The 113,353-nt window shown below is 51.1% G+C and overlaps 7 protein-coding genes and 1 long non-coding RNA gene across 31 annotated transcripts; 3 read left to right on the top strand and 5 right to left on the bottom strand.

The window, feature by feature from the left end:
• Positions 1 to 741: 741 nt before the first annotated feature.
• TULP3 (TUB like protein 3) lies at positions 742 to 30,744 on the bottom strand. 7 transcript variants are annotated; one of them, XM_086402409.1, is made up of 12 exons: positions 30,647 to 30,744; positions 29,773 to 29,817; positions 18,445 to 18,496; positions 12,015 to 12,174; positions 11,125 to 11,298; positions 8,674 to 8,807; positions 8,115 to 8,312; positions 5,647 to 5,759; positions 5,304 to 5,418; positions 3,845 to 3,943; positions 3,223 to 3,394; positions 742 to 2,701 (listed from the first exon to the last, which is right to left on the bottom strand). In XM_086402409.1, the coding sequence occupies exons 3-12, from the start codon at positions 18,475 to 18,477 to the stop codon at positions 2,568 to 2,570; spliced, it is 1,332 nt and encodes a 443-aa protein (XP_086258535.1). In that variant the 5' UTR covers positions 18,478 to 18,496; positions 29,773 to 29,817; positions 30,647 to 30,744; the 3' UTR covers positions 742 to 2,567. The 7 variants fall into 7 exon arrangements, 3 of the variants coding, with proteins under 3 accessions (XP_086258535.1, XP_086258534.1, XP_086258533.1); XR_015164408.1 differs by lacking the exon at positions 29,773 to 29,817 and having other exon boundaries at positions 5,647 to 5,743; XR_015164406.1 differs by lacking the exon at positions 29,773 to 29,817 and having other exon boundaries at positions 3,223 to 3,757.
• Positions 30,745 to 31,716: 972 nt separating this feature from the next.
• On the bottom strand, positions 31,717 to 41,249 carry RHNO1 (RAD9-HUS1-RAD1 interacting nuclear orphan 1). 4 transcript variants are annotated; one of them, XM_086402413.1, is made up of 3 exons: positions 41,185 to 41,249; positions 34,531 to 34,785; positions 31,717 to 32,944 (listed from the first exon to the last, which is right to left on the bottom strand). In XM_086402413.1, the coding sequence occupies exons 2-3, from the start codon at positions 34,699 to 34,701 to the stop codon at positions 32,390 to 32,392; spliced, it is 726 nt and encodes a 241-aa protein (XP_086258539.1). In that variant the 5' UTR covers positions 34,702 to 34,785; positions 41,185 to 41,249; the 3' UTR covers positions 31,717 to 32,389. The 4 variants fall into 4 exon arrangements, with proteins under 4 accessions (XP_086258539.1, XP_086258541.1, XP_086258542.1 ...); XM_086402415.1 differs by having other exon boundaries at positions 41,158 to 41,249; XM_086402416.1 differs by having other exon boundaries at positions 41,101 to 41,249.
• A 41-nt stretch (positions 41,250 to 41,290) lies between these two features.
• On the top strand, positions 41,291 to 55,393 carry FOXM1 (forkhead box M1). 2 transcript variants are annotated; one of them, XM_086402398.1, is made up of 10 exons: positions 41,309 to 41,527; positions 41,774 to 41,858; positions 43,248 to 43,796; positions 44,420 to 44,571; positions 46,164 to 46,364; positions 47,965 to 48,093; positions 48,856 to 48,900; positions 49,477 to 49,546; positions 49,693 to 49,862; positions 53,423 to 55,393. In XM_086402398.1, exons 3-10 carry the CDS (start codon positions 43,292 to 43,294, stop codon positions 54,434 to 54,436), a joined length of 2,286 nt encoding a protein of 761 aa, XP_086258524.1. In that variant the 5' UTR covers positions 41,309 to 41,527; positions 41,774 to 41,858; positions 43,248 to 43,291; the 3' UTR covers positions 54,437 to 55,393. The 2 variants fall into 2 exon arrangements, with proteins under 2 accessions (XP_086258525.1, XP_086258524.1); XM_086402399.1 differs by lacking the exon at positions 48,856 to 48,900 and having other exon boundaries at positions 41,291 to 41,527.
• LOC147372963 (uncharacterized) lies at positions 54,959 to 55,841 on the bottom strand. Its single transcript, XR_015164409.1, has 2 exons — positions 55,571 to 55,841; positions 54,959 to 55,494 (listed from the first exon to the last, which is right to left on the bottom strand). It is a non-coding gene; the product is annotated as an uncharacterized LOC147372963 (long non-coding RNA).
• Positions 55,842 to 55,906: 65 nt separating this feature from the next.
• TEX52 (testis expressed 52) lies at positions 55,907 to 59,407 on the top strand. 2 transcript variants are annotated; one of them, XM_086402412.1, is made up of 3 exons: positions 55,907 to 56,082; positions 57,329 to 57,920; positions 58,937 to 59,407. In XM_086402412.1, the coding sequence occupies exons 1-2, from the start codon at positions 56,011 to 56,013 to the stop codon at positions 57,881 to 57,883; spliced, it is 627 nt and encodes a 208-aa protein (XP_086258538.1). In that variant the 5' UTR covers positions 55,907 to 56,010; the 3' UTR covers positions 57,884 to 57,920; positions 58,937 to 59,407. The 2 variants fall into 2 exon arrangements, with proteins under 2 accessions (XP_086258538.1, XP_086258536.1); XM_086402410.1 differs by having other exon boundaries at positions 57,329 to 57,879.
• A 15,731-nt stretch (positions 59,408 to 75,138) lies between these two features.
• On the top strand, positions 75,139 to 83,340 carry NRIP2 (nuclear receptor interacting protein 2). Of its 4 annotated transcripts, none has more exons than XM_086402429.1 (6): positions 75,295 to 75,675; positions 79,194 to 79,349; positions 80,439 to 80,521; positions 81,165 to 81,286; positions 81,509 to 81,561; positions 81,865 to 83,340. In XM_086402429.1, the coding sequence occupies exons 1-6, from the start codon at positions 75,484 to 75,486 to the stop codon at positions 81,955 to 81,957; spliced, it is 699 nt and encodes a 232-aa protein (XP_086258555.1). In that variant the 5' UTR covers positions 75,295 to 75,483; the 3' UTR covers positions 81,958 to 83,340. The 4 variants fall into 4 exon arrangements, with proteins under 4 accessions (XP_086258557.1, XP_086258555.1, XP_086258556.1 ...); XM_086402430.1 differs by lacking the exon at positions 75,295 to 75,675 and adding an exon at positions 77,522 to 77,916; XM_086402431.1 differs by lacking the exon at positions 81,509 to 81,561 and having other exon boundaries at positions 75,139 to 75,675; positions 81,562 to 83,340.
• Positions 83,341 to 83,770: 430 nt separating this feature from the next.
• Positions 83,771 to 93,177, bottom strand: ITFG2 (integrin alpha FG-GAP repeat containing 2). 10 transcript variants are annotated; one of them, XR_015164411.1, is made up of 12 exons: positions 92,895 to 93,147; positions 88,659 to 88,754; positions 88,075 to 88,116; positions 87,809 to 87,980; positions 86,927 to 87,066; positions 86,405 to 86,553; positions 85,925 to 86,022; positions 85,675 to 85,741; positions 85,493 to 85,584; positions 85,189 to 85,306; positions 84,672 to 84,845; positions 83,771 to 84,548 (listed from the first exon to the last, which is right to left on the bottom strand). XR_015164411.1 is itself a non-coding variant. In XM_086402422.1 (12 exons), the coding sequence occupies exons 5-12, from the start codon at positions 86,969 to 86,971 to the stop codon at positions 84,445 to 84,447; spliced, it is 834 nt and encodes a 277-aa protein (XP_086258548.1). In that variant the 5' UTR covers positions 86,972 to 87,066; positions 87,831 to 87,980; positions 88,075 to 88,116; positions 88,659 to 88,754; positions 93,124 to 93,177; the 3' UTR covers positions 83,771 to 84,444. The 10 variants fall into 10 exon arrangements, 9 of the variants coding, with proteins under 9 accessions (XP_086258548.1, XP_086258551.1, XP_086258547.1 ...); XM_086402422.1 differs by having other exon boundaries at positions 85,688 to 85,741; positions 87,831 to 87,980; positions 93,124 to 93,177; XM_086402425.1 differs by having other exon boundaries at positions 93,124 to 93,177.
• An 8,628-nt stretch (positions 93,178 to 101,805) lies between these two features.
• Positions 101,806 to 109,712, bottom strand: FKBP4 (FKBP prolyl isomerase 4). Its single transcript, XM_086402417.1, has 10 exons — positions 109,523 to 109,712; positions 107,554 to 107,698; positions 106,975 to 107,117; positions 106,082 to 106,202; positions 105,656 to 105,812; positions 104,952 to 105,042; positions 104,778 to 104,861; positions 104,350 to 104,535; positions 103,503 to 103,742; positions 101,806 to 102,581 (listed from the first exon to the last, which is right to left on the bottom strand). Exons 1-10 carry the CDS (start codon positions 109,625 to 109,627, stop codon positions 102,474 to 102,476), a joined length of 1,380 nt encoding a protein of 459 aa, XP_086258543.1. The 5' UTR covers positions 109,628 to 109,712; the 3' UTR covers positions 101,806 to 102,473.
• Positions 109,713 to 113,353: the final 3,641 nt, after the last annotated feature.

Here is a 113,353-nt window from a genome sequence, read left to right on the forward strand (position 1 = left end):
ATTATTCTTGGCTATTGAAAAGTGTATAATACTGGGTCACAAATAACCTGTTTAGAAATCAAGTGAAAAAAAAAACGCAGGCTGTACACATCAGACTGGCCCCAGCCCTCACCATAATGTGACTCTTCTTCTACGGGACTCATCCCGTGACCCTAAGAGCAGGAAGGCCTCGCCAGGACTCGTGAACATACTCCTTTTATCTTGTCTGTAGAAGGAAGCCTTAAATGTGACCACTGAGAACTGACAGAGTCCCTTCATTCCGTTTTTTTCCGCTGGCAAATCAGGAAGGTGACCCAGGAGTCTGACGGTGAAGGCACCACCCTCTGGGCCCCCTGTCTCAGCTCCATCGCCTTGTCTTCTGGGGCCCCAGTCTCAGTCTCAGCTCCACTGTCTGTCCTCTGGGCGCCCCCAGTCTCAGCTCCATCGTCTTGTCCTCTGGGCCCCCTCAGTCTCAGCCCATCATCTGTCCTCTGGGGCCCCCTCAGTCTCAGCTCCATCGTCTTGTCCTCTGGGGCCCGTCTCAGTCCCAGCCCCATCACCCGTCCAGGAAACGCCCAGTGTCGTGCATGTGATGACTCCTCAGACCCCTGCTCTCCTGTGATGGAAACTCACAGTGAGAGTCACTTGGCTTCAAAGAACTGACTAGTTCACGGCTGCCTAGCGATGAAACTATCACAACAGATGTGATGGAAAGAGCCATTCGAGGGATGGGGGGGGTCTGAAAGAATGGCAACACTCATATTTTTATAGAAATCATTTTTTATTTCTGTAGCATACAAAAAGTATAAATATGTAAAACCGATCACCTGCACACTTGAGCAGGAAGGACAGGAGGCCAGGGTGTGTCTGCGCCAGAGTAGGGGCAAGAGGAGGTCAGATCAGCCGCCCCCCAGGTCCCTCCCCAGACACTTCATATCCCCCACTGGAGGCAAGCGAGCAGCCTCAGGACAGGCCAGCGGGGAGAGGGCACCTGAGGACCGAGGCACTTAAGGGACGCAGCCTGAGATGACCGCTGGGTCAGGACAGAGCAGTGGACGTGCAAGTGGGGTGAGCCATGGGTCGGCTCACTCCCAATCTCTTTCCTTCCACTGCTTTCAATGTGGAGCAGGGACAGGAAGCAGGGACAGAAAGGACGTCCACGTAAGGAAACACAAGGAGCAACAGAGGCTGCCGCCCAACCCCAGGCTGGCAGACAGGCCTGGGAGTGACCGACGCCAATGCGGAGCTCACAGCGCTTCTGAGCCTCAGGACACGGGTGCCCGAGCAGGCTGTAAACCGGCAGCAGAGCCATGCAATTTTTTGGGAGAGGCTAATAATCTGAACAAAATAGCAGAACGCTTACAATCTGTGAGCAGAAGCGACAGAACATGACCTGTGGGGGAGCCAGGCCTTGGGGCTAACGACACTTGCGCTGAGAAGAAAGGCCTGAGTGTCCTCGCCCTGGACAGGGACAACGGCAGTTTACACACCCACACGGTTCTCCCCCTCCCACGGGGCAGCAGGTGTGTCTGCACTGACGGCTCCACGGTGACCCATCGAGGGAGGCGCTCGGGCTGAGAATTGTGGAGGCCACGTCAAAGCCTCTCAGTCATGACCAGACCAGGCCAGGTCTCCTCTGAAGTTCACGCTTCCAGCCTAAACCACGATTAAGACAATTTGTAAATTTCTCGTATCACTGATCACAAATCAGGCCACAGCCACCCTGACTGAGACAGGAGCCAGTCAGCCAGCCTTGAGGGAAGAGGGGACCGTGATCAGGTGACTCCTGAACCCCCGAGTGGAGCGGCTGGCTCTGGGGAATGGGCGCCATACTCCCCCACCCCACCCCGGCTGCTGCTGCTACTGCTGCTGCTAAGTCGATTCAGTCGTGTCCGACTCTGTGAGACCCCTGCCCCCTGACAAAAGACAGCAGGGAGCGAGCACTCCTCCTGGGGCCCCTCCCCCATGGGTGAGGCAGGTGTTGGGTGGACTTGGAATAACCACTGATGCTAAATGATACTCTGCAAACTGCTGTGGGCAGGACACGGGAAAGGCTACGTCGCAGCAGACAAGGCCTCAGCTGTGACCTGCACTCCTGGAGGGAGTCGTCCCCCCAGGTGCTCTCGTGACCACAGGCCCATTATGGAAGACCGCCAGGCCCAGGGCGGTACAGAGACCCTGGAACCTGGGGACAGTCACATCTCCATGGATGAACCAGCCATTTTCAGAAAAAGTCTGCAGACCTGGAGACTGAAGGTCACTGAGGTAACTATACCTCTCTGAGAAGATCTGCAGGAAAGGGGAGTCAAGCTGATTCTGGCTGCAAATTTCCAAGAACAAGACTCTTGACAGCTGGGCGATAACATCAGATCACTTCTGTGCTCTGCAAAACCTCTCACCCGAGTTGAGCCATGATCCCTGACCAGGGCTATGTGACCAGGGAGTAGGGGTGTACAAACATATATGTGCGCGCACACGTATGTGAATCCACACACATCTACACACACACTTCCAGGGACCGCTCCACAGGGGCAGCCTGTCACTCTGGGTGTCCTGGGGCGAGAGTGCCCTGCTCCGGCCACTCGGCCTCACTCGCAGGCCAGCTTGCTGTCGAAGCTGGAGAGCCCGATGGCAAAGGCCTGGAGCGCGCAGAGTGGGTAGTTGTAGTCCAGCGTGAACACGTCGTCGGCCACGCGTCCAAACTGCATGACTATGTAGTCAGCTGGAAGCAGAGGGCAGGCACGTCAGCGGGGGAGATGCTTCTACCCGGAAGGGCCCACTTTAGATATGGAGACAAACCTTCCACACAGGCCAGTGATCCCAGCCTCTCTAAAGTGGGAATCCCTCAGGACGATGGAAAGAGGCATGACCAAGAGTGCCCGCTCCCCGTCACCCCAGGCTCTACTATGATCCGCTCCAGGGAAGGAGCTGCCCAGGGCAGAGCCAGAGGAGGGGACGGCGAAGAGGAGCCCGCCGGGCACAGCACAAGCTCCGTGGGCCCAACTGGACTCGCCCAGAACCTTCACTGAGGAAGGAAGGGTCTGTGCCCCTGCCTCACACTGCCTCCCCCGGACGTCTCTGTCTCACTTCTGCCCTCCACATAGCGACTCACAATGCAGCTCTGTCTTTCCAAAAGAACCATTTCTTTCTTAAACCACTTTTTCCTGAGTGTAACTTCCTACCAAACAAAGGAAATGCTCATTTCCGAATCTCGCCAGAATACCCTTCTCCCTGGGGGCTTACGGTCGTTGTCGTGGACGATCTGGAAGTTCTTCACAGACGCCTGAGTGACCCGGCCGTGGAAGTTCAGGACGTAGGACTGGGTGTCATCGTTCCAGACCGGGGACTTGTTGTGCAGCTCGATCAAGTTCTCCATGGCTTTGTTCTGCCATTTTGAAAGCAAGCTCTCATGGTCCTGCAGGCAAGGGGTCTGTGCTGAGAGCCAGGGGAGACCACCCCTTCTCTACCCTGTGCAGGGGCGGGCAGAGGAGGGGCCTATTTTCTCCATTTCAGAAAACAGAACAGAAAGTCAAAGATTAAGCCAGGTTTTCTGGATTCTCAGAGAATCACTAGCAGTTCTCTTTGCAGAGTAAGTGGCCGCAATCAGCTGCGTGAACAAGTGCAGGTGCCCGGGAGTCTGGAGACGGCTCTCTGGAGCAGGGCCGGTCGCCACACTGGGCTCTGGTGGGAACAGGAGTCTCTTCTACTGTGTCTGCATCACGGTCTTATGTTTAGGGTCCTCTGCTGATTAAACGTGTATACCTATGGCTGATTCATGCTGATATACGGCAGAAACCAACACAATATTGTAAAGCGATTATCCTTCAATTAAAAATAAAGACATTAAGAACAAATATACTCTTACATTTCGTGGCTGAAAAGGAATCCGTTCATGATTCATATTCATCCCAGGGATGATCACAGACATTTTCCTCGGGCCTTTAAATCCAAGTACATTTGTCTCCTAGAAGACAGGGAAATAAGCAGGAACTTGAAACAGAAAAGAAAAAGCGATGACATTCTTAACACAAGACTGCTGGTTACGTGCAACGTCCGCAATGTGGAGAGCACTAAAAACCATTCAATTACTTCATTGTAGTTAAACAAAGAGAGATGGGTAATCAAGACCAGGAAAATAATACTGTTTCCTCTTTTTAACCTACTTTGAACATCTGAATTTAAAGCAGACTCTATTATCTAGAAACCTTACTCTTCCTCTTTAGCCTGAAGTGAAATTTAAGACAATTTTGAGCAAACTGCCCAGTTTTATCATCATCAATAAATATCTATTTCCCAACTAAGGACATGGCACTATATGATACACAGGGAGAATTACAGTTAACTAAGGCCTGTACTTGGAAGCAAAAAATTAAAATGCCTGTCAAGCCAGGCAGATTACACATAAGTACATTAAATATGTGGATGTGTGTATATTTACATATATATACACATGTGTATTAAAGTCATGCATAGTTAAAATATTTCATTGATTCTGAAGCTAAAACATACCATAGCTTATAAAGGGTTAAACCAAATGATTCTCAGTCACACAGATAAAATCTCATGGGAATCAAGTGATGAGATTAATTCCAACTGAAGAAAAGCTGAGACTCTAGGATCAAAGCAACAACTGAGTTGGGTTAATTTCTTCTCGCTTCTCTGACTCTGCATGCCCTCTACACGGCGGGTCCGGGTTTGTGCAGAAACAGCAGTGAGCGGGAGTTTACAAAGTGGTCAGAGAAGGATCAGAAGCATGATGGGGGTAGCTCACAGGGTGTGAGAGGAATCGAGGGGAGCTGAGGGCAGTGTCAAGCACGTCCCGTGTGGGGAGAGGCCCCTCTGCAGACCCTGGTGGGCAGGCAGGAGGGGGCAGGCAGGTTTGGGGTGGGGGGAGGGGGCGGGCAGAGACAACAGGAGGGAGCGTGCTGCCAGGGGAGCCAGAGGGTGAGGTGGAAGGTCCAGGCTGGACTCTAGACTCGGTGGGGAGCAGCCTGAAAGGCTGTGGAGCAGAAAGATGTCGTCTGCTGGAGCAGGGCCGCTTGGCAGCAGCAATACACAGCAAACCAGCTTAAGAAGATGGAAGCAGGGACCGGCTTCCAAGCCACCGTCACCTCCAGCCAGTGTGTCAGCGGTGACGCAGTGAGCGCTCACACCACCACAGCACAGGGAAGGGACAGAGCAGAGGGGACAGGCCTGCCGGAACAGCAAACACACCAAACCTGGCAGATGACAAGTGAACCTGAGCGAACAGGGAAACAAGCGTGAGGGGAGGGGTGGCGGCCTGCGAGCTCGGGCCGGTCAGGAGGCCGGGAAGATGGACTCACATAGCACACGGCGGCCAGCTCCTGCCGCGTGTAGGCCTTCTCCACCAGGCCCTGGGCCTTGACCGGGCTCACGCCGTGGTCATACACGGTGAACTTAGTCCCCATGAGGTTGGACCTAAAATCAAGAGAGAAAGTCACCACAGAGCTCTGCAATTTTCTCTCATTTTCAGTCACTCTCTCAAAGATCCATCCTTAAATCATGGAGAAGCCTTGGGCTTTCTATTAACTTATTTCTCTTTAGATGACATCAAACCAGCTCACTGTAAAACCAGCGTGGACTTGCTTTGAGACTACAGGAATCAAGCTCTCACAAGAAGAGGACGTGACATGAGGCTGCCCCCACCTGAGCTTGCCAATGTAGCTCTCCCCTTCTCGGGACAGGTCTGTGGGGTCCGTGGAGATGAGGTAGTTGGATGTCTTGCTCTTTTTCCGCTTCCTACCTGCAAGAAGAAATATCTAGAAAAGGAAAAAGCATTTCAGTAAAAAATGCACTCGAGAGCTGCCGTGTGTGTCCTACACATTCAGTGAGCAATTATCCAGCAGCTGCCTGTCCTATACCAAGCAGTCCACCTCTGGGTCTTTTCTATTTTTAAACAGGTTTAATGCACTTTAACTTTTCTTGTAGAAAAGCCACGTGGTGGCCACAGCTGGAGTCCTCTGCATTGAGACTCCAGTGTGGGTCGTTACAGGGTGCTCAGCGCATTCTCAGAGACGCTCTCCCTTCAGAGCCCGGGGTGAGGCAGCCCGAGTCTTGACGACGGCACCAGTGACGATTTCAGCAGAGCGCCCGGGGCGGCACGCAGCCCAGCCACAGCGCAGCGCTGTTCATGCTGGCCGGCTGGCAGCTTCCAGGCACAGGAGCAGAGGCTATGCTAGGGTCCCGGGGTGGGGGTGAGAGGCGCCAGCCAGGAGCCGAGGGGCCAGTCAGCCTGCAGGATGGTGTGGGGCCTGCTGATCCCGCTTCCAGCAGCCTTACCACACAAGGACTATGGAGAACCTGGCCAGAACCACGGCCTCATGGATGGCAGCAGCGACCTCCCTGAGGCCCCGAACACCCAGACCAGCCTCTGTGCACTGGAACCCCAGTGGTGACGACACCTGGCCCCTGGTCTGTAGGCTAGCACGTGTTAAACTCACGCATCATGTTCAAAACCTAGTCCTGGAAGGATAGTCCCAGGCAGAAGTCAATCATCTCAGGTTCCCAGATAGACAGACACGAGAGACGGGTCTCCTGCAGAGCCTGGATGAGGCACCCAGCTGAGTGAAGGGCACCCACTCCCTGTCCCTGACCTTGCCGCCGTGTGCTCTGTGTCCTTGGGCCCCCGGTGCCACTGTGGAAGCCCCTGCGGCCTCCTCTCCCAGGGCCCCTGGGGCCTCAGGCCCTTTCGCAGTACCGGCACACCTGCCGTTCGGGGTTTTCTCAAAGGAGACCAATCTCTAGGTCTTACCACTTTTTCTAATCCTCACTATGTCTCTTAGAATTCACCACCAGGGTCTCCCAACTGCCTAATTTTTCTAAACTCACTCGCCTCATTCTCACATCATTATTTGTAACTTCACCCCTAAAACCTGCACTGACATTTTATCTATTTATTTGCCTGCACCAGGTCTTATTTGCGTCGTGTGGGATCTAGTTCCCCGACCAAGGACCAAACCCAGGCCCCCAGCGTTAGGAGAGCGGAATCTTAGCCACTGGACCTCCAGGGAAGGTCCACTGACATTTTAAACAAGCTTCGTGCAGTTTCACGAGAAGACTGCCCCCACCCTGGAGAGGCAGGACCTTGGACACTGGGCCCCCCGCTCCCCACCATGCTGCCTTCCTGCCGCACTGTGTGCGTGGCTGTTCTGAGCTCCTGGGGCTTCAGGGACGCGGGTACCATGGTGTGGGCGTCCTTCCCAAACCCTGCTGGACCTGGAGAGTAACAGGGAGGCGGGCGAGGGCAGTACCCGGGGCAGGGGGCACTACGGAGTCAAACAGGCTCAGACTGGCTCTGGCACTCGTTGGTGATGTGGGTGCTCCCCGAGCCCGTCGCCTCGCCCGCACAGGGGGACAAGGAGTCCTGTCTCACAGCCTGTCCTGTGGGTTCCAGGCGATGACACACACACAGCTGGAGCGCACGCCTGGTGCGCAGTCCACACGCAGTGAACAGTGGCTGTCAACAGCACTGACACCTACTACCACCAGCTTATTTCTAGAATCGTCAAGTCATCCACGTAGACCTGGTATCAACACAAAACAGGCTGGTCACTAGCAAAACCTACTACCACCAGCTTATTTCTAGAACCGTAAAGTCACCCACATAGACCTGGTATCAACACAAAACAGGCTGGTCACTAGCAAATACTAATTGCCTCAAATTTAAGGGTAAATCAGAATTTCTAGGATGAAAAACAAGACATTTCACTGACATGTTTTTGTTTTTCCAATTCCTCCTATTCCCTAAAATGTACTCTCTTTTTTCCACACTGATGTTCTACCATGTAATAAAAATAAAAGTCTAAGAGCACGCTGGAAACCCCTGCACCCCAAAAGAGGGATGGAGGTAAAAACAACTACATTTGAATATTCTCCTCCATTTTATGACTCCTGGATAAAACTCTCTTTTTTCTGGGGCGGGGGTGGATTCTGACTATTAGACTAGGACCTCTGTGAAGACAGTGAGAACACGGCACTGGACACTTGGAGGTACACCCTCGTTCCTGCTGACTAGGTCTAAGGCTGGTGCCCCCCGCCCCTGTTCTTAAGACCACCACCGCCCCCACCCCGACAGCACACTACCCTCCATCTCAAGACAAGAGCCACTCGCCTACCTTGCGATTCTCATCCTTTTCCAAGTGCATGTAGTAGGTGGGGAAGAGCCCCCGGTCCATCCCTTTCTTGTCCCGGGTTATCCGGCACTTCACTGTGACACCTCGTGGGGCAGGACTGTACGCAAAGCCTTCCAAGTCCTCTATTTCTCCCGGCTGAATGTCAGAGTGCGGGGATGCGGTCCCGGAGGCCCCTGTGCCCTGAGAGAGCAGCCGCAGCTGGGTCAGGAAACCTCATGTTCTCTTTGAGAAACACTTAAAGGACAAATTAACTTACTGATTTACCCATATGTCTTCCGTCTTCTGACAAAATAAAGAAAAACTCTGAGAAGTTAAGTAAGTATATGACCCCTGGGAGTAATGAAGGAGGGAAGTATGAAAATGGGATACAGCTTTACAAAAGCTGGCTGAAGACATAGGAAATATGAGGTCGTGGGCTCTAAATATAATTCCAGCTTAAATCCTGGAAGCAGCCCTCATGCAGTGATGGCACTTAAACAGGAAGACGTGTCCAGGAAGCAGTGAAATCAGCCCCAGAGGAAGAAGGATCAGGACTACACACCGGGGCTGGCTTCTGGCTGGATGCAGAACCGGGCCTCTCTGCCTCTGAACACGGCGACTGAGACCTTAGTTGGTTCCCTTCTCCTTCCTCCCCATCAGTCTCCTCCTCGTCAAAGTTCAAACTCCCTGAGATCCCTGGCAGAAAGGGAGAAACTGTTTTAAAAAAAGGCCAGAAAATCTTTGAGCCAAATATAACTTTAACTCCCTTGCTTAAAACATTCCAGCTGTTCTGACTTAACACATGGCTCTTTTATGCACATTCTGACAACTCTTTCTTCATATTCTCACCTACTCCACCCCTCGTTTTCCCTGCCCACTGCTGCCACCCTAATTTGAGCCTCTTTAAAACATTCTATGAGAGAAAATATCTGCAAATCATACATCTGATAAGGATTAATATCCAGAATATTTAACTCAACAGCAACAAAACAAACCCAATTCAAAAATGGGTCAAGGACTTGAATAAACATTTCTCCAAAGAAGCTACATAAGTGGCCAATAAGCATAAGAAGATTCTCAACATCACTAGTCATTAGGGAAATGCAAATTAAAATCACAATGAGATACCACTTGACAAGCACCGGGATGACTACTATAGAAAAAAAATACCAGGCTTCCCTGGTGGCTTAGTGGTCAAGAATTCGCCTGCCAATGCAGGAGACACGGGTTCTATCCCTGATCCAGGAAGATCCCACATGCCGCAGGGCAACTAAACCCGTGCGCCACAACTACTGAGCCCGTAGCCTATAGCCGGGAGCTGCAACCACTGAAGCCGCACACCCAGAGCCTGTGCCCCCCAACAAGAGAAGTCGCTGCAATGAGAAGCCCCCAAACCACAACCAGAGAGCAGCCCCCACTGCTGCAACTAGAGAAAAGCCTGGCAGCAACAAAGACCCAATGGAGCCAAAAACAAATAAGTAAAATAATAAATTAAAAAAACAACAAAACCCCAAAACAGAAAATAAGTGTTGGTGAGGAGAAACTAGAACCCTCATGCACTGCTGGTGGTGATGCAAAATTATGCAGCCACAGCAGAAAACAATATAGTTGGTTCCTAAAATAGACATATAGAACTGCCCTAGAATCCAAATCCAACAATTCCACCTCTGGGTATATTCCCAGAAGGAGACGAAGCAGAGACACAGACAGACACTTGAACAACCAATGTGCAGAGCAGTGTTCTTCACAATTTTCAGATGGTGGAAACTACCCAAATATCCACCAACTGATGAATAAACAAACCGTGGCACATACGCAAATGGAATGCTATTCAGCCTTAAAAAGGAATGAAATCCTGACACATGCTACAACATGAATGAATCTTGAAGACATTATGCAAAGCGAAAATAAGTCAGATACAAAAGGCGAAAACCCCTGTGATTCTATGTATGTGAGCTGTGAGGGGAGAGGAGGAGCTGGGCAGGCAGAGTTCACCGGGGACAGAGGCTCAGTTTGTGAAGGTGACAAAGGCCTGGAGATGACAGTGGGGAGGCCCGGGAGGAGCAGTTCTGCCCAAGACAAAGCAGCAGAGCTACGCCTGAAACCCAACCCTCTTCCTCTTTGGTCTCCAGGGTGAGGCTGCCCCTCACACAATAGCTGGCACAGCCCGCAAATCATAACTGACGAGGAGGCTGAGCAACAGGCAGCCCTACCCATCTCGGAGGAGGGGCCACCATGAGCTCCTTTCACACAGTTCACAAATAAATGGTATCAAGTTTTTCTCAAGGACACCCAAGGATAAGGCTAAGGCCAGGAAAACATACATCCAAATGAAAATGCACGCGTAACTGTTCACAGTGGCGCTATTCCTAACAGCCAGAGTGGAACCAACCCAGCTGTCCATCAGCTGATGACAGGAAGGACAAAAGATGGCTTATCTGTACAACGGAACGTCACTCAACTACAGACAGGAATGAAGCCCTGACAGGCCAGAACGTGGATGAACTCTGAAAAACCGATGCTAAGTGACAGCCAGGCATAGAGGACCACACGGCGTGTGAGTGCTGACGTGACATCCCAGAGTCAGCAGGTCCACGAAGAGAAGGAGACTAACTTTTGGGGGCGGGTAGCAAAAAGGCATAAAACTCTTGGGACCTCACTCTCATGTTGGCATCTTCATTCCTACTACGCTTTCTTCTTTTTTATAGAAGTACCGTTGACTCACAACGTTAGTACTATGTTTTCAAATGCCATTTTTATACTAAAAACTCAGTTTATGTAAACATGTACCTTAAGACAGAGGTCAAGGATTTCTCCCAAACTTGTAAGACAAGCAAACGAACCTCCACCTGAGGAACATTATCTTCCAAACTGACACTTCCTGAATCTTGGTCTAGGGAGCACCTGTCCCCTCCACTTCATTCTTCACAGCACAGAGTAACTCTTGTCCAGCCCACACCTGACGTCACCCCAGCTCAACCAGCTCACAGCCTCAAAGCCGGGACCCCCTCACCGTGCTTTCGGAGAACCTCCTGCAGATCCGGCTTGGAGGCAGGGTCCCGTGCGCTCTCCCCATCTGCGCTCCCTTCAGCGTCCTCTGTGGCAGCAGAGCCCACCGTGAGAACGTGAAGTCTGGTGTCCACATCCTGAGCGTCTGGCTTCAGGAAGGCAGCAGGACCATCAATGCCTAGGAGCCCAACGAAAAGAACGGAAGCCGGTATCACCCGCCCTGTGGCCAGGTGGCTCTGGTGCGCGTGATCCGAATGAACACCCACCAAACCGGTCCACTCCTCCAGCCTTAACCTCCATGAGGACATCTGTTAAGAGGAAGCCACTCCATTATCTGTGTTCATTTTATCAAGCTGCCCTGACTAGAGGCTGAAGTATGAATGAAACGCACCTGATGCTGTGCTTCAGACACTTAAGAAAGAGACGGAAAGCAAAGCAGGTCCTCCAGACTCGAGACCTGGTCCAGGTAGGCGGCCAAGGGCTGGCTTTGGCCGTGTTAACCCTGCTCTTTCTCCTCCCTGCTGCTGTCACTGCTGTCCCGAGTCCGGCTACTGGAGGAATGGTTGCCTCTATCTGCTCCTGGCTTTACGGTTCACTCTGCCGGGAGACAACAACCAAGCCTGCAAGCTCCTCAAATGGGCTGTTCTGGGGGCTTCCCTGGTGGTCCAGTGGTTAAGACTCATCACTTCATCAGGGAACTAAGATCCCACACTCATTCATTTTGCAGATAAAACAACTGTTTCAGGATGGCTGTGAACTTTCAGGTATCCTCCGCTGATTGGACCACTGCGTTTATCCCAACTCAGAAGCCTAATCATGATTATAAAGATTGTGAAGGGACTGGTAACGATGCTAACAGCGGCAGCAGGAGGGGGCTGCTGCCTGAGTACACACCCTGCAAGATGACTCCGCCTTGCGGGGCCTGCAGCTCCACCAGCAGAGCGTGCTCCTCGCGGCCCCTCGGCCTCGCCCTCAGCGGCCGGGCCTCCAGGTTCGGCTGCACCATGAGCGGCTCCAGGCGCTTCTTCCTCTGCTTCTTCTCCAGCAGCGCTCTCTGGGGAGGATTGAGAGGGGACAGCCAGGGGATCGACCACCAGGTCTGGCTACTTCGGCATATACACTCTTTCACAGATCCTTACAGAGCCTCTGGTAAATTACATTTTCCCACTTAAGAAGTGGGAAAAACTAAGGCACAGAGAGGGGTAAGGATTCATTTACTTCATTTAATAAATAGTTACTAAACACCTATGAAAAGCCATCTAAAGTGATACAAATGCATTTTTAGCCAAGCTAAGATCATAATCCAAGTATATGAAAAATATATAGTAATTAACATATTATTATCAAATCACAATCACAAGTTTATATAAACATATGAGTGGGAGAAAAAATGAAGGAACACGGTAACAGTGATTTGTCTAGCAAGTAGAATATGGATGATTATTTTTCCTTTTCCTACTTTTCTAAATTTTCCTACTTTTTTAACTGGAAGAAAAAAAGAAAACTTATTATCCTTTAGGTGTGAAGAAAAGGGGACCATCAAACACTGTTGGTGGAAATGTAAACTCTTACAGCTGCTATGGAGAACAGTATGGAAGGTCCTTAGAAAACTAAAAACAGGACTATCATATGATCCAGCAATCCCACTCCAGGGCATACATCCAAAGAGTATATGCCCTTGAAAGGACACAGGTACCCCAATGTTCACTGCAGCATTCTTTACAATAGCTAAGTCATGGAAGCAACCTAAATGTCCATTGACAGAGGAATAAAGAAGATGTGCTACATATATATATAATGGTATGCTATTACTCAGCCATTGAAAAGAAAGAAATAATGCCATTTGAAGCAACCTGGATGGACCTGGAGATTATCACACTTAATGAAGTAAGTCAGACAGAGAAAGACAAGTATCGTGTGATATTGCTTATATGCAGAATCTAAAAAAAAAAAAAGATACAAATGAACTTATTTACAAAACAGAAAGACTCACAGATTTAGAGAACGAACTTATGGTTGCCAGGGGGAAGGCACAGTTAGGTAGTTTGGCATGAACATGTACACACTGCTATATTTAAAATAGATAACCAACAAGGACCTACTGTACCGCACGGGAAAATCCGCTCAATATTCTGTAGTAATCTAAATGGGAAAAGAATTTGAAAAAGAACAAATACATGTACCTATCACTGAGCTGACCGCTGCCACCTTGAAGCACAGGGTTCCTGCAGGCCATGGGCCACGCTCCATTGTGGGTGCACAGGGAAGGCTGGACCCCTCCCACGGGGCGGCCCGAGAGGCAGGGGACTTGGTGAAGGTCCCACAGAGGCACGAGGGACACCAAGGGCCTCACGGTGGCCCTGGAGCAGACGGCCCCAGCAACGTCCCCCTGAAGACAGCTGAACTAGGTTCCACCTTTGAAGTAATTTACTGCCCTCCAAGTCCTCTTACACAGAAGAACTATACAAAAGAGATCTTAATAACCCAGATAACCACAATGGTATGATCACTCAACTAGAGCCAGACGTCCTAGAGTATAAAGTCAAGTGGGCCTTAGGAACCATCAGTACAAAGCTAGTGGAGGTGATGGAATTCCAGCTGAGGTATTTCAAATCCTAAAAGATAATGCTGTGAAAGTGCTGCACTCAATATGCCAGCAAATTTGGAAAACTCAGCAGTGGCCACAGGATTGGAAAAGGTCAGTTTTCATTCCAATCCCAAAGAAAGGCAATATCAAAGGATGTTCAAACTACTGCACAACTGCACTCATCTTACATGCTAGCAAAGTAATGCTCAAAATTCTCCAAGCCAGGCTTCAACAGTATGTGAACCTAGAACTTCTAGATGTTCAAGCTGGATTTAGAAAAGGCAGAGGAACCAGAGATCAAATTGCCAACATCTACTGGAATGGGTGAATTTAACTCAGATGACCGTTATATCTACTACTGTGGGCAGGAATCCCTTAGAAGAAATGGAGTAGCCCTCACAGTCAACAAAAGAGTCTGAAATGCAGTACTTGGATGCAATCTCAAAAACGACAGAACGATCTCTGTTCGTTTCCAAGGCAAACCATTCAATATTATGGTAATCCAAGTCTATGCCCTGACCAGTAACGCTGAAGAAGCTGAATGGTTCTATGAAGACCTACAAGACCTTTTAGAACTAACACCCAAAAATGATGTCCTTTTCATTATAGGGGACTGGAATGCAAAAGTAGGAAGTCAAGAAACACCTGGAGTAACAGGCAAATTTGGCCTTGGAGTACAGAATGAAACAGGGCAAAGGAGAATAGAGTTTGCCAAGAGAACGCACTGGTCATAGCAAACACCCTCTTCCAACAACACAAGAGAAGACTCTACACATGGACATCACCAGATGGTCAACACCGAAATCAGATTGATTATATTCTTTGCAGCCAAAGATGGAGAAGCTCTATACAGTCAGCAAAAACCAGACCAGGAGCTGACTGTGGCTCAGATCATGAACTCCTTATTGCCAAATTCAGACTTAAATTGAAGAAAGTAGGGAAAACCACTAGACCACTCAGGTATGACCTAAATCAAATCCCTAACGATTATACAGTGGCAGTGACAAATAGATTTAAGGGACTAGATCTGATAGACAGAGTGTCTGATGAACTACGGACGGAGGTTCGTGACACTGTACAGGAGACAGGGATCAAAACCATCCCCAAGAAAAAGAAATGCAAAAAAGCAAAATGTCTGTCTGAGGAGGCCTTACAAATTAGCTGTGAAAAGAAGAGAAGGGAAAAGCAAAGGAGAAAAGGAAAGATATAAATATCTGAATGCAGAGTTTCAAAGAATAGCAAGGAGAGATAAGAAAGCTTTTCTCAGTGATCATTGCAAAGGAATAGAGGAAAACAAAAGAATGGGAAAGACTAGAGATCTCTTCAAGAAAATCAGAGATAACAAGGGAACATTTCATACAAAGATGGGCTCGATAAAGGACAGAAATGGTATGGACCTAACAGAAGCAGAAGATATTAAGAAGAGATGGCAAGAATACACAGAAGAACTGTACAAAAAAGATTTTCATGACCCAGATAATCACGATGGTGTGATCACTCACCTAGAGCCAGACATCCTGGAATGTGAAGTCAAGTGGGCCTTAGGAAGCATCACTATGAACAAAGCTAGTGGAGGTGATGGAATTCCGGTTGAGCTATTTCAAATCCTGAAAGATGATGCTGTAAAGGTGCTACACTCAATATGTCAGCAAATTTGGAAAACTCAGCAGTGGCCACAGGACTGGAAAAGGTTAGTTTTCATTCCAATCCCAAAGAAAGGCAATGCCAAACAATGTTCAAACTACTGCACAATTGCACTCATCTCACATGTTAGTAAAGTAATGCTCAAAATTCTCCAAGCCAGGCTTTGGCAATACATGAACCGTGAACTTCCAGATGTTCAAGCTGGATTTACAAAAGCAGAGGAACCAGACATCAAATTGCCAACATTTGCTGGATCATCAAAAAAACAAGATTTCCAGAAAAACATCTATTTCTGCTTTATTGACTATGCCAAAGCCTTTGACTGTGTGGATCACAATAAACTGTGGAAAATTCTGAAAGAGATGGGAATACGAGACCACCTGACCTGCCTCTTGAGAAGTCTGTATGCAGATCAGGAAGCAATAGTTAGAACTGGACATGGAACAACAAACTGGTTCCAAATCGGGAAAGGAGTACATCAAGGCTGTATATTGTCACCCTGCTTATTTAACTTATATGCAGAGTACATCATGAGAAACGCTGGGCTGGAGGAAACACAAGCTGGAATCAAGACTGCTGGGAGAAATATCAATAACCTCAGATATGTAGATGACATCACCCTTATGGCAGAAAGTAAAGAAGAACTAAAGAGCCTCTTGATGAAAGTGAAAGAGGAGAGTGAAAAAATTGGCTTAAAGCTCAACATTCAGAAAACAGCAGAGACATTACTTTGCCAAAAAAGGTCCAGGCTATGGTTTTTCCAGCAGTCAAGTATGGATGTGAGAGTTGGACTATAAAGAAAGCTGAGTGCCGAAGAATTGATGCTTTTGAACTGTCCTGTTGGAGAAGACTCTTGAGAGTCCCTTGGACTGCAAGGAGATCCAACCAGTCCATCCTAAAGGAAATCAATCCTGAGTGTTCACTGTAAGGACTGATGTTGAAGCTGAAACTCCAATACTTTGGCCACCTCATGCGAAGAGCTGACTCATTGGAAAAGGCCCTGATGCTGGGAAAGATGGAGGGCAGGAGGAGAAGGGGACAACAGAGGATGAGATGGTTGGATGGCATCACCGATTCAAAGGACATGAGTCTGGGTAAACTCCAAGAGTTAGTGATGGACAGGGTGGCCTGGCGTGCTGCTCTCCATGGGGTCGCAAAGAGTTGGACACGACTGAGTGACTGAACTGAACTGACTGGATCATAGAAAAAGCAAGAAAAATCCAAAAAAACATCTACTTCTGCTTCACTGACTTCACTAAAGCCTTTGACTGTGGATCACAACAAACCGTGGAAAATTCTGAAACAGGAATACCAGACCACCTTAAGCCTCCTGAGAAACCTGCAAGCATGTCAAGAAGCAACAGTTAGAACTGGACATGGAACAATGGACTGGTTCCAAATTGGGAAAGGAGTACATCAATGCTGTATATTTAATTTATATGCAGAGTACATCATGCGAAATGCTGGGCTGGATGAAGCACCAGCTAGAATCAAGATTGCCAGGAGAAATATCAATAACCTCAGATATGCAGATGATACCACCCTTATGGCAGAAAGCGAAGAGGAACTAAAGAGTCTTTTGATGAAAGTGAAAGACAAGAGTGAAAAAGCTGGCTTAAAACTCAACATTCAAAAAAATGGAAAAAACAACAACAACAACAAAGATCATGGCATCTGGTCCCATCACTTCATGGCAAACAGAAGGGAAAACAACAGAAACAGCAACAAACTTTATTTTTTTTGGCTCCAAAATCACTGCTAACAGTGACTGCAACCATGCAATTAAAAGACGCTTGCTTCTTAGAAGAATAGTTATGACAAACCTAGGCAGCATATTGAAAAACAGAGACATTACTTTGCCAACAAAGGTCCATATAGTCAAAGCTATGGTTTTTCCAGTAGTCATGCATGGGTATGACAGTTGAACCATAAAGAAAGCTGAGCGCCAAAGAACTGATGCTTTTGAACTGTGGTGATGGAGAAGACTCTTGAGAGTCCCTTGGACTGCAAGGAGATCCAACCAGTCCATCCTAAAGATCAGTCCTGAATATTCATTGGAAGGACTGATGCTGAAGCTGAAACTCCAATACTTTGGCCACCTGATGCGAAGAGCTGACTCACTGGAAAAGAACTTGATGCTGGGAAAGATTGAAGGCAGGAGGAGAAGGGGATGACAGAGGATGAGATGGCTGGATGGCATCACCAACTCGAAGGACATGAGTTTGAGCAAGCTCCAGGAGATGGTGAAGGACAGGGCAGGTTGGCACGCTGCAGTCCATGGGGTGGCAAAGAGTCGGACATGCCTGAGCGACTGAACAACAGAAAGTCCCATTATGAGGTCCAAAAGCAACATAAAGGAGCAAGACGGCACTTGGAAGTGTTTTTAGTCCCCTGTCACTCCAGACACTGACGGCTAATGACCCCATGTTGGCAGACTGGATGGACCTAAAGAATTTCCTGAATTAGAAAACACTCCTATGAAAATAACACATGTTGGGTATAAGATTCTAGGCTGACTAATCAGGACTCTCACAGTACGTGACAACAGAGAACTGCGTTTATCTCTTCCATCATTCCAGTATTTAATGAAGGACTACAATGGGCCCAGCCCCAGGCCAGGACCTTCTGATGGAAAGGTCATCATTAACAGACTTCTTGGTTCCTGTTCTCATGGAGCTTAGTCTAATGGAGGAAATGAACATAAGTCAAATCACTGCAAATAATAACATGTAACTGAAAAGTGAGACCAATACTGTGAGAAAGTATTCTGTAGGCAGTAGAAGCTTTTAAGAAGCACAGTACCACTTTCAGATTTGCATTTTAAGATAAAGAAAAAATCTTGTAGTTACATGAAATTACAGTGCAGAGAGATATTTGGGCAACAGTTTCATATTACTACACAGAAATACAGCGTTAACATTTTTCTAATTCTTATGACAGATGCCAAGGAATCTTTAGTGACTATAATTCCAAGGCCAGTTTTAATGCTGATGTCCTCAAGCGCTTTGGCCTTGCTGTAGCCACAGTCAGGCCCATTGGCTTCCTGGTCAGGATAAGCTGTCCACATCTTTCAGAAGAGGAGACTCTGCTCACCTGGTTATCCAGTTTCAGCTGCCTGAGCTTCATGGTCTCATCTTCAAAGGCACTGTTAAAAAAAAATGAAAGCACTTAAAGAGAAAATCCTCTTAAACCACATCAGTCTTGTCATGTCCGTGTAGCGAGCTACTCCTTTGGGCCATTTGGAGCCAGTTAAGGCTACCTCGGGGAAGCACCAGTCTCCACAGGCTGCCCACACTGACTGCAGGAGGACTGGCCACGCTTCATGCCACACAGTCCAGGGGACTGACGAGACTGGATACCCACAGGATGAGAAAAGGCAGAACACGGACCCCCGCGCACGCCAGCATTTTTTTCTCTTTAAAATCATGTACTGAGTATTCATTATATTCCAGACACAGTGTTAAGTACTTTAAATGTATTCTTTTATTTATTCCTCAAAACAGTCCTATGAATTAAGTACTGTCATTTTTCACACTTTGAAGATAAAGGAAACAGAGCTGGAGAGCCACGCCTAGGGTTAAATAACAAAAAGACACTAATCCTGGTCTCCTTCCAGAGTCTAAATTACATCTAAAATCAAATATATTCTACTTCTGTTTTTCTTTTCTTTTTGTTTTTAATTTTTATTGGAATATAATTGATTTATAATGTGCTAGTTTCAGGTATATAGCAAAGTGATCAGTTAATACATATACTTTTTTTTTTTTAATTCTTTTCCCATATAGATCTACTTCTTTTTTGGAGATAGTTCTAAGAGATAGGTAGTATATAGCATCTTACTAAAATCACTGACTTCAAGATCTAGCAAATCATGTAACTTCCTTTTCAATAAAAGAGTAAAACACTATTCAGTCATTACAAGAGACTACAAATGTGGATGGACAAGATTTAATACTATTAGGAGACAAATTTGTTTCCTTGAAGGAAGTCAACAAAATGGAATCAAATTACTGTCTCAATTAAAAAACCAAACCCTTCTGTCTGTCTTTAAACTCTTTCTGAAAGTCTTTTCTATTTTTGACAATTTCCTAACTTGAGATTTTGTGACTCAGCATTCTTAGAAACGAAGTATAAAACAAGGCAGAAGTGGTTCTCAATTATTTCTATTGTTAAGTTTTTACTAGGAGCTTCTTGCCAAAAAAAAAAAAACTATAAATATGATGTCTTTATTTAAGAAGACATGCTCCACAGCTACAAAGGGAAGCAGGGCTTTTCCCGCACTTTGGGTAAATGCACAAAAGCATCTCTCTATGGCTGAATGGCTAACTAGGACATTCCCACACTGTGGAAGGGTTTATAAATTTTAATAATGCACAGCAACCTGGAATTTGTGCACCATCTCCAAGACTCCTCCTGCCCACTAACTGTAAGCAGATTTAATAAGCCCTGAGATACAGACAAGGAGGTGTGCTGATTCTCTGACAGTCCCCTCTATTTAAATTCCTATGTAACCTTTACATTTGGAGAAGGAAATGGCAGCCCACTCCAGTACTCTTGCCTGGAAAATCCCATGGATGGAGGAGCCTGGTAGGCTACCGTCCATGGGGTCACAAAGAGTTGGACATGACTGAGCGACTTCTCTCCTTCTTCTTAACCTTTCCATCTGATGTGAACATCCAAGTCATTGGAAAAGTCCCTGATGGTGGGAAAGATTTCAGGCAGAAGAGGAAGACATCAGAGGACAAGACGGCTGGATGGCATCATGGATGCAATGAACATGAACTTGGGCAAATTTCAGATGGTGAGGGACAGAGCGGCCTGGTGTGCTGCAGTCCAAAGAGGCTGCAAAGAATCAGGCACTACGGGGAGACTGAACAACAACCACCACCTTTACATTTAAGAATAACAACACTAAGTGTTTAATCATCTCATTTTTTCCCTAGCTTAAAAGAGACACAAATAGACAAAAATAAGAGATATGGTACACTCTTCACCTTGACTTTGTGGGCCCCTATCTAGGTATGCTCCTGATTTCCTGTCTTTATTCCTCATTCACATATTTTTAAATCAAGCTTTATGTATACAGTGCAAGAATATTATGAGTATTCAGTGAAAATTAGTATACACTTGAAAAAGTCCTATATAAAACAAATAAGACAAAAAATAAACTCACTGTTACAGACTAGTATTTTCAACAACTACTGCTATGAAACTGCTTTTCCTCCACCTCACTGGTCCCTCTTCACTAAACCAGAATTGTGAGCATGGGGGAAAAAATCATTCTATCTCAGAACTTCCCTGGTTGTCCAGTGGTTAAGAATCTGCCTTGCAATGCAGGGGACAAAGGTTTGGTCCCCGATGGGGAACTAAGACCCCACATGCTTCAGGGCTCCTGAGCCCACGCACCACAACGAGAGAGTCCTTGAACCGCAACAAAAGCTCCCGTGGGCCACAACTAAGACCTGACACGGCTAAACAAACAAGTGTTTTAAATGCTCTAAAACCATTTTATTCCCCATAAAGTACTAAAACCTTTCCAATGATGCTAGATTCTGAAATACAACTAAAATCCTCAAACATTTCTCTTACGGCCTCTAACAGTGAAGAAGACAGGTGTGTCTTTAATGCCTTATCTCAACACCACTAATTCCTTTCATCAAGCCTGGGCAAGATGGCCAATTTAAATAAACAGTGTGGTATATTCAAAGCATTCTGACCTGAACAGAAGAGGCACTAAAAAGATGTTATATAATTGTAACATTTAGATCCCTTCTGTACTTCAAAAGTTACACTTTCTCTGAGCTCTAGTTTTAAATTATAACTTAGCAGAAATAATCAAGATTTTTATACACTTATAATAACTCTGAACTAGGATTTCTGGTCAAACTGTATTATGATCTTACTAAACTTGCATTCATTGCTTTAATATTCTCTTTTCTTCATTTCAAACCAAGTTGTTGAATAGCAAGCCTAAACAAGCCTGGTTAGCAAATCTACACAAAACAAAACGAAGTTCTACAGAACAGAGGGAGAATCATTAACTCAGAGGGAAAGTTAACACCAGAGAACTGTTAACTCAGAGGGAGCTATCTGTTCAAGGTCAGAAAGTGGATGAGTGGATGAGCTAGAGTTCAGCCTCAGCCCCACAGCACCTGCCTCAGCGTGCAGACTGCACCTTCCCCACAAATATTCAAATGGTCAGCAGAGAGTCTGGGATTTCATTATTATGGCATTTCAACAAGTCTGCCAAGAAGCTTTTCAGTCAGAATGTCAGTTCATGGGTATTTTTAGGCAGCAGAATTTCCAAGCCAGTGAATGGATTTTGAAGATGCCCATGGGAGCAGTTGATCACAGGTTATAAATACTATTGGAAAAGGGTCATCAGATTTCATCGTGTCTGAACTGATCATGGCGTCAAGTACTTGGGTCAACAGCTATTACTAAAAGCATTTTTCTCTAAGTCAACTGACAAGTAGATTCACCTTGTCCAAATCCCAAATGTCAATACTGGAGGCGTAGTTTCACATGCAGTGAGACCCAAGAGTACATCTGGCTGGAACAAAACACTGCTTCTGGGAGAAGGCACAAAGATCAAATTAGAAAGGCCAGAAAAGACTCCACAGAAACCTACCCTGCCTCACGCAGGAGAACTGTTAATATTCCGGGCTCAGCGGTTTGTTACTTGAGTGACTGCCACAATCTGGGACTAACTTAATTGAGGCAAGGGAACGAAAACCCATTTCCTAAGAGGCCCATTTAGAAAAGACAATCAGAGAGAAGGGAGAACTGCCTGGGGAGAGACAGGCAGTGAGAAGGGAAACTTGGCAGCTGATGAGAGGATTCATTTGGCCCCAGAGAACACAGTGAAGAAAACTGCTTCAGATGAAGAAGCCCTCTCTCTCATTCTGCATGTCACACACGACGAAGGCTTTAAAAAGCATTCTTTTTAGTGAGCCCAACAGAAAAGTTATTTAAAACGAATGACTTTATGCAGAAGTTAAACTATCCGTTTATTCCTCACAGATTTTAAAAAGGACACAACTGAGAATTCAAGTTCACTTCACCTCCTGCTGGGCTGTCCTCTTCTCAGGGGTTTCAGTTTCTCTCTGGTAATGTCATTTCCTTCTCTCTCATGTAAAGATCAAAGTACATTGTTCTGGACGTCCCCGGTGGTCCAGAGGTTAAGAACCCGCCTGTCAATGCAGGGACGAAGATTCGATCCCCGGTCTGGGAAGACAGCACGCGGGGCAACTACTGAGCCTGCGCTCTGGAGCCCAGACTCCACAATGAGAAGCCACGGCAATGGCAAACACGCACGGCAACTGGAGAGTAGCCCCCGCTCGCGGCAACTAGAGAAAGCTCCTAAGCAGCCAGGAAGACGCAGCACAGCCAAAAATCAAAGTGGCAAAGAGCAAGTACATTCTTTTGCCTTAGGACACCAACTAAATCCTTCCACTCCCATTCCACTGGATGGAATCAGTACTCATTAGTACTTTGCTAGGATGTCTGATTTCTTCAACCTTGCTCTAAAAATAATCAGAATGTAATCAGTAGCAGCTGTTACCGGTTATGTGCATAAATGGCATCCAGAAATATCTGGAATGGATATCTTAATAGTAAGTGAGAAGAAGAAGAGAGGAGATTAGAAGTCAAAAGCCCAGTTTTAAGTCTAGATTTCACTTCTGACCACCTAATTTACCTGCCACGCAACTTGGCTGTACTGCACCTTTTCTGAGCCTTAATCTCCCCACCTATAACATGAAGACAGTGTCAGAAGCCCTGATTTCTGCAGAGCTGTGAAGCTCAGAAGACATCACGTATGTGAAAGCTCTCTGTACTCTGCAAGGATACGCAAATGTAAGTCATCATCATGGATTCCTTTATCTTGACAGATCTTCCCTCTCTGAAAGCACAGCTCACCAGCCTTCCTCAGTCAAAACATCTCCCTCTGCTTTGCTTCTGGCTTATGTGATGTATCAAATTCTCATAAGAAAATTACACTGAATTTCAATAGGAAAACAAATCAATCCTCTATAAACTTGCTTCATTCTAAAACTGAAAATCGAATTTATGGACTTTTCCTCCAGCAAATCTAAGAAGCAATGATTTATTTTTCAAGAAGCATGTCTGAAAATTATTTTTCAGACAAGTCTTATTTTCTATACGTTAATTATCACACAGAAAAAAAGCTTGAAGCAACCACTATAGCTCATATTCTAAAAATATATCTTGCCCATGATCAAGGTAGGTATCAGTGTTTAGACAATCGTCAGTCACTCAGTCGTGTCTGACTCTTTGCGACCCCATGAATCACAGCACGCCAGGCCTCCCTGTCCATCACCAACTCCTGGAGTTCACCCAGACTCACGTCCATCGAGTCAGTAATGCCATCCAGCCATCTCATTCTCTGTCATCCCCTTCTCCTCCTGCCCCCAATCCTTCCCAGCATCAGAGTCTTTTCCAATGAGTCAACTCTTCGCATGAGGTGGCCAAAGTACTGGAGTTTCAACTTTAGCATCATTCCTTCCAATGAACGCCCAGGACTGGTCTCCTTCAGGGTGGACTGGTTGGATCTCCTTGCAGTCCAAGGGACTCTCAAGAGTCTTCTCCAACACCACAGTTCAAAAGCATCAATTCTTCAGTGCTCAGCTTTCTTCACAGGCCAACTCTCATATCCATACAGAACCACAGGAAAAACCACAGCCTTGACTAGACGGACCTTTGTTGGCAAAGTAATATCTCTGCTTTTGAATATGCTATCTAGGTTGGTCATAACTTTCCTTCCAAGGAGTAAGCATCTTGTAATTTCATGGCTGTAGTCACCATCTGCAGTGATGGAGCCCCCAAAAAATAAAGTCTGACACTGTTTCCCCATCTATTTCCCATGAAGTGATGGGACCAGATGCCATGATCTTAGTTTTCTGAATGTTGAGCTTTAAGCCAACGTTTTCACTCTCCACTTTCACTTTCATCAAGAGGCTTTTTAGTTCCTCTTCACTTTCTGCCCTAAGGGTAGTGTCATCTGCATATCTGAGGTTATTGATATTTCTCTCGGCAATCTTGATTCCAGCTTGTGCTTCTTCCAGCCCAGCGTTTCTCATGATGTACTCTGCATAGAAGTTAAATAAGCAGGGTGACAATATACAGCCTTGACGTACTCCTTTTCCTATTTGGAACCAGTCTGTTGTTCCATGTCCAGTTCTAACTGTTGCTTCCTGACCTGCATACAAATTTCTCAAGAGGCAGGTCAGGTGGTCTGGTATTCCCATCTCTTTCAGAATTTTCCAGTTTATTGTGATCCACACAGTCAAAGGCTTTGGTATAGTCAATAAAGCAGAAATAGATGTTTTTCTGGAACTCTCTTGGTTTTTCAACGATCCAGCAGATGTTGGCAATTTGATCTCTGGTTCCTCTGCCTTTCCTAAAACCAGCTTGAACATCTGGAAGTTCATGGTTCATGTATTGCCGAAGCCTGGCTTGGAGAATTTTGAGCATTACTTTACTAGTGTGTGAGATGAGTGCAATTGTGTGGTAGTTTGAGCATTCTTTGGCATTGCCTTTCTTTGGGATTGGAATGAAAACTGACCTTTTCCAGTCCTGTGGCCATTGCTGAGTTTTCCAAATTTGCTGACATATTGTGCAGCACTTAGACAGCATCATCTTTCAGGATTTGAAATAGCTCAACTGGAATTCCATCACCTCCACTAGCTTTGTTCATAGTGATGCTTTCTAAGGCCCACTTGACTTCACATTCCAGCATGTCTGGCTTAGGTGAATGATCACACCATCGTGATTATCTGGGTCGTGAAGCTCTTTTTTGTACAGTTCTTCTGTGTATTCTTGCCATCTCTTAATATCTTCTGCTTCTGTTAGGTCCATACCATTTCTGTCCTTTATTGACCCCATCTTTGCATGAAATGTTCCCTTCAATGAAACTAAGCCATGCCGTGTGGGGCCACCCAAGACGGGCGGGTCATGGTGGAGAGGTCTGACAGAATGTGGTCCACTGGAGAAGGGAATGCTGAACCACTTCAGTATTCTTGCCTTAAGAATCCCATGAACAGTATGAAAAGGCAAAATGATAGGATACTGAAAGAGGAACTCCCCAGGTCGGTCAGATCAGATCAGATCAGATCAGTCGCTAGTTGTGTCCAACTCTTTGTGACCCCATGAATCACAGCACGCCAGGCCTCCCTGTCCATCACCAACTCCCGGAGTTCACCCAGACTCACGTCCATCGAGTCAGTGATGCCATCCAGCCATCTCATCCTCTGTCGTCCCCTTCTCCTCCTGCCCCCAATCCTTCCCAGCATCAGAGTCTTTTCCAATGAGTCAACGCTTAGCATGAGGTGGCCAAAGTACTGGAGTTTCAGCTTTAGCATCATTCCTTCCAAAGAAATCCCAGGGCTGATCTCCTTCAGAATGGACTGGTTGGATCTCCTTGCAGTCCAAGGGACTCTCAAGAGTCTTCTCCAACACCACAGTTCAAAAGCATCAATTCTTCAGCGCTCAGCCTTCTTCACAGTCCAATTCTCACATCCATACATGACCACAAGAAAAACCATAGCCTTGACTAGACGAACCCCAGGTTGGTAGGTGCCCAATATGCTACAGGAGATCAGTGGAGAAATAACTCCAGAAGGAATGAAGGGAAGGAACCAAAGCAAAAACAATACCCAGTTGTGGATGTGACTGGTGATAGAAGCAAAGTCCGATGCTGTAAAGAGCAATATTGCATAGGAACCTGGAATGTTAGGTCCATGAATCAAGGCAAATTGGAAGTCGTCAAACAGGAGATGGCAAGAGTGAACATCGACATTCTAGGAATCAGCGAACTAAAATAGACTGGAATGGGTGTATTTAACTCAGATGACCATTATATCTACTACTGTAGGCAGGAATCCCTTAGAAGACATGGAGTAGCCATCATGGTCAACAAGAGTCTGAAATGCAGTACTTCGATGCAATCTCAAAAACGACAGAATGATCTCTGTTCGTTTCCAAGACAAACCATTCAATATCACGGTGATCCAAGCCTATGCCCCAACCAGTAACGCTAAAGAAGCTGAAGTTGAACGGTTCTATGAAGACCTACAAGACCTTTTAGAACTAACACCCCCAAAAGATGTCCTTTTCATTATAGGGGACTGGAATGCAAAAGTAGGAAGTCAAAAAACACCTGGAGTAACAAGCAAATTTGGCCTTGGAATATGGAATGAATCAGGGCAAAGGCTAATAGAGTTTTGCCAAGAGAACACACTGGTCATAGCAAACACCCTCTTCCAACAACACAAGAGAAGACTCTACACATGGACATCACCAGATGGTCAATACCAAAATCAGATTGATTATATTCTTTGCAGCCAAAGATGGAGAAGCTCTATACAGTCAGCAAAAACAAGACCGGGAGCTGACTGTGGCTCAGATCATGAATTCCTTATTGCCAAATTCAGACTTAAATTGAAGAAAGTAGGGAAAACCACTAGACCATTCAGGTATGACCTAAATCAAATCCCTTAGGATTATACAATGGAAGTGACAAATAGATTAAAGGGACTAGATCTGATAGACAGATTGCCTGATGAACTATGGACGAAGGTTAGTGACATTGTACGAAAGACAGGGATCAAAACCATCCCCATGGAAAAGAAATGCAAATAAGCAAAATGGCTGTCTGGGGAGGCCTTACAAATAGCTGTGAAAAGAAGAGAAGCGAAAAGTAATGGAGAAAAGGAAAGATATTCCCATTTGGAATGCAGAGTTCCAAAGAATAGCAAGGAGAGGTAAGAAAGCCTTCCTCAGCGATCAATGCAAAGAAATAGAGGAAAACAACAGAATAGGAAAGACGAGAGATCTCTTCAAGAGAATTAGACTATCGTATCCCACCCTAAAACTAAAATCATCATATTTTAAGAACAGTAAATGAGGGACTTCCTTGGTGGTCCAGGGTTAAGACGGTGCTTCCAATGAAGGCATGGGTTCAATCACTGGTCAGGGAACTAAGATCCCATATTCTGCATGGTTCAACCAAAAATTAAAAAAAAAGAAAATTTAAGTAGCAGAAAAAAAAATCCAAACTTTTTAAAAGTAGCACAAACAAACAAAAAAATCCAACATGCCATAAATTCAAGACGGTATTTTTCAATGTATGGGTCACAGAATGATTCCCGGATATTTGTTAAGAGCTAACATACTTGTGCCTCAGCTGCGTTCTGTCAAATCAGAATCATGGAAATCAGCACTGTGACAAGCAATGTGAAAATTCTGACATACTCACTTGTTTACAAAAATAAAACATAAAGAATAGGAAAGGAAAAGATGAGATTACTTAATACACAGAAAATCTTTAGAAGATCCCCCTAAGAAACCTACCAATGAGCAAACTGTGACATGAGAGACGAGAAGACATACTTTTCAGAGAATACAGTTTTGTACCTTTCAAAATTTGTTACTGAAATATGTTATTTTATTAATTCGATATAAATCATTAAGGGAATCCAAAGAAACCCTGTTATTCCAGAGGAGAAAACTGAAGCCAGACAAGTAGCTGAGGGGCTCCAGGTGGCACTGAGAGGCAGTGAGGAAGCTGGGACTGGAGTCAGGAACCCAGTGGGAGCCTCCAGCACTCGCCCCACCTCAGTGCCTGGTAGTAAAGCAGAAAGGACCACCTGATAAACACTAGGGCACTACTCTCATCACCTTCAGAACAGGGGCCTCCCAGAGGTCCCGGTGATCCCTATGGTACAATCCCTTTATTCCAGAGATCATTCCTGCTAACCATGAGTGCTGTCACAGCAGTCCTAAGGCAAAGGGTCAGCGATGACAATCCTCATTATCAAGACTCATGACAAGTACTGAGAGTCAACAAAGACAGAACATCCACCAGCACGTGGACAGGGTTCTCTTCTCAAGCATCAGTGGAGTCAAGCTCTAACCAAGCCAGGACAATGCTGTAGGCCTTACTAAGCACAAGAACGTCTGGCGAGGCAGCACAGACTTAATACAAAGAGCATCTTCCTAAGGAACTGGCTCAGAGGAAATAAAGGAAAGCAGACCACAGGAAGTCTCAGTTTGAAAGAAGCCTTAGCAATTTCACTGTTAACTGTACTCAACATACCTAAGAGAATTATCAAGGCCCCTTCCAAGGCCTCAGACCCAGGTTCAATCCCTGGGTGAGGGAGATCCCCTGGAGAAGGGAATGGCAACCCACTCCAATATTCTTGCCTGGGAAATCCACGGACAGAGGAGCCTGGTGGGCTATAGTTAATGAGGTCGCAAAGAGTTGGACGTGACTGAGAAACACACACACACACACACCCACACACACACACACACACGTCCAGTCCTCAAATCCTCTAACTTGGAGGAAGACAGCTTCCACTCTTCCTCTGAGCAACTTAAGCACACTTTCCCTCTTGGTAAGAAGAGATGTTAACTTTTTCTTTCAGTGGACACAAAGGTAGGGGAAACAGCACAATTTCCACAGGAAAGAATAAGACAAGCTGGAAATGAAAACTATTCCAAAGAATGTCTGAGTCTCTTTGCTTGGAAAGGAAATGTATTACAGGGGTTATTCTTGCTTTCCTAGGTCTCTATGAAGTCTTCATATTTGGAGAAATACATGCACGATGGATGTCAGAAGGATTTTACTATAGCTCTTGATAATGTCCAGATACACTGTAGTCTTGCATTAGTTAATCTAAGCATATTCAAGCACTGGGGAAGTCTGTTTACCAACAATTAGCTCATCTGATGAAACATCTGAAAAAGAGAGAAGGTGAAAGAGGACAGCAAGCCTGGCCAAGACAACCCCCAGCCACCACTACTGGCTGCATTTCTGAAAAAAAAACCATGGCATATGGACAAACCAGAGACCAGGACTTCCGTAGTCGGCTCTGGGTCACCAGGTCGCATCACGCGGAGCAGCCTCTCCCACCATATCTTCAATCCTGTATCAGGAACACAGAGCCAGGAAGGCTCAGGTTCCAAGCACTGGCCAAGCACTGCTGTCATCTCCAGGGGAATCTACAACACAAGCGCCTAACTCAGCCAAGGGGCTGGGAGTGCTGTTTCTAATTCCATCTCCAGTTTCCACTAAATAGTTCAGATACAGGAAAAATGTTCCGTGTATTTGCTCATAATTTTTCTACTTTGTTGAAAATAACTCTGGGGAAACGGTCTCATCACTCAAAAGAAGAATAAGGAAAAAAAAGTCACACGAAACTTTAAAAAGTCAGATGCTATCCTTCACACTGAAAAGTACTCATACCGAAAACTCTATCCATGTATCTCATCAAAAACATCCAAAACATACAACGTGAAGCCAAAAAAAGCAAGAGACATTCATTCCACTCCCCTCTCGGCAACAAGTCAGTTAACCAATGACAGAACATACGGCAGGAGAAACATTTGGTGACTCACACATTCCTCTTTGAAGTCAATTTTCAGATTAAAGAGCTGGTTTCTCTGGGAAGACAAAGAGGGACAAACGACAATTATCCCTTGAAACTTCAGGTCCAAAGAATTAAAAACCATTTTGCCTCTTGGTCTCTCAAAGTCAATTCCATTTCTTTTTCCCCAAAATCATGAGTCACACCAAACATCTGGTAGCCGGGAAATTTACTGCCTTAAATCCGTTCACTTAAGATTGACCGGATAGCCATGGCAGAGCGAGCACCACCCGAATTCAACGGATGATGCTGAATTTTAACTGGATGTCCGCCTTGCGCGTCCATATTTATACTTGTAAATGTCGGTTCTTCTCTCGACTTAAGAAACCAAAAAGCAGTGAACCAACTTCACAGAGCGTTGCTCTCACGTAAATAAAACCCGATGAAACAGAAAAACGGGTGTTGTCGGCACCAACGCCTCTCGGGCGACCAGCTTTTGAGTGGTTTCAGCTGCTGACCCAGGGCAGGGTCGGCCCGGCTCCGGACGCACGCCAGGCGGTACAGGGCAGCAGGCGGGCGCAGGCCCAGGCGAAGCCACCCCGCCTGCGCCTGGCCCGGCCTGCGCTGACTACCCGGAGAGCCCGCCCTGGGCCGGGATGCCGCGGCCCCCTCAACTGCTGGCCCCCAGAGCCACCCTGCACCCCCGGCCCAGGCCGAGCACCCCCTGGCTGACGCGTTCTGACGAGGCCGGACCGACCCCGCGGGTCCCGGCGCGACTGGACACGAGCTGGCCCTCGGCGTGGGGGCCCCGCGCCCCCCGGCCCACCCGCCCCCCACTCCCCTCGGCGCCCAGCCCAGACCTCCACGGCCCTCTTGGGTCTCCGCCCGCCGCCATCGCTCCTGACCTGTCCCCGCGGGGGCCCGGGCGACGGAGCGACGACTCCATCCTGCAGCCCCGCGAGCGCCGACCGCGTCCACACCCGCGGCAGCTCCTGGCCAGCCTGGCGCAGCCGCCCCGCCCCGCAACCGCACCCCACACTGTCACCACCGCCCATTGGTCCGCGCGCCCGCCGCTCCGCGCCAATTGGCCACCGCACGCCCGACGCTCCGCGCCTATTGGTCCGCGCGCCCGCCGCTCCCACCGCCCCCGCGTGTGGGTTTCTAGGGGCGGCGACGCCGCTGGAGGGTTGCTAAGGGCGGGTTGCTACGCGCCGCTGGGCTGGAGCCCAGGTCCACACCCCAGTTGCGGCCGGGCGCCCCGGCTGCCCGCGCTCCCCTGCGGTCAGTACTCAGAGACCACCCAGGGCGCTTCCTGGGGGGCCGCCCTTCCGACCCCGAGACATTCCCGGAACCACACTTGCCAACCCAGCAGTCCTTCCCATCCATGAGCGGCCGCGCCCCCTACCCGCAGGACGCCTTCTGCCTGCCCTAGTCCTGCCCAGACTTAGGGCGTCCACGAACTTGCTTTGCACGCTTGCCTGACGGTCTTTTCCATCTCCCGCCCTTGACTGCCTGCCGGCCGTCTTCTAACGTCCGTATCCCGTAATGAGATCCGCTGTCGGATCCAGTAAATCTTGTCCCCAACTTATTCGCAGTTTTATGGTCCCTACAGAACATCCTGTCAAAACTCATCGCGTGTTGACTTTACGGCGTTCGACTTCGAAGCTAGTGTGACGTCCATGTTTTGAGTTTTTAAAACGCAGAAAACGTGGCACAAGCTAGGAGAGCCGAGCTCTGTGCTCGCCGGCCAGCCTCCACTCACTGTGTGACCCTAAACCCGGTTCATTATCTGTGCTTCAAATCCCCACATTGAAAATAATCCCTGCTTGTCTTGCTCTGGCTGGACCTGACACAGACTACGTTCTGAAGGCTGAGGGAATGGAGTGGAATGAGAAGCTACTTGTATGGGTGGGAAGAAAAGTAAGATATTTTGTTGACTGGACAGTCCCTCTGCATTAATAACAGTAAGAAGTAGTATTTGAAAAGATTACAGATTTATTTACATACATTTTAAACAGGACAAGAAATCATTTTCCCACCCTAGTTAATATTTGCAGGTTATTTCAACTGAAAACAAAAAAAATCAAAACATAGCAACCCTAAGTAACTTAATCATGTCCCCTTTATCTCCTGGCAACCCCCCTTCACCATATTTATTACAACACTCTCTTCACCCTGCCCTCTCAGATGAGCCAAGACTGCAGGGACAGCAGCTCAACTAGGAAAAGTCACAGTCTGCTTCAAGTTTTTCCATGTACTGGGTCAAAAAGGAAGCAGTCACTGAGTTGGTCCTCAAACATGTGGACTGAATTACTTTGAATGAGGTGATTAAAAGAATGAATAGATAGTGGGTAAAGGGAACAATTAAGAATGACCATTTATGGGGGGAGGGGAGGCAGTATTGCTGCATTAGTGTAGGTCAGAAGCAGGGTTCTCTGAAAACTCTGCAGCCATTTATTTACAGACATTCTAAACAGTTATATTTAAAATTTGTTAAACAGTTAATACACTAAAAATATGAAGTCAACTGTTTACGATACTAAAAACTGTTTATGACACAAGATATTTTAAAAAGCAAATCTGGGAATTCAATTCCCTTTTGATTCCAGCAATCAATTTCTTGAGACCACAGATGTCTGGGAAATCAGTCAGTCTTTCACAAGGAACTGGCTTCTGCTCAGCTTTCCCCTCTCCCTGAGGTACGCGAACAGGTGTCGTCGCCTCCTCCACGTGACCTTTATCCCGTACTTCTCCTCTGGGGTGTCTGTAACCAGAACAGGCCCGGGCTCTGGGCTCTTGGGCGTGCTCGTGTGAAGGGAACAGCTGGGAAGGCTGTTTTCCCTCAGTTCAGAGGGAATGGGCTCTCCCTGCCCCGGGGATTCTGGGGTCTGGATGTCTGGGGGAATGAACACACACGGGAAGTCTGGAAATGTGTGTGCCGACAGCTCCCTGCAGCTCTGGGGGCTGAGCATGGGCACCAAAGGCCTTCCGGAAATGTCCTTTTCTGGTTGACTGGGGCCATCCCTGATTGCCAGGATCCCAGGTGTGGCTGAACTGGCAGAAGACTGCGGAGTCTCAAACGTTAGACATGGAAACCTGGAGCTGGTAGATTTTCGGCTTGAACGCCTTGCATGGTCTCGATGATGATGCTTCCGCTTGCCTGGAAACCAGCTTTCTGCTGTTGTATCAAACTGAGGTGATACCTAAGGATTCCAAAAGAAAGAAATAAAAGTGAAGCACGCTAACTCCCAGACACAAACCTAAGGAAACTGCATCAGAGGACCAGAATCCTAAATGGGGGCCCACAACAGCAATGGACTTAAAACAGCTGCCTGAGGGACTTCCCTGGTGGCACAGTAAGAATCTGCCTGCCAACGCAGGGGACATGGGTTCGATCCCTGGTACGAGAAGATCCCGCATGCTGTAGGGCAACTAAATCCATGCACCACAACTACAGAGTCCAGCTCTAGAACCCAGGAGCCACAACTGCTGAAGTTTGAGCACCTAGAGCCCGTGCTCCACAACAAGAGAAGCCGCCGCAGTGAGAAGCCTGTGCACTACAATGGAGAGCAGCCCCTGCCTGCTGCAACTAGAGAAAGCCCAAGTGTAGTGGCAAATACCCAGCACGGCCAAAAAAAACAACCGCTGTCTGTCTTACTGGATAACCATAGGAAGGGATGCGGGCTTTGGGCAAGTTACTCAGCCTCCCTGGCTTCATCACACCCTACAGCTGCAACACACATAACCATCTCCCTTTCAGTTCTGAGGGCAGGCCCAGCTGTCGTCTTCACCACTGATGCCCAGCACCTAGCAGGGCGCCTGGCACCTAGAGGACCCCCGTGTAGGAAGAAAGGGCTGAAGGCAGACCAGTGAGTGAGATCAGGCATGGAGAGCAGCAAGCAGGGCCTGGCGCGTGGGGAGCACTCTGTACGCATCCACGTGCTCATGCCTCCTCCCACCAACAGCGCTCTAACACCTACGCTTCCTCCCCACTCCTGAAGCCAGGGGTCCAGTTCTCCCCAGTACTCCTGCACCACATCTGTCAGGCGCTCTGGAGCAGAGCTCAGGCTTTTGTCTGGCTCTTCTGCTACACCACTTTCTGATACCCCATAGCTGTGTTCTCTTCCCGGGGCTTATAAACTGTCAAGACAGAACACATGCCATTTCTGAGAGTTTTTCTTCACTGTTTGGTCCATTAAACAGTAAACAGAGGGACTTCCCTGGCAGTCCATCAGTTGGGGCTCTCCATTTCCAAGGCAGGAGGTGTGCATTCCACCCCTGGTTGGGGAGTTAAGATCTCACAGGCCTTCCAGCCAAAAAAAACAAAGCATAAAACAGAAAAAATGGAAAAAAAAAAAAAACAGAAAAAATGTTGGAACAAATTCAATAAAGAGTTTAAAAATGGTCCACATTAAAAAACCCCCCCAAAACAGTAAATAGACTACTTAGCTAAAAATTCCACCTCTCACGTGAAGCTCAGGAAACAATCTCATTTTTCACTCATTCTGCCATTTATCTGACTTTCTCACCCGGCTATGAGATACTTTTATACTGAACTCTTTCAGGGGAACTGGTGGGGGAAAGACTCCAATTCCAGTCCACCCACGCCCCAGCCTGAACTTAGGCGAAAAGATGCAGCAGAGAAGACAGCTGAGGACGGAGGGAAAGTGAGCACTGCCTCCTTGTCCCTGAGCCCGTGAGGCTCCTAATTCTTTGGCAGCCCTGATCACGGGGCAGAGTATGCACTCTGAGAAGCCTGGCAGAGCAGAAATCAAGGCAGGAACCCTACCCAGGAAGTGATGGTGTTGTGGTCCACAGGCTTGCTGGGCACCTGTCTAGTGTGGGTGACCACGGGAAGCTGGGGAAATCGACAGCGGTGTTTGGGGGCCTCCAGTGGTTGTTGGTGGAATAGCAGCTGGGGTTTCTGGGCAGCTTGGCGGCGCTTTTTCCTGGGAGGCATCAACAGGTGAGAGAAGAGCAGTTAGCAACTGCATGATGCTGGCTGTCGGCAGGTCCGGGGAGAGGCTCCACTTCCAACCCATGCCTGCAGAGAAGAAACAAATGCCAGGAGAAAACAACCCGGTGATTCCCCAGCTCCTCCTCACACTCTGCCAACCATTTCTGCTAGCAGCTTGCAGCCCTACCATAAGGGGTGGGCTGGCATACCTAGCCCAGCTTCCTATAGCTGCAACACACAGCACTTCCCACTCAACAAACATCGCCCCAGTGAAAACTTATCGAGCGCGGCCTAAGAACCGTGCTGGGTGCTAGGAGTTCAAAGATGAATAACCACTTATTGCATCATCATTTATGGGGTGCCAATCACTTGTACTGAGTGACTTCACTTTCACTTTTCACTTTCATGCATTGGAGAAGGAAATGGCAACCCACTCCAGTATGGAAAATACTGGAGAATCCCAGGGACAGAGGAGCCTAGTGGGCTGCCGTCTATGGTGTCACACAGAGTCAGACACGACTGAAGTGACTTAGCAGCAACCACTGTACAGACACGGCCCGTGCCTGTCTTCAAAGACCTGAAAGTCTAGCAGAGGGAGGCAGTTACAATAATGGGAGCCGTGCTTCCCTCCACTGCCCCCGGGGAGGCTCTCTGGGGAGGGTCACACCTGACCTAGGTACAGAAGGGCAGGAAAAGCCAAAAAACGAGGGGTGAGGGTGGGGGCTGGGGGCAGCTCCAGGCTGAGGAGCAGCACACACAAAGCAGAGACGTGAAGGAGCTTGGTGAACCCAGGGACCGCATGGAGCTGGACACAGGGCAGGAGAAGACAAAAGAACACAGGCTCGACGTGGTATCAGGACCAGGTCGGAAAACCAGGTGGACCACCTGAGTTTGGACTCTGGCCTAAGTAGTCAGGGCAGATTCTCAAGCGGACAGATATCGTCACACTTGCATTTCTTTTTTCAACTTTTACCCCAGCTGATTTTGAACACAGGAAAAAAAACAAAGTTAATAACACGAGCTGCTATGTGCCCATCACTCAGCTCCAACAGCCATAAACCCACGACCAGTCACAACCCATCCACACCCCATCCATTTCCCCTACCGATTTATAATTCTCAAAACATGATATTCCCAGTCATGATATCATTCCTAGTAACACAACCCATATAAATATTTGAAAACTATAGGTATTATACGGGCTTCCCTTGTGGCTCAGCTAGTAGAGAATCTGTCTGCAATGCGGGAGACCTGGGTTCGAACCCTGGGTTGGGAAGATCCCCTGGAGAAGGGAAAGGCTACCCACTCCAGTATTCTGGCCTGCAGAATTCCATGGACTATATAGTCCATGGGGTCGCAAAGAGTCAGACACGACTTAGCGACTTTCACCTCACTTATAGGTATTATACATATTTATATACTAATGTATTAAATATACTTATTTATATACTATCCAGTTCAGTTCAGTTCAGTCACTCAGTCATGTCCGACTCTTTGCGACCCCATGAATTGCAGCACGCCAGGCCTCCCTGTCCATCACCAACTCCCGGAGTTCACTCAGACTCACGTCCATCGAGTCAGTGATGCCATCCAGCCATCTCATCCTCTGTCATCCCCTTCTCCTCCTGCCCCCAGTCCCTCCCAGCATCAGAGTCTTTTCCAATGAGTCAACTCTTCGCATGAGGTCGCCAAAGTACTGGAGTTTCAGCTTTAGCATCATTCCTTCCAAAGAAATCCCAGGGCTGATCTCCTTCAGAATGGACTGGTTGGATCTCCTTGCAGTTAGTATTCGTGTATTTACATACATTCATATGTTTGAATGTGCAAATTCCTTAAATAGTAAATATCCAGTGTTCACATTTTCAGTTGTCTCATAGGTACCATAATTTTTTCTGTGTGCTTTTGTCTTAAGACAGATCTTCCAGGCAACAGAGGCGAGAGCAAGTGTCCTGGAAGCAGAGGGACCAGTAAGGTTATTGTGTTGTCTGAGAACCGCTGGGGCCTGCACCCAGGCTGTGTCAGTAGAGATGGGAGGCTGGAGGCAGAGGCAGGGTCAACAGGCCCCACCAGCTAATGAAAAGTCTGAGACGGTGTCCAGGAAATCTAGCAATGGGAGGGGCCACCAGGCATCCAGGAGAGACAGTCACACGGCAGAGCAGGCGGGTTCCATCAGATAGCCATGACCCTTCATTCAGTGAACAACAAAGCCACACGCTCTGATCTGTGTTACTAGGCAGTGGAGAATCAGGTGAAGAAAAATAAGGACGAAGTCTCTACCCTCCGGAATCTAACATTTTAGGGAGAGCGCAGGTAGGAAATACATCCATTTGCTCATTCATTCATTCAACACATATTTACTGAGTGCCTACTGTGTTCTGGGCAGTTACGGGTGCTGGAAATATATACCAGGTTACAAAATTAAATCCCTGCCCTCGTGGTGCTTACATCTAGTTGAGGGAGTGATTAGAGGTACCGAGAAAAGTGAAATTGGCATTCAAGGCTGAGGTGACCCAGGCCTATTTGAGACAGGGTTGTCTGGCAAGGCCTATCTCAAAAACGATATTTGAGCAAAGACCTGAAGGCAGAAATGAGAACAAGCGGACAAAGGAAAGATGTGAGAAAGAATATTGCAGACTGAAAGAACAGTAAGTGCAAAGACTGCCAGATGGGACTGTGCCTGACTCGCTCAGGAAGCAGTAAGGCTCAGCACGCCTAGACTGGAGAGTGGAAGGAAGTGAAGCCAGTACACATGACACAAGGTCAAGGCAAGGTCAAGGCCTGGGTTGCATTATTCTCAGTGTGCTAGGAAGTAGCTGCAGGGTTCAGGACAGGGAAGGAACATAATCCGATTTATACTCTTACAAAATAACTCTTGGTGCTTTGTAAGGAAAGGTGGGTTGGGAAGAGGAAAGTGAAAGGGAAGTCGCTCAGTAATGTCCGACTCTTTGCAGCCCCATGGACTGTAGCTCCTCTGTCCATGGGATTTTCCAGGCAAGAATATTGGAGTGGGCTGCCATTTTCTTCTCCAGGAGATCTTCCCAACCCAGGGATTGAACCGGGGTCTCCTGCATTGCAGGCAGACACTTTACCGTCTGAGCCACTGAGAAGAGGGGGCATGGACAAAGGGAGCAAAGAAGCAAGTTAGAAGGCCCCCATGGGAGCCAGCGGAGAGATGACAGTGGTGGCAATATTTCCAGTGAGCAGTGCTCCAGTCAACAGCACGCTCAAAGTCCCCAGCCTCATGGGGACCCCACACTGTTTAGCAGTCCTACTGTGTCCTGATCAACTCATTTTCCCCACAAAGATCATCTTAAAACTTTAGAACTCCTCTCCCAACCAACTGCCTTACTTCATCCTACACAAAGAACACAGGAGGCATCAAAGGAAACACCCTCAGCTTCCAGGAAGCAGCCACACATCTGCACCCTTTTCTGCTATAACCAGAGGTCGGTCCCTTTCGCTACAGGGGCCTCACCCTCTGCTGGGTTTTGGAGCCTGCCTCACTCTGTACACCTTTCTCAGGCAATCACCCGCTTACATGTCTATAACCACCTCGAAGTAGGTGAGTTAAGACTCAATGCAGGGGGCCCAGGTTCCGTCTTTGGTTGGGGAACTGGATCCCATATACCACAACTAAGACCTGGGGCAGCCAAATAAATAAAGAGTTCTTTTCAAAATACTAGCAAAGGCAAATTTCTAAAATAAAAATACTCCTCTCTTGGGGAGGGCAGTTGAGGGGTAGGCAAAATAAATGACGGAGGTCAAGAGGTACAAACTTCCAGTTATAAAATAAATACACCGTAGGATGTAATATGGGGCTTCCCAGGTGGCACCAGTGGTAAAGAACCCGCTTGCCAATGTAGGAAATGTAAGAGAGAGATGTGGGTTCAATCTCTGGGTCAGGAAGCTCCCCTGGAGGAGGGCATGGCAACCCACTCCAGTATTCTTGCCTGGAGAATCCCCATGAACAGAGGAGACAAGTGGGCTACAGTCCATGGAGCTACAGTTCATGTACAGTCTATGCGCTACAGTTGCATAAGAGTCAGACAGGACCGAAGCGACTTAGCACACACGCACAGAATGTAATATACATTGTGGTCACTATAGTCAGTATTGTATTTCAAATCTGAAAGTTGCCAAGAAAATAAACTTAAAAGTTTTCATCACAGGACTTCCCTGGTGGTCTAGTGACTAAGACTCCACACTCCCAATGCAGGGGCCCAGGTTCGATCCCTGGTCAGAAACTAGATCCCACGTGATGCAACAAAGACCCAGCATAGCCAAATACATAAAAATATTTTTTTTTTTTTAAGTTCTCATGACAAGGCAAAAAGTTTTTGTCACTATGATGATGGGTGGTAACTAGACTTATTGTGATCACTTTGCAATGTATAATAAATACCAAATCATTATGTTGTACACCTAAAACTAACATAATGTGCTATGACAATTATACTTGTGGAGGGGTGGAGCTTAGATGTATGGGATTCAGTGATATAGTTCAGGATTAAATGTGGGATCACAATCAATGGCAATCTACTTTTGAGACTTGTTAGATGCAACTCAAAATTTGATAAAAAGCATTTCTCCTGTGTGAAAAATAATACTATTACCCTACCCTTCTCTCCTCTCCACTACCCTTCAAGTTCCAATAATTATGGCCTGGTGTAATGCAGTAGTCTAACTGGTCTACCCTAACCTCTGGCACCCCCTGCCGGGGGACGTTTTGGAAATGCAAAGCTGATCTCCACTCCCTCCTGCTTGAAACGTTTGTTTGGGGCAAGAACGAAACTCCTCCGTGGTGGCTCAGGCCCTGTTGCTCTGGTTCCAGTGTCATCGCCCACAGTCCGCCCTTGTCGCTTAGCTCAAACCCCTCAGATATATTCTTCAGCCTTTGTGCTGCCCCTGCTTCCTCCTGTCATATGGTCCTTCAGTTCAGTCACTCAGTCGTGTCCGACTCTTTGTGACCCCATGAATCACAGCACGCCAGGCCTCCCTGTCCATCACCAGCTCCCGGAGTTCACCCAAACTCATGTCCATCGAGTCGGTGATGCCATCCAGCCATCTCATCCTCTGTCGTCCCCTTCTCCTCCTGCCCCCAATCCCTCCCAGCATCAGTCTTTTCCAATGAGTCAACTCTTCGCATGAGGTCGCCAAAGTACTGGAGTTTCAGCTCTAGCATCATTCCTTCCAAAGAACAACCAGGGCTGATCTCCTTTAGAATGGACTGGTTGGATCTCCTTGCAGTCCAAGGGACTCTCAAGAGTCTTCTCCAACACCACAGTTCAAAAGCATCAATTCTTCCGCGCTCAGCTTTCTTCACAGTCCAACTCTCACATCCATACATGACTACTGGAAAAACCATAGCCTTAACTAGACGGACCTTTGTTGGCAAAGTAATGTCTCTGCTTTTGAATATGCTATCTAGGTTGGTCATAACTTTCCTTCCAAGGAGTAAGCGTCTTTGTACCCCCTCAATTCCCTTGTCCTGGAGTGTCTCCTTCCCTTGTTTGCATAACGGCATCAGATCTCAGACCAAGCTTTCAGTCAGTTCATCAGAAATGCCTTTCTGGGTACTTCCCTGGGGGAGGCGGGGGTTGCGGGGGTGGTGAGGTCCAGCGGCTGAGACTCTGCGCTCCCAAAGCAAGGGGCACGGGTGAGATCCCTGGTCAGGAACTAGATGCCCCAGGCTACAACTAAGACCTGGTGCAGCCAAATAAATAAATATTTTTTTAAAAAAGAAAGAAAAGAAATGCCTTTCTCACCTAACTTAAGGCAAGATCTCCTTATTTACATACTCAGTTATCCCTGAGCGCTGTTATCACTTCACAGCTGTAATTCTTCATTTGCTTAAATACGCAACTCGACGGGAGCTTGTGTGAGCCCCTCCTACCTCCCTACAGACTGTAAGCTCGGAAGAAAGACGCCAGTAACTCGCCCCGCCACTGCATCCCAGAGCCGCCCAGCACACGGCAGGCGCTCAACTAAAAACGTGCTAAATAAGCAAAACAAAGTCCATTACTACAAAGAAAAGACGGCGAGGGACCGGGCGGGAGGAGATCAGAGCTCCAAGATTCGGAGCGGAGGCGAAGGTCCGCGGCGTGCGCGATCATTTTTAAGGAAGGAACCAGAGCGAGGGGGTCGTAGCCCGCTTCGGGCTGCTCGGGGGGCCAGGACGCTCGCTGCCCGGGAGGTCGACGGCGGACAGTACCCCCGCAGCGAGAAACCGGGGACCGGGGGAGAGCACGGGGCGGCCGGGGGTCCCTACTGTCCCCCGGGGTCCCTCGCGTCCCACCGCGGAGCCCTCCTGCGCCCTCCCGCCACGAGCCTACGGCCCCACCCGCCGCCGCTCGGCCCGGCCGCCCGGTCAGCACGCCGCTCGGCTCGCCTCACCGGCCTCACCCGCCGCCGATCGGTCCGCCCTCCCTGCCCACCGAGGCAGACGATCCACCCGCCCACCTCGCCGGCCCCGCGGCGCCGCCTCACCTGCCCGTCCCGCCGCCGCCGCCACCGATACGCCCGCCTCTCCCGCCCTCCGGGCCCGGAGCCCCGCCCGCCGCCGGCGTCCCGGCCGAACGCGGATACAAAGCCGACGCTGATTGGTTACGCTCGTCACGTGACCGCAACGCTCCGCCGGCGCCAATTTCAAACAGCGGAACAAACTGAAAGCCCCAGAGCGGGACCCCACCCCCGGCCCGGGCCTGGGACACCCTCCCCCCCCTCCCCTCCCCCGCCGGGATCCCGGGATTCCCCGCCCCGCAGCCGGGGTCTCGGTCAGGCCCGCAGGTCGGAGCAGCGCCGAGCCGCCCGGAGCCGACGGTGCAGCGAGGTGAGTGGGCGACGGGCTGGAGGCCCGGGGCCGGCGGGCGCGGAGAGCTGGCTCCGGCCAGGGGGTTGCGGGGGACTGGCGACAGTGCGCCGTGCTGCTGCATCCAGCCTCCCGGGCCCCCACCCCCCCCTCACCTCTCCCACTAAGCCCCCCAGCCTTTCCCCTGGGGCTGGGGTCCCTCTAAGCTTACTGCGCTGGTTGCCGCGGCTCGCACACTCCCCTGAGCCCAGGTGCTCTCCCTTCTAGGTAACCCAGTCTCCACTGCGCCCTGTCCCAGGACCCTCCTCCGGGTTCCAGAGACCCCCGCAGCCTTGCCCTGGTCTGGATGATGGTGAGTCCCCGGGAGCCGCTCCGGAAATCTCCCGGCTAGAAAGTGTTGGCAATGGTAGCAAGTAAGCTGGTCAGAGTAGAAGGAAAAATTAAGACGCTTTAGACCAGGAAAATATCTTTTTGGGGGCGAGGAAGAAATACTAGCATCTACTGATTGATGGGTGGAGGGAGGAAGGGAGGGCGGAAGAGATAGGAGGTGGAAGTAAAACTGAGATTTGAAGGTAGAGGAAACCTAGATATAAAGGAAAGGGAGGCAGCAGAGTGGAGAGGGTCTGTGACCTCTAAGCAGATGGCAAATGTCAGACGAGCGTGACAGTCATTTCTAGGGAGATTGCAGATATTCTAAAGACGAGGCAGACAGTTATTCTGTCTCTCAAAGTACCTCTCAGCAGAATTTCACTACTTCACACAATAGTAGAGTATGCCATGGATCTGTCAAAATCAACAAAACACAATTTTTAAAAGATAAAACTCTTCCTTAATGCACAGCACTAGTCAGGAGACAAGGATTATAGTCTTGGTTCTGGAAGAGAAGTTAAGCAAGATGGTAACATGCTTAGAAAGTTGAAATATGAACAAGCATATGCAGGTACTAAAATGTCGCTATATAAATAGTTTGCAAATTGTGAAAGAAAAAAATGTATATACTTTTTTTTAAGATCAGTGCTAGCATAATAGCCCATGAAACGATGTCACCCCTCAGCATTACTCTGGATGTTGAATAGAGCAGTTTCCCTTCTGTCTGAAGTCTTGTGCACTGGGAGATGATTTCTTCAACGGTGTGACAGTAGTATAATGGTACAATCTGCCTTTTTCCTCTGATTCTGTGGGCTCAGACCAAGTGGTCTATGCTAGAATGGATCCTGGGATCAGAGTTCTGTCAGGATGGCCTGTTCCAGGGTCCTCATCCTGACAGTTACCGCAAGTGGTCTGTGTTAGACTAGGCAAGAAGAGACATTTCCACATTTTTGTAGCTTCTCCGCTTGTTTCTGTAGCTGAACATTCCTTTTGGCCGTGCCCCAGGGCTTGCAGATCTCAGTTCCCCAGCCAGTGGTTGAACCCACACCCTTGGCAGTGAAAGTGCAGAGTCCTAACGGGCTGAACCACCAGGGAATTCCCAAAACATTCTTAATCTTCCAGAGCCTTGACTATGTGGACCTACAGCCAACCTTATCCCACTTTCCCCCTTTGAATTTCTTCTGTTTGCTTCAGTTTTGTCTATAGAACTCATCTCCTTATAGTCCGCGGTCCTTGCAGAGACCCAGGGAGCATTCACCTGGGCCTGTGGGTTCACACTCCTGGTCACATGATGAGGAAGACCCCTCCCTAACAGAACCTCCTTCTCAGCCTAACAAACCTTTGACCTCCCACTGACCCTTGCCCTTTGCAGGGTCCACGCTTGTGATGCTCAATGGAGAGTGAAAGCGCAGATTCATGATGAAAACTAGCCCCCGTAGGCCATTGATTCTCAAAAGACGGAGGCTGCCCCTTCCTGTTCACAATGCTCCAGGTGACACAGCAGAGGAGGAGCCGAAGGGGCCCCCTGCCCAACAAGAGCCTGCTCAAGCGCAAGCCCCCAAGGAGGTGGCAGAGCCCAACCCCTGCAAGTTTCCAGCCGGAATCAAGATCCTGAACCACCCAACCATGCCCAACACCCAAGTGGTGGTCGTCCCCAACAATGCCAACATCCAGAGCATCATCACAGCACTGACCGCCAAAGGGAAGGAGAGTGGCAGCAGCGGGCCCAACAAGTTCATCCTCATCAGCTGTGGGGGAGCCCCCACTCCCCCTCCAGGACCCCAGCATCAAGCCCAAACCAGCAAGGACCCCAAGAGGACAGAAGTGATCACCGAGACCCTGGGACCAAAGTCTGCAACTGGGGATGAGAATCTTCCAAGACCAGCGGGAGCCCTTCCTGGGCAGAAATTGAAGAACTGTGGTATGTGGTTCTTAAGGCAAAGGGGGGAGGAGCCAGCCTTCACTCTCTGGTGTAAGGACCATAGTCAGCCATGCTGATACCTAGGGCACACACACAGGTGTCTGCCTGAACTGGGGGAAAGTCTTGCCTTCTTCATGCTGAAACCTTGACCCAGATCTTTGGGCCCTGTCGACAGGGTTGCAATGTAATTCAGCATTCTGTTGCCTTCTTTATATTGGAAAAGGATTTGTTTATTATTCTATTTCTCCTTTGCAGTGACCACATAAGGAAGTAGGAATCTTTCTCCATCTTAATAAAGGAGAAACACGAGATGGAAAAATGACTTACTTTGTTGAGATGTTCGATCATGCTTTTTGTAAGGTTGTCTTGACCAATCTCTGAGGCTCAGGGTGGCTCAGGTTGAAATGCAACTTGAGCCCTGCTCCTGAATTTCTCCTGAAATCCTAAAAGGGCACCGTAGATTCAGCATGCACAATCCCTGTGCTTAAGGGCAGAGGTCCTGGAGAGGTGATCCCTGATCACAGTCATCACCTGGAGAGGTGATGCCTAACTGCCAGTCTCGGTGGACCTGCCAGGCAGGGAATCGGGCACCGAAGTGGCGTCTTGGGTTGTCTCCCCTGTAGCTGGCGGTGAGGCAGCCAGCTGCCCCCTGGACAACAGCTTGACCAACATCCAGTGGCTTGGAAAGATGACTTCCGACGGGCTGGGCTCCTGCAGCATCAAGCAAGAGGTGGAAGAAAAGGAGAATCGTCACCTGGAGCAGAGTCAGGCCAAGGTGAATGAACAGTCCTGTCCCCCACCAGGGCAGTCAGAGCCAGTACAGGGAATTTCTAAGAAGGGAAGTAGGTCAAGTAGGCTGTGGAGCAGAATTGCCAAGTTTTCATGTTAGCACTTTATTTAGTGTTATTCTGCATAATTTGGAGCTCCCTTTCTGCCTGGGATCTTCCCTGCTACCCCTATCTGGGAAATTTCCTTGAGGGCAGATTCCTCTGGCTCACCCTGTACCCTGTCAGCACTGGGTTTAACACTCTATCCTTAGCAGGTACTTAGTATTCAGGGACTAATGAAGAGGCCTGAGTTCAGAAAGCCCCTTGAACTTTAAAGAGGTATTCCGACAGTGGAAAAGGAGTACAGCATTTTTAACAAGATTGCTTTATTAGAAGACAAATTAACAGCAAATAAAATGAGTTGTGAATTTTAAATACCTCTCCAATCAAAATTGATTTGACCCATTTGTGTGGTCTGAGTTTATTTTTCATGGTTGCTCTTCATATATACCCTTAATTCCTCATTCAACAGATTTGGTGGGGTTTTTTGGCCTTGTCAGCAGCATGTGGAGATTTTAGCTCTCCCACCAGAGATCAAACTCTTGCCTTCTGCTTTGGAAATGTGGGGTTTAACCGCTAGACTGCCAGGGAAGTCCCGTCAATAATTTTTAAAGGGGAAAATTTACGTGAATGTGTGCATAAGTGAAAATTGAGCTGTTCACTTAAAACTTGTGTACTTTATAAAGTTATGGCTCAGTTTTTTTGAGGGGAAAGGGGGCTGTGCCTCATAGCTTGTGGGATCTTATAACAGTTCCCCGACCAGGGATCGAACCCAGGCCACCACAATGAAATTGCCAAGCCCTAACCACTGGACCTCTAGGGAATTCCCAAAGCAGGGAGTTGATTTTTCGGGTTTTATTGTGGCTGCACCTCGCAACTTATAGGATCTTGGTTCCCTGACCAGGGATTGAACCCACACCCCTGGTAGTAAAAGCACAGTCCTAACCACTGGACCGCCAGGGAATTCCCTGAAGTTATAGCTCAATCTTTTTAAACATGGATGATCAGATCTTTGCCTCAGACTTATCCAGATGTGTGCATTGCTGACCTTTGTCTGCCCACACTTTGGGGAATGTTTCTGTTCTACAAACACTGAAAGGAGATGGGTTTGTTCACATCACATCAGGAGCAGGAATCGGACTAAGACCTAGGTCCCTCAACCCTGAGGTCTGAAAAACGGGTATAGTTTTAACATACGATCGGTGCTTTAAGGTCATAATATATGCCCAGACTTTCCTGAAAGGTTTCAACCAGCAATGACTAGATGGACTTCTGTTTATTACCGGGCAATATTCTCAACAAAATGACCGATGACAGAGAAGTGGTCCTGTGTTCAGAGACTAGATGGGATCGTCTCCAAAATCCTTCCTGATCCTAAAGTTCTCTTCTATAGAACAGTGGTCTCGGATGAGTTTGTTTCTGTTCCGGTCTGTGGGAGAAAAGCTTTCTCTAGAGAGTGTTCTTAAGGTGGGGGTGGGGCAGGGGAGGCCTTGTGACCCCTCCTTTCATGGCCTATTTTTCTTTCCCTCTGGCTTCTCAGAGCCCTCAGGTGGAGAGGCCCCCTGGAGCGTCGGCACCCTGGCCGGACTCCGTGTCTGAACGACCCCCATACTCCTACATGGCCATGATACAATTCGCCATCAACAGCACAGAGAGGAAGCGCATGACCCTGAAAGACATCTACTCTTGGATCGAGGACCACTTCCCCTATTTCAAGCACATCGCCAAGCCAGGCTGGAAGGTATCATGTCCCGCAACAACCACAGTCTAGGTCGCCCAGGCCTGTCGTTTTGTCTGCACAGCAGAGTGGTAGTCTGTGTCTGGTGCGGGGGGAGGAGTTAAGTGCCGATGATGCTAGAACCGTAAACGATAGTCGTATCTTTTGGACTGAGACTTGACCCTACTGAATCCGGGCAAAACCATCAGTAAGAGCCCTGCAGCCACTTCATCTGTCGCTCCCCGGGTAATGCACACTCTTCAGTGGCGCTCAGAGCCCACTTCTAAGCTACACTGAATAGCGGTTAGAGTGTCTAGGTAGCTTTATGAAAAGATATTGATGAAAAAAAAATAATCTGGGAGCCGCAAGATCCAAGGTTCACCTCCTGTAAAGTCACATCTCTTCTCCAGTAGGTGGGGATGTTCTCTGCCTCATGTTCATGGGAAAACAGATGCCCTGGAGCCATAGCTCATGCAGGTCTCATAGCCACAGCTCAGGGGCCCTACGGATGCTCTGTCCCAAGCCAAGGGGCTTTTGGATTGTTTTCCCCACAGCAGGAATCTTTTTTATAGTTTTTATTTATTTACTTATTTTTAATTTGCACATAGCTGCTTTACAATATTGTGTGGGTTTCTCTTGTTCAACAACATGAATCAGCTATATACATATATCCCCTCCCTCTTGAGCCTCCCCCCTGACCCCAGCCCAGCCCTCTCAGTCATCGCAGAGCACCAAGCTGAGCTCCCTATGCTATTCTGCAGCTTCCCTCTGGCTGGCTGTCTTACGCATGGAGGCATATGTCAGGCATATGTCAGCGTGTGTCAGTGCTGCTCCCCCAGTTCATCCCACCCTCCCCTTCCCCACCATTTCCACCAGTCTGCTCTCGACGTCTCTGTCTCTACTCCTGCCCTGCAGCTAGGTTTGTCTGTACCATTTTTCTAGAGTCCATATATATATGTTAATAGACGATGTTTATTTTTTTCTTTCTGACTCAATTCACTCTATAACAGGCTCTAGGTTCATCCACGTCTCTGCAAATGACTTAAATGTGTTCCTTTTCGTGGCCAAGTAATATTCCGCTGTATATATGTACTGTAACTTCTTTATCCATTCATCTATCAGTGGACATCTAGGTCACAGCAGAACTCTCAGCCTCACACTCTCACCTCAACTAAATTCCCCAGCTTCCCGATTTCTTTTTTATTTTTTTGCTGCACCTTGTGACTTGCAGGATCTCAGTCCCCCGACCAGGCTTTGAACCTGGGCCCCAGCAGTGAGAGCACCGCGTCCTAACTGCTGGCGCACCAGGGAACTCCCCAGCATTGTAATTTCTCCCCCCACCTCTCTGGCTACCGGTTATTGCTACAGCCTCACTCATCTTTCCCAGCCCCCAACAGCTGTCCAGGTCTCTGCTTTATCACCACCTCAGGAACGGCCCCGGTCTCTGTCCCTACTAGACAGCTGGGTTGGTGGCTCAGGTCACCTAGCCTACCAAGCGAACAGTCCCAAGAGCAGCCAGCAAGCAAGGTTATGAGACACGAAGCCAGGGGCTAACCTCCTCGGGGCCATCAGAGGTGGCGCTCCCAGGACAGAGTAGCTGATGAGCTGTGTCCTCTACTTTCAGAACTCCATCCGCCACAACCTCTCTCTACATGACATGTTCGTCCGTGAGACGTCTGCCAACGGCAAGGTCTCCTTCTGGACCATTCACCCCAGTGCCAATCGCTACCTGACACTTGACCAGGTATTTAAGGTAAGTGTACTGGTTTTGTCCAAACAGAGCCAGTGCTGGAGGCCATGATGTCCATCTCAAAAGAAAACAAGTCCTTGGTGGGGAAGGGGGGGCAGGCAGCCAAACTTTGGATAGGAATCCATCCTTCCACGCCCCCCACCCCGCCCCACCCCAACCCCAGCTGCCAGCATCCTAAATAAAGCAAACTTTCTTCTCCACCAAAAAATAAGAAAGAAGCCAGTCCTCCTTGGGATGAGCTTGTCTGCTAAGGGCAGAGTTAAGGGCCAACCATCCCCTAAGGAACAGCACCTTCTCTGCTAGACCAGGCCCCAGAGAGGACTTCCTCTTCCAGAAAGGGGACCTCCTGGGGCAGGGTGGCCCCTACTGCCCTGTGATAAGAACTGCCTAGGATACTTCTTAAAATACAGCCTCCCAAGCCCCTCTTGGGGCTTCTGATTCAGTAGGCCTGGGATGAGCCCAGGAGTGTTTTTAGCAAGAATCTCAGGTGATTCTTAGAAAGTCTAGGAAACATGGGGTTAAAAAGCCGATCTTTACAGTGGAGAGTAGAAACGGAGCCTACAGAATCTCTCGTCAGAAGTGATCACTTTGGGGCTTCAGAGTGCCCACAAGGCTGCCACTAGCTGCCTCCACTCTCCCGGGAGAGCCCATAGTTGAGGGTGGCCCTGGGCGTCCATCCGGAGTAGGTGTATCCATCTGGTCAGCTTGACTGCACTGGTGGTAACTTGGTCTCATTTCTCTCCCACGATGCCCATCCACCACCAGCCACTGGACCCAGGGTCTGCACACTCGCCCGAGCACTCGGAATCAGTAAGGTTCTTTCCCTCCCGCTCGGGGCTCAGCCTTGTTACCCCTCCACGCTCAGCATGGCTTCGGTGACAGGGACAAGGTGTTAGCCGGAGATGGGAGCCTGTGGCCGTGCGCCTGCCAGCCCTGAACGCAGAGCCTTGCTTCTGGGCATCAGAACACTGGTGACCGCCACCACCTCCCACTCCCGTGGACTCATCAAGGTGGCCTGAGCAGAGCAGCATGTGGCAGGGGGACCCGCCACAGGCTCACCAAAGGATGCTGATGAGGTGCACGGCACAGGTCCAATGGGCAGCCGTTGCTCTCTCTTCTCTACCTGGCTTTTCTTTGCCCTCCTAGAGCTCCATGCTTTGCACCCTGGGGGTGAGGACACCTGGATGAGGTGGGAGGATCGCCCGCCACCCTGTGCCTCTGCTGCCACCTTCCTGGGACCAGGCGGTCGGTCCACTCCGTGCCCGGTCCCGGAGCAGGCGGTCGGTCCACTCCATGCCCGGTCCCGGAGCAGCTGGTGGGGTCCCCTACCCAGTCCCCCTGCCCTCCTGACCCAGGTCTGTCTCTCTCCCTCTCTGTCCCAAACAGCAGCAGAAACGGCCCAACCCTGATCTCCGCCGGAACGTGGCCATCAAAACCGAACTCCCCCTGGGTGCACGTTAGTACAGGGGGAGGCCTGGTCCCTGGGCACACCCACAGGGGGGCAGATGCGGGAGTCAGGGCCCAGGGAAGGAGAGCAAAGAACCCAGGGCTGGGAGGGGACCCGGCCCTGGACCTTGCTCCCGACCCATCGTGTTCCCCCAGGGCGGAAGATGAAGCCACTACTGCCGCGGGTCAGCTCGTACCTGGTGCCCATCCAGTTCCCCGCGAACCCGTCGCTGGTGCTGCAGCCCTCGGTCAAGGTGCCCTTGCCCCTGGCGGCCTCACTCTCAGAGCTTGCCCGCCACAGCAAGCGAGTCCGCATCGCCCCCAAGGTCAGTGCCTTAGGTCTTCTCCAAGGAAAGACTCCAGTCCGTGACGGGCTCTGCTCCGTGTCCGTTGAGAAGCTTGTAAATTTAGTGGGTAGACCAGGCATCGACGCACAGGAAAATGCAATAGTGTTAGAGCCAAAAAGGAACTTGTTAGGGACTTCCCTGGTGGTCCAGTGGTTAAGACTCCACACTCCCAGTGCAGAGGGCATGGGTTTGATCCCTGGTCAAAAAACTAAGATCCTGCATGACACAGCATAGCCTTAAAAAAAAAAAAAAATCCTAGTAAACTATCCTTAAAAAAAAAAAATTCCCAATAAAAAGGAACTTTACAATGTAAGCGATGTTAGAAGGCCCACATGTGCCTGATGAGTTTGTGAGAATTGAGATGAGGGTGATTGTTATAGGAGATGGGCTGGGACGGTTCAGGAAGAGTTCACTAGGGAAGCAGGCTTAAGAAGTAGGTCGGGGCAGCAGTGTGGAGAGGGCCTTGTAAAGGGCATGGCCTGGGGCACGCCCAGTCACAACCATAGAGTGGCTGGACAGTCTAGCCCTGGGTTTCTCGACCTCCAAACAGCTGACATTCAGGGCTTCCCAGGTGGCGCTAGTGGTAAAGTACCAGCCTGCCAGTGCCGGAGACGTAAGACACTCGAGTTCGATCCCTGGGTGGGAAGATCCCCTGGAGAAGGAAATGGCAACCCACTTCAATGTTCCTGCCTGGAAAATCCCATGGATAGAGGAGCCTGGTGGGCTACAGTCCATGGGGTGGTAAAGAGTCTGAGGCGACTGAGCATGCACAGTGCTTTGTGAGGGCGAGGTGCACCCTGTGCCCTGAGAGATGCTTAGCAACCGCATCCATGGTCTCTTTGCTGGATACCAGGAGCACTGCCTGGTGTGACAGTTAGGACATCTTCTGGTGTTGCTGAGAGTCCCCTGGGGAGAGCTGCTCCTGGCTGAGATCAGCAGTCGAGCTGGAACGCTGGAGAGGGCAAGTTACACCCCCACCATGACGTAGAGAAGAATCTGTGAGCAGGACCTGGCCCGTAACAAATTAAGGAAGGGCCCCTCTGCCCCTTTCTCAGAGATGGAAGTAGCTGCAATTTCAGATAAAGAGACTTGGGTTTGCTTTTGTTTTTTAACTTAAAAATATCACTTTCAGTTCAGTTCAGTCGCTCAGTCGTGTCTGACTCTTTGCGACCCCATGAATCGCAGCACGCCAGGCCTCCCTGTCCATCACCAACTCCCGGAGTTCACTCAAATTCAAGTCCATCGAGTCAGTGATGCCATCCAGCCATCTCATCCTCTGTCATCCCCTTCTTCTCCTGCCCCCAATCCCTCCCAGCATCAGAGTCTTTTCCAATGAGTCAACTCTTTGCATGAGGTGGCCAAAGTACTGGAGTTTCAGCTTTAGCATCATTCATTCCAAAGAACACCCAGGGCTGATCTCCTTCAGAATGGACTGGTTGAATCTCCTTGCAGTCCAAGGGCCTCTCAAGAGTCTTCTCCAACACCACAGTTCAAAAGCATCAATTCTTCAGCGCTCAGCCTTCTTCACAGTCCAACTCTCACATCCATACATGACTATAGCCTTGACTAGATGGACCTTTGTTGGCAAAGTAATGTCTCTGCTTTTGAATATGCTATCTAGGTTGCTCATAACTTTTCTTCCAAGGAGTAAGTGTCTTTTAATTTCATGGCTGCTATCACCATCTGCAGTGATTTTGGAGCCCCTAAAAATAAAGTCTAACACTGTTTCCACTGTTTCCCCATCTATTTCCCATGAAATGTTGGGACCAGATGCCATGATCTTCATTTTCTGAATGTTGAGCTTTAAGCCATCTTTTTCACTCTCCTCTTTCACTTTCATCAAGAGGCTTTTGAGTTCCTCTTCACTTTCTGCCATAAGGTTGGTGTCATCTGCATATCTGAGGTTATTGATATTTCTCCTGGCAATCTTGATTCCAGCTTGTGCTTCTTCCAGCCCAGCATTGTATACATAAAAGTATACATACCAGCATAGATAATTTTCCTTAAATGCATTCATGTGATTGTAGCATGGATAGTGTTTTTGTTTCGATGCAGTCTTATAGTTTTTCCTCCTTCATTTTGCCTCTCCTCACCTTCCCCATGTCCCCCCTGCTCCCCGTGATAAGCCATGTTGACAGTTTAGCATGCCTTCTCCCATGACTCATTCACGCTCTTAGCATGCTCTGCGTACATGGATCACCGTAACCATGGTACACATACTCACACACCACCCAGAGCCTCGACAGTGGGGTCGTATTACACTTTCTGCCCCATGGAAATTCTTCCAATCACTTGGCATCGCTCTAATTCACTTTTTTTTTTTTTTTAATATATATATTTTTTTAATGTGGACCTTTTTTTTAAAAGTCTTTATTGTATTTGTTACAATATTGCTTCTATTTTATGTTTTGGTTTTTTGGCCTCCAGGGATGTGGGATCTTAGCTCACCAACCAGGGGTCGAACCCAGGTCCCCTGCATTGGAAGGCGGATTCTTAACCACTGGATCACCAGGGAAGCTCCTTATTCACTATTTTTTAATGGCACATAATAGTCCATGATGTGACTTTGCCATAAATTTTCTAACCATTCTGCTTTCATGGGCACATTTTTTCAGGCTTTTTCTGCCCTATGACCAACATTGTAATAAATACCTTTGCAAGTATCTTTCTTGCTGGTGCTTTTATTTCTGTGGGTAGAGAACAAGACATGAGATTGCCGAGGGGGCAAGTGTTTTAAAGTTTATTAAATACTGCAGGATTGATTTTAAGAAAAATCTGTGGTAACTCACATACATACCAACAAGACCCATTTGCCGGCAATTGGTATCATCACCCTTTTACAATATTTGCCCATGTCCAGTGTGTGAAGGATACTTGCTTGTTTCATTTCATCTTCTCCTTATGCGTAAGTCAGCAGCCGCTCACCACGCTCAGTCACTTGGAATCGTTCACTGTGAGATGCTTATTTACACTCACGGACTGTCTTCTTACAGGGATTTGTTAAAAAGTGTATAACTTGGTCTTTTCAGATATTTTTTACTCCTCTTGCTTGCTTCTTAACTTTATGATCTCTCTTGCCACAGTAAGATTTCTATTTTTATATAGTCAAATATGTCTCTCTTCTCTTTTACAGCTTCTGGAGTTCCAGTCTTGGTTTAGAAGGTTTATCCCACTGCTGACCCTCAGATTATAAACGTACTCTAGAGAGTACATCTCTAGATTTCCTTTCAGGATTTGAATGGTTTTAGTTTTTCTGTTTAAGTCCTTGTATGAAACAGACATCCACTTTTATTTTCTCTTGGATGGGTGCTAATTACACCAGCACCATAGAAAATGCTCTTTTTGCCCCCAGAATTAAACCACCATTCATCACATGGTCTCATATTTAATAGTCTTCAAGACCTTGAAGACAAGAGGAACGGCACCAAACCAGCACGTCATTCGTCTCAGTGATAAGCTTGTGTCCCACCCCCCACCTCGCCCCAGTGCCTGATGGCCTCTGTGGGGCTCCCTTTCAGCGTGTCCTGCTTCCCTTCCAGGTGCTGCTAGCGGATGAGGGGGTGGCCTCTCTGCCCACGGCAGGACCGGTGACAGAGGAGAAGCTACTCCTCGCGGAAGGACTCTCTCCTCTGCTTCCTGTCCCGTCCATCAAGGAGGAAGACGTCCAGCCTGGGGAGGAGACACCACATCTAGGGAGGCCCATCAAAGTTGAGAGCCCACCCCTGGAAGCGTGGCCTTCACCCTGCCCATCGGTCAAGGAAGAGTCATCCCACTCCTGGGAGGACTCGTCCTGCTCCCCAACCCCCAGGCCCAAGAAGTCCTCCAGCACTGGGTCCAGGTCCCCCACCCGCCGTGTCTCCGACCTGCTGGTGATCAAACGCAGGGAGGGGCGGGAGATGAGCCGGTCTCGGAGGAAACAGCACCTCGTGCCGCCCCGCCTGGAGGAGCCCGAGCTGCTCCTCTCCGAGGGCCCGGGGGCTCCCCAACCAGCCCTGGCAGGGCCCCCGCAGCCTACCTGCCAGCCCGGCTCCCCGCCAGAAGACGGAGGCCCCTTTAAGACACCCATTAAGGAGATGCTGCCCACCTCCTCCACCCCCAGCAAATCTGCCCTCCCCATGACCCCTGAGTCCTGGAGGCTCACACCCCCAGCCAAAGTCGGGGGGCTCGACTTCAGCCCCGTACGAACCCCCCAGGGTGCCTTTGGCCCCCTGCCGGGCTCCCTGGAGCTCGCGGATCTCAGTGCCACCCCTCTGAAAAGCGTCCCCCTCTTTGACTCCCCCCGAGAGCTCCTCAATTCCGAACCCTTTGACCTCGCCACTGACCCCTTCGGCAGCTGCCTGCCCTCCGACATGGAGGTCCCCAAGCCGGGTTCCCCCGAGCCGCAGGTGGCCGGCCTCTCGGCCAACCGCTCTCTGACCGAGGGCCTGATCCTGGACACGATGAATGACAGCCTCAGCAAAATCTTGCTGGACATCAGCTTCCCTGGCCTGGAGGAGGACCTGCTGGGCCCCGGCAGCGTTGGCTGGACTCAGTGCATTCCTGACCTGCGGTAGAGGCAGGGCTCCTGCCCCTCAAGCCATCCACTCACTCTCCAGGCGCTCGGGGGCCGGCCTTCCGAGTCCTCTGCGAGGACAGTCTGCAGGGGCCATCCACTCGCCCAGTGCCCCACTCCCCGGACTGGCGATGCTACAGCAGGCGCCCTGTCTGAGCCACTCCTGGGCCTTCTGCAAGCAGCAAGGTCCTGGGGGCTGGTCTCTATGCCCCCAACTCCCCACCAGGCACTGAGGGTGGGAACAGCAGAAACAGGGTGAGAAGGGAGGAGGGGCCCCCAGACCGTTGGCATCTGTGCCCAACAACATCCCTCCGCCTTCCCTGCTGCATGCAAGGTGGCCCTTGTAAATAGTGTATACGCTCCAAATTATCCTCTAATTATAAACGTAAGCCTATCTTCTTAGATCATTATCCAGAGACTGCCAGAAGAGGGGTAGGATGACGGGGCAGGGGTTCCAGTTTGCTTCTGTTCCTTGCTTTTGGCTCCTGGAGGCGGGAGGGCTGCAATGCACGGTTCCTTCGGGGCCCCTCCCTTGAGAGTTCCTTGCAGTGGGTGCCCAGAGGAGCGGGTCTGCCTGCCAGGGTGCCTCGCACTGCCCTTCCCTCCCACCAGCCCCCATTTCCAAGTCAGCTTTCCTGCACGAAGAAATCCTGGTAAAGGGGGCCCTTATTATGGGTCAAGAGTTGAGGTGGGGGTGGAAGTACCTGGACCAGAGTGGCTGCCCCCACATGCCCAAGAGACGTTTCTCTGATCAGGAGCCTAATCATGCCAGAGAGACATGACAGAAGGTGGAGGCCAGCCAGCCTGCCCGCCTTACCTGGCCTGCCTGCCCACCTTAGCTGGCACCACCGCTTCGTAGAGAGCCGCCCTGGGTCCCTGCTGACCACGTACACAGGCCCCGGCTCCAGAACACTACTGTAACTACCTACCCAATAAAGCCCAAGGGCACGTGCTGGTCTGTGCGCTCTGGTGTCTGGTCCCTGTGGCGTGAGGAGGGGCTGGGAAGGAAAGCGTGTGACAGTGAACCTGGCGATGGGGAAGATGCAAGGCTTGAGGGCCCTGGAAGGAGAGTGCAGAGGGCTTCAGCCTGGTCACCGCACTCCCCACACCCCCACCCCCATCCCCACCCTGGTACCTCCTCTAACTCAGCAGTCAGCTGCAGGTCTCCCGTGCTGGTCCCTCATAACAGTCCTCTTTTCGGGATCTCTGAACCTGCTGGAGGAATTTGGGCCTTTTGGAGAGAGCTCCCTAAGAGAAAGGCCTACCCAGCAACCCCCCAGCCCCCAACGTTAGGGAAGGATGCCTGGGAGCCAGCGACCCTGCCTTTCTTCCCCTGCCTTCCTAGCAAGAAATCCCTCCCCTGAAGCAGCTCCTGTTACAAGTTCTATCCCCCACCCACCTCACCTGAAAGGCAGCCAGGTACCAAGGGACAGGTGAGCCCTCCCAGGGAGGGGTAAGGGCCTCCTCCCTGCGTTGCCACCCAGGAAGTATCGCCATAGCAACCCCAGCAGCAAACAATGCTGCCAAGAAAGTCTTCCCTACAAAGCTGCCCCTGCTGCTGGGGAGCCCAGAAAAATGGCCAGCCATCTGCAAAGACCACCTGGAGGGCTAGACAACCCATCCCGAGTGAGAGAAACTTTCCTGAAGGTAGGAGGCAGGAACACAATACTCTGCAGCGGCCTTCTGCATCCCGCTGGGTGAGGGGCTGTCCCCACCCTGGGATGGGCCTTGCTCTCCCCTGGGCAGCAGAGCTCCTGGCACATGAACCCTCATCCTGTGACCCTGTGAACACGGGGCTCAGAGGAGAGGAGAGGAGATGTCTGATCATGACCTCTCAGGCCCTCCCCCCAGGGTGCTGGTGTGGACTTGACTCAGTGGACTGGGCCCAAGAAATGGATGAGTTTTTGGAAATAGAAAAGTCCTCAGGGCCAGTGGGAAGGAGAGGCATTTTGGGGAAGCATGGGGGTCCCAAGCAGCACAGCCTGGGGCCCCAACTCCACCATCCTTGCTCAGCGCTGCGGGTGAGTTCTTCATCCTCCTGTGCCTTGCTTTTAGCATCTTTGAGATGGAACAATAGCACTTGCTCGATGGCTGTAAGAGTTACATGAAAGTAAAAGTTGCTCAGTCGTGTCCAACTCTCTTCAGCCCCATGGACTGTAGCCCGCCAGGCTCCTCTGTCCATGGAATTCGCCAGGCAAGAATACTGGAGTAGGTTGCCATTTTCCTTCTCCAGGGGATCTTCCCAACACAGCAATCGAACCTGGGTCTCCTGTATTGCAGGCAGATTCCTTACCATCTGAGCCACGTGGGAAGCCTGTGAGGGTTACATGAGACGTGGATAAGTGTTTAGCAACATGTCAAGTACATCTTTGCTAGTGTATTTCCATGGGGAAAGGAGAAGAAAGGGGAGGAACCCCATCTGATGCTTCCTGCACTTGCTTGTATCTCAGTGAGGAATGAGGGGAATGCAGCAGTCACAGAGAAGCTGGGGAGGGGAGGAGCCGGGACAGAAAAGCCCTGGCCCATCCCCTGGAGAACCATTTCCCTTCCACACTCGTCTTGGAAGCAGCATTTTCTGGAGAGGAGCTTTAGACCCCAGGCAGGAATTGGGGACCCAGCATGGGAGGAGGGATGAAGGCTGAGTGAGAAGTGGAAACACGTCAGTTGAGGAAAGAGGCTGGAATCAAAGCCAAAACCCGATAGATGGAAAGAGAAAGACTGATGAGGTTGTATGCGAATCACACAGAGTGGCCACACACTTCAAGGGCTTGGCAGAAACAGTCCCTGGCCAGGCCACCAGGTCCTAATGAGAACCCAAGTCCAGAAGTGGCTGGCAGCTGGTCTTCTCTGGGGAGGAGAGGCAGAGCACCCAGACTCCCTTGTCTCTCCCCAGATGGTCCACGCCCATGAGACCCTCCCGACCCCCGGCACGTGGGCCCAACGTGAGTTCCTCCTCCCCAGGGAGCCCAAGGAGCTGCCCGGCTTCACCCAGCAAGCCTACTACCAGCTGGCCCTGAAGCCACCACCCTACACGGAGATGAAGGCCAAGGTGCGCCAGCGACTGACCTGCCCCTGGAAGGACACCGCCCAGCACACCTGGGGCTTCCACACCTGGCTGGACATCGGGCGTCTGCCAGCCACCTTCCCCTCCAGGCCCGACAAGCCCTACGACAGCAACGTCTGGCGCTGGCTGACGGACTCCAGGGCCCACCACCGGCCCCCGGCAGAGCCCCCTGTGCCCCCTCCCTCCTGGCTGGGTCGAAACAGCTTCCTGACCTTCATCTCCTGTACTCCAATCTTCCTGGATGTGAACAGGAGGAAACAGGTGATCTTCAGGACGATGAAGGAACTCCAAGAGGTGGAGAAGCTCAAGCTGAGGAGTGAAGTGAGGGCGCCCCCACTCGACACCCACGGCAACATCCTTCCCCCCAAGGCCTCCAAGAAGTAAGAGGAGCTCCCTCGTCAGGGAGCCCACCTGTGTCCAGGTGACCCCTCCCCCTTCCATTCCTCTTTCTGATGCTTTGCCTCCCCTCCCCCGTGGTCCTGAAAACCACACTCTTGTCTGAACACAGCTGGAGGGGAGGGGTGGAGGCCAGGGAACCACAGCACAGGAGGGGCTTGATGACTTAAGGGGAGTTCAGGGGATCCAGCTGTGTGCTGTACACCTGCCAGGCCCTGGGGATACAGAGACATGTCATTCAGTCCCTGCCCTCCAGGAGCTTCCGAAAGGCAGGTACCGCTGCACACGTGTGGAAAGACGGCTCTCAATGCCAGCCCACACCCTCCAAGTACCCAAAGTGTGAGACAGACAGTGGATGTCGTGAGGACGTCAATTATCAACAGAAAGAGCCAGAGGCAGAGTGAAAGTGTTAGTTGTTCAGTCATGTCTGACTCTTTGCGACTCCATGAACTGTAGTCCCCCAGGCTCCTCTGTCCATGGGATTCTCCAGGCAAGACTACTGGAGTGGATTGCCATGCCCTTCTCCAAGGAATCTTCCTGACCCAGGGATCAAACCTTCAACTCTTAATGCCTCCTGCATTAGCAGGCAGGTTCTTTACCACTGAGCCACCAGAGAAGCCCTGTATTCAACTCTGTTGTGTGAAAATTGGACTTCCCAAGGCAGAACTGAACACTGCATGTCTGCAGATCGGGGCCAGAGGGTGGTGGGTCAGAGCAGGAAGGTCTTCTGTAACTGTGGTGTTGAGAACAAGGAGTAAGGCATTGGTGGAGGAGGTGGGAGGGCTTAAAAAATAGCTAGAATCTGAATGAGTCCCTTACAGACCACAGGGTGGAAGACTACCAACCACATAGCATGATGTCACCAGCCTCACGTCAAAACATACACGCAGGGTGCAGGCCACTGGGCTTAGGTCCGGGTCTAGGTGGGCAGAGGGCTGGAAGGGGTCCCCATGGGCTGATGGCTGGCAACATCACCTCCCCAGCCCTGTCCCCTGAGTCTCCCTTTTGACCTCTGTCCTCTCTGCACCTTTCCCCCGACAGGTACCGGCACTTCTCAGCTGGTGGAAGGTATGAGCCTGGGGGCCTCCAGCTCATGCCCAACCCTCTTCCCAATGATCTGGCCAGGAGCTGGCCCTGCCCGAACCCGCTGCCTCACTACCGGGAGCAGGCGGCCAGGCTGGCCTTGCTGCCCAGCGCGCCTCTGAGCCAGGACCTGGTGAGGAACTACCAAACCCTGCTGGAGAGCCGGGTGGCCTTGCCCCTCCACTGTCCCTCCAGGGCCCGTTCTGGCAGAACCTCAGTGAGAAGGAGACCTGGACACCTGTAGACGCCTCCAGGTGTGTGGCACCATGGTGGGCACACAGAGCCCCCAGCTGTGGTGTCTCAACCCGAGGACCTTCAGCAGGAAGTCTCAGCGGCCAGAGGACTCAGGCTTCTGCAGACAGAGCCTCTCCACCACCCTCCCCAGCTTCATCTGTACCCCAGCTTCTGGAGACTCTACTGAGATTCTAATCTGTTCTCTCTTGCTTGGAGCGACCACTCAAGGCAGATGGGAGGACTGGGGAGAGCAGAGGAGGATCCAGTTCCTGGCGAGAAGCGGTGTGTGCCTGTGTGTGTGTGTGTCTGTATGTCTGTGTCCACGTGTCTGTGTGTGTCTGTGTGTGTGTGTCTATATGTGTATGTCTGTGTCTATGTGTCTGTGTGTGTATCTGTGTGTCTGTGTGTGTGTCTGTGTTTCTGTGTGTGACTGTGCCTGTGTGTCTGTGTGTGTGTCTCTGTCTGTGTGTGTGTATGTCTTTGTGTGTGTGTCTGTGGTCTGTGTCCGTGTGTATGTGTGTGTGTGTCTGTGTATCTGTGTTTCTGTGTTTGACTGTGTCTATGTGTCTGTGTGTGTCTCTGTGTATGTCTGTATCTGTGTGTCTGTGTCTGTGTTTGTGTGTATATGTCTGTGTGTGTGTCTGTGTGTGTATCTGTGTGTCTGTGTGTGACTGTGTCTGTGTGTCTGTGTGTGTGTCTCTGTCTGTGTGTGTGTATGTCTTTGTGTGTGTGTCTGTGGTCTGTGTCCGTGTGTATGTGTGTGTGTGTGTCTGTGTATCTGTGTTTCTGTGTTTGACTGTGTCTATGTGTCTGTGTGTGTCTCTGTGTGTGTGTCTCTGTGTATGTCTGTATCTGTGTGTCTGTGTCTGTGTTTGTGTGTATATGTCTGTGTGTGTGTCTGTGTGTGTATGTCTATGTGTGTCTGTGTGTCTGTTATATATGTCTGTGTTTGTGTGTATATGTCTGTGTCTGTGTGTGTGTATGCCTGTGTGTGTGTCTGTGGTCTATGTGTGTGTCTGTGTGCGTGTGTCTGTGTGCGTATGTCTGTGTGTGTTTGCATGTGTGTCTGTGTCTGTGTGTGTCTATGTGTCTGTGTGTGTGTGTCTGTGTATATATCTGTGTGTGTTTGTGTGTGTCTTTGTGTGTATATCTGTGTCTGTGTCTCTGTATGTATATCTCTGTGTGTTTGTGTGTTGTGTGTGTCTCTGTGTGTATCCATGTGTGCTTGTGTGTCTCTGTATGTGTGTGTACATGTGTGTGGTGTGGGGAGAGCATGTGGATGATGAGTTATCTCCACTCTCAAAGCCCATTTGGAGCAAGACTGGGATTTGTCAGGACACAGGAAGCTTCTTAGGCAAAAACAACCTCTATTCCAGCCCTCCCTGGACCACGTGAAGTCTGGACAGAGCCCGGAAGGCACCCTGCTGGGTTGTGGGTCCCACACAGAGTTTGGGGGAGCAGAGGTCAGCCCAAGGCTGTGCTGGAGGAGGGAGAATTGGGTCTGAGGAAGGCTGACCAGGCCTCGGCAGAAGGACAGGAACAAAGTGGAGATTTAAGGTAAAAGTGGCAGCAGTTGCCCCAGAGCCACACCTTAGGGCCCGTGCTCACCCCAGGGCCTCAGCTTTCACACTGGAGGTGGGGGAGGAAGGTGGAGACAAGGGACCTCAAGCGGAGGCAGGCAAAGCGCATGGGTCAGAAGGGTGCTGACCGGCTGGGTGGAAAGTGGGCAGGAGGGGCTGGAGAGGGAGAAGCTGCAGCAGGGGCCCACCTCCCCTCCCCTCGCCCATGTCATACCCCCATGTCAGTGACCTTCCCCAGCTGGTTTCTCTAGGCTTCTCTGCCCCCTGCCCTCTTTGCCCACTTGTCTTGAGCCCGTGGGAATCAGGAGGCACCTGGGAATCAAATATCACCAGGGTTCCAGCCCTGGTCTAGCCGCTCACCAGACGAGCGCCCTCTGACAGGGTCCTTGTTCCCCCTGGGCTCTCAGCTTCCTTCTCCGCACAGTGGGAACCACTAGGGCAAAAATAAGTGGAATAGGGCTTCCCTGGTGACTCAGTGGTTAAGAATCTGCCTGTCAAGGCAGGAGACACAGGTTTGATCCCTGGTCCGGAAAGATCCCACATGTCTCAGAGCAACTACGCTTGTGTGCCACAATCATTGAGCCTCTGCTCTAGAGCCCAGGACCTGTAACCACTAAAGCCCCCGTGCCACATACAGATGCCTATAGGCCCTAGAGCCTGTGTTCTGCAATGAGAGAAGCCACTGTAACGAGAAGCCAGCACGCTGCAACTAGGGAGTAACCCCCACTCACCACAACTAGAGGGAACCACGCAGCAACGAAAACCCGGCACAGCCAAAAATAAATATAAATAAATAACTTTTAAAAATAGATTAAAGAAATAAGTGGAATAAATAAAAGAAACAAGTGGCAAACCTGCAAAGTGACCTCCATACCTGCAACTGTCAATCATTATCTATAGAATCAGAGAAATGAAAGAGCGGAAGATGATTCAGCCCAAGGCATCAAGCACTGACACAGGCAGCAGTGTGGATGAACTTTCAACACTGAGTTCAGCCTAAGGCATCAAGCACTGACACAGGCAGCAGTGTGGATGAACTTTCAACACTGAGTTCAGCCTAAGGCATCAAGCACTGACACAGGCAGCAGTGTGGATGAACTTTCAACACTGAGTTCAGCCTAAGGCATCAAGCACTGACACAGGCAGCAGTGTGGATGAACTTTCAACACTGAGCGGGAGACGCCAGGCACAAACGGGAGCATACCATTCAATTCAATTTCTGCAAAGTGTCCAGAATAGGCAGTTCCTTACAGACAAAGATGAATCAATGGGGCTAGGTGCTGGGGAGGGTGCTGAGTGCTTCACGGAGGTGTGGGGTTTTCTCTCGGAGGATGAGAATGTTTTGGAACTACACAGACATGCTGGCTGCACAAGACAAATGAATGAGATGCCTCTGGATGATAAACTTTAAGATGGTCCATGTCACGTGAAAGTCATCTCAGTTAAAAAGAATATAGAGCATTTCCAAAGTTCCTTCCAGATCCAAATCGACAATTCTACACCACGGTCCTTCTCCTGGCCGCCCTCCCCCCATGGTGTGGGGTCGGTGGGGAGGCCCGGAGCCAGGGAGTGAAGGCTGCAGGGCAGTGTGGGGTTCAGGGATGGGCCTGTTCTCCTCGCTCTGGATTAGGAATGGGAGCTGGAAGAGGAGGCCCCTTCCTTGCCTTTGATCCCGACATGTCAGAGGAGGTCGGGCTCTGGGAAACAAGGGTTTGGATGGTAAGCTGAGGCCCAGGGAGAGGTGACTGGCTCCAATCCACACAGTCAGGTGGTCCCTGCCCTCCTGGTGCACCCTGGGCTCCAGGGCCCTGCGGTCATCCTGCTTCTTGGGCCACTTGCCCATCAGGCCTGAGTTTTGTCACCCCAGCAAGAGAAGCCCAGGGGACACTTAGAGGGTTAATGTGAAGTTTTAGGGGGATGGGAGAGAGGAGAAAACCTCATCCTCTCTGGCCAGAAGCTGAAGCCCGAGGAGCAGAGGCATAAGGAGCGTTTCACAGATGCCTGCCTTACAGACCCAACCCCCTTCTCCGAAGGCAGGCTGCCGGCCTCCCTCGGGACCTCCACTCCCGCCTCCACCCTCCTGCTCTGCTCTCTGAATAGCGGCCTCCTTCCTGCAGGTGGCGCTGTCGGGCCATCTGGTCCATCACAAGTCAGAGATGCAGAGGCCAGGCTTCTGGAATTCCTGAATCCCACTGGGCCATGGGGCTCCACAGGTCCTCCTGGTTCTAAGGATTCTTCAAAGCCATCCTCAGCCCAACCAGCCCACATCACAGGCATCACCCCTACCCCGGCCCTCCCACATCCACTCACAGATGTGGAGTTCTCCAAAGCCTCTGGGGGTGATGCCCCTGGTGCCTGGGCCCACCTTAAGGACCTCCTCTCTCAGATCCAAGAGAGAGGCAGGGTTGGAACCTGCCCGCCCTCATCCTGCACCCCTCCCCAGGACACCCTGTGCTCTGCTGGGTGCCACCAGCTTCAGGACACGAATGGATCCCAGCACAGAGGCTCAGAGCCACTCCTGGGTCCTCCCTCCCTCCGCAGCCTCCCTCTCCTTCGGCCGGGTTCTGGCTCATAAGTGGGCGGCTGGGGCATGAAGCAGGGCTGGGGCCTGTGAGGCTGGAAGCTGGGGAGCTGAGGGCCCCTTGGGGAGTCTCAGGGCAGCCAGCCGTGACCTTCAGTCTTCATCTCCACCGCCTGGCTGCAGAGCTGACCCCTGTCATTGCCATGCCTCAGAATGCCCCACCGCTGCTCTGGGCTGCCAAGTCAGAGCCACCATCCTCTGCCCAGGCTGCTCAGACCCACTCCTGGCCTCCCGAGATGCACTGGCCTCCCGTCTCCATCCTCCGATGACCTGCTTGCTCAAGCCCTTCACCGTCCTGCGTCTCGTCCACCTCCAAGCCTCTCCTGGTTCAGGCTGTCCCCTGAACCACACCACTTTCTCTTCTCATTACCTGGGATAACTCATTGCTATAGCCTGCTTGTCATTATGTCTAGTGGTTTCCGTGGCTCTTCATAGACTCGCCCATCTCAGGGGAATCTCGAGCAACACATACTCTGCACCTTCCCAAAGGCCCCCCTGGAAGAAAGCTGCTGCATCCCAATATAGTACAGACTCCAAGGCAGAATCAGGGCACGTGGTTTCCCCTTGCCCAGCATCGCTTTCCCTGGACGACCACTGAGCACTGCCACGAGACAACACGACAGGCTCCCTGGGCAGTAACCAGTGGCTTCTTTAGCAGGAGTATCACTAGAGCGACACCTGCCACCCCGGGCAGGTCCAAAGCTTAGGCGAGGAGAAAGAGGAATTGGAGGGAAACGGAAGCAGGAAAGGAAGTCGTTAAACACAAGACGGGCACGTGGGGCTGGGGGGAGACAGGCTGAAGCCAGAGGGAAGGCAAAGCAGGATTCCAAGCCCCCTTTTCACCCCCATCAGGCACGTGATGTCCAAGATGTTCAAGGGGAGGTGGACATCTTTGCCAGATTCCTTGAGGGCACTTACAGGATCAAGATTGGAGTGCAGAGCCCAGGGAGAGGGGCAGTTAGAGGGTCTGGCAAATGAGTCCCATGGTGCCAGGGAAAGGGGGTCTGGAGTGACTGCCAATGGCCATCAGCAGATTCTGCAACTGGAAAGAGCGGGTGGGATGCTCAGCAAGCTGGTGTCCCAGCACCTGAGTCCTCAGTAAGAGTAGCACAGTTCCTCCTGGGTCCTGGAGTCCTGCCAGACAATTCAGTCGGCAGACCGTCTGTAAAAATGTTACTGGAAGGTGTGTAGGGTCCAGCTACTTGCCGCTCAAAAGCCAGTAAACAGGCCAGGCTGATGGAAAGGAAGGTTTGCTTCATTTCAGATGCCTGCAACTAGGGGGCAGAGTTGGGAGAATGGAAGTTTGTCCAAAGGCCTGCTCCCCCAACCACTAGCAATCAGTGGGGCAAGAGCTTTTATAGACAGAGGGAGGGGGGTCCATGCAGAAACAGCACAGTCAGCTTTGACCGTCATCTTGAAATTGGTCGTCAGTGGTCTGACTGGCGTCATCTTGATTGTTTTCAGTACAGTTAAGCTTCAGTTCCCGAGTCGGTTTGTTTCCATTTCTTTGAGGCCAGTTCTCAGAATTGTGGCAACTCAAATCATGGGTGCAATCTGGTTGTCATGTAATTAACTTCTTCCACCTGGGGTTTCAGTATCTATTAAGCAGCTCATAGGATATAGCTCAGAATATTATCCACAGCTCTTGAGAAGGAACTAGAGGTCCCTGACTATGTTTAATGACTACATTATTATTCATTAGTCTCCTTTGACTGTTTTCCTTTGTTTCCACATTTCTCATTTCTCTGGTTAAACTTATTTTTGACTAAAGTTTCCCATAGATAAAAGGCAAGCAAAGGACTTGGGGTTGGGTGGGGGTGGGGTGGGGCAGCAAGGATAATAGGGAGAGAGAAGGGACCAAAAAAAAGAAAAAGACTCTGCCCTTATAAAGGCTAATATCTGGTGGGAAGATGGACAAGCAAACAATTTTAAATAGTGTGAGAAATAAGGTAAGAGATGCTTGACCCAGCTGTGCTATGAGAGCAGAGGGGAGAAACCTCTAGGTCAGAGCCTGTATGCGTGTGTGTGTGTGTGTGTGTGTGTGTGTGTGTACAGGAGTGCTCACGTGAAGATGAACGTCACCTCCCAAACAGCAGCAGGTGGGTACCCAGAACTCTGTGTGTTGGACAGGGAGTTGCAAGCTTTCCATGAACCAGCCCACATCACCCTCCCAACACGATGAGGAAGGACCCACAGGGTCCTCATTTTAGAGACAAGTAAACCCGGGCCTCCAAACCCTCTTAGCCAGTTTGCCGTTATGCCTCTCACTCAAACTTCACAGCCGTTCTGCAGATGACACGTTAGCTCAGTTTTACAGATGAGGACGTGATTGCGAAAGATGAAGCGCTTCACCCAAAGTCACCCAGCTAGTGAGTGAGCTGGGAGACATGACCGAGTTTATCTGAGTCCCACATCCCGTGCTCAGTCTGCCTTCATCAGTGGAGACGAGCACTCTGCCTTTTTGTGCCTTGTTCTTGTTGTCTTTCTTATTGCTATGTTTTGTTTTTTTGTTTGCCCTGCGAGGCTAACGAGATCTCCATTCCCTGACCAGGGACTGAACCCAGGCTTCGGCAGTGGAAGCCCAGAATTCTAGCCAGTGGGCCACCAGGGAACTCCTAACACCTTGTTTTTTGTCATCTAGGAAACACGAGGAAAGTATCTTAGCCTGAAGTGTAAATAGTGTTCCTAGACTGGTAGCCTTTGGAATATCTCCCTTTTGGGGGTGAAAATTGTTGTTATTTAGCCACTCAGTCATGTCCAACTCTTTGCCACCCCATAGACTGGCTTTGTCCTTCACTATCTCCAGGAATTTTTTCAGACTATGTCCACTGAGTCGGTGATACTGTCTAACCATCTCATCCTCTGCCTCTGCCTTCTCTTCTTGCCCTCAGTCTTTCCCAGCATCAGGATCTTTTCCAATGAGTTGGCTTTTCACATTAGGTGGCCAAGGTATTAGAGCTTCAGCCTCAGCATCAATCCTTCCAATGAATGTTCAGGGCTGATTTCCTTTAGGACTGACTGGTTTGATCTCCAGGAGGTAGGAAGAAAAATTTCAAAACTGGCCCAGCCTCCTGGGACCCTTGCTGGACAGGAGAATTCTGGAAAAAGCGTCATGCCTGTCTTGAGCAGATCTGATAGGGCCGGAGGAGAAAGCCTGAAATAGACCTGGCTGCCCTCACCCTCCACAGACCCGAGGGAGCTGTTTGTCCAGCTCTGAATAACCATTCTAAGGAGGATGTCCTGGGAATTTCCTTATGTGGCAGGGCGTTTGACTAGATGACTTCACAATGCTAGATGGACTCTCCCCCACCTCCATCTCTAACCTCCGCGATAAGAAACAGCACTACTCAGATTCTTCTTAAAAAGAAACTGTGTAAAGATATTTAAAGACATCAAAGGTTATCACAAGGAAGGTGGGAACCAGTTCATCTCCATGTCTACCGAGGCTTGGACAAGAGAGTGGGGATTTTGAAAACAGCTACAGGGATTCCCAGGTGGCTCAGACGATAAAGAGTCTGCCCACAATGTGGGAGACCTGGGTTCAGTCCCTGGGTCGGGCAAATCCCCTGGAAAAGGAAGTGACAGTTGCATCCAGGATTCTTGCCTGGAGAATCCCACAAATGGGGGACTCTGGCGGGCTACAGTCCCTGGGGTCTCAAAGAGACGGACATGACTGAGTGACTAAGCACAGCACAGATGATGCTAGTAGTAAAGAACCTGCCTACCAATGCCAGTGCAGGAGACAGTAGAGACTCGGGGTCGATCCTGGGTCAAGCAGATCTCACGGAGAAGGCAATGGCAACCCACTCCAGTATTCTTGCCTGGAAAATCCCACGAATGGAGGGGCCTGGTGGGCTACAGTCCATGGGATCATAAAGAATCGGACACTCCCTTCACAGGGATTTAGATTAGACACAAGAGCTTTCTGATAAGGTGAAGAAAGGCTGGAGTGGATTTTGCCAGGTTCCAGGAAACAAGTTGTGAATCTCTTTAAACCTGTGATGTCTTGCAGAAATATAAAGGAGCCACATATACAACTTTAAATTTCTTAGCTGCCATATTTGAAAAGAAAAAAGAAACAAGGGACGTTAATTTCTATAACATATTTTATTGAACCCAACAGATCCAAAATACCATCAATAGAAAAGTAATGTAGGGACTTCCCCGGTGGTCCCGTAGTTAAGAGTTCACCTGCCAATGCAGAGGGAGTGGATTTAATCCCTGGTCGAGGAATTAAAATCCCACCTGCCCTGTGGCCAAAAAATCAAGATGTGTAACAGAAGCAATGTTGTAACAAATTCAATAGAACTTTTAAAATGGTCCATATCAAAAAAACATTTGTTTAAAAAGTAATGTAATTTACATTTTTAAAATGAGATAATTTCTATTAATGAGATAGTTCACTTTGTTTTTGGTATTGTCTTCAACATCCAGCACGTATTTTATCCTTACAGTGTGTCTCAGTTCAGACTGGTCCTATCGCCGCTGCTCGGTAACCATGTGTGGCCAGTGGCCATGCATCAGTCAGCACAAGTCTCAGATCACTAATGACTGACACCCCATGGAGAGACAAGGTGTATCTGGTTTTACCTGCAGGCAGAAAGCTCTCCAGAAGTCCTGAGAATCTGTGGGGGTGAAGGCCCAGAGAGCAGTACCTCCTAGCGCCTCTCAGCCTTCCTTGTTGCCAGAAACACATGATCTATCACCATCCGCAGTTCTGAGAACCCGCTGGGCAGGGCTTTGTGTGCCCTTTCGGTAGAGGGAACCCTGACCCCGAGGGTCTGTCAGGTCCAGGGTCAGTGACTTGTTGACCACTGTGGGTTAACACTGCCCAGGAGAATTGGGAGGTTGGGATTGACATATACACACTGTTGGTATATCATGTATAAAACAGATAGCTAATGAGAACTGAGTACAGCACAGGGAGCTCAGTGCTCTGCGGTGATCTACTTGGGAAGGAAATCCAGAAAAGAGGAATAGATGTAGACTTATGGCTGATTCACTGTGTTGTACAGCAGAAACTAACACAACATTATAAAGTAATTTTTCTCCAATTAATTAAAAAGACAAAAGCACCACTTGGGAGAGTGAGGAAATTTTCCGTGCTGGCCTCCTGGTTGATCTCTCCACATCTTGCTGGTGTGAGGGACTGGTCACCAGATGGGGGCACCAGCCCGGGCAGAGGGGTTGGAGGTCTACCGCACCTAGGGTGTGGTGTGGGAGCATCAGCCCAGGCCAGTCTGGCCCATGTTACCCCCGGCTGCAGCACCTCCGCCAGGTACCTTACGGCCTGCCCCCTCCCCTGTGCTCATCTCCACACAATGTCATTTGCCCCACGCTCATCCCTCCGTCTCCTCTCCAGCACCCAGCCCTCCCCGGCATCATCCATGCAGTTGTCTATAGTCTGCCTTCCTCATCAGGATGTGAGCTGTATGGAAGCAGGGCTCCATCTGGCTCACCACTGTGCCCCCAGGGTCTCACTCAGTGTCTAACACACAGTGTTGCTGTTCAGTCGCTCAGCCGTGTCCAGTTCTTTGCGGCCCCATGGACTGTGGCACACCAGGCTCCCCTGTCCTTCACTGTCTCCTGGAGTTTGTTCAAACTCATGTTCATTGAGTCAGTGATGCCATCCAACCATCTCAGCCTCTGTCGTCCCCTTCTCTTGTCCTCTTGCCCTCAACCTTTCCCAGCATCAGAGGCTTTTCCAATGAGTCAGTTCTTCGCATCAGGTGGCCAGAGTTCTTCAGCTTCAGCAACGTGGGGCAAGGGACAAATTTACAAAGGAAGAAGCCAAGGGATGCAAAAAGCAAGAGTCTCCTTACCCCCGAGCCTGTGGGACCATGAGACAGTGAGAGAGCCAATATTAATTTAAGCCACAGAAACAGGGACCAGCTGGACCCCTTCTGCAGCCACATTCCAGAGAATGGTATTTCCTGAGCATGACTGGTTCCCAGGCCTCGTCAGATCCACTGGGAAAGAGGTGACACTGTCCCCAACCTCTCCCCATCCAAACTTCAAACGCCCGAGTCCCCCATCTTCTTTTCTATTTTCTAAAAATATTTATCTATTTGGCTGTGCCAGGTCTTAGTTGAGGCATGAGAATTCTTAGTTGTGGCATGTGGGATCTAGTTCCCTGATCAGGGATCAAACCTGGGCCCCAACCCTTGGGAGCTCAGAGTCTTAGCTACAGATGACCAGGGAAGTCCCCCCGCGCCCCACCAAATCCCCCTTCTACACCACAGGAGCTTGCACAGTCCTGTGGGATGCAGACACACGCTGGGAAACCCATCTAGGCTGTCAGCCCAGCCTGAGGCAACATGGCTAAGCCCCCGAGGGTCCCCTCATTCTTAACCGTTGACTGTGGCCCCCCTCCAAAGAATGTATTAATAAAGGACTCTTGAAGAAAGACATTGAAGACTTTTCAGACCTAGGGAATGGAAGGCTGAGAATGAGGTTGGGGGAGATACCTGTCAACGTGGGCCTGCCGGGCATCCTTATATACAGAGTCCACGTGCACGGTTAATCCCGCTGTAACAACCAGAGACCCCGGTACATGCCACTGGAGCCTCTTCAACCTCTGTGCCCGGCTAATATGGGGGTAATGGGTATCCAGGCATGGGAGTGGAAGGGAGCTGGAATATTCCACTGAAACTGAAGCCACAGGAAGCCAGGATGTGGGGGCTGAGCTGGGTAAGTGGAATCACACCAGTATTTGGTTTTCAGTCCACACTCGCCGTCTCCCTCGTGCTTTGGCTTTGGCACAGCAGGGACCGAGCAGGACTCGGGAGACAGGCAGGAGGCTTTGAGTCCTGGCTGTGCCCCGGACCTCAGAACTTGACCTTGAGTAAGTTTTCTGAGTCTTGGTGTACTCGCTTCCTGGGGCTGCCGTAACAAAGCCCTGAAACCTGGGTGGCTTCAACAGTACAAATGTGTTGTCCTGCTGTCCCGGGGAAGCTGGAAGCCAAAGGTCAAGGTGTGGGCAGGACTGGGCAGGACTGTTGCCTCCTGAGCGCAGTGAGGCAGGATCTGCTCCAGGCCTCTCTCCCGGCTGCTGGTGGTTTGCTGGTGACCTCTGACCTTTCTGGTCTGGACACACACCACCCCACCCTCAGCCTTCATGCTCACGTGGTATTCTTCCCAACTGCAGATCTCGCGGGGTCCAAATTTCTCCTTTGAAGAAGAGCACTATTTGAGCTATTTCAAATCCTAAAAGACGATGCTGTTAAAGTGCTGCACTCAATATGCCAGCAAATTTGGAAAACAGCAGTGGCCACAGGATTGGGAAAGGTCAGTTTTCATTCCAATCCCAAAAAAAGGCAATGCCAAAGAATGTTCAAACTACCGTGCACTCATCTCACACACTAGCAAAGTAATGCTCAAAATTCTCCAAGCTAGGCTTCAATGGTATATGAACCGTGAACTTCCAGATGTTCAAGCTGGATTTAGAAAAAGCAGAGGAACCAGAGATCAAATTGCCAACATCTGTTGGATCACTAAAAAAGCAAGAAAGTCCCAGAAAAACATCTGCTTTATTGACTACGTCAAAGCCTTTGACTGTGTGGATCACAGCAAACTGTGGGAAATTCTTAAAGAGACTGGAATACCAGACCACCTGACTTGCCTCCTGAGAAACCTGTATGCATGTCAAGAAGCAACAGTTAGAACTGGACATGGAACAACAGACTGGTATATTTTCATCTTGCTTATTAAACTTCTATGCAGAGTACATCATGTGAAATGCTGGGCTGAATGAAGCACAAGCTTGAATCAAGATTGCCAGGAGAAATATCAATAACCTCAGATACACAGATGCCACCACCCTCATGTCAGAAAGCGAAGAAGAACTAAAGAGCCTCTTGATGAAAGTGAAACAGTGAAAAAGTTGGCTTAAAACTCCACATTCAGAAAACTAAGACCATGGCATCTGGTCCCATCATTTCATGGCAAATAGATGGGGAAACAGTGGAAACAGTGACAGACTTTATTTTCTTGGGCTTCAAAATCACTGCAGATGATGACTGCAGCTGTGAAATTAAAAGACACTTACTCCCTGGAAGAAAAGCTATGACCAACCTAGACAGCATATTAAAAAGCAGAAACATTACTTTGCCAACAAAGGTCAGTTTAGTCAAAGCTATGGTTTTTCCGGTAGTCATGTATGGATGTAAGAGCTGGACTATAAAGAGAGCTGAGTGCTGAAGAATTGATGCTTTTGAACTGTGGTGTTGGAGAAGACTCTTGAGAGTTCCTTGGACTGCAAGGCAATCAAACCAGACAATCCTAAAGAAAATCGGTCCTGAATATTCAATGGAAGGAATGATGCTGAAGCTGAAGCTCCAATACTTTGGCCACCTGATGCGAAGAACTGAGTTACTAGAAAAGACCCTGATGCTGGAAAAGATTGAAGGTGGGAGGAGAAGGGGACGACAGAGGATGAGATGGTTGGATGGCATCACCGACTCAATGGACATGAGCTTGAGCAAACTCCGGGAGATAGTGAAAGACAGGGAAGCCTGGCGTGCTGCAGTCCATGGGGTCACAAAGAGTCAGACGAGATAGAGCGACTGAATTGACTGACTAAAGAAGGACACACCCATATACACAATGGAATATTACTCAGCCATAAAAAGTAATGGATTTGAGTCAGTTGTAGTGATGTGGATGAACCTAGAACCTGATATACAGAGTGAATTGGGTCAGAAAGAGAAAAATGAGTATCATATATATGCATATGCATGGGATTTAGAAAAATGGTACTGATAAACCTACTTGCCTCGGAGAAGGCAATGGGACCCCACTCCAGTACTCTTGCCTGGAAAATCCCATGGATGGAGGAGCCTGGTAGGCTGCAGTCCATGGGGTCGCTAAGTCGGACATGACTGAGCGACTTCACTTTCACTTTTTGCTTTCATGCATTGGAGAAGGAAATGGCAACCCACTCCAGTATTCTTGCCTGGAGAATCCCAGGGACGGGGGAGCCTCGTGGGCTGCTGTCTCAGTGGTCGCACAGAGTCGGACACGACTGAATCGACTTAGCAGCAGCTGCAGCAGCACATGACCTCATCTTAACTTGACTATCTCTATAAAGATCCTATCTCTAAATAAGGTACATTCTGAGGTCCTAGGGGTTGTGTGCGTGCCTGCATTTTAAGTCACTTAGTCATGTTCAACTTTTTGCGATCCTATGGACTGTAGCCCACCAAGCTCCTCTGTCCACGGGATTCTCCAGGCAAGAATACTGGAGTGTGTTGCTGTGCCCTCCTCCAGGGGATCTCTCCTACCCAGGGATCAAACCTGTCTCTTATGTCTCCTGCATTGGCAGACAAGTTCTTTACCACTAGCAAGCACCACCTGAGAAACTCCCTAGAGGTTGGGCCATTAACACATGGATTGGGGGGGACACAATTGAACCCCTAACATCTCGTCTGTAAGTGGGGATCATAATGTAATTGTCGTGGTTGCAAAGTGCCTCAAGGAGACGTGGTCCACAGTGGGGCAGGGGAATGTCTGCCTGGTCTGAATGGGCATATGCCTCTGTGTTGCCTGGATGGGATCGAGCCCCAGGGAGCAGGGCCCAGGTCAAGACTCACCCTTTGAGTATCCTACACAAGTCAGCAGAACCTTGACCAGGGCGTGCCAGGGATGGTGGGGACAAAAGGCTGGAGAGAAAAATCTGATGGCAGATGCATCAGGGCTCTACAAAGTCTGAGAATGGACTTCCCTGGAGGCCCAGTGGCCAAGACACTGTGCTCCCAGTGCAGGGGGTGCAGGCTCCATCCCTGATCAGGGAACTAGAGCCCACATATGGCAACTAGAGAACCTGAGTGCCACCACTAAGACCTGGGGCAGCCAAATAAATTAAAAAGGAAAAGTCTGATACCAAGTGGTGACAAGGAAGTGAAGCCAAGGAACCCCATCTGCTGCTGATGGAGTGCCGGTTGGTACAAACACTTTGGAGGGTAATTTGGCATCATGTCAAAAGAGGCAAGATGTATATCTGATGCCCCAGCAATCCCACTCCCAGGAATGCTTACAGGTGTACCCCAAGAGACAGGTGCAAGAAATGTTCACAGCATCTTTGTTTGTAAAAATGAAAAATAACCTAAACTTCCTAAATGTGATGTATTCACTAGAGAAATACTATACAGCAATTAAAGAGAATTAGCCCATGGGTGTGGAGAAGGCGATGGCACCCTACTCCAGTACTCTTGCCTGGAAAATCCCATGGACGGAGGAGCCTGGTAGGCTGTAGTCCATGGGGTCGCTAAGAGTCGGACATGACTGAGCGACTTCACTTTCACTTTTCACTTTCAAGCACTGGAGAAGGAAATGGCAACCCACTCCAGTGTTCTTGCCTGGAGAATCCCAGGAACGGGGGAGCCTGGTGGGCTGCCATCTATGGGGTCGCACAGAGTCGGACACGACTGAAGTGACTTAGCAGCAGCAGCAGCCCATGGGTGAATCTCACCAATAAAATAATAAGCAAGAAAGAGCAAACTGGGACTTCCCCAGCCGCCCAGTGGCTAAGACTCCGAGCTACCAATGCAGAGGGTGTGGGTTCAATCCCTAATGGGGGAGTGAAGATCCCACATACCTAAAAAAATTTTTTTTAAATTGCAGAAGGATGTCTACAGTGGGTCAGACAATGTGAAATGACACTGCTTAGGATATACACATACCTATGTGCTTGAAGAGAGGAAGGAGAAGCCCCAGATGCCAGAGCAAATGTCATCTGGGGAGCAGAGGCACCCAGGGAGCTTCACATATGTTTGTGGCAGTTTTTTTTTTCTTTTTTAATGAGATGAGGAGTAAAGGATATTGTTTATGCCTTATAACTTTCTGCATGTTTGAATTATAACTGTTTTAAAAACAGCTAGGGGATTTCCCGGGTGGTACAGTGGTTAAGAATTTGCCTTGCAATGTAGAAGGCTTCCCAGGTGGCACATCGGTAAAGAATCCATCTGCCAGTACGGAAGACTCGAGTTCGATCCCTGGGTCGGGAAGATCCCCTGGAGGAGGAAACGGCAACCCACTCTAGTTTTCTTACATGGAGAATCCCATGGACAGAGGAGCCTGGGGGGTTACTGTCTATGGGGTTGCAAAGAGCCAGACACCACTGAGCACCAAGGCTCTCTCTCTCTTCCAGTGTGGGGGTTGTGGATTCAATCCCTGGTCGGGGAACTAAGATCCCACATGCCACAGAGCAACTAAGCCCGCTGGCTGGAACTACTGAAGGCCTCACTCCGCAACTAGAGAGTCCATGAGCCGAAACGAAAGATCCCACACGACACAGCTAAGATCATGCATGCTGCAACTAAGACCCAACACAGCCAAAATTAAAAAGAAAAAAAAAAAAAAAGAGCCAGACTCAGTGAGCCTTACATAAAGGGGAAGGGGAAGCTGGGGCCCTACTTGTGGGAAGATTCAGAGCTGCTCTTGCCAACCCTGGAACCCAGGACCCAGAGTAAAGGAGCAAAGGATGCTGAAAGGTTGAGACCCAGAAGGGGAGAGGCTCCCTGTTGAGACAAATGTAATGCTGGACCTCCCTGTTCCGAACCTGCACCCCAGGTGTTGGCCTGCACCCCACCCTGGGGCTGCAGATAACCCCAGGTGGAGGGCACGGCCGGGAAACCCAGGAGACACATGCCCAGGGATATTTGTCCTGCATCTCACGCCTGCCCCTGCACACTGACACATGCTGCATTTCCAACCACCTGGCACAGATACCCTGACAGTTTACAGCACACATTCACCCCCTCAGCCACACACGCACGCACACACTCACACACTCCTCCACCACCCACTACGGCCAGGACCCCAGAGTTAGAGATGCTGCAGAGCCTACCAGCTGCAGCCCTGCCAACCACCACTCCCCCCCCACCCCCTCCAGGGCTGGGTTTTTCCAGCTGGAGCCCCACTCCCTCTACTGCAAGCTCTGGAAATTGGTGTCTGACGCGGCTGCTCCTGCACGTTATTTATTTCCTCTCTTCTTCCCGCCGAGACGACCCTCCGGTCAGGAGAGCTGCCGCCGGGACGCAGCAGGGGCTGCAGAGGCAGGGAGCACGGAGGGCAGGACCACTCAGGAGCCCCCGGCCCGCCCCAAGGGGGCCATGAGCATCAGGCCGGAGGCCCCGCGGGAGGAGGGCGACGCTGGGGACAGGGGCCGGGAGGCAGAGCTTCGGGGCCGAGCTCGGCTGAGCCAGCAGCGCCGGCTCAGACAGGCCACCCAGTTCCTGCACAAGGACTCGGCCGACCTGCTGCCCCTGGACGGCCTCAAGAGGCTTGGCACCTCCAAGGACTGGGTGAGGCTGCCCTCTCCCCTCCCCTCCCCCGGGGGAGCTGGGACCCCCACCTTCTCTGGCTCTGCTGGGAGGGTGAAGACCCCAAGCCTCCAGACACCTGCCTGCCCCTGGGGTGGGGGGAGGCGGCTCTGACTTGTGGGTTCACCTTGACCATTCCTGGCTCCTCACCGGGCTGTTGCCATGGGTTGGTGGCTCTGGGGGACCCTATCTGTTGTTCAGCTTCCCTAGAGAGCTCCAAGCTTCCCTCCAGGGAGGTGAAGAGCACCGGTTAGAGCAGAGGCTTGCAGGGGGCTGTTTACTGCTGGGCCCGGAGAACCGGTGGGTTCAAGGCTGTGATTCACTCCTCTCCCAAAACCACAGGTCCAGGCACACGGGGACTGGACATTCATTGCCTGTCGCCTTTACCCCTGCTAGAACACCAGCATTTCCCATGACTCTGGCCTGGGCACCCGGCTCCTCAGGGCCCCCCGGGTCCCTCCTAGTTGATGTGGCCCTTCCAGGCTCCTTTCCTTCCATCCCTCTGCAGCAGCTGTGCACCCCCTCCCCGCCCATCCACCAAGGATACTGGGTCAGGGAGCACCCACCAAGGGGTGGGTGAGTCAGGGACAGCTGCATACGCTCGCTCCCCCCCGCTCCCCGCTCTGACAGAGGGAAGGGCTGAAAGTGTGGGCTTCTGCAGAGCCTGGAATCTTGGGTTCAGATCCTGGCTCCAGCACTTGGCATCTTGGGCAAGTTACTTTCTGTCTCTGAGCCTTGGTTTCTTCATCTGTTACATGACGATAAAAATAACAGGTTGTAGCTCATAGAGAATGTCAGGGTTACAGCAGCTAAACCTGTAAAGGGCTTAGCACAGTGCCTGGGAAATAGGGAGCGCCGTCTAAAGGCTGTTATTCCTCCAGCTACTCTTCTGTTTTTAATGTTTGTTTATTTTGGCTGCGCCGGGTCTTAGCTGTGGCATGCAGCAGGTGGGCTCTAGGTCCCCTACCAGGGATTGAACCCGGGCCCCCTGCATTGGGAGCACAGAGTCTTAGCTGCTGGACTCCCAGGGAAGTCCCTTCTCCAGTTACTCTTACTCCTCCATTTAGCCTGAGAGAGAAAGTGAGGCTCACGGGGTCCAGAGAAGACGAGATGGCTCTGGCCTCTGGCTCAGGAGAGAAGAGAGCTTCTGTAGAAGGGCTGGGGGCACCCTGTTGCCTCTCTCACCTAGTAGGCAGGGGATTGGAGAGGAGGGACTCCCGCAAGGGGAGATATTTGAGGCTATTTCCGGGTGACCTCAGGCCACTCCAGCAGTCCCCTCTTCCCAGAAACCTGGAGCCAGACACTGTCCCTCACTTCTTTTCCTGAACCAGCCCTCCCTTTCCACATCCCTCCCAGCCAAATGTCCCTCCAGGAACCCGGCCCAACAGCACCCCCACTCAAGGGAAAAGTAAGCAGGCTGAGATTTCAGTTCAGAGAATGGCCTTGCTAGCAGCGTGCACAGCTGAGACCCCAAGGGAGCAGGGAAGCAGGTTCTTGGCTCTCATCGGCCCATCTTCATCTGTTCAGCCCTGGCAAAGGGGCTCTAGTAACACTGCTGTTCCAACATGGAGATTCGGCCTTCTGCCCGCAGGACCTCTCAAATTGATCTGGAGCAGTTATCTTGTGTGGCTTGGGGAGTGAAGACACAGCAGTTAGGGGGACCCTGTCTCCCTCCCTGGGTGACTCTGGAGCACGCTGTATGGGAGTCGGATCAGAGCTTGTGCCCCTCATGGGAAAGGTGGGCGGGCCGCCCTTCCCAGCCGCTCCCAGCGCTCGCCGCCACTTTTCCCAGAGCTGGGCTTTCTGCTGGCAGCCTGCCGGCAGGAGTAGCCTCAAGGGCCTCATTAAGCCCAGGGTAGAAAAACAGTCCCAGGCTCTCATGGAAGGAGGGCAGGTGAGGAATCATGTGTGGAGCTTAGAGGAACACAGTCATTCTTCGGTGGGCATTTATTGAGTGCCTACTGTATGCAGAGCCGAGCCCTGGGATATAAAGAGGAGTGAGTTACAGACCTGACCTCAAGGGCAGAAAACAGCGGTGAGATGCATGACAGGGTGCAGGGGACAAGAGATGCAACACTGCCCCTGCATGGTGTGTGGACAGAAGAACGCAAAGAGGTCAGAGAGGGCTTCCTGGAGGAGGTGAACCCTGCCTGGATGACAGTATACTCTTGGAACCCCAGACTGAAAATCAAAGCCTCCCTCCGGAGAGCAGTTTCTGAACAAGTGAGTTGAGCATGTTACCCAGGCTGGCCTACAGAAGGGTGAGGACTTTCAGGAGGAGGGATGAGCAGGGGCAGAGGCCTGGACAGCCTGGCCCAGGCAGGGCAGCAGAGGGAGATGAGGCAGTGGCCAGCTCACCAGGCTGTCGCTTCCAGGCAAGCAAAGTGGGGAGAGGCAGGCTCTGATGAATTTTTTTTTTAATATTAAAAAATTTTTATTTGATTGTGCCAATTCTTCATTGTGACATGTGGTATCGTTTGCAGCATGTGAACTCTAGTTCCCTGACCAGGGATTGAACCCAGGTCTCCTGCATTGGGAGCGCAGAGTCTTAGCCACTGGACCACCAGGGAGGTCCCTCTGATGGATTTCATGCAAGGGAGGGACAGGTTTAGTCTGATGGGTTGCTTTGCGCTTCTCAAACTTTCCTGCGCATGTGGGTCATTTGCACGTCTTGTTAAAACAAGGTTCACACGGGTTATTTGCACATCTTGTTAAAACAAGGTTCCGATTCAGTAGGTCGTGATTCTGTGCTTCTAATGGGTGACAGTAAAGCTGCTGATCTGAGGACGGCACTTCGAGTAGCACAGTCTCAGAGAATCCCTGGCTTTGAGCAGGTGGATTCGAGAGGCAGGTTCTTATGGACTAATGGAGGCGTCCCAGGAATGCGGGAGAGCTGTGCTGAATGAGTCAGTAACAGAAGGCAAGGTGGGCTGTAAACACGGGAAGCGAAACTGGTGGAACTGAGAAGTGGCTGGACAGGGCGGCGTGGCCGTGGGGGAAGGACGGGAGGATGGCTCCCAGCTTCCTCGTGAAGAAGATTGGGACTTTCCTTCTTGTTCTTGTTTCTTTGACTTCTTGTCATCACACTGTCAACCCTGGGATCTGTATCCCATGGAAGAATGGGGTCAGAGGAAGGAAAAAAGAAAAAATGTCCCCAGATTTGTGTTGTAGACAGGAGACAGAATTGCCACCTGCCTCCTAGCATCACACCAGTGCCTGCAAGGTCACGTCTAACTCAGGACGGACCCCTCCCCTATCCCGCATCTCTCCATCACTGAGCTATCCATTGGAGTCCTGGAAACCAGCATGATTTGATGCTGGGGCTTGCTCTGCTATCATGATCTGACCGCTGGGACCCTTGGGGAAGCTTCTGCCCCTTCTTACTCCCGGGAGACTCAGGCCAGGGGCAGGGCTGGCAGGAGAGCATGGGACTTGTGAGCTGGGGGACCGAGCAGACCAGGCACTGGGGTTCAGCATCTCCACATTTTGTGATGGAGCAGCAGCCACACAGCGTGATCCAGAGGCGCCTGGTGGTGGAGGGGAGCCCGGGCCGGCCTCAGGGGGAGCCTCCCCGGGCACAGGCCCCGATCCACGGCCAGGAGAGCAGGACGAAGACCAGCAAGCCCAAGAGGTCAGCGCTTCTGGTCAACTGCAAGGTGAGACCCTCTCCTGGGCCTGGCTCCCCTCACCCACCCTCCCTTCTGCCCCGGAGGTGAGGAGGGGTGGGGAGCCAAGGCACTCCTCCCCAGCCTGGGCCTAGAACTGGGGTCCTCTACGTTCTTTGTTCCCTACTTCCCCATCTTTCAAGGCCCACAGGACTCCTTTCCCATGAGCCAAGCATCCTCTTTAAACTGTGGTGTGCTCTACACATGAATGACGCACACGTGTGGGTCACGCAGCCCTCCTGGGAAAGCTCACGCTCCAGGCCACAGCCTTGTCATGTCTGAGCCCTCCCTGGCACACGCCTGCTCCCTCCTGCCCGACTTTGCTGGGTGCCTCCTCTGCCTGCTCTCGGGTGTTGTCCCATGTCCTTCCAGCCCCCGCTGTCACCTCCTCCAGGAACGGTCCCCGACTTTCCTGATGAAAGGGCCTTTCCTCTGGCTCAACATCTAAGGTTCTAGCCCCTCAACCCACAGGCCTAGACACTCTCTCCCCGGACTGGTGACCCTCCACGCCCAACTGCCTCTGGAGGAGCAGCCTCCTCTGCTGCCCCTCCCACCTGCCATTGCCATACACAGCAGACCTCAGCAAACGCGTAGAAGGAGGAAATGACTTGTTTTGCGGTATCAAGTGCAAACTCGAACGTCTGTTTTTATCCAAAAGAAAGCAGCCTCATTCTTCACCTGCAGTGGCGAATCTGGTTCCTAGCATTTCATTTCCTAATTGGTGCCACGGTCCCCGCCCCCACCTCTCCTCACTCACATCCCAGATCCCCCCCAAAGGATGCACTCGGTCCTCCTCTCAGCAAAAGGAGTTCCATTCGGTTCCTCCACTTCTGATGGAATTCTCCCCAAACGTATGCGCTCACCACTCACAGCTCTTGATCTGATCCACTTCTGCCTCAACTGTGTGACCCCAAGAAGAATCACTCTTAAAGACTCAGTTTACTCCCTTCATTCATTTCTGAAAGGGACTTATCAGGGGCTGGGAAATATGACAGAGTCAATCCCACCCCATTCCCCCTTGTGCCTGCCCCCACCCAGCCCCACCCCCAGGGACTCACCGTGACCCTTCCCTTTTCTCAGTGCCGGGACCAGGATCTTCAGGTGGCGGTGGACACAGGCACCCAGTACAATCAGATCTCTGCTGGATGTCTCAGCCGCCTGGGGTAAGGCAGGGGTGTGAGTGTGTGTGTGTGTGTGTGTGTGCTCGCGTGTGCATGAGGGTGATGGAAATATTCTGAAATTAGATAGTGATGGTTGCAGAACTCTGCTGTCTACTTTAAAAGGGTGACCTTCGGCAATTCCCTGGTGGTCTAGGGACTAGGACTCTGGGCTTTCACTGCTGTGACCCAGGTTCAACCCCTAGTTGAAGAACTGAGGTCCCACAAGCTGCATGGCTTGGTCACAAAAAAAAGTGACTTTCATTATATATATGAACGTATCTCAATAAAGCTATTATTCTATTGATATTTTTAAAAAATATGTAACAAACTCTACTAATTTTATTATTATTTTATTTTATTTCTGGCCATTCTATGCAGCACGTGGGATTTTAGTACCCTGATCGAACCCGAGCTCCCTGTCATGGAAGCTCAGAGTCTTAACCACAGGACTACCAGGGAAGTCCCAATAAAACTGTTTTCTTCATTTTTTATTTTTAAGAGTTGGTGGGGGCTCTGGCCGATAAGACTGGATTTAGACCCTACTGGGGCCAGGGATGGGCTGCAAACCCAAAGTGTGGTGGGAGGGACATTAATGGGGTAGGGGTGGGAGGCCGTGGTGGTCATAAGCCTTGCTTCCCAACCACAGGTTAGGGAAGAGGGTCCTAAAAGCCCCAGGTGGGGACCTGCACCCGGGGCCCCCAGCCCTGGTGGAGCAGCTGGAGCTACAGCTGGGCCAGGAGACCGTGGAGTGCTCGGCTCAGGTGGTAGGTAAGTCCTCGCTCCATCAGAGCCCAGTGTCTGTCTCAGCAATTCTAGCTCTCCCTCCTGGGTGGGGCAAAGGCAGAGCCTCTCAGCTCTGGCCAACACAGACGAGCCACTCCACCCCCAAGATGCTCCCATTATCCCCCAGGTTCTCGGGCCCGGGCTGGGGTGGGAAGAGAAGGGCGAGGGCTGACAGGGGACAGCAGTGTCCTCAAATGGTTCCCGCAGATGTGGAGAGTCCTGAACTCTGCCTTGGCCTCCAGACCCTGCTTTCTCTCCAGGTAAGGCGATGCTCACGCTGGTACCACACCCTGGCCTGACCCGGGGCCTGGGAAAAAGAGGTAGGAGGCGTGGGTGTGGGAGCATGGACCAGGCTCCATCCCATAAGAACGGAGTTGAGGATGTGGAATTTTACCCTCGCTTCCTTAGAGGTTCCTTATCTGCCCACAACTGAAGAACATGGAGAACTTGGTCCCTTCTTGACAGTGGTCTGGGTGCATGAAATCGGGGAGGCGCAAGGAGTAGGGCGCGGTGGGAAGGAAGGGGGTCACCTGCCCAGGTGAGCTCACTGCCCCCACCCACAGTGCTGCATCGACCTGGAGCATCATGTGCTGCGGCTGAAAGCCCCGTTCTCAGAGTTGCCCTTCCTGCCTTTGCACCAAGAGCCCGGCCAGTGACGACGGCAGCCCCGGACAGTCCCCTGGGGGAAAACTCCCTGCCTCAGGAGGCGAAGCCCTGGGGGATGGGGCATGACTAGAGCCTGGTAGCTGCGGACTGTCCCTGCTGTCACCACCCTAACCCCACCGTCCCATCTCCCTGGTGGGCAGCCACACTCCTCTGCTTCTCAGCACCTGCCCTGCCTCCCGGGAAGAGCGATCCCTAGAAAGGGCCCAAGACCTCAGGGTTCTGGTTTTCCCATCCTCTCTTATCCCCTCCCAAGAACAGAGCCACGTCAGGACTGCAGAAAAGGACATCGGCAAAGCGGGGCTCCAGGCTGGGCCCTGGTGCGGCCGGGGTGCCCCAAGTCCGCGGCTGCAGACTGCTGCCTGTCCCTGCCTGCCCCGTCCACCCTGAACACCCTCGAGGCCTTGATTCCACGTTGCTCACCTCACAACTAGCCTGCCCCCTCACCGGCCCTGGGCCCTGGCCCTGCTGGCCCACGTTTCCGATTCTGTGCTCGGCTGAGCAAGAGAGAAACCACTGTCATGACAGGGACGTGTCGGAAGAGGAGCGCCCGGTCCACGAGGCTGCGGGCTCTTTCATCAGCTGCCTTTTCTGGGGCTACAAACGACTGAAGCCAGTTATTGTTTTATTGCCCTGTGCAAACCCTGGATATACCTCTATGACTCACTCCAAACACTTGCCCTCCACCTGCTTTCTCACCTGTGGGGCACCTGAACTTTGGGTGGGGCGCATGTGGAGAACTGTCCCCCAAGCCAGATGGGATGGTGGGATTGTCAGCACCAACTTTACCTAGCCAATATTCCTTACTTCCAGGACTATCCACCTCATTCGACCTTCTTCCCACCCCTCACCTCTGGCCTCCTGAGCTTGAGCTCATCTTCTCTGGCACCGGTAGCTCTTCCCAACCCCCACCCCACCCCAGCCCTGAGTCCAGTAAAGACCCAAGGAGGCTCTGCTACCTTCACTGTGAACAGAGGATCCCAAACCTTAGGGCCCAGGCACCTGGTGTCCTTCTGTCTGAGTCCCAAATCTGGGGGAAGAGTAAAACAGTGGTGTAACTAACCTGACTAGGGGACTACGTCCCTTGGGTTGGAAACAAAATCCAGAGCCTTGACGAGGTTAGACCAGAGCAGGCCCAGGAAAGGCTGTGCCCCCTGGGCATACCTTCCTCAGCTATGTCCCTGGCACCCAGAAGAGGGGCTCCCTGGTACAGGTGCAGGAGTGTGCTGGCCCCTGCTGTCACCATGATCCCTGCGCTCCTGGGTCTCACCCTGTTCCTCCCCTTCCACCTGTTGCTTCTGCCATTGCAGACCCCAGGCCCAAGAATGCCCTCCGCTCAGCAGTGACTTTGTTGGAATAAACACCTGTTTCTCTAAGCTGGTGTCCTTCTCTGTTTCTAGGACGCTACATGATTGCCCTGCCCTTACTCCCAAACAGAAGGAAATATGAGCGTGGACCTTCCCCTGGGGTGACCTTCTGGCTGGGGTCAGTGTAATTGAGAGTACAGGTTTTCCAGTTCCTCTGAACACAGCTCACACATGGTAGGGACATTCTATGTTGCCCTCAGCACACATGTGTGCATGGACATGCAACCTGCAATGTAAAAACCACTGACTCGGAGCAGAGGAATCCACAGCAGAAGGGATATAAGGAGCACCGGGTACCGTTCTGATTGTCGTTGGGATTGAAAACCAACATCAGATTTTAAAATCATGAGCGTGAACAACCAACATACTTAGAACCATTCTGTACTCAGTCACCACTGTGTCTCAGTACAGTATTTAGTAAACCACAGGAGATACCCACTTTATTCCAACACTTTCATAAATGACACTTTATTATAAAAGAGGCTTGTGTTAGGTGATTGTGTCCAACTGCAGGCTGATGTTAAGTGCTTGGAGCACAGTTAACACAGAGAAGGCTAAGCTGTGATGTTCAGCAGGTGGGGTGTGGGAAATGCATTTTCCACTTAACGATATTTTCAACCTATGATGGCTTAATGAGGGTGTAACCCCACCATGGTGGAAGAAGATCTGTGGTTCGCCATTCCTGTAACAGGAATGTTACGGGAATGTAAAGTCAGTCGCCTGGAGCTGCAGGAGATGGAACTTGTGGGGGGCTGGGCCCTCACTGCCTTCACTCTTCTGGCCCCAAAGCCTGGTTTCCTTTCAAGTTGGGGCCCCACAAGTAGGGGGCCCTGTGTGTGTAGCCACTCCTCACAAACAACAGGAGTAGGGGGCTCTGGGGAGGGGCAGTGCCTGCTGACGGGACAGGTGAGGTACACAAGGAAATGGGCAGAGGGGCAGCTTGTCTCTTCCTTCACCAAGACGACCAGGGGGTCTACAGTCCCCAGCACCCAAGGGTGCCGCCATCCTTCCCCAGTAATGTGCACTCCCTGTCTTCCAGATGCCAGACAGCTGTGGGGTGGGGGCGGCGGGGAGGTTCAGAAGGCTCCTTGTTCTGCCAGGAAGCCGGTCCAGCTAGGTGGGGTCCTGGGGGCCCGCGGGGGAGCACTGTGGAGGCTGGTTTGGATGGTAGAGGGTTTGGTGAAGCAGGGCGCGGGCGGCGGGCAGCTCATCAGGATCTGAGGGCGAGACGGAGGCTGGTGGGTCTGCTGGGACCTGTGCCACTGGGTGCCTGCAGCCACGGGCCCCAGGGCTCACCCACACCCAGCTCTCCCAGCAGCCCCACCAATCACGGGTCTCACCCACGCCCAGCTCTCCCAGCAGCTCCCGGAACTCCGGCTGGGCCTCCAGCACTTTGAGCAGGTTGGTGGACTCCATCCGCTCCAACTGCACCTCCCAGTACACGTAGATCTTCTGGTTGAACGTGACGTACACGAGGCAGGGGCTGTTGCGGCTGTCTTTGCAGGCATACAGGCCTGGGGGGTCGGGGATGGGGAGACAAGGTTGGGAGGCTCAGGCCCCATGGGTGTTTGTGTCAGCAGTTTCCAGCCGCCCACAGACACCGAGCAGAGCACTGAAGGCCCCTTTCTGTTTCTCCTCTGTTGGGAACTCAGTAAAGCAAGGAAAACAGTAAGATATCTGGTCCATTCCTGACACGAAGGGAAACCCAGGTAGGACGGCGTCCCAGGGGGTGTTTGCCGAGTTCCTGTCTCAGTGGCAGCCCCGGGGAACACAGGCAGCTTCTCTCGGGTGACGACCCCTCTCCCCAGGTCACTGGAGCGAGGGGACAGGTGTGCTGGGCACGGGGCAGGATCCCACCTGCACAGAAGGCGCGGATGTTCTCGTCCACCTGGAAGCGGACGACGGTGCGGTTGTGGTCGATGATGTACGTCTGGCCGTCCCAGGCACAGGCGACCACCTCCTCATGCCCGTTGCCCTGAAAAAGGCCACACAGCGGATGTAGGGGTTGCTGGGAGCCTCTGAGAGAGGCCTCCTGCGGGGGTGCTGCTCACTTCAGGGGGGTCAGACCTCTCCAGGGAGCCCTAAGAGGAGGGAAGACTTGGCTATGGAGGGAGAGTGGCCCCACTGAAGGAGGCCGCCCCCTCCCCCAGGTCCCACTCACCGTGACGTCCAGTTTCTCAAGGGCGAAGAGCTGGTGGTCCACCTGCACCGACCACAGCAGCCTGTCCGCCTCCTCCATGAGCTTCAGGGTCCCTGCGAGGAGAGGCAGGCCGGGCTGGAGACCCCATCTCTGCGCAGATATCCGGGCCCATGACCACCCACCCTGCACAGCCCACGGCTGACCTGGGGGACTCACCATCCAGGGTGCAGAGAGCAAAGAGGCCAGAGGCACTGCTGTCGGGGCTGTGGCCTAGGTGGGAAGGGATTTGGGGTGGGGGCGGGCAGGGAGGAAGGACCAGAAGAAGGAAAAGTGAGATCAGAGCCGGCACCGAGGGTGGGGAGGGGCGGCTAGAGACCAAGGGAGGCCCCGCACCTGCCCTCCTCCCCAATCACCCCTGCACCCGCCGCCCCACCCCACCCCCGCCGCCCCCACCTCGCTTGATGTTGCCGATGAGGTGAGTGGAGACGTTCTTGTTGTGGATGCGGCCAGAGGTCTGGTGCAACACAACGTCCCGGGCAGCCAGGGGCTCCCTGTGGGGAAGGGGGTGGGGGTGGCACTAAGTGGGAGCCCAAGAGAACCTGGTTCTTCCAACCCCTTGTGCTCATCTCTGTACGAGATTCCAGGGTGTAGACCAGCTTGGAGACTTGACAGCCCAGCCCGCCTGGCCCAGGGGGAAGGTCAAGAGAGGGGGAGAGAGCGCGGAGCTGCCAGGCTGGAACCCCAGAACCTCCTCAGTTGCCACAACTCATGGCCCGGACTCCCTGGCCCCAGAACAATCTTCCTTAATGGGGCTCTGGTGCCAGCGCGGGGAATCGGCCAACGCAGCTCTGCCAACTGTAGACCCGTCCTCGGCCCTGGGAGCCCACCTCAGTGCCAGGCACACCACTGTCCACAGACCCACACACCCCTTACCGAGTGCCCTCCATGGGTCCCTCAGAGGTGGGGGTCGCCCCAGGGTCCTTGTTCCAGGTACACAGCAGAATCGCATAAGCACAGCCTGGCTGAGACACCATCAGTTCAGGAACACCCAGGGGCCCTGGAGTCACCGAGAGACTGTCCACCTGCACCAGAGGATGGGGGCTTACAGGGGGCTGGGGAGAGAAGTGGGAGCCTGCAGAGGCCGGGACAGGAGGGTAGGAGCCCTGGGACACATCCTTAGCCTTCAAGGACAGCAGCAGGGGAAAGGCAGAGTCCACGGGGACCACCCACCACGACACACCACACCCACCGTCACACCCTTGACTCAGCACAGCGGCCTTTCCTGTCTGCCTGTTACCCGCAGTCTCCCCTAAGACTCTCACTGGAAGTGAACTCCTCCGGGTCTCAGTCACAGGGCGATTTTCCCTTCTTCCCGCCTGCGCCTCAGCCCCAAGTCCCCTGGAGGATGGAGCCCCTCCCCACCCCTGGTCTGCGGTCCCGGCCTCAGCTGCCCACCTGACCCTCCAGCATCCACTTCTTGAGCGACACCAGCTGCCCCATCGGGTGCTCGGCACCTTCACCCAGGTCTTCCCAGCGGAAAGCCCGGACGACTCGGTCTGTGTAGCCCACCACCAGCTCACAACGGCCATCACCATCTGCACATCCGGAAAATAAGACGGGTTTGGAGCCAAGTCTGCCTTGGTCAGCTGAGTCCTGCCAGCACGCTCTCCCCACCCCTCCAGCACCAGCACTTTTTATCAGGTTCAACCTCGGGCCCACCTGCTGAGCCGCCACCCAACCCCTGGAGCCTGGGACCCGCTCTCTACCCTCCCTCACACCCAGAACCAGGCAGCTGCCTTGCAGCTGTCATCTCTTCCCTGGGTACACGACTCCAGTGTCTTGACGCACCCATATCCCTACCAACACCCTCCAGACGGCCTCTGGCCCAAGTACCCGCCCCGCATCCTTGACCTTGACCTTGAGGGCTCACTCCCCTCAACCCTGACCTGTTGCTCAGATGACCCCTCCCAGCAGGGACTTCCCTGACAACTCCTCTCAGAACAGCCATCTTTCCCTCAACACCCTCCAGCCCCTTTCTTGATGTATCTCCTCTATACCTTCGAGTGTACTATTTCATTTTCTTACCCCATTTCTATTGCTTATTTTTTGTCGCTACCTTGTAAATGTCCAAGAGGGCCATGATCTTTGTCTGTTTTATTCACTACTGCAACCCCAGTACCCAGGACAATGCCTGGTTTATGACAGGAGCGCAATAACTCGGCGTTAAACGCATAACAACTGCCCAGACGAATACTGACAACCCCCCAGCTCCCTTGACCCCTGCTCTGCTGCCCCAACTCCTACTCCCCAGCTGCCTGCAAACACAGCCATGCCCACCGATGTCGCTGATCAGCATGACCTTGGTGTTGGCAGGGATGTGCTGCTTGAAGACTGGGCGCTGCTCCTCCCCACCAAGGGTCTCGTGGTGCCCGGAACCATCCAGGGACTTGGCAGGCGTCAGGTCACACAAGTGAAACCAGCCCTCGGCACTCACAGCCACCACCAGGTTCTGGGCGAGACGAGGCAGAGGAGGGGGCTGGTGGTCAGAGCATGGGAATCGGGGGTGGGCCGAGAGAAGCCCGGGGGGCCCCTGGGCTTCTTACCTTTCCTTTATTACACACGTCTCCAACCCCAACGCAAGTGAGCTGCAAGAGAATAGAGAGGGGCTCGGGGGACGCGCCTAGGGACCCCAGTGCTCCCTGACCTCCTTGCAACTCCGTCATTCGCTGAAAGCGCGTGCACAGGGCCCGCGTCAAGAGGCTGTGCTAATCCTGTTACCGTGCTCTGGGTCCCGTGTACCAGACAGTGGTATGTGGACCTAAAGCAGTGACAACAACTTGGGCTTAAACAAAACAAAAACTACACGTATCAAGGGAGCCAGACTACTGTGTCTAGACCTAATCAAATGACCGCCCCCGTTTTCTACTGTACTTCATACCAACGGACAACCTATGCAGATCCAGGAGTACTAGGGGAGTCATTCCATCACATACAATGAAAACCAGCCCAGCTGTGTACGTGTGCACCTGTGAGTGACAGCTGGGTAAGCTCTGCCTGGGGGCTTCCCTCCCTGACTCAAATGAGCCCTGAACCAGGAGCTGGTGGCCGAGCACAAGCTGGGGAGCTCGGTGGGGGCCCCCAGCTTCGACAGTGCCTGGACAGGAGGGACCCAGGGTTGAATACTGACCATTCCCTGGCAGGAGCAGGTGAGCCACGGCCGGCTATCATCATTCTTATACACTGACAGCTTTCCGCTGGTGTCCCCCACCACCAGTTCATTTAACTTCAAATGGAGAGAGAAGAGAGGGTTAGGCTGGGGTCCTGCTGAGCCATGCAAGGCCTTCTAGACTCGGCCCACCCTGCAGAAACCACAAGACCTCAATCTGTATCTTCATTGACTTTATCACAGATATTTTGAGACCAACACAGCCATGGTTTCCCAGTTTATTTCCACGCAGCGGTGTGTGGGCTTTGAGAGCAGGGCAGCTCAGACAAGGGGCAATACAGAATCTGCGATCCATCTCAGAAGAGCCTGACATCTGAACAGCTCAATGCCCTACCTGCCTGCCTTTGGCTCTTCTAATTCACCCTGATGCGTGGGACAAGTTTTGAAAACAACCCCACATATGCAACTTTGGGGGAATTTAGGGCTTCCCTGGTGGTTCAGATGGTAAAGAATCTGCCTGCCCTGCAGGAGATCTGGGTTCAGGAAGATCCCCTGAAGAAGAGAACGGCAACCCACTCCAGTGTTCTTGCCTGGAGAATCCCATGGACAGAGGAGCCTGGTGGGCTACAGTCCATGGGGTCGCAAAGAGTCGGACACGACTGAGTGACTAACACACTTGGGGAATTTACCTTCAGAGTTCATACTTATTCAGAGGCCAAATAAAAACAGTGGTGGCTCTGGGGCACTCCCTCCTCTAGCAACAAGATCTTTTGATGTTGGTGCCTCCAAGCGGGCCCAGGTGTAAATGGTGAAGAGGCTCCAGACGCTCCCGGGAGCTTAGCCACCACTTGAAGGCAGTGGTGCCTGCATCTCCACTGGAGGTGCCTGAGGGGCAGCATCTGAGTTCTGGGCCTCTAGTGCCCTCAAGTGGTGGCCAAGCTCCCAGGAGGGTCTGGAGCCTCTTCACCATTTACACCTGGGCCCTCCTTTCCCAGAGGTTCCCCAAAGGCTGGCTGCCCTTTCAAGGGGATAACCATGAAAACCAACTGGCTCCACAAACCTATTTCCAGATGTCCTTTCAAGATTCCCCCTTAGGGGGACATCTAACACCCCTCCTGTCCTCATATGAATACTATTTTCTCAAGAGATTTTTTTTTTTCGCCATGCGGTGAAGCATGAGCAATCTTTTAGTTTCTGGACTAGAAAATCAAACCTGTGCCCCTTGCAGTGGAAACGCCGAGTTTTAACCAGTGGACTGCCAGGTAATTCCGTTAATAGACAAATTATAATTTTTTTCTTTTTTTTAAGAAACAAAGAAAAATCAGAATCAAAGAGAATGCCCAATCAGCCCTTTAGTTTTTTTTTTTTCAGGGAAAAATCTTTGGTGGGGATCCAAAGACAGATGCCACAGACTTGCAGTTTAACAACTGCTGAGAAGGACCTCAGTCAGCAAGGGCACAGATGCAGGGATGAGACTCATAGAGCAGTGTGGTTAAGTGTGGTGAGCAAGCAGGTGCCGCTCAGCGGGCAGAACCCAGGCCACAGCAGGCGTCCTGGAAGGGGACCCTTCCAGGGTACTCCACCTGCTCCCCAGCATGGGTGCTCCTAGGCAGTCCATCCTGGCCCTGGCCTCTGGAGGTCACTCGGTGACACTAGAGAACCAAGCTGCAGAGCACAGCTTCACTCAGAAATGCTAACAGAAAGGAAGTGAGTTCTCTCTGAGTGCGTGTGTATTCTATCCCTGGCTTCTCCCTCTTAGCAGGAAATAAATCACTTGTAAAAAACTTTAGGTGAATGGTTTATCAGGATGAAATAAAAGTCTTTTTTCTGGCCTGGAATCTCCTAAGATTGGCCTGGAGCACCAGTTACAAAATGTCTATGTACACTCATGCAGGCTGAATGGACCACATCCTATCACTAGCCAACTACCTCACCTACTTGCCCTTCTTTTAATTACATTTATTGATAACAGGCAAAGCCCCTCAAATTGCCTTGAGATACATAATAACATCTGCCTTTCCTAACAACCCTCAGTTAGTCAACAAACATTTATTGAGTGTTAATTATGCACCAGGCATTATAGGTGTTGGAAGGGAATACAGCAGTGGAAAAAAAGATTAAAAATTCCTGTCATTCTGAAGCTTACAACTTTTTTTTTAAGGGTAGTATAATATACCTAATGTTGCAGAACTGAGTGTGCAATGCAGTTAGAAAAGTACAATTTAATTTCAAAAAAAAAAGTAACACTGAAGCTATGAGAAAAGGCATATAATCTTCCCTTTTAAACAAAGAAGACGATCCGATAAAATGGAAAATGACTATCTCTAGAGTCACTTCGGTAATTTACTACTCTAAAATGCCTCCCTTGATTTTCTCATAAAATTATACTGCTTAGTATATGAAGAAACGTGAAAGCCCAGAAAACATAATACAAATTTACGAGAATAACTTTTTCCTCCCTAGAGGAGGTAGAGCAAAGAGGCCTCAAAATACCTTTCCCATCACAGGGCAAAGGAGGCTAGGGGCGGGGCAGGATGGGGTGGGGGTGAGTGGTGGGATGTTTTAGCCCTATGGCAGAACGTGAAGAGGAACTAAAGAGCCTCTTGATGAAAGTGAAAGAGGAGAGTGAAAAAGTTGGCTTAAAGCTCAACATTCAGAAAACGAAGATCATGGCATCCGGTCCCATCACTCCATGGGAAATAGATGGGGAAACAGTGGAAACAGTGTCAGACTTTATTTTTCTGGGCTCCAAAATCACTGCAGATGGTGACTGCAGCCATGAAATTAAAAGACGCTTACTCCTTGGAAGGAAAGTTATGAGCAACCTAGATAGCATATTGAAAAGCAGAGACATTACTTTGCCAACAAAGGTCCGTCTAGTCAAGGCTATGGTTTTTCCTGTGGTCATGTATGGATGTGAGAGTTGGACTGTGAAGAAGGCTGAGCGCCGAAGAATCGATGCTTTTGAACTGTGGTGTTGGAGAAGACTCCTGAGAGCCCCTTGGACTGCAAGGAGATCCAACCAGTCCATTCTAAAGGACATCAGCCCTGGGTGTTCTTTGGAAGGAATGATGCTAAAGCTGAAACTCCAGTACTTTGGCCACCTCATGCGAAGAGTTGATTCATTGGAAAAGACTCTGATGCTGAGAGGGATTGGGGGCAGGAGGAAAAGGGGACGACAGAGAATGAGACCGCTGGATGGCATCACCGACTCGATGGACGTGAGTTTGAGTGAACGCCGGGAGTTGGTAATGGACAGGGAGGCCTGGCGTGCTGCGATTCATGGGGTCGCAAAGAGTCGGACACGACTGAGAGACTGAACTGAACTGAACTGAGTGTATTCCCAGGGAAAAGAGAGCATAGAACAGGGAGGTGAGAATGAGACGCAGGTAGCCAGAGGGCAACAATGTGCTTTGCATTTAGACTGTGAAATAGAGATTATGGGAAAAAAGCGTCCCGCACCCTCAACAGCCACGGCCCCCTTCGATGCCCCCACCCTAGAACGCTTGGCACATTTTAATCAATGGGCTTATGACATTTCTCTATTATTGTGACTATCGCGCAGTGGGAGTGTTCCGTCCACTTTTGAATTCCCCAGAATTTCGCAGAATCCTCGGACCACAATCCAACACTAACGACAACGCTGAGGCTTCCCTGAGCCTTCACCGAGCACCAGACTCGGTTCGGGCCTGTTCTACTGGTATTAACACACTTTAACGACGGGAGAAGGAAGGAGAGGAAAGGGAGATGGACACTGAGCTTGTAACTCAAGCCAAGGATGGCCGGCCAGGCGAAGACTTCCCGGCCAGGCGCTTAAAGCCGTCCGGTGGGCCGGGCCAGGCCGGGTCGGGAGGCAGGTGCTCCTGCGGAGCCGCACACGCCCTCCTTGTTTATTTTCCGAGGCTCTGAAAGGGAAGCGGGCCACGGAAGGGCGGGGAAGCCGGCCATGCAGTTTATTGGTTCCTCCTGGACACAAGTCATTGAACCACGCAGCAGACACGTTACGCGAGCCCCTAGAAGGACACCGGACCAGGGTTCCGGAGCAACGCAGCCAGGACACCTTGAACCGGACCTGCCCACACGGCCCCTCCCAGTCCATTTCCCCTAGCGCCCGTGCGCACGCGCGCGGACCGCGCCGCCCAGCCTGCAGGGCACGCCATCCGCTCCCACGCAGCACGTAGGCGCCGGCCGCCTCCCCCGCCCCTGGCTCCGCCCCGCGTGCGCAGACGACTGCGTCTCCAGTGCGCATGCACCGACCGTGTCGTTGTCAACGTCTCCGAGGCAAATGGCGTGTGGGAAGAGGCTCCCGCTGAACTCTAGGGCTACGCGCTGTACGTAGCTAACCGACCTCATCGCACTTCCGAGGGCTCAGGGACCGTGAAGCCCCGCTAAATGTTCCCCGAGCCCCCCTCGACAGCCGCCCGAGCGGAAAGGCCACCCAAAGCGGAAAGCTTCGTCAACGTCTGAACCTCCAATCGCGGCCTACCTCGCTAAACCTCGGCGAGGGGGCAGGCCTTCCGGGCGCGCCGGGCGTGGGGGCGGGGCTCCCGAGCCTGAGTTGAGTGACAGGGCCTCGGGCCACTCCTCTTCTCCGCAGGTTGCGGCCTGTACGGGTCTGCCGAAGCTGGCGGGGCTGAGTCGTTTCCTTGACAACAGGGCTCTCGAGAGCTTGACCTAATAACCTTGACCTCGTGCTTTGTTGCACTGGCAGTGAAGATTCCTAGCCCCTAGACCATCCCTGAGAATCATAACTGTAATAACCAACGACTCTGTGGTTTCCAACAATGTTTTTTAAAAAAACAAAACTGTAACATCTCTTTGCTGCTGCTGCTGCTCTGTCGCTTGAGTCGTGTCCTACTCTGTGCGACCCCATAAGCGGCAGCCCACCAGGTTCTGCCGTCCCTGGGATTCTCCAGGCAAGAACACTGGAGTGGGTTGCCATTTCCTTCTCCAATGCATGACAGTGAAAAGTGAAAGTGAAGTTGCTCAGTCGTGTCCGACTCTTCGCGACCCCATGGACTGCAGCCCACCAGGCTCCTCAGTCCATGGGATTTTCCAGGCAAGAGTACCGGAGTGGGTTGCCATTGCCTTCTCCGTAACATCCCTTTCAGTTCAGTTCAGTTCATTTCAGTCGCTCAGTCGCGTCCGACTCTTTGCGACCCCATGAATCGCAGCACGCCAGGCCTCCCTGTCCATCACCAACTCCTGGAGTTCACTCAGACTCACGTCCATCGAGTCGGTGATGCCATCCAGCCATCGAGTCGGTGATGCCATCCAGCCATCTCATCCTCTGTCGTCCCCTTCTGCCCCCAATCCCTCTCAGCATCAGTCTTTTCCAGTGAGTCAGCTCTTCGCATGAGGTGGCCAAAGTACTGGAGTTTCAGCTTTAGCATCATTCATTCCAAAGAAATCCCAGGGCTGATCTCCTTCAGAATGGACTGGTTGGATCTCCTTGCAGTCCAAGGGCCTCTCAGGAGTCTTCTCCAACACCACAGTTCAAAAGCATCAATTCTTTGGCGCTCAGCCTTCTTCACAGTCCAACTCTCACATCCATACATGACCACAGGAAAAACCATAGCCTTGACTAGACGGACCTTTGTTGGCAAAGTAATGTCTCTGCTTTTCAATATGCTATCTAGGTTGCTCATAACTTTCCTTCCAAGGAGTAAGCGTCTTTTAATTTCATGGCTGCAGTCACCATCTGCAGTGATTTTGGAGCCCAGAAAAATAAAGTCTGACACTGTTTCTACTGTTTCCCCATCTATTTCCCATGGAGTGATGGGACCGGATGCCATGATCTTCGTTTTCTGAATGTTGAGCTTTAAGCCAACTTTTTCACTCTCCACTTTGACTTCCATCAAGAGGCTTTTTAGTTCCTCTTCACTTTCTGCCATAAGGCTGGTGTCATCTGCATATCTGAGGTTATTGATATTTCTCCCGACAATCTTGATTCCAGCTTGTGTTTCTTCCAGTCCAGCGTTTCTCATGATGTACTCTGCATATAAGTTAAATAAGCAGGGTGACAATATACAGCCTTGACGTACTCCTTTCCCGATTTGGAACCAATCTGTTGTTCCGTGTCCAGTTCTAACTGTTGCTTCCTGACCCGCATACAGATTTCTCAAGAGGCAGGTCAGGTGGTCTGGTATTCCCATCTCTTTCAGAATTTTCCACAGTTTATTGTTATCCACACAAAGGCTTTGGCATAGTCAATAAAGCAGAAATTGATGTTTTTCTGGAACTCTCTTGCTTTTTCCATGATCCAGATAGTCTTGAAATGAGGGTAGTGAATCGGACCAGCTTTTTAAAAAATGAAATAGAAAAAGCCAAGTAATCTCGAGTAGTAAGGTAAGTATTATTTTTGTGAAACCTTTGTTTCAATTGTATATATTTATACATGTATATAGGGCTTCCCAGGTGGCACAGTGGTAAAGATTCTGCCTGCCAATGCGTGAGTTGCAGGAGACGCCTGTTGGATCCGTGTATTGTGAAGATCCCCTGGAGGAGGAAATGGCAACCCGCTGTGGTATTCTTGCCTGGGAAATTCAGTGGACAGAGGAGCCTGGCGGGCTACACTCCATGGGGTCGAAAAGAGTCAGATGCAACTGACCACACACATACATGTGAATACAGGCTTATTATGTAAAGAAATTTTTTTTCCATGGTGGGTGTGCTCTGTAGGTAAAAGTTTGAAAATCACTTGTAAAGCGCATACAGTCACTTGTAAGGCACATTGCACATATATTATCTCATGTAAGTAGTGCATGTGAGCTTGTGTGCCTGTTCCAGATTTTTTATTGAAAAAAACAGGTTCAGCAAGATAAAATAGGAAGGCAGAAAGTGATGGAGGTGGGTCAAACCAGAATTGTTTGAGCAAAAACCCACATCCTGTATTTGACTGCCAGAGTTCCCAGAAAAGTCCTCGGGCTAGAAATCAGGGTTGCTGGGATTCTGGGTCTGGTCTGGCGCTTCAGCACAAAGCTCTTGCCCTCCTCAGGGGCCTCCATCTGTAGTGTAAATGGAACATCCCCATCAAGTCTAGACTTGGAGTGAAACCTTCCATGTTGAATCCAGTGCAGCCTTTCTTTGGGCTTCATCAGTCAGAGCATCAAAAGTATTATTTGTGAGATTCTGCAGGTGCTCAGTGGGTTTTCAGGTTTAGGCCAGCAGGCCCAGACTAATCTACACATGGGTTTTTCAGGAGTCAACATTGTAAAAATAAGGATATCTACCTCACCCTGGTGGCTCAGTGGTATAGAATCCACCTGCCAATGCAGCTGATGCAGGTTTGATCCCTGGGTTGGGAAGGTCCCCTGGAGTAGGAAATGGCAACCCACTCCAGTATTCTTGCCTGGGAAATTCCATGGACAGAGGAGCATGGCAGGATACAGTCCATAGGAGTGACAGAGTCAGACACAACTTAGGGACTTATCTGGAGAAGTGGAATCATCTGACACAGTGGAAGAAAGCCCCAGGAGCTGGGGAGGGGTGGCACCTTTTGTCCTAGAGGTTCTGTGGCTCTCATGGCTCATTAGATGAGGACAGGGAGCAACTGGTCAGAATAGCAAGAGGAGGCAATCTGGACAGATGTTGGGCACAGTGCCCTCAGGTTTCTGTTTCATGCAAGGTCCATGCAAAAGGCCCTGGGTCACACACATATCAGTTCAGTTCAGCACTCAGTCATATCGACTCCCTGCGACCCCATGGACTGTAGCATGCTAGGCCTCGCTGTCCATCACCAACTTCTGGAGTTTATTCAAACTCGTGTCCATTGAGTCGGTGATGCCATTGAACCATCTCATCGTCTGTCGTCCCCTTCTCCCGCCCCCAATCTTTCCCAGCAGCAGGGTCTTTTCCAGTGAGTCAGCTCTTCGCATCAGGTGGCCAGAGTACCAGAGTTTCAGCTTCAGCATCAATCCTTCCAGTGAATATTCAGGACTGATTTCCCCTAGGATGGACTGGTTAGATCACCTTGAAGTTCACGGGTCTCTCGAGTCTCCTCCAACACCACAAACGCATCAATTCTTCGGCACTCCGCTTTCTTTATAGTCCAAACCCCGCATCCCTACATGACTGCTGGAAGAACCACAGCTCTGACCGGACATTACTTCGTTGGCAAAGTAATGTCTCTGCTTTTTAACTTGCTGCATGGGCTGCTCATAGCTTTCCTTCCAAGGAGCGCCATGTGTGCCTAGTGCTGGAAGCCCACCTCCTCTATGGCGGGCGCGTGTGCTGCTCACCTGGCTCTGCCACGTCTCCGTCCTCGCATCCTGGCTCCAGTCCTAAGCGTCCACCAGGTTTAAGGGGCGGAAAAACAACCAGTTTCAAAACGTTTATATCTGAATGTAGACTTAGTTTTGAATTGTGTTTTTCACTGTATGTATAACTCCGTTGTTTTTTTTTCCCAGCTCTTTCAGTGAAATAGTAAAATAATAAATAACCCGGGACAAAACACTTGAGGATCACCTCACCTCAGTCACCCAGTGCCCTGACCTGACCCAGCTCTCTTAAAGGGTACCCTGACCCAGCACCCACAGGAGCTTGGTTTATCTTCCTCATCACTTGGGCTTATTGTTCTTGACCTTTCTCTGCCGGGGTGCCTGTTTTTGTTTGCTCTGTCATGTCATGAAGGTCATGTTACTGTGATTACAACTTGGATTTATTGCCTCTTGGCTTTTGTCAAGAGAGCCAAATAAAGTTAGAAAGGAAGGAAAGATAGGTCTCCGGAAATAAAGCATGAATCAGTGCCCACCCCCACCCCACCCCTGCCACGCCTCTCCCTTCTCTGTCAGTTACTTTTAACTGCACCAAGTGTTACAGTCACAGCGAGTGGAATACAGGCCCCGGCATTGCAGAGCCTTGCGGACAGAGGCCTGGCTCCACAAGGAGAGCCCTGACTCCACAAGGAGACTCCTGTTCTTGGCCCTTTCTGGTGAGATGATTGGTGGGTCTCCACTGGCACCATCTAGAGCTCAGCTCCTTTAGGACAGGCACTCTCAGCGTGGGTTTTGGCTTCCTCCCCAGTGCTGCCTAACCAGGCCTTCTTCTTGGTCAGATGACTTGGATGCAGTGTTCGTGTGGGTGGCATATTCTCTACAAACCAATAGCCAAACAATAGCTTCAGTAGAAACCTGCTAATAGCAGGGCAAGGGGAGGTGCATCAAGCGGGAAGCATTTCCCGGGAGACTGTCCACTTCTCCCCGAGTAGACATGGGTTGTTCTGTTCAGGGTGTGGACCTAGGATGCTCAGTAAGAGACGGGAGCTTTCAAGAAATCTCTTCCTGTATGTGAGACCCAGAGCCGCTCACCATCCAGAGGGCACGGCCAGAGCTTCCAGTGGGCTCAGTGTGAGACTCCACCAGTCTGACTCATGATGCACCTTAGCACACGGAGGGTTCTAGAGCCCTGAAGCACAGAAACCTGTCCCTCAGACTTGACTTGACCTAGAATTTACGCAGAATAACAGTGCAGGCAGCTGTGCTCTGAGAGACGTGGTTACTCAGAGTCCCCCCACCACCACAGGTCTGGCCCTATTAGGATCCTGAGCTCAGGAAGGCTTTGCTCTCAGAACCCGTCTGGGCTGCTGTCCAAGACTCTGCTGCTGCTGCTAAGTCACTTCAGTCGTGTCCGACTCTGTGCAACCCCAAAGATGGCAGCCCACCAGGCTTCCCCATCCCTGGGACTCTCCAGGCAAGAACACTGGAGTGGGTTGCCATTTCCTTCTCCAATGCATAAAAGTGAAAAGTGAAAGTGAAGTTGCTCAGTCGTGTCCAACTCTTCAGGACCCCATGCACTGCAGCCTATGAGGCTCCTCCGTCCATGGGACTTTCCAGGCAAGAGTACTGGAGTGGGTTGCCATTGCCTTTTCCGTTCAAGAATCTACTGCCCGTTAACTGAAGGATGAAGAGTAGTTCTTGTCACTGAAGGCCAAACGTGAGGAAATGGGCAAAGGATGGTAAACATGTTTTAGAGCTGGATTGAGGTGGTCATGCAACGTTGTAATTGGACTAAGTGCCACGGAATTGTTCCCTTTGAATGGGTAAAACTATGTGAATTTCACCTCAAAAAGAAAAAAAGCAAACAAACCCAGAACCACATTCTGTGTGAGGCACTTCTCACCATGGAACCTGAGACTGGAGATCTCGAGGAATGTGTGTGTCTTGGATGGGGGAACAGGTATGACTGGTCCTCACCTCTAGTCAGGGGACTCTCGGAGTTCTAAAGGCCTTGATTTTTCTTGGTCATTCCTCCTTAGAACCACTTTGTAAATCTTTCACATCCTGTTTGCCTCCCAAAGCAGTGTATTTAGTGTTGTTCATTACATGCTAATAAGGTTTTGTTACGTTTCAGAATTAAGGATTGTTGGTGCATCCACATTATCAGAGGTTGGCAAGCAGCTGGGGAACTCGGGCGGTAAAGCCAGCATAACGATTTCCAGAAAGAGAACAGAGATGTCTTCTCTCTTTCGTTGGCTTTTCTCGGGACTGCCCTGAGCCCACTGCCATTTCCACCTGAGGGTTACCTGGCTTTGAGGAGGGCTCAGGTGGTCAGAGGAAAGGCAATGGCACCCCACTCCAGTACTCTTGCCTGGAGAATACCATGGATGGAGGAGCCTGGTAGGCTGTGGTCCATGGGGTCGCAAAGAGTCTGACACAACTGAGCGACTTTGCTTTCACTTTTCACTTTCACGCACTGGAGAAGGAAATGGCAACCCACTCCAGTGTTCTTGCCTGGAGAATCCCACAGAGCCTGGCAGACTACAGTCCATAGGCTCACAGAGTCGGACACGACTGAAGCAACTTTGCAAGTACAGGTGGTCAGGGACAGGGGAGGCTGGTCTTTAAGACAGGAGTAAGGCATCAAAGGTTCTATGGTGTAATTCTTGATTTTCAAGCAATAGTTTCCTGAAAGGGAACTCCTTGTTACTAGTCCTACCGAAAATGTCTTTCATCTGTTCTTTTTCCAACTGAAACAGTGGACACAGTTGAGCCTCTCATGCAGACTGATGTGGAGGGGAGTCCAGCGTACCACCGCTGGGAGGGCAGGCTGGCCCCACCCCATGGGGTGACCTGCAGCCCAGATGGGCTGGGAAGGTGTGGTCGGGGCTTAAGCCTATAGAGATTTATCTGCCACGCAGGGTCCCTGGTGCTCAAGGGAACACTGGGGTGCCTTTCATGGGACCAGAGGTGGGTGGGGGGGCCCCACAGCAATGCTGGAAGGAGGCTGCTGGAACCAGGACTGCAGATACTCAGGAGATAAAATCTATAGAACGTGATGTTCAGACCAACACCAGAACAAGATAAACCCTGTTTAAAATTTTCCAGAGACCACTTTAACTCTGCAGGAACCGCGAAGGCCTGGTTGCTACTAGTTCTGTCTACTCCACATTTTCTGCATGGAAAGATTTAGGCATTGGTGAGGAGGGTGCAGCTGCCTGGCAGACGCACTTGCAGCTGACCCAGAGCAGAATGGAGTAGGAGGTGCATTTATCTTTAACCTTAAAGGCTTCTAACTGCTTTAGTAAAACATCTTCAGAAGACAGTTTTAATGTTACATAGACCAGAATTTGTCCAGTTCAGGGTTCTGAGTGCAGTTTTTCTTTCCCAGTTATATTTCAAATTCTTAGAATCCTGCGGAAGCACCCAGAGGTGGAAGGACCCTCACACTTTTTCTTCCCATCTCCATTTTTGCAGATGAGCAGAGGTTCAACTTGCCCAAGGTTTCATGAACCTCAGGCCACTCTGGATTTGGTTAAGAGGTCATCTCACATTCCAGGCAGACCTTCTTCCCATTCAAGTTCTGAACCTTGGTTTCCTCGCCTGTAATCCGGGGCAATGCCTCTTTCTGTGGAATGGTTTCAAGGATCCAAGTTAATCTGTGTGACGCTCTTGGTTTAGGGCTGGGTTTATATCGCAAGTGCTTACCGAGGGTTATCTGTATCATGGGCTATGACACCAGGACACAAACCCTAAGCCCAGGGCGTTGCTGTGACCCCAGCAGAGAGCAAGCAGAGGCGCTGGCAGAGAACAGGCGAATTTTCGTTCTGGCTCCAGCAGCAGCTGTGCTCTATGGCTTGGTGAACCTTTCCACACACAAGTGAGTCCTGCACCATGACAAAGAATGGAGAAAAGTCCTCCTGGAAGTAACTGTACAGGCATGTGGCATATATCGTGCACTCTATCACGGTGCAGGAAGGAATGGACAGCCCACACAGGGGCAGAAAGGCACACAGGCTCTGGCTTGCAGTCAGGAGCATCTGGACAAGACATGTGATGCCTCACTTGTGCCCCTTGGCTTCTCTCAGAGCCCTGGAATGCTGCAAAAGCCATGGGTCAAAGCACGGCGAGAAAGCAGCACAAGCTTTCCCCCCATTGAGGCCAGGCAACAAGCTGGAGCAGAGAAGGCAGTGGCACCCCACTCCAGTACTCTTGCCTGTAAAATCCCATGGACGGAGGGGCCTGGTGGGCTGCAGTCCATGGGGTCACTAGGAGTCGGACACGACTGAGCGACTTCATTTTCACTTTTCACTTTCATGCATTGGAGAAGGAAATGGCAACCCACTCCAGTGTTCTTGCCTGGAGAATCCCAGGGACGGGGGAGCCTGGTGGGCTGTCGTCTATGGGGTCACACAGAATCGGACACGACTGAAGCATCCTAGCAGCAGCAAGCTGGAGAGTGGGCCCGAGCGGCTGTCAGTGCCGTCAGGCTTTGTAACTATTCGTCCCTGTTCCCTTGTGTACAAGGTGACAGGTATTGCTAACACCAGGGGTTTCACTCTGTAAGGAAGCCAAGAAAGCTTGAACACTCTACTGAATTGCTTAGGCAGAAGCCAAAACATTGAACCTCAAAGCAAACTCAGTAGTTTGGTCCCAGAAGTTTAGATGTTTGTATATTTTCCTAAGCAGTTAGGAAAAGAAAAACCAGAACTACTAAGACCTGCCAGGCTGCTGCAGGGAGGGATGTGGGGAACCCCTGGCCAGGCCTTCAGCGCAGGCCCTGCTGTAGTCCACGCAGTGCCCAGCAGGCCCTCCTAGACCGCTGCACAAGTCTGCTGCACTGCAGGTGGGGCTGGGCACAAGGTGGGCGGCTCCCTGAGCTCTGCCCCAACCGTGCAGCCGCCCACACCCACCCTGAGGCTGAACAGAGAAAGGGCTGCCCGACACCCAGGTTTTTAGTGTTTCCACTTTATTGCTCAAGCACGGAACTTGAGGCAAGCCTGGACCTTCAGCAACGTGCAGAGAAGAGGCTGAGGGGGTGGGGATGCGACCTGGCTGAAAAGGGACACTGACAGGAGGGGGTACAAGGGTGGTCACCATGACACCAGAAGACAGCATCAGCCGCAACAACTGGGCTGAGGAGGAAGGGAGTGGAGGTAACGGGCACAGCAGTGGTTTTCCCATGCCCCTAGCACCCACATGGAGGCCGCGTGTTTGGAAACGGACCAGGAGGAGGGAGGAGGGGAAGTGGCTGCCCAGGAGGAGTCTCCCTGTCCACCCTGCCTTCTTGTCGGACCTCACATCCCTACCACTCGCCCCTTCTACTATCTGAAAAATGGACACAGCAAACAGGAAGCAAAATAAATTAACATTCTGATGAGTGTGCGTGTGGAGGGACATTCATTCACGTGGAATGGAGTGGGGGGAGGGGAGACACCACCTAAAATGACCCCCCCACCCCCCAGCCTGCTCCTCTCTCCCTTCCCCCAAAGCCACCATCCAACCAGATAGAAAAATAAAGGTCTAATTCACTCAAAATTCTTCAGTTTGTACAAAACTAACAGGGTGGAGTAGGGTGGGGGGACGGGCAGGCAGCCATGGGGACAGGGCTGGGGCAAGGCTATGCTTCCGCCTCCACCTGAGGCTGGCCCCCAGCCACGTCGTTCTTCGGCTCGTCCCTCATCTCGGCGTCAGCTGGCTGGTCTCCCGCAGCCACTGTGGCCTTGGCCTGTGAGAAGGGAAGAGGGGCAGGGCGTCAACACCAGTTCTCATTTGGCCCTCTCCCCTGACGAGAAAGCTGACTGTCACTCCAGGCCCCCACTCACCTGCCTGTACCCAAGTAATCGCCCTGCACACTGACACCACGGAGTCTGTACCCAAAACCCGCACGCCACATAAAAAATAGTACACATGAACTTCCAACAGAATTACAGAGACCAGACACACCTGTGCATGCGTGTACAGAATCAGGGACTCATCGTTTATTGCAATACTACGGAAAACTGAACTTGGCCATGGCAGGGCACTGAACGCTTCAAATATAGCTAGTTCAAACTGGTTTAAAATACACATTGGATTTTGAAGTGCCACGTGTTAAAATATTTAGATACCTTGGGTCGATTAAATATTAAAATTAACTTCACCTATTTTACTTGTTTTTAAACACAGCTACTAGGAATTTAAAATTAGAAATGTGGTTTGTATTGTATTTCTGTTAGTGCAGGCTTAGAACACAGAGACTAAGAAGCAGGGAACAGGGTAAATAAGATACGATACACCCACTCAGTGAAATACTACATGAGCTCTTTTGCACGTTGATGTAAATGAGCTTCAGGTGTGACGTCCAAGAAGCACGAGGCACAGGCAGGAGGCAGCGCCTGCTGCCCTACACCCGGGAGCACTGCCTGCCCTGCAGCCTTTTTACTACAGGCTCTTCTGTGCACTTTGAATCCAACTATCACCTCTTTAAACCTCAGGTTCTTAAACCTGTGTTTTACTAATGGGCACAGAGAATACAGGGCGGGAAGCACAACAGAACATCCAGCTCCCAACCCGCAGGGCCTGAGCAGGGACAACACACAGGGATACACACAGACTGGCACGGGACCAGGTGATGGCACCTCCTCCCGTCCACCCTGCCCATCCTCACCTTGGTCTCCTCCTCAGCCAGCCTCTCAAACATGTTGGCGTAGAGCTTCTTCTCCTTCTCAAGCTGCTTGCGGATGCGCTGCTGGCACACGACCAGCTGGGCCTTGGCCGCCTTGTTGCTGGGGTAGAGCTGCAGAACCTTCTGGAAGTCAGCCCGTGCCAAGTCAAAGTCATTCACTGCCAGGTGGGCCTCTCCTCGGCGGAAGAGGCCTTTCTCATTGTTGCTGTCTAGTTCCAGGGCCTAAGACACACAGAGGAGCAGCAGCAAAGTCTCAGATCCTCCCAAGTCACTGCCGGTGAGAGGAGCCCCACCCCCGATGAACAGGTCTTGGGCACCACGTGGAAAGGACCTGAGGCTAGGAAGGCACCTCATTTAGCCGAGGCACACAGGAAAACGGGCCTTCAGATGAAAACCACCTGGACGCTAACACGCTCTTCTCTTTCTGGGGGGCAGGGGAACCATGTGGCTCATGGCTTGGTTCCCCACCAGGGATCCACGCGCCCCAGGGATAGAAACGCAGAGTCCTAACCACTGGACCTCCAGGGAAGCCCATCCCCCTTCAGAATAAAGCGGGTACAGGAGGGAGAGGCAGAGGGCCAGGAGGGGAGAATGCTGGACTGGTTCCTCCAACCAGTGCTTCCACTCGCCTCTGTGCCCTTGTCCTTGACCTTAACTAAGCCAAAAACCCGCTTGCTTCCCACACTGCTGCCTGTGGGCCTCCACCTCAGAGCCCCACAGCTCCATCCTGCCTCCCCTGCCCTAGTCACCAAGGCCAAGTTTCAGGCACACCGGGGGCGCACCCAGCCCTGCCTGGACACACCGCCCTCACCCGCCTAAGGAGCCTCACCTTGTTACAGTTCTCAATGGCAGCGGAGAAGGCTTGTAGCTTCAGGTGACACATGGCCAGGTTGAGGTGGGAGGCCAGCCGAAGGGCCTGCGCCTTCTCTGCGTCCTCATCAGAGAAGCTGGACTCGTATTCCAGCCAGGACACAATCTTCTTGTACTGCAGCACAGCTTGCTTGTACTTGCCTTCCTACAAGCGGGGGCAGGCTCAGGCACCCAGCACAGGCTCGGCGGCCCCAGGCTGTCACAGCCCGTGGACACCAGTGACCCAGGGGTATGAGAGTCATGACCCGCCCCGCCCCAACCCGACCAGCCAGCTCAGATCCTCTTGGTGACAGCTGCAGGTACCAGCCTGTCCACTTCCTGGCAGAAAGCCCGCTGCCGTGGCAGAGCCCACCCTGGGAGTGTCTGAGGACCTCGCTGCGGGCTCACCTTGAAGTACACAGTGCCTCGCTCCTTCACTATGGTGCTCTGCTCCAGCTTCTCCTCTGAACTCATCTCCCAGGACTCCTTGGCCTGCCATACCCCAAAGGAGAAAAACAAGCTGTCAGCCGCCCCAAGGAGTTACGTCCGAGGTGGTGCAGGGAAGACCCTGAATGAACTCACCTTCTCAAAACTCTTGAGATGTATTTCATACTTCAGCTCAGCATTTGGTGGGATCTGGAACTTCTCCTTCCCAGCACTGCCGAAAGCATATCTGTGGTGGCAAGAAAACACCAGGTCGTTTCTTAACTTGCTTCATACTTAAAAGGTTTCCTGCAAAGTGCCCTCCCCATCCCTTTGGTCTTGGTGCAAACTTCCCTGCTTGGCAAAATCTTCCCTGATGCTTCTTCACACAGTTAGTTGGGCTCTTACATCTTACACATCATTCTAGTAACTCACATTACGCACTGGCACGATTATCTCCCTGAGCAGAGAGCCATTAGAAGGTGGGAACAATGTCTCTGAACACCAAGGAATTTTCTGCACTGTGTCTGGCACATAGTAGGTATGTTTCAACAAACATTAGTAACGACTCAATTAACAGGAGATGAAAATCTTGGGCTGGGAAAGGTAATCTGCCACAGCCATAACTGAAGAGATGAGGTTTTGATTCAAAAAGATGTGGGTGATTGTGGCCACGCTCCTGAGTACAACAGAGGTCCTGAGGTGTCTGTGCCGAGTGACCAGCACATAGTGACTGCTGGCAGGGGAGGATACAACTGGCTATACAATACAGGCTGGCTCTACAACTCACCTGGACAAGATCTGACCTCAGTTCGCCCACCTGCTCTACAGACTGCCCACACCTGGGCCAGAGCTGGCCTCACCTGGGCTTGAGATACACAATGGAATGTTCTCCTTTTTCCATGCGCTGGATGGCTTTCTCCAGCCCACAGGGCAGATCCATGCTCTCCCCCTCGCCAACCTCAAAGCGGAGCTCCCGCCGGTCAAACACCTGGTCCTTGAAGTATCCTTCCAGTGCAACTGGCGTGGCAGACAGACAATGCACTGGATTTGAGTGGGCTGGTGACTAAGGGATGCACCAGCCACCCCCAGCCACCCCCCTGCCCTGTCCCTTCCTACTCCCCAGATGCCTTTCTGCATTCTCAGATGGAGGGATGTTAAGAGAATGTGGTTCAATCCCTCACTTTACAGATAAGAAAGCTGGATCACAGAAAGGTATGGACCTGCCCACAGCCACCCAGGCCCTGCACAGCGGAGCCCGAGTGAGAATCCCAGATTGTGAGCCTCACCCTCCACGAGAGCACCTTCGTTGGGCTTGGCATAGCCCTCCCCCCGCGTCCGTATTCTCCTGATGATTCCGCCGTCCTCCTCTTCTGTCAGGTCCTCACCCTTGAACTCGAACAGCTCCACCTGTGGGACAAGATGTAAGGATCCATGCTCCCCTCTCTCCCACAAGAGTCCCTAGTAAGGGCCAGAGCAGGTCTGACTGCACAGGCAGCCACACCAGGAGTGGACCAAGTGGCTAAGTTCTCAGGAGCGGCCCTGGTCTCGACCTTGCTATCAGTCTCCTTAATGACTGCCCTATAGAACAAGCACATGTTCCAGATGGTCCTAATTCAGCTGCTAGACAAGCTCCATCCGACAGGCATTAGAAATGACCCCACATCTCTCACTAGTCTTTCCAACATTCTCCAAGCCTCCACTGCGTAGGGCTCAACCATCTGTGAGTCTTAACACAGTGAAGTTCCATCTTCTCAGCAAAGGCTTGCCCCTTGCCTCGACCCATGCGAGAAGCATCTCTGCCCGCATCTTATCTCCAGGGCACCAATGTTCTCCACTGTCAGTCATGACTGCATGGAGCCTGTGACCTCCCAATTCCTTCGTGTTGGTCCACCTCCCTCTGAGCACCCCTCTCGAGATGAATAGGCCTCAAGCCCTCACCCCGCTGCTTGAAGTCTGAAAGAGGGGCTTGCGGTCACCTCCCCCCAACTGAAACCTGCCCACTGACAGTTCTCTGGCAGTAGCAGTAGGTGATGAGCACTCCCTGTCTTCCCTCCCCTGAGAGCAGGCCCTCAGCCTTGGCTACATTGTCTCCAAGCAGCAGGAAGGGCTGGAGGGCAGCCAGACCCTGGGCTGAGATAAGGTTGGCTCTCTGCCTGGCCCTCTGTGGCTGGACACTCACCTCAAACACAAGCGTGGCGTTGGGAGGGATCTTCGGGGGGCTGCCCGCTAAGCCATAGGCGTACTCTGGCTTGCAGGTGATATGGCACACTTCACCCACCTTCATGGTCGCTACAGCAATATCCCAAGCCTTGATGACCTCCCCTGTAGGTACAGAAAAGAAACAGGTCCTCTTTGGCAGGGATCTCCCTCTGGGTTCAAACAGTGGCCTGAGAGACTTACTGTCCCATGCCCAAAGGGAAGCTGGGTACTATTTAGAAATGGGACCAGGAAGGTAGAAAATCTGGTTGCGATAAATGGTATCAGGTCTCAGACCTCTCAAAAAAAAGAAAAAAAGAAAAATCACTCAACTCTGAAATAAAGAGGTTCAAGAAAACAAGGCAGTCCACCCCAGAAAAGGAAGCAAGGTTTTTGAAGGTGATCAAGGCAATGAGAGACTAAAAAAATCAATAGTTTCAGGACAGTGGAAATTAAAAAAAGAACTGTAATAAGCTGTTCCCTGTTTAAGCTTCTGAGAATACGGTTTCTGTTTGTGACAGCGCACACACCCCAGTCCTAAGAGCCTGCTAACCATGCCCACCTTTCCCCAGGTCGAAGGAGAACCTGTCCTTGCGGTCCAGGCTGGAGTCGAACTTGGTGCCATCAAGCAGCCAGCCTGTGTAGTGGACAAAGACTCGGTCCCCAATCATGGGTATCTCCGTGCCAGTGCCCTCTCGCTTGATGACCTGGAAGGAAGGGAAGGAGAAAAGGTTGAGTCCCTGGGGATGGACACAGAGAGGAACCATGACTGTTCGCATGCCTCTGGCCAGAATGTAAACGGTCTCTTCTGCCTCCTTGCAAGTAACTCAACAAACCCATCATCAAATGACTCTGCTGTGGGCTTTGGCTAGAATTAAACTGACCTCCCTTTCTTGGACCATGACATGACTTGGTTTGAAACACTGGAGACAAAACACCTGAGATCATTTTTGCTGTTACGATCTTAAAGAAGTCACTTTAACTCTCTAAACTGACCACATTTGTAAAGTAGTGATGATAAACCCTATCAGAGTGGTTACAGGACTAAACCAGTAAAACACTGAATTTATCAGCAGCAAAGGGGAAAGTATTTATGCTACATTTCCTCATGCTTCCTAAACTCCAGTCATCCAATCAGGTCTGGTTTAGAGAGAAGAGGGAAACCAGAAAGTCCAGGAGAGATTAAGAGCAATTACCAGCTTACAAGTGAGCCAAGGGCCTTTGAGCAGGAGGCCCTAGGCTCTGACCTGGGACTTGAGCGTTCCTGACTGGTAGGCTACTGCAGTCCTTGAAGTCAGGGCCAGAATATTTCCCAGTGTTTAGAAGAACCTGCTTCTCTTCTTTAGCGTTTATAAAAAGGTGGTCTACCTGGTTAAGTGTGCAAGTTACCCTCTAAAGGAAAGCTCCCACGATGCAAGGCACATGCACTTGAGTAAACAGAAAAGTGAAAAGGTGGTGTGGAGAATGAAAAGGGGAAATGGGGGTCTCCCTGGAAGCCCGCGTGCACACTGGGAGAGCAGCCAGGTGCGTTTCTGAAACGGCTAAGAAGCTCGCCGAGGTCTCCAACCTGCCCTGGCCACACGCACACGTGGGCTGAGCTGCGGGAAGCCAGGAGAAGCAGAAAGACTGGGTGAAGATAGGAACGAAGCCGGGCTAGGATTTCGCCATCCTGGACAGCGCAGAACCTGCTCCGAACCGCGGCCGGTTGTCCTGACCCGGGTCACGACGCCCTGCTGCCTGGCTCCTCCAGCCGTAACACGGTTTACGGCGCCCAACCAAAGCACCTCCTCCCAGTCCCGCACCCCGCGCTCAAGAAGGCCCCGGGCCGGGGGGGAGTGGGGTGGGGTGCGGTGCGGGCGGGGAGTGGGTGAACTACAGGTCCCGGCATGCACCGGGGCCGGGGGGGGGGGAGGGGGACAGCATGGCCGAGCGGGTGACCTAGCCGGGTCCCAGCCTTTAGGAAAGGGGTGACCAGAGGGCGGAGGGCGCCAGGACCGCGCGCCAAGTCGCACAAAGGCCCGCGCGGGCCAGGCAATAACTCCCGGGACCCTGTTCGCGTCCTGGCTAATGTTTAACTGCCGGGGTCGGCAAGCTCCGCACCCCGGAGACGCAGGCGGCTGCGGTTGGGTGGGGGTGCTCCCTGGCGGCAGCGGCGGCCGGGAAGAAGCCGGCCGCGGGTCGCAGATCGCAGCGGGGCGGTGCACGCCGCCGGGCCCCCCGCGCGAGCGCGTCCGCCCCCAGCCGCGCCCCTCCCGGCGTATGCCGCAGCCAGAGCAGGCGCTGCGCTCAGGGACCCTTCCCAGGCCTGGGGAGCCTCAGCCCAGATGTTCCCCTTCCGAACGTGTGGCAGCCCTCCCGCCCTGAACCGGCAGCCTGGCCAGAAAGGCGATGCGCAGGGCCACGGCTGCATGGCCTGCTCAACGGCCAGCCGGGAGGCTGAAAGGCGGCCGTCCGAGCCCTGGCCAGATACTGGGGCGCTCCCAGTGCCCGAACCCCCCCGCCGCCACCCCGGGGCGCCCCCTGCCCCTTACCTTAAGCACCCCTTCATCCTGCTTGGGGCTGATGTCCACCCCTTCGAGGCGCAGCGGCGCCGACTGCGCTCCGCTCTCGGCCGCCTTCGTCTCCTCGGCGGTCATCACGCCGTTTCTCGGGCAGCGGGCGCCGGAGTGTGCGCGGCGGTGCGGGCAGCGGGTCGGGGCTCGCGCACCTCTCTGCTCGGGCGCGGGCGCGGGCGGAGGAGGAGGTGGGGTCGTGGGCGGCCGGGGGAGCGATTGGTCCCACCGCCTCGGAGGGAGGGGCTGGGAGGAGCCGGGCGGCCGCGAGGGACGTGGGGGGAGAACTTTCTAGAGGCGCCGGCGGCCGAGCGGGTTCAGGCTCTGGAGCTCAGGGCGCTCCTGCGGAAGGTGGTTTCTGGTTCGTTCCTCCCGCCGGCCGCCTAGCCCCGCCCCGGCCCCGAGACCCTCGGACTCGGGAGCCAGCCCCCGCCCCCGCCGCTCGTTCTCCCGGCCTCCCCCTCCCGTCCCCCCGGTCTAGCCAGATTCTTCCAGATCCTTCTCGATACCCCCGCAGCATCCGACGCCGCGCGGCCGGACGTGGGTGCCGCGCGTGCGTCTCCCCGGCCCGAGCCGCGGGCTGCCGGCCTCCCCGCCTGGTCAGGCGCGCGTCCTGAATGCAGAGCGAGGGGAGCGTTACCTGGGCGTGTAGGGCCGGGGAGGCGTCTGGGTTTCCCCGGAGAGGGGCCAGCGTGCGCCCTCGGCCCGGCGAAACGCTGCGATCTGCCCGTTTGCAAGAAATGGCCCGTGTGTTAAAGGGGCCTTTCCCGACAATAATACAACTGAACACATAGAATGGATTCAACTCGCGAGGAGAGCCACTGCATCTTACTGAAGGCCCATGAAAAGGAATATTTTCTTAATACTGGGTTCTCGTGTATTCATGGACTTCCTGTGGCGACTAGGAAGCGCCATAGTTACCAAAACAATAACTTTTTGACAAAAAGATCTGTGTATGGAGGGTCCTGCTCTTCCTTACCACTTAAGCCCAGTTTAGTATCTGGTGCGTGTTATCAAATAATTATTGGCTGAAGAAATGTGTATGCCAATAATAATAAGGTTTTTTGTTTATTTGTTTTGGAGCCCTTGCTCAGTGCTTGGCACTGTATTATGAAGACTGTCCTATATAGGTAGAAAACTAAAAGGGCTGTTTTCGGATGAAATTTCAATATTATAACCAGGTAATTCATTGTAGTCTTTTCTCTTGGGATTGGCTGGGAAGGAATGCAGGACAAATAAAATCGTTTCTTCCAGCAAATGTATTTAGCCTCGACTAAGACGTTTTTCATTCAGTGACTGGCCTTCCGCGGACTTTAGGGGATTGACTCACTAGAGAGTAAATCCGCTTCCTTTCTACCACTGTCCTCAGGAGGGTGAGAAGTAACGGTGGCCCTCCGAAGTTGCGGGAGACGGGCGGAGGGTAGGGGGCTGGCTTGCCGCCTTGGCAGTTATCTTGCTGTTGGCTCCTGCACCTGTGTACGGTCACTCTCTTGTGTGTACTGATTTCTTTTGAAGCTGGGGCCACTGGATATTATCTGGCTGAACAAGTTGGTATAGAAAAGTTCCAGTCGAGTAATGCTTTTCTAAAAGCATCTATTTCTTTACTGGCAGCAAACAGTTGTAGGTATCTGCTAGTCAGCATGTTTTACTTGAGCACCCAAGATATGACCGCTTTTGCACACATACTGGCAGTAGAAAGAGCACGTGCTCTTTCTAGAGAGTAAGCAAGGAGTTGGGTCCCCAACATACTAACCAATTTGGGGCAGATTAACAGGGATAGGAACACCTGTCAACGAGGGTAGTTGTGATGGTTACAAAGCAGGAATGTATGTCGGGCATCTAGCCCAGTGCCCACCTTCACACAGGTTAGTAAATCATGCTCATGATTCTGATGGGATGAGTGCTCTGGTGAGACCTGGATAGGATACAGAGGTCTGTAAGACAGGAGAAAACCTCGTGGAAGGGGAAAGGGAAGGGTCAGAGGTAGAGGTTTCCAGGGAGGAAGTGCTGTGCTCTTTCAGTCAATGAATGGTTGAGGGGTCTGGGAGATGGAAGGGGTGAGGAGGGACAGTAGTCACTGGGTTCTAGGATCCCCCAGTTTTTTTTTTTCTGTTTCTGGAATTATTTTGCGTTTTATTTACATTATATTCTTCAGATTGTAAAACTTACACGTACTCAATGTAGAAAGTGCACAGATAGGTTTGTGTTTTTTTCAATCTGTTTTCTTTTCATTCTTTTCTTGCTAGGGATTGAACCCATGCCCTTGGCAGTGAACAGGCAGAGTCCTAACCACTAGATCACCAAGAAATTCCCCAAATTTTCTTTCCCTCTCCCTCATCTGTTGCCCAGCCACACCCCCCTTTTTTTTTAACCCTCAGCTGGTTTAAATTAGTATTCCCATTAAAGATGTTTAATAACGTGATTATTTTCAGTCGTACCAGTCAGTCATTCAAAATCCTTCTGAAACTCCCCCCTTTTGCTAGAGGAAGAGAGCACACTTTTCCTTTCCCCACTCCCCACTTTACTCTTTAGGTGCTCTGGTTAGTTTTGTTATTATTTTTATTATCTGTCTCATTATTGTCAGAATGAACCTTTTGGGAACTCACATGGTACATCTCCCAAATGCCAGGTCCATCCCTCAGACATAAACATCCCTTGTTTTAATTGTTTAGTTTTTATTTTATTTAGTTGTTACTATTTTGGCCATGTTGCTTGGAGTGTGGGATCTTAGTTCCTCCTGACCAGGGGTTGAACCCTTGCCTGTGGCGGTGGAAGCAAGGAGTCCTAACCACTGGACCACCAGGAAATTCCCTAAACCCTTTGTTTCTAAAGGTTCTTTAAAAAGGAACTTTTTTGACTGCTAATGCTCTTAAACAGTAAAAAAAAAAAATAGTACTTGAATCGTCCAAGAGAATGTGAGATGAGCATGTGTGTATACGTATACACGTTATGTAACATACCAACATAATGGACCTTGGGAATATACCACACTCCCAACCTAAGAATTAGAACATCACCGATATGACTGGTATGAAAAAAAATGTTAATACCAAAAATATTAAGGACATTTCATAATTTCTTGCTACTTCTGGTGTCTGTCAACTGAGAAAACACAATTTATACTACTAACCAAAACAGCTACTGAACATTTCATAAAATATTTACTTATTTTAGAGATTACAGCTCCATTTTCATGCATTTGAATAACAATAGACTGCTACGCGGGCTTCCCCAGTGGCTCAGGGGTAAGAATCCACCTGCAACGCAGGAGATGTGGCTTGGATCTCTGGGTTCAGAAGATCCCCTGAAGGAGGAAATGGCAACCCACTGCAGTATTCTTGCCAGGAGAATCCCGTGGACAGAGGAGCCTGGCTGGCTACAGCTCGTGGAGTCACAAAGAGTCAGACACGACTGAACACTGCATACACATGTGGGGTCTGCACACAGTGGATGCTTGAAGCTTCATCACTGAACACACCCCGGGTCACTGGGCAAGCGTTCCTCATCTCTGGGATAGATGGGAATCATAATACTGTCTATGTCACAGGGGTTTTCTTTGAGGGTTAAATGATAAATTATCACGTGTGACGTACTTAACGCAGTGCATGGCACATAGCAAATGGTCATGAGTGTGTGTGTGCCATGTCTCACTTGTTCAGCCTGTTGAATGCTGGAGTATAGATCTGAAAGACCCCAAAGTCTCCAGTCTTCAGATTGAGAGCCACTGACTGGTCTGGACAGGGGTTTGATGCATGGTGTCTAGGATAGTGCTTTTTCCTGATGCTGTTATGAATAACATCTGTACTTTTT

The sequence above is a fragment of the Bos grunniens genome, chromosome 5 (genome assembly GCF_055505025.1).
Source record: "Bos grunniens cultivar Pamir isolate PY7600 chromosome 5, Bosgru_T2T1.0, whole genome shotgun sequence".
Taxonomy (NCBI): domain Eukaryota; kingdom Metazoa; phylum Chordata; class Mammalia; order Artiodactyla; family Bovidae; genus Bos; species Bos grunniens.

Bases quoted from the DNA above. Each gene is read 5' to 3' on its own strand.
- TULP3 (XM_086402407.1), bottom strand. From the start codon at position 30,687: ATGGAGTCGTCGCTCCGTCGCCCGGGCCCCCGCGGGGACAGGTCAGGA. The intron at 18,497-30,601 runs GTCTGGGCTGGG...TTTTTTTAACAG, and splicing joins GACCCAAGAGGGCCGTGGAG to TGCCTTTGAAGATGAGACCA. The intron at 3,395-3,844 runs GTAAGAGTATAT...CCTTGCCTGCAG, and splicing joins TTCCTTTTCAGCCACGAAAT to GACCATGAGAGCTTGCTTTC.
- RHNO1 (XM_086402413.1), bottom strand. From the start codon at position 34,701: ATGCCTCCCAGGAAAAAGCGCCGCCAAGCTGCCCAGAAACCCCAGCTG. The intron at 32,945-34,530 runs GTAGGGTTCCTG...TGGAATCCTTAG, and splicing joins ACAACACCATCACTTCCTGG to GTATCACCTCAGTTTGATAC.
- FOXM1 (XM_086402398.1), top strand. From the start codon at position 43,292: ATGATGAAAACTAGCCCCCGTAGGCCATTGATTCTCAAAAGACGGAGG. The intron at 48,094-48,855 runs GTAAGTGTACTG...ATCCACCACCAG, and splicing joins CACTTGACCAGGTATTTAAG to CCACTGGACCCAGGGTCTGC. The intron at 48,901-49,476 runs GTAAGGTTCTTT...TGTCCCAAACAG, and splicing joins CGCCCGAGCACTCGGAATCA to CAGCAGAAACGGCCCAACCC.
- TEX52 (XM_086402410.1), top strand. From the start codon at position 56,011: ATGGCCAGCCATCTGCAAAGACCACCTGGAGGGCTAGACAACCCATCC. The intron at 56,083-57,328 runs GTAGGAGGCAGG...GTCTCTCCCCAG, and splicing joins TGAGAGAAACTTTCCTGAAG to ATGGTCCACGCCCATGAGAC. The intron at 57,880-58,936 runs GTAAGAGGAGCT...TTCCCCCGACAG, and splicing joins CCCCCCAAGGCCTCCAAGAA to GTACCGGCACTTCTCAGCTG.
- NRIP2 (XM_086402431.1), top strand. From the start codon at position 75,484: ATGAGCATCAGGCCGGAGGCCCCGCGGGAGGAGGGCGACGCTGGGGAC. The intron at 75,676-79,193 runs GTGAGGCTGCCC...GTGATGGAGCAG, and splicing joins TTGGCACCTCCAAGGACTGG to CAGCCACACAGCGTGATCCA. The intron at 81,287-81,561 runs GTAAGTCCTCGC...CTTTCTCTCCAG, and splicing joins GTGCTCGGCTCAGGTGGTAG to GTAAGGCGATGCTCACGCTG.
- ITFG2 (XM_086402418.1), bottom strand. From the start codon at position 92,990: ATGAGGTCGGTTAGCTACGTACAGCGCGTAGCCCTAGAGTTCAGCGGG. The intron at 85,307-85,492 runs GTGAGTGGGACC...GGCCTTTTTCAG, and splicing joins TTGAGAAACTGGACGTCACG to GGCAACGGGCATGAGGAGGT. The intron at 84,846-85,188 runs GTGGGATCCTGC...CCGACCCCCCAG, and splicing joins CATCCGCGCCTTCTGTGCAG to GCCTGTATGCCTGCAAAGAC.
- FKBP4 (XM_086402417.1), bottom strand. From the start codon at position 109,627: ATGACCGCCGAGGAGACGAAGGCGGCCGAGAGCGGAGCGCAGTCGGCG. The intron at 107,118-107,553 runs GTGGGCATGGTT...CTGTACCTACAG, and splicing joins CTCCTTCGACCTGGGGAAAG to GGGAGGTCATCAAGGCTTGG. The intron at 105,043-105,655 runs GTGAGGCCAGCT...TTGCCACCACAG, and splicing joins ATTGTGTATCTCAAGCCCAG to ATATGCTTTCGGCAGTGCTG.